This window comes from Microtus pennsylvanicus, chromosome 1 (genome assembly GCF_037038515.1).
Source record: "Microtus pennsylvanicus isolate mMicPen1 chromosome 1, mMicPen1.hap1, whole genome shotgun sequence".
Classification (NCBI taxonomy): domain Eukaryota; kingdom Metazoa; phylum Chordata; class Mammalia; order Rodentia; family Cricetidae; genus Microtus; species Microtus pennsylvanicus.
The window spans coordinates 71522272-71665339 of NC_134579.1; the positions used below are offsets into that span (position 1 = coordinate 71522272).

Genomic DNA, 143068 nt, shown 5'->3' on the forward strand with positions numbered 1-143068 from the left:
CTACACAGGAACTCCTTATTCCATCACGCTATCTGTACCTAAGAATGCCTACAGATGTTTACAGGTCATCTTCCCAGACTCCCCTTCTAGAACTGTTCTGACAGCAGTGCTTTTACTCTGGTCTTAAAGCAGGTGAACTAGAGAGACCAACCCCCCCAACATATGATGAAGTACATGCAGTACACACAGCACTCAGTACACACACAGCACGCAGTACACACACAGTCTGCAGTACACACAGCACTCAGTACACACACAGCACGCAGTACACACACAGCACGCAGTACACACACAGTCTGCAGTACACACAGCACGCAGTACACACACAGTCTGCAGTACACACACAGTCTGCAGTACACACACAGTCTGCAGTACACACACACCCATGCAGTACACACAGAGCACGCAGTACACAGAGCACGCAGTACACACACAGCACTCAGTACACACACAGTCTGCAGTACACACAGCACGCAGTACACACACAGCACTCAGTACACACACAGTCTGCAGTACACACAGCACACAGTAAACACACAGAGCACGCAGTACACACAGCACGCAGTATACACACAGCACGCAGTACACACAGAGCACGCAGTACACACAGAGCATGCAGTACACACAGCACGCAGTACACACAGAGCATGCAGTACACACAGCACGCAGTACACACAGAGCACGCAGTACACACAGCACGCAGTACACACAGCACGCAGTACACACAGCACGCAGTACACACAGCACGCAGTACACACAGCACGCAGTACACACACACAGTCTGCAGTACACACACAGTCTGCAGTACACACACAGTCTGCAGTACACACACAGTCTGCAGTACACACACAGCACGCAGTACACACAGCACACAGTACACACACAGTCTGCAGTACACACAGTCTGCAGTACACACACAGTCTGCAGTACACACACAGTCTGCAGTACACACAGCACACAGTACACACACAGTCTGCAGTACACACACAGTCTGCAGTACACACAGCACACAGTACACACACAGTCTGCAGTACACACACAGTCTGCAGTACACACACAGTCTGCAGTACACACACAGCACGCAGTACACACACAGCATGCAGTACACACACAGCACACAGTACACACACAGTCTGCAGTACACACACAGTCTGCAGTACACACACACCCATGCAGTACACACAGAGCACGCAGTACACAGAGCACGCAGTACACACACAGCACTCAGTACACACACAGTCTGCAGTACACACAGCACGCAGTACACACACAGCACTCAGTACACACACAGTCTGCAGTACACACAGCACACAGTAAACACACAGAGCACGCAGTACACACAGCACGCAGTATACACACAGCACGCAGTACACACAGAGCACGCAGTACACACAGAGCATGCAGTACACACAGCACGCAGTACACACAGAGCATGCAGTACACACAGCACGCAGTACACACAGAGCACGCAGTACACACAGAGCATGCAGTACACACAGCACGCAGTACACACAGCACGCAGTACACACAGCACGCAGTACACACAGCACGCAGTACACACACACAGTCTGCAGTACACACACAGTCTGCAGTACACACACAGTCTGCAGTACACACACAGTCTGCAGTACACACACAGTCTGCAGTACACACACAGCACGCAGTACACACAGCACACAGTACACACACAGTCTGCAGTACACACAGTCTGCAGTACACACACAGTCTGCAGTACACACACAGTCTGCAGTACACACACAGTCTGCAGTACACACAGCACACAGTACACACACAGTCTGCAGTACACACACAGTCTGCAGTACACACAGCACACAGTACACACACAGTCTGCAGTACACACACAGTCTGCAGTACACACACAGTCTGCAGTACACACACAGCACGCAGTACACACACAGCATGCAGTACACACACAGCACACAGTACACACACAGTCTGCAGTACACACACAGTCTGCAGTACACACACACCCATGCAGTACACACAGAGCACGCAGTACACAGAGCACGCAGTACACACACAGCACTCAGTACACACACAGTCTGCAGTACACACAGCACGCAGTACACACACAGCACTCAGTACACACACAGTCTGCAGTACACACAGCACACAGTAAACACACAGAGCACGCAGTACACACAGCACGCAGTATACACACAGCACGCAGTACACACAGAGCACGCAGTACACACAGAGCATGCAGTACACACAGCACGCAGTACACACAGAGCATGCAGTACACACAGCACGCAGTACACACAGAGCACGCAGTACACACAGAGCATGCAGTACACACAGCACGCAGTACACACAGCACGCAGTACACACAGCACGCAGTACACACAGCACGCAGTACACACACACAGTCTGCAGTACACACACAGTCTGCAGTACACACACAGTCTGCAGTACACACACAGTCTGCAGTACACACACAGTCTGCAGTACACACACAGCACGCAGTACACACAGCACACAGTACACACACAGTCTGCAGTACACACAGTCTGCAGTACACACACAGTCTGCAGTACACACACAGTCTGCAGTACACACACAGTCTGCAGTACACACAGCACACAGTACACACACAGTCTGCAGTACACACACAGTCTGCAGTACACACAGCACACAGTACACACACAGTCTGCAGTACACACACAGTCTGCAGTACACACACAGTCTGCAGTACACACACAGCACGCAGTACACACACAGCATGCAGTACACACACAGCACACAGTACACACACAGTCTGCAGTACACACACAGTCTGCAGTACACACACAGTCTGCAGTACACACAGAGCATGCAGTACACACAGAGCATGCAGTACACACAGCACGCAGTACACACACAGCAGGCAGCACACACAGCAGGCAATACACACAAAGCATGCAGTATTCACACAGTCTGCAGTACACAGAGCACGCAGTACACACAGCAGGCAGTACACACACAGTCTGCAGTACACAGAGCACGCAGTACACACACAGCACACAGTACACACAGCACACAGTACACACACAGTCTGCAGTACACAGAGCATGCAGTACACACACAGTCTGCGGTACACACACAGTCTGCAGTACACACAGCACGCAGTACACACAGTCTGCAGTACACACACAGCACGCAGTACACACAGCACTCAGTACACACAGCAGGCAGTACACACACAGCATGCAGTACACACAGTACTCAGTACACACAGCACGCAGTACACACACAGCACACAGTACACACACAGCACGCAGTACACACAGCACTCAGTACACACAGCAGGCAGTACACACAGCATGCAGTACACACAGCACGCAGTACACACAGCACGCAGTACACACACAGCACGCAGTACACACACAGCACGCAGTACACACACAGCACGCAGTACACACACAGCATGCAGTACACACACAGTCTGCAGTACACACAGCACGCAGTACACACACAGCAGGCAGCACACACAGCAGGCAATACACACAGCAGGCAATACACACACAGTACGCAGTATACACAACAGGCGGTACACACAGCAGGTCTTTGTCGAGTGGGTCTCTTTTCCACCTTCCTGTGGTTTCCAGGGGGTTGGAGCCAAGTTGCTGGACTAACACAACAATCACCATCTCGTCAGCCCAAGCCTAATGAACAAATCCAATGAAAGTGAGGTTCCTATGTTAATCACCAATCAATCTCTCCTTACCTGAGAGCTAGAAAAAGTCAACTCAGTCTTTCCAAAGTGTAGGCACTGGGCCCACTTTTAAGAATGTTTTTGGTCCTCCGACAGTGAACAGAATTGTTTTCTCATGAGGAAATGGTCATCTCCTATAGGCCTCAAGCACACCTTGGTCTCAAACTTCCTAATTATCGCAACCCAGCAGATTTTTCTCCTGTTTCTCTTCTGCGTCTGTTCTCACATAGCTTGGTAAAGCAACACTGGTGCACTTGTTGACCTGACACCATACCCAAGAGTACTGGAAGGAGGTAGACAACGATCAAGACCACGGTTTGCCTCAGAACCTTCCTATTTAAGAAAGGTCCTTCGGGCACTTTTATTCATGGGTATATATAAGATTGGCAAGAGCACCTTTCCAAGTCACAGTTGCAACCATTTTCCATGAGGTCAGCAAGAAGGCAGAGAAACAGTGGCAGACATTTGTCCTCACAACAGTGGCCATGCTGCTGCTGGTCTTGAGCCTTTCATCAACCATGGCCATCCCCTCTCTGCCCCTGTTCTCTGAGGAATGAAGAGCACTGGGATTCAAGCTGTGAGGTGGCACTTGTTTTGTCAGGGGACAAGCTCCCAGCCTCGTGTCCAGCCTTGGACAAAATAGCGGCTATGTCCTCTCTACCGAAACCTTACTTCACTGAGCCTAGCCTAGATACGGAAGTGTCTCACCCTGCCTGGGCACGGGCGGACTGCTGGATCAGCAGCACCTGCGGGGCCAGAGTGGACCACCTTAGGCAGGTTAACAACCTCTCCTGAGGCCGACTCCACGGAGGCCACAGGTGAGAAGGCATGGCGCAGGTCATGGTGGGTTCGGTCATGGTGGGTTCGGTGGACTGGAGGGCCTGGAGGAACGGCCACCACCAGAGATGCTGGTGCGTTATCTGGTGGGGCTGGGGGTGCAGCTTGGTCCACTGCGGGTGCAGGACTGGCTGGCTGTGGCTGCAGGGACACGAGGAGAGAGAGGACCATTTTCTTACGTAAGATTGTTTCCTCCTCCCAGGCAGGTCTGGGATGCGCCCCTCTCTATTTCCTCCCAGTAATGATCGTGAGTTGGGGAGAACATAATTAAAGAGAACTGGTAAAATACTGAGGATCCTCACGGGAAGAGGTAACTGGCCTATGGGGCTCCAGTCTCTCTAGTATTACTGCAGTCCCCATAGACTTCAACAAACACAGTCCTATTTACACGTACCCCACCCACAGAGAACCTTCACCCTTTCCCGGGAGCACCCAGGAGCTGCCAGGCAGAGCAGCCCACTTGGTCTCTGGAAATAGGAAAAGCATTCCCACCTTTTACACATAACAAGGTGGCTTTGCCAGCTACACATGAGGACTCTTCTCCCCTGTAGCCACCAGAGGGTGAGACAGAAGGACCCAACGGGAACACGCTTCCCCCGTCAATGAGCCCTCCCACTTTGAGGCTTAGGACAGGGCAGCTAGGGTCCCATTCCTCCTAACCCACGGCAGAAGCCTTAAGGGGATCCATGAAGTTACCTGTTTTTGGAAAACTTTGCAGGCCACTGAAAGCTCTTCATCAACAAGCTTTTTGACAAGACTTGCCTTGCAGAAGCCATATTGCTGTCCCCAGAAAGAAAGAAGTTATTTTAAGTGATATAGAAATGGTTCTCTCCCAGTTTCAATTATGAAATTTTGAAGCGAAGGAACTTAAGTTTCTAATTCTTTTCTTCTAAATTTGCCCCTTTGAAGTTTATAATTTCTGAGCAACTCTCTCTTGAGAAGCCACACCCATGTCCTAAGTAATGAAAGCCAGTTAGTTCTCTCTCTCTCTCTCTCTCTCTCTCTCTCTCTCTCTCTCTCTCTTTCCTTCTCTCCCTCTCTCTCTCTTTCTCTCTCTCTTTCCTTCTCTCCCTCTCTCTCTCTCTTTCTCACCCCCCCATATACATATTCACTTAAATCTAAGCTATTGGTTTCTTTAAAAACCTCATATCTCCCTTAATAAACCCTACCTTTGCTTCAAATGACACTTCTGGTCTCTGCTTATAAAACATATGGTATGCAATCCTCCAGCTAGCATTGAATACACAGAAATGCTACGCGAGCGAGAACATGTGCCTGTAATGCTTGAGGCCATGCTGACACACAGAGAGCCTCTGCTAATGCAGATGTGGTGTTTTATTTTGAAATAAATTCTGCCAAATACAACTTCAACTATGACGTGAAGTCATTTTGCACATGACTTTGGTGCCCTGTGTCTTCCAATTACTCTACAGATGTTTTTCTCACATCTGTCCATATCCGTCACAGTTCACCTATGTGCCCCCCTTCTTCAGTGGCTCTCACCGAGCACTGGGGTCCCATCTCTGTGTCCCACCGTTAGTTATCGACGACACATCATCTTTACAGGTGTAATTTGGTCAAACACTTCGGACACTCTCTTTGCACTAAATCCCCACAGATGGAGACTCAAACCCTCAAGACTTTCAAGCGTCAGAGGCACATCTAGGAAATCTGCGACTCAGGCTGCCAGCATCTGTACACCCAGCAGCCACACGCACCAGACAGCCTTGGGAACTGACCACTGTCTCCCATCATACTTCATGCGCTTCTCGTACGTGAGATAGTTTGCCGACTACACTTAAGAGGGGAGGGGAGGCGCCAGAGAAAGACCTGGTCCAGTTCTATAACAAGTGAGTAAGTGGACATTTTTTTAAAAATTAGGATTTGATTTGATCAATTTTAATTATGTGTTCTGTGTGTGTGTGTGTGTGTGTGTGTGTGTGTGTGTGTGTGTGTGTGTGTGTGTGTTTGTGATTGTTTGCATGTGTGCAGGTGCCTGCAAAGGCCAGACGGGTCAAAGCTGGGACTAAAGGTGAGCCACCTGCCGTGAATGCTGGGAATTGACCTTGGGTCTTCTAGATAAACAGAAGTGCATGCTTTATCCGCCATTTCTCCAGTTTTACAAGTGGACATTGTTGCACTTTTTTTTTTAAAAAAAAAAACTTTCTTCCTTCAGCTACAAGATGTAAACTGCAAAGTGATGCTTTGTTCTGGCCAGGTGGCAAGAGCCCCAGGGTATGACCCACTCACCTTTTCTGGCAGCAGGTTACACTTGGCTGGATCCGTGGCCCCTTGAGCAGTGCAGTCGGTAGCAGCCACCACAAACTCCACAAAAGTAGAAACTGGGGGAGGCTGAGAATAAAAATGCAGAGGCGTGTGAGGTTAGATAATCAGGAATTGAGAGGGGCAAGGAGAGGTTGGCAGGAGGGAGGGGGAGGGAGACCATGGTCTGGTGTAGCTTGAAAGAACACAAAGCACACAGACCATGTATGTGGCCCAGGGCAGTTGAGGAGTTTGGGCTGCGGAGAAAGGAGTTGAGTCTTCTCAAAGGATTGCCAAGGCTTCATTGTCCATCGTTCAGGGCAGAGGTAAATTTTTAGAGAGGAAACAGGAAGCCAAAGGGCCAACTTTAGACAGGCAGGGATGGGAACCCAGCATCTCTTATTTAGTCCCTCAACCATCCGAACCCAGTGTTTGCATCGTTCCTGATTGGAGGGGGAAATAAAGAAATGGCCCCACCCCAATTTCATACACCAGGATCAAGGGAGAAGCAAACCAGATGGAGGAATGGAAGGCATTGCCCGTGGCTTCCTTCCTCGTACTGCTTGGAACCTTGCAAGCACAGCACATCTGTTACGTGATGTAGTATGGGACGGGTATTTTCTAGGAATTACCGATTTCCCACCTACATTAATGTGTTTGCAAGTATATCCTGGCTTGCTAATGAATTGCCAGGTTTCTTAAACACCACAATTCTGTTGCATGCAAATAGTTAACCTTTGTTGTACAACTGGCTGGTCCCCTCCCAGCCCCACATCTCTGGCCTTGAAGGGTAGACTGAGAACCTCCCATTATCTGCCTGTCAGTATGAGTAGGCCCATACCATTTCCCATGTTGATTTCCAGTCTACAGCGGATGTTACTGGTGGGGTGGTGAGTGTGTAGCATCCAGTGAATTTACTATGTCTGAACCCAGAGCCCTGGTGTTAAGTGTTAAGCACAGGCGGGGACACCAGGTTGCTGCCTAACTGCTACTTTGTGTCTGACTGAGGTTGAAGTGGCTCTCTGGGACAGTGTTGCTGAGCCTTAAGGGTTCTGCACAGGCCTAGGAGACCCCTTGACAGCCTTTTCAACTAATATCCCCTTGTCTTCTGGTTTTTCACCCCCAAACACTCCCCAAGGGTCACCAAATTGCCCAAGTCTATCAAAAGAGTCTTAGGGTTTTACCGTATTTTGAGCCCGGGAAACCTCCACCAGTTTAAAATAGCTTCCGTTGTTCTGTGCATTGAAGGCATTCAGGGCAGCGTTGACAGTGTTCACCACGCTGGAGTCATTGAACGAAGCCAGCAGTGCACAATTTGGGCACACCTTTCGCACGTCCTCTGCAGAGTCTGGGCAGAAAGACGAATGGGGTCTTAACCGTCATTGTCCAAGGCACACACCACTGTTGGCTTATTTAGAGAGAGCTACTCATGCTCTGGCTACAATCCGCCTTTTCCCTAAACCTTAGAGCCGCTGCGTGAAGCTTCACCAAGTCATCGCCATGAGGGACGATGTCCACCCATGGGAACGAGCTCTGTTAGTAAAAACCGTGTTAAAACTTTAAGACTGGAAATCCTCGCCAATGAAGTGAGGCCTACTTGAGTATGAAATTATTGATTCCTTTCTCATTCCACAAGATAAAAATAAGCAGGAGAATCATCTGACCTGGATTGGAGTGGCACTGGGCGTGCATCACAGTGAACTGGCCGTCTTGTTTCAGAACGTGGAAGTCACAGTCTCCCTCCACCGCCTAGAAAAGAAACCCGTGCTGATGCCCAGGAGCCTTATGTCTTGGCTGCTCACCTAGATAGCATCCTGGCAGGGCTGTGGGAGGTAACCCGCCCAAGGTCGCCTCCAGGGATCTTACGATAAGCTGCTTTCAGGGAGGGCTTCAAAAAGACAGCTCAAGGGTTGTGAAAATTGGCCTCAGGGCAGGTGCCACCCAAGAGCAGTTTTAGAAACTGTGTTCTGTCCTCACACACCACAGAAGTCTCACAAGTGTCCCCCACATTCAGTGAGCCTAGTTTGATCCTATGAAGGTTCCCCTGCTGCCAGTCCAGTGAGCACGGGCAGTGGGACCAGGGTTTATCCCTAATGCTTGAACTGGCATCTTGGAGCCCATTCTCTTTGGAGGGATACCTTGCTCAGCCTAGATACAGGGGGGAGGGCCTTGGTCTTGCCTTGCTGGAAGTGAAGTATCAGACGTTGTTGACTCCCCATGGGAAGCCTTACCCTCTCTGAAGCGTGGGTAGGGGGTGGGATGGGGGAGGGTAGGGAGGGAGAAGGCGAGGGAGTGGGAATGGGGATAGCTATGTAAAATGAGAAAAGATTGTATTTAAAAAATTTATTCATTAAAAAAAAGGGAAAAAATTGCACTCTGGCTCACCAAGATAGCTGCCATGAGTTGGATAAGGCCCAGCTGCTCTTTGCTGGACCGTGGTGACCAGGCCCCACCCACCCACCATAAGGTAGGACCCATAAACTGGCACTCACATGATCGACCAGCTGCCTCACAGAACAATTGGCCAGGGGAGTGGGGTCCAGGACATGGCAGGTGGTCTCCAGCGTGTCTAATTCCAACTCAAACACTTCCCCGAAGGGCCGCTGTGAAGACGGAAGGAAGAGGTGAGCGACTTCTGGACCATCCAGTGTGTCAGCCCGTGTGAAGCCCTGGTAGAGCTTGGGGGAGAGTGAACTTTGGGGGTAGTGAGAAGAGGCCCCACCGGTCTCAACCCCTTCTGTCTCTGCACTGTGTCTTTGGTTTTTTGTCTTTCACAGATGGAGCAGGTGTGAAATGGGGGCCAGAAGGTGGGGGGCTTGGATGGCTATGCAAGCCCCCGTTCTTATTCGGAGCTCTCTTTTACAGAGGCTCTGGGGCCTCCTTTTTATTTTGAACAGTTTATTATCTTGCTATGTCTTTTCTAGCCCTCATTCTCCCCCATTCTTTCTTCTCTCTAGTTGTCCATGCTCTTCCTCTTCTCCTTTCGGTTTTCTTTTCCTTAGAGAATTCTCTTGGCTTTTCCTATTGTCTAGCTCATCAGGCCTTGGATGTATAGTGAGTTCCTGCTTCCTGCCTCTTTATTCTGAGGCCAGGAAGCTGTCATCACTAGTGTGGAAGCAATCTGGGAAAACTGCAGGACCCCATGAGGTTGTTCAGTTACCCTGTCTGTTCATCTATCCCTCTTTTCACATCTTGAAATGTACCAAATTTTATACAATCTCAGCCTGGCTTGGCTGACCTCTCACTTCAGCTCCGCCTGAGACCTCAGCACCACCAGGAGAAGAAGCACCAAGCTTTATACGCAGGGATAGCTCAAACAATTCCCTGATGACATAGAGCTTCCTGCTCTACTTGGGAGTCCCAAAGAAAGCAGCCCTCAACCTCTGTATTTAGCGCACCATGCTCTCTTGTGGCTTTCCCTCCAATATGTATACTGTGTGTTAATCATAATACTAATAATCTGGTCATTACGCCTGTGTGCTCTTAAAATTATGCAGTGTCCTTAAAGTTCTCTCGCAAAAACCCTAGTCTCAAATCAGCTGCTCTTCAGTCATACTGGATATTGTTCCTCCATTTGGGTATTCTGATGGTTATTTTCCCTCCTAAATCCCAAGTCTCTTGTGACACAAACATGTCTTTCCCATTTTTAGGTTAAGCTGAATCCTATGGAAGTTCCGACTTTGTCAAAAGCAGACAAATATTGGAGAGTTTATGATTTCAACCCACTAGTGCCCATAGCATCTGACATCTGTTGCACAACAGCGTGGCTACCACACAGGCTGGAATGGGGGAAAGGGGGGGTTTTAACGAAATGATCTATGTTCAAATGGCTGTCACACTTAAGCACTGGCCAAACGCCACTTCCAGTTTTCACCAGAGACAAACAGAAGCCAAGAAAGACAAGCGATTTCCAGGTCGGCAAATAGGAGCCCAAGTTTTCCCAGCAAGTCCCACCTTCTACCTGTGGTCTGTGAACTACCATTGAGTCCCTTCTTCTTCCCTCGTGGAGCAACCTCTGTGAGATTCATGACTACAGTACCGAAGGGGCCTCTCCTGCTGTCCCCTTCCCCTGTCCTGCTTCTGGGAAGAGACCAGTCTCTGTGACACTTTTATCTGTCTGGGAGATGCTAGCCTTTGAGGCACTGGGTTGTAGCCCAAACAGATTCTTGCAGCCCAGTGGCGAAAGGCTCACTTACCCGAGGCCACACCTTGACTTTGTCAACCTGATTCAAGGTGTGCTTGAACCCGTGTTGAAGATGTTGATTGAGGTAGTCCACGGCCGTCAAAGCTGCTTGCTCTGCATCTGGGTCATCACAGGCCACTTCTCTAAAGCCCAGTCCCATAGCATGTGGAGCTGATTGACAGCCCCAGAGCTGAGCTAAACAAAGGAGCAGGACCAAGGACTTCATGGCTGCCCCAGAGAGGCTCTAGAAGATGGGTAGATATCAGGACTAGCCCAAATAATCAGCTCGGAGAGCTAGACCAATGGAGGGGGGCAGGTGGCTTTATTTATCTGATAGCGCCTGCCGAAGGAATTGCATAAGGGCGTGGGACGAATTTTGTTCTGATTCCAAATCCCTGCAAGTTTGCTCTGGAAAAGCAAATAGGTTAGGACATCAGCCATCCCCAGTAAGTCTGCCAAAGTCAATGCTGCTGTGGGGGAAGATGGTCCAAAGTCTGCCTGGAGCACAGAGATAACAGCAGAGACAGGAGGCCGCTGAGGGATGAAGTGGACATGGCCGGCCCAGGGTGCAGCTGGGGTGGCAGCAGAGGGAGGGTCCTCTACCCGAATATGAGAATGCTGTGACACCCAGGAGGGAGAGGACAAACTGTAACAATCCGATAAGTCTAGAATGGTGGCAATTGGTCCCCTGCAAGAAGCATCCTGGAGGGAGAATAAGGTCCACATATGTAGCAAAGGTACAGGGAGCCATAGGAGATGACAGGGTCTTTGGTAAGAAGAATGAGGATGAGAGGAAAGAGTTCTTATGACAGGGAGGGATATGACCAACATGCTGTATGGATTCCCCTCCCCCACTTCTTCCTGCAGACCTCACCACCCAGCCTTCCAGGGAACAGTACAGGTAGGCCCTGCTTTGTGATTTCTGAGTGGCTGTTTGGCAGCAGCAGCACTCTGGTCCCAGGCAGAGCACACGTGCAGTGCAGTGGGGTTCCGGACTACTGTGAGCCCCTCATGTGACACAGCTCTGGAGTGGCCTCCAGCATCCCAGGAAAGGGCAGTTATGAACACACTCGTCTGCCCTACGTTCTATGCAGCCGCAGGGCGATGATAGTGTATCTGAGGCTTTTGACAGCCCAGACATGACCTTTAGGGAGTGTGGGCAGGACAGTGACACGTTTCAGAAGTGTTGTGCAAGGACCCAGAGCAAAGAAGCCATTCCACGGAGACCATTTCATCATCGTGTTGGGCTGGATTTGTCCTGTGAGTTAATGTGGCTTCAAGCAGGAGGAAAGTACTTTTTACAAAAGAAGAGAAAGAGAAAACTCCCGAAGGAAATCCTAATGGCATCAACTTGTAGGGGACAGACTGGGCAGTGAGGGAGGGTAACAGGGCAGCGACGGTGGCTGCGATGGCTCCTTTTACATTTGCTTCAGGCTGTGCACACAGGTGCAGAACTGAACGGGGACTGCGGCTTCTCTTGGGGAGGGGTCCTAACTCTCAGAGACGATTTTCAGACCTGTGGATAGAAACCCATTTTGGTTAGGGGCACTTGTTCCCCACTGGGGTTAGAATAAGCCTGAAGTGGAAAGGGACAATGTACGGAAGTGCCTCGTAAATCAAAGGTGGAAAGGGATGTACACCTCTGCTTGCTCTGTAAGAGGCCTATTCTGGAACCCTTTGACAGGTAATCTGCACCATCATTAGCCTGGAGTCTCTACCTGTGAGCAGTACGCTCTTTATCTCTGCTTTGACCCACAGCAAGACAGCCCTCCTGTCAGCTGCAACTTGCTAGGGCTCCCTATCCCAGCCATGAGAGTCGTTCGGGCTTTCTCTCAATTCCCCATTTAAACCTGGAGGAATGAGGCTGCTGTGTCCATATGGGGAATGGGGAGTTCTCACTAACAATGTTGGTGCCCATCTGTCTGGACACCCCCGAAGTCACAGTCCCTCCAAGGTTCTGGTGCCAGCCTCTCAGGGGCATCTACCAGCACTGCACCTAATGCCTGGGAGGAGGTCTAAATCCTATCAGAAGAAGATTTTGCATGAAAAAAAAAAGACAAGGTGGCCATGTACCCTAAAGTAACACTGTTGATAGCCTAAGATAACAGTTGACTCCCTGTCACCCAGAGATGCAGTGAAAGGAGGCGGAAGTCGTTCTTAACCACATGCCTCTTTTCCTAGATCAATTAGAATATGTGGCCGTTTATTTCTTCCATTTAGCATTGTGACATGAATATTGCTCCACGCCATCAACGATGAATGCTGCTCCACGCTGTTAAAGAGACTTAAAAGCATGCTGGAAAGGAAGACATGCGAGCACGTTGTGTGACTGTGGTATTTTAATGACGCCTGTACATCCCCCCCTGAGCACTCCTGTCTCCATGGGGCAACGATGCTCTGTGTGCACAGTAAATACAATGCGGTGTAGTAAAGTTTGCTGAGGGAAACGGGTCCAAGTCTCAGGATTGAAATTCCTAAAGTGGCAGCAGGGTAGTGGACAGGGAGAGAGAGAGAGAGAGAGAGAGAGAGAGAGAGAGAGAGAGAGAGAGAGAGAGAGAGAATGAGGGGGGGTGCTGGGTGATTGTTAGAATTACAGCTCCTCACAAACCAGAGCATGAATGTGTACACGCCAGCAAAAGCCAGAAGACTGACTGGCTGCCATGGAGAAGAAGAAGCTTCAGTGTTGGGTTAGTAACAGCTCAGCCACTTGACTCTGCCCTTTCTGGTTCCTAAGAGGCCAAAGCCCCGTGAAACCAGGCACCTAACTTCTGATAATCCTGCTGTTCCTTCTCTCCTATGTTCAAAGACCAAATATTTGGTGGGGGCGGGTTTCTACTATCTGTGAAGTTAGGTGCCAGGACACAGAGGGAGGAGAAGACATCACGTGTCCTGAAGGCTCTCTCTCATCGCACTGGACTCCTAGAAACCGTAGATGATGGCATGAAGCCATCATGCTGTTAGCGCCGTTAGTCTGTGGCGTGAGAGTGGGTTCTAATTCTCCGGCAGAAAACATCAACCAACAGGATGCCAGTCAGCCTTTCTCCCAGGGTGCACCAGCTATCTTGGGAAGCTAATTCTGCACCAGTTGCCCTTTAAGACACTGCCCACTTATCTGAAGAACCCTTTACGCTCAGTGCCAGGCACCACAGAGGGAAGGCGTGGGCCTGACCATAGAGGCAGAAAGATGAAAGGCAGTGACCCGGTCCTAGTGATCACACTGGTTCTGGAGCTCTCCATCCAAAAGAAGGTTCCATGAGGACATGCAAGGAAAGAGAAGGGCCAGACTGAGGTGAGGCAAGGAAGACATGAAGGTGCCAGGTTTAAGGAGGTGCTACCCCTGAGGTTGCTCCCCATTCAGTTCTGAGCAATAGGCTCTTTCTCTGACTGGCCTGAGTGAAGAGGCAGGATATACACACAGAACAGCAAGAGAATTCTTTGGATCTCAACAGATCTCTCTTCTTTCTTCTGTTTCAAGGGACATTGTCACTGCCGCCACCACTGCTGCTGTCTTTATCATTTGAGCTGCTGAGCCGAGCCGCAGGAACACCATGATTCATGCTATTGGTTGTATGTGACCCCAGAAAAATGACGGAAATCTTCCGTTCTCTTTCGCCCAGAGGAAGGCCTTCCACTATGGGCTGCTCCCACAAAAATCGAAAACCAGTTTAGAGTCAAAGAAATGAGGTGTGTGGCTGCTGAGGCTGCAATCTCACCTCCACAGGGAGCCAGCATCCTCGCATTCCTTGTCTAGGAGATGCAGGAGAGCTGCACTGTTCCTACCCACCTTTCTTTCTTTTATTTTTTTATTAAAAATTTTTTTCATTACATTTTATTTATTTCTTGTTCTGAGAGGGGAAGGCGAGTGTCACAATGTGGATGTGGAGATCGGGGGACAGCTTGCAGGGGCTGGTTCTCTCCTTCCGTCATGTAGGTCCCAGGAATCTGCCTCTACCTGCTGGGCCACCTCCCCACCGCCCCAGCCTGTTTTATTTTCTTTTTTTTGGTGGGGGGGGGGGCAAAAGTCTTAACTTATTTTATTTTTTATATTATTTATTTATTTATTAAATATTTCTGTCTCCTCCCCACCACCGCCTCCCATTTCCCTCCCCCTCCCCCAATCAACTCCCCCTCTCTTGTCAGCGCTAAGAACAGTCAGGGTTCCCTGCCCTATGGGGAGTCCAAGGACCACCCACTTCCTTCCAGGTCTAGTAAGGTGAACATCCAAACAGTCTAGGCTCCCGCAAAGCCAGTACGTGCAGTAGGATCAAAACCCAGTGTTGTAGGAGCTGTGGGCCTGCTTTTCGTCCTGCCTGGCTCCCGCACGGCTAGCTTTATACCAGAAATAACAACACACAAACTGTATTCTTTTAAACACTGCTTGGCCCATTATATCTAGCTTCTTCTCGGCTAACTCTTGCACCTGGACTAGCCCATTTCTAATAATGTGTGTAGTACCCCAAGGTGCGCTTACCGGGAAGATTCTAGCCTATGTCCATCCTGGGTCGGAGCTTCATAGTGTCTGCCCGGGAGAGGGGAGCATGGCCTCTGAGCTCACTTCCTCTTCCTCCCAGCATTGTGTTCTGCTTATTCCACCCACCTATGTTTTAACCTATGAGGGCCAAGCAGTTTCTTTATTTTTTAACCAATGACCTTCCTCCATCAATCCAGTGCCATTGTTCTTGACTTCTCAGCAGTCTTCATTGTCCGCTATGTTCAGTGAGTCCGGTTTTATCCCATGCTTTTTCAGACCCAGGCCAGCTGGCCTTGGTGAGTTCCCGATAGAACATCCCCATTGTCTCAGTGTGTGGGTGCACCCCTCGCGGTCCTGAGTTCCTTGCTCGTGCTCTCTGTCCTTCTGCTCCTGATTTGGACCTTGGGGTTTCTGTCCGGTGCTCCAATGTGGGACTCTGTCTCTGTCTCTTTTCATTGCCTGATGAAGGTTAATATCCAGGAGGATGACTATATGTTTTTCTTTGGGTTCACCTTCTTATTTAGCTTCTCTAGGATCACGAATTATAGGCTCAAGGAACACCAATGATAGCCTTTGCTGAAGAGGTTGTAGAGAAAGGAGTACACTCATTCGTTGCTGGTGGAAATGCAAACTTGTGCAACCACTTTGGAAAGCAGTGTGGCGGTTTCTCAGGAAATTCGGGATCAACCTACCTCTGGACCCAGCAATACCACTCTTGGGAATATACCCAAGAGATGCTCTGTCATACAACAAAAGTATATGCTCAACTATGTTCATAGCAGCATTGTTTGTAATAGCCAGAACCGGGAAACAACCTAGATGCCCTTCGATGGAAGAATGGATGAAGAAAGTATGGAATATATACATATTAGAGTACTACTCAGCAGAAAAAACAATGACTTCTTGAATTTTGCATGCAAATGGACGGAAATAGAAAACACTATCCTGAGTGAGGTAAGCCAGACCCAAAAAGAGGAACATGGGATGTACTCACTCATAATTAAAATTTTTTTTATTAAATTTTTTTTTATTAAAAATTTCCACCTCCTCCCCGCCTCCCTTTTCCCTCCCCCTCCCCACGCCCCATACCCCTCCCCCTTCCTCTCCAGTCCAAAGAGCAGTCAGGGTTCCCTGCCCTGTGGGCAGTCCAAGGTCCTCCCCCCTTTATCCAGGTCTAGGAAGGTGAGCACCCAAACCGGCTAGGCTCCCACAAAGCCAGTACATGCAGTAGGGTCAAAACTCAGTGCCATTGTCCTTGGCTTCTCAGCAGCCCTCATTGTCCACCATATACCTCCCTGCTCCCATATCCATCCTTCCATTATCCAACCATCCCATTCCCCCAAGCTGTCCCTATCTCCCCTTCTCACTTGTGTCTCCCCATCTCCCCTTTCCCCCATCCCACCCCACCCCCAGTTCCCAATTTTTGCCCAGCAATCTTGTCTACTTCCAATATCCAGGAGGATATCTGTATGCTTTTCTTTGGGTTCACCTTCTCATTTAGCTTCTCTAGGATCGTGAATTATAGGCTCAATGTCCTATATTTATGGCTAAAAACCAATTATGAGTGAGTACATCCCATGTTCCTCCTTTTGGGTCTGGGTTACCTCACTCAGGATAGTGTTTTCTATTTCCATCCATTTGCATGCAAAATTCAAGAAGTCGTTGTTTTTTCCCGCTGAGTAGTACTCTAATGTGTATATATTCCACACTTTCTTCATCCTCCTTTCTCTACAGCAGGAGGGCTGCACTGTTCCCACCCTCTCTTCTTTACAGTGGAAGAAGCAAAGACTCAAGGAGGTTTTAGAACCTGATCTTGCCAACACATCAGGAGAGCAGAACCTGGATTTAGTCCACTCATATTGCTTCTCTAGTAACCCCTAGCCAGAAGGCTGGAGATCCCAACAGAAGCTAGAACTTGACTCTTGGTCACTAGGGATCCGCTAGCAACTTCTTAGCTTGACTTTTGGGCTATTGTGAGGCTACAGGACTATAAAAGTGTAAGAAGTTTGGTTAACATTGGAAAAGAGGTTGAGTTTACCTGCATAATTTGAGTTAGTTAAACAATTCTTAGGAATCATTTTTTTTCTGAAAAAAAAAAAACCAGCCTCTACAAACTTCAGTGATGACTTGGGTGGCATTGACATGGTCTCAACTGTGGGTGAGAAGGTAAACAAGAGGTAAATGATTACACTGTTTCTAGTTACACGTTTTCCAGGGAAGACTTTCTAGTCAGTGAAGAGCATCACACCCACCTCCCCTGCTGGCTTCTTCATCACCCTTTGCCATCTTCAAGGTGAGTGTCACTCTTTACCAGGAGAGAGGTGTGAACGAGCCGTGCAATGTGCTTGCTGGACATAAAGACTTCCAGAAGATCCATGGCCTTGCCCCTCGAGGTTATCTAGGGGCACCGACACCAAGTAACTCATGACACCTTGTTGAGTTTGGACATACAATAATCCATCCTGTGGATAGTTGAGGTTGCCATGGGTCTCTTCATCATTGAGTTGACATAAGATTCTGCTCGCTGTAGGGGACAGTCTCTGGACACACACTTACTAACTCCAGAGCTTTTTCTTGCACTTGTCTGTGCTCTGTGCCAAGGAAACACAGCTGGAAAGTGTGATCCCTTTCTACTTGTGTTCCTTTGCCACATGCTTGACAGCATGGCTCTCTGTTGCATATAGCGAGGACATAGAGAACAGGTTCCTGCCCTCGGCCTGTAACCCAGAAGAACACAGCCTAGAGTGGGTAGAGTTCTCCCTCTCACTCAGCCTTGTAACCACACAGCAGGCCTCATACCTGGCACAGAGGGACAGAAAAGCCTCCCACCCAGGAATTCCCTCTGGTGTCTGGAGTCTGCTGGAGAATGTCCAGATGCAGGAACTTACTCTCCTCTCTGGCAACACTTTCTCTTGTTTCCTCACTCTAGTTGTGAGGGAGCTTTTCCTTTCCACCAGCCTGATTTCAAACCTCACCAGGGCTCTCACATTTTCTCCCGCTGCAGGTACACATATTCAATGCCAGCTCTCTGCATTGGGCTCTAGAACATCCGGGCTATAACCTGCTCCCCTTTCCAGGCTCCATTCTCTCCTCCTTCATTTGCTGCTCACTTAAATCTGTGCTGAGGCAATCTAATTGCTGGCAATCAATTGGCAAGACTGACGCCAACGGCTGAGCAGCGAGATAAGTCATCTTGTGGTTATGAATCGATCAGTCACACAGCCTAGCAGTCATGGCTTGCGTCTTTAGAAATGTATTGTTCAATGATTAATCAATGGAAACTGGTCTATCGCCATTCCAGAAGGATTTCTCCTGGTGCCCAGAAGTTTATCTGGATGTTTAAAAGGGTTAACAATGAAGTCAAAACCTAGACATTTCTCCATATGCATTGCCTTGATTAGGCTTCTTGAACACAGACAGGTAAAAGATAGACGCCAATGCGGGCATAGTAAGGTGGAGGAAGCCTCCCATTGGTCCTAAATCTAGCAAAGCTGATAGCAGTTTTGTTCTTGCTGTCTGATCTCTTGACTGCATCTAGGGGGTGGGCCATCTCTGTGGCATGTGTTCTTATCAAACACTGAACAGCAACAGGACAGCTCGTAGTGAAGGTGCAGATCACAGGGCCGGGGCAACATTTCTGTGTGCTGAGATTGTACAACCAGAAGTCTAGCCATCTGATGGCCTAAGGGACAGGCTGAACCTCAGGACCTAGATTCTTACAGAGACCCAGGCGGTGGCGGGAGCAGTGAGGGCAAGTTGGATGGAGAGATGTTAGCTGTGTGGGAGGCATGGCCTTGGGCCGCTGAGCATGACTCCAGGCCTCCATAAGGAGTCAAAAGGCACACCAAAATCTAAACCCTTCTCCATTATTTGTCCATTAGAGAGATTAAGTCTTTCTAAGCTCCAGTTTCTCCATGAGTTAAACATGGTACTAAAGCCGGGCTAGAAAAGATAACCCAAGGACTTTGTGAGATCACGTTAGCAGAGTGGTCACTGTGAAGCCTCGCACCGTGTTGGCTACCAATAGATAGGTCTTAATAGTCCCAATGCTCCAGTATGGAGAGTACACAGAGAATATGTGGAGAACACTAAAGGCAGAGGTGGCCCTTTGCCTTTATATATCCCACATCAGAAGCAGGGTAGGCAATGCCTAAAAGGCTCTTTGGGTTTTATCCCCTTCGGGACAAGCTGCTCACACTCGGAGTCTCAGCTTACTCGTCTGTAAAAGGAGTGATTGCAGTAGTGAATAAATGGGTTTATAGCATTAAATAAGAAGTACACTTAATGCTCCTGGCAGGTACCATCTCTATTACCGACAGCACAGGAGGGATGTAAGAGGCAACAGTGAGGGGCATTATATATGCGCTTTGTTTTTGTATCCGTGCTGTCCCAAAGAGGCCTTGTGTTGGTAACTTCCGGCAACGGAGGAATCCGAAGACAAAATGGAGATGGTGGTTTTATAAGAAAACAATTGGTTTCCTATCCCAGAGAGCCAGCAAGGCAGGGCTCAAGACTGTGTGCACCCGGTGCGAATGGCTGGTGGCAACTCAGGAGGCCAGAGAAGTGGGCATATAATGCTGGAGCCCAGAAACAAGGCACCTTCGGACCTCCCCGGGAGGGCTTCCAAGATGCTCCTGAAAGATGGTTTGCCTGGTGGTACTCTCGGTTTTCCCTTGGCATAGACAAGTGCGGTCTGGTCTGGCTTCCCAGCTGGCTGCCCGCTCTTGGGCTCCAAGTCTCTCCACACTTCAGCAATCTGTGCTCAGTGGAGCACTGCATTTTAGATGGCTTGAAATTTTAAACATTCTCTTTTCTAATAAGGGAACCTGAGTTTTTCATTTGCACCGGGCTGCGCGAAGCAGGTAGGACTCCCATCCAGCTCAAGCAGGGCGTGAAAGGAGCTGAGAGCTGCAGGCATCCACAGAAAAGAGGAGGCTCATTTCCAGCCAGGAGCCGCAGGAGAGGGGAGGAGAATGAGGGGGCAGGGTTTGGACAAGTGGAGGTCTGCCTGAGTTACTCACAGATTGGATCCCCCATGCTCAGCTGGCTTTTTGAGGGATAATTTTTAGTCCTTTCTTCCAGGTGGTATCTGCCAGCTCCTTGCCCAACTAATAAATCAACTATGCTATCAAATGTCTGACCATGTTATTCAAAGTCATCTCTGAAATAAGTGCTAACAGGGGGAGCACTGTTTTAAAGTGCTCCCAATGGATTTTTTTAAAAAAACATTATTTATGATGATGATTACTATCATCATCATCATCATCATCATTTTGGTCTTTTTGAGATAGGGTTTCTCTGTGTAACAGCCCTAGCTGTCCTGAAACTAGCCCTGTAGTCCTGCCTGGCCTGGGTCTCGAACTCACAGTCTTCCTCCTGACTCTGCCTCCCGAGTGCTGAGATTAAAGGTGTGTGCCACCATCATCTGACCTCTTTTTTGTTTTTTTTCTAAATATGTGAATTAGAGGCCAGAGGTATTAGATCCCCTTGAACTGGAGTTCCAGGTGGTTGTAAGTCACCTGACATGGTCCTGGGAACTGATCCAGGTCCTCTGGAAGAGCAGCAAATGCACTGAACCACTGAGCCACCTCTCCAGCCCACCAACACATTCTTAGTGAAAAATATGGTGACTGAAATAAAAATTAAAAATAATGACATAAGAACTAGGAGTATATCTCAGTTATAGAGTTATGTGTCGTGTGTCCTGTCCCTGGCACTATAAAAAATAAGTATCAAAAAAAAATGGGTCACGCATAGACCGGCAGTCACGAGCCCCATGCTCTGACTTGTTGTTTCGGATTCTGCCGTGGGTGATGGTTCTGGGTGGGGACTGGCACAGCAGCTAAGTGATAGTGGGAGAACTTTGACCAAAGTCTGTATCCTCTACCCCACACCGACACAACTCATGCCAACGCGATGCTTTTCCCATACAGGAACCTGGAGTGACCCAGAGAACAGTGCACCAGTCAGCACTTACACAGTGCCTGAAGTCATCCCAAGAGACTCCATGAAAAAGGACAGAAAGGCAGTTTTCTTTAGAAAACAATCTTACCGTCCCTATTTTCAACACCTCTGTCCTAGTGTTTACATTTCAAGTCCTGTTTCTCTGAAGCCGATGGAAATGCCACCGTTTCTCGTACTACGACTTGTGACAAATGACAAGCCATTTGCATTTGGTTCTCTCCATTTGATTCGCACAATTATTCAACTTCACTTATTCAACAAACATTGGGGGCTTTTTCTTGTCCTGTGACTCGTCAAGATTTGAGCTTTCTCCCCTGGTGGGACAGTGGCATAGACAGCTAGATGTCTTCTGGGCTCTGGGGCCTCTGCTTTGTCTGTTCTTTATAGACAATAGACAGCCAAATCTCCGGTCATAGGACTGAGTTTGAGTTTATTAAGTACACAGCAAGCGGGCGTAAAATAATAAAACAGCAAGCCACAAAAACATAGTAGAGCACCAGATCAAATCCTCACACCAGCAACAGAACCAACTGGGGAAGCCCTGGGAACCAAAACAGCAGCTGGAGCTTTGGATGGCTACAGGGTCCCAGACAGACCAACTTTTCTGGTGTTAAGACTTCCAAATGAAAAAGCAAATAGCAACAGATAGAGACAACATCGTCACATTGGGTGCTCCCAGCATCCAGCAGAAACCAATGGGGCAAGGCCAGGGAGCTTTCTCTACACAGCCGAGCCTCCTGCAGCTGAGCTTGCCATGGCTAGCTCAACTTCCTCCTACTACGGGGCCTTTCATGTCACGGGACAAACATTAGGAGCCTCTGTTGAGAGTACTCGAGGGCACTGCTGTCTTTCTCTATTCTCTTCTCTAGTACGGGAATTTGGGGGACCAGCCTACCTTCAGATAAGGGGTGTCGAAGGACATTTTGAAAGAAATTCCCTGGGTTTGCAGTGGCGGAGGGAGTGCAGCCCTATTCCCAGAGCCAGCTTTTCAGAGAGATCAAACAATACGTGACCATTTACCAATCTAGTATATGCTATGGATGATTTTCTGGGGACTGATGGGACAGACCACCTAATGGAAGGGGTCAGCTGTGGTGGTTTGAATGAGAATAGTCCCCATAGGCTCATATGTTTGAATGCTTGGTTACCAGGGAATAATACTACTTGGGAGGGATTGGAAGGTATGGTCTTGTGGAGTAGGTATGGCCTTGTTGGAGGAAGTGTGTCGCTGGGGGTGGCCTATGAGGTTTCTCTCTCTCTGTCTCTCTCTGTCTCTCTCTCTCTGTCTCTGTGCGCTCTCTCTCTCTCTCTCTCTCTCTCTCTCTCTCTCTCTCTCTCTCTCTCTCTCTCTCCCTGCTGCCTTGGATCTGGATGTAGAATTCTTAGTTCCTCCTCCCGGAGGCTCCCTTCTTGAGGAGAACATGTCTCCTTAGACTAACAAGTTTAGCTTTGTCCTGGAGCCTCTGTGAACACCTGGGGAAGTACAGCAGTGCCTGTCGCTCAGATTTGTTTCCTAACACAAATCCTTGAGTTCTGTTCTAAGAACTGAAGGGACACTGTCTCAGAGGGCTTCAGAAGTCCCAACACCTTTGTTTCGGTGCTCGTTGCCCATCTAGGGACAAAGGAAAACAAAGAGGCATTATCTTAAAACCTTTTACAAAGCTCTTGGGTTCAAGACCTGAACTGGAACTGGAGGAGACAAAGCTTTAGGATCGTGCCTAGGGCAAAGGCCTGCAGGGCTCAGGATAGGCAGCATGCCCGGCAGCATGCCCAGCCACATGCAGTGGACTGTTCAGAGACAGGCAGTGGTGTCCAGAGGCAGGCAGCTGTGCCATGAAGTGGGAAAGAGCCTCGTTACAGCCAACAGTGCCCACAGCCAAGCGATGGTGGTTATGGCAGGCAGCAGAACTCAAGCAGGATGTGTTCCCTCAAGAGAAAGCGGTATTCATGGCAGGCAATAATGGCCAAGAGATGGCAGCAATGCCGGAAGGTAGACCGAAGTACTTTAAAGAGAAGAAACAGGGCCCCAGGGGAAGCCAAGTGTCAAGTATCAGGCAGTGGTGGCCAGGGCGATGCTTTGGTCCCCTATAGAAAGGAATAGTCCCTAAAGCCAGGCAGCAGTCACCGATGACGACACATCAGACAGCAGTGCCTGGGTGCAGAAGGGACTGAGAAGTGTCCTGAGATGAGCGGCGATATTCACGAAGAGGCAGGAGTCTCCATACTTAAACAGAATTGTTTCAAAGAAAGGCACAGAGCTGAGGGGTGCGCAACTCTCTGCAGGGACAGGTAGCTATGCTCAGCAACAAGCCGTGGTGGCCAGAGACAGAGAAAGATTCCTTGAACAAGGGCATGGTACTCACATTGTCCCTGTGTAACTAGGTCATTCTTTGTTTTCTTATTACTTTAAAAAATACCAATCCAAATTCCCACTCCCTCCCATCCTCCCATTCCCTCCACACACCCTCCCACCCTACCCTCCTCTAATCCTAAGAAAGGGTAAGGCACCTTGCCTTGTGGAAAGTCCAAGGCCCTCCCCACTACATCTAGGCTGAGCAAGATATACATCCAAAGAGAATAGGATCCCAAAAAGCCAGTACATGTAGTAGAGACAAATCCCATTGCCACTGTCAGTGGCCCCTCAGTCTGCCCCAACTGTCAATCACATTCAGAGGGACTAGTTTGATCCCGTATTTATTCATTCCCAGGCCAATTGGAGTTGGTGGGCTCCCATTAGCGTAAGCAAACTGTCTCAGTGGATGAACCCTTCATGGTCTTGAATTCCTTATTCATACTCTTACTCCTTCCACTCTTCAACTGGACCTGGGGAGCTCAGTCCAGTGCTCCGATGTGGGTCTCTGCCTCTGTTTCCATCTGTTGTTGGATGAAGGTTCTATAGTGATATTTAAGATAATCAGACTAGATGACTCTTAAGTAATGTGTACTCATGAATAGCAGCTACTCTAGAGCACACTTTGAGAATGGAGCAGATTATAGGAAATTTAACTAAAGACATCTGAGGGACATCACATTTCAGAAGAGACAGGAAATGGTTCCTGAGGACATTGAAACCCAGAAACTACACGTAGCAAGGGGAGAGCTGCATTATCTTTTGTAGACAGTCCAAACTAACAGTTCAAGGCTAATTTACTTTGTGATGCAATGGAATGCACGCCCACAGTCAGCTTGTTATTCATGTGTCCTCAAACACAAGCCCAGGAAAAAGCTATTGGTAAGGGAACCTCAGCAGGAAGGGAGGGGAACAGGGGACCCCGAGTGGGCGGGGAGAGGTCAGCGCTCTCTTCCTTTACTGTGAGCAAGTAATGTTTTCTCCATCCAACATGTAAGGTCACTTCACCACAGCTGTTAGCCCATTTTCGTGCCCTGCACCTTGTCAGGGAGAGATAGCCCAGCAGTGTCTCCAAGCCTATGCTCTCCTCCGCCGGTGTCAGATGAGTTCTGAGTCTCCCTCCACACTAAGAACATCTATACTCACCGGGGAGAGAATGTCCCTCTTCTTAGGTCCCCACATGCTTTTTCTTTATGGGGAGGACCATCTTGGGATACAGAAGAATAGCACCAGGAAACCTGATTCCCTGGAAATGGGCAAAGCCACTTTGTTATGCCCCAATGAAGACCAGACGCCAAGCCCAGAACCACAGAACCAAACATACAGATTTGTCAAGGTCTGTCTAGATTCAGTCATTCTAAGTGACCCTGTCCCTACACGCACATGCGTGTGCGCGCGCGCGCGCACACACACACACACACACACAAGACCAATGTTGGTTATTGGACCTGAATTTTTCACTATTTATTTTTCCTCAAGAAAAGGCAATTGTTAACCAATTTAATAAGCATGTTTAATAGCTGATTCCATTCTTATGCTTTCTCTTGTGATAAACAACTAAAGGGAAGGTGGGGGTGATAACCTCTCGGAGCTCATGTGACATGCTGTAGCAGCCCAGCTGGCACAGGACCTGCTTTTCCTGTCCTGAAGGAAGGAGCCAGGATCTGGCTCGGGGTTATATATACCCAGGGGAGGTGCTGGTGACACTGCCAGAGAAGAACGTGTGTGGAAGACGAAGAAGGAGAGGAGGGAGAAAATGAAAGAAGCCAGACTTCGGGGGGAAGCAAACAACCTAACAAGGGACCCAACACAACGACAGCAGGACCAGAGCCATCTTCAGCAAGAACTGGGCCACAAGGTCTCATGGATTGGAAAGCCCTCACACAACTTCATGAGCTGTGCACTGGGAAGGAATCCGGAGACCGTTTGTGAGGGGTGTGGTGGAGTAAGGCTGCCCTCCACTGCTCACTGGCTGGGATCTGGACATCCTTGGTTCCCCGGTGATTCACCCAGCAGCAGCTTCAAAGTGTTCCATGGACCACTAGAGTATAATGCTTTCATGTCAGTTTCCCCATTGAGAAAGACGTGCTCAGCTTGTCATACTAAAGTTCTTAAGGCGGCCATGCAAGAGAGTTTCTCTCTCCCTCCCTCCCTCTCTCCCTCTCTCTTCCTGAGACCATGGGCTAGAAAGAACACAGAGAACTCCTACCCAAGTCAAGAGGGATGACCCCAGCTAAGATCCTAAGCAATAGAGGAGAGGGTGCCTGAACTGACCTTACCCTGTAGTCAGACTGATGACTATCTTAAATATCACCATAGAACCTTCGCCCAACAACAGATTGGAACAGAAGCAACGACCCACTTCAGAGCGCTGGACTGAGCTCCCAAGATCCAGTTGAAGAGTGGAGGGAGTGAGAGTATGAGCAAGGAAGTCAAGACCATGAGGGGGTCATCCACTGAGACAGTTTGCCTGAGCCAATGGTAGCTCACCAACTCCAACTGGACTGGGAATGAACAAGCATGGGAACAACCAAGCCCCTCTGAAGGGGGTTGACAGCTGGGGCCGACTGAGGGGCCACTGATAGTGACACTGGGATGTGTCTCTACTGCATATACCAGCTTCATGGGATCCTATTCTCTTGAATGTAAACCTTACTCAACCTAGATGTAGTAGGGAGGGTCTTGGACTTTCCACAGAGTGGGGTGCGTGGCACTTTCTTAGGGATGGAGAGGTCGGGGGGAGGGTCTGTGGAGGGAGAGGGAGGGGACTAGAAGGAGGGGAGGGAGTGGGAATTTAGGGTGGTATTTTTTAAGTAATAATAAAAAAGAAAGAAAGAAAAAGAAAAAGAACAAAGAAAAAAGAGGAAGGCAGGCACACACAGACCAGGCTAGCAGAACTGACTTAATAAACATGGGAATGAACTCAAACACAGACAGAAAGGTTTCTCTCTGTGACTGTATTTGACCGAGTATGTTAGCCCCTGTCTCCTTACCCTGCCATAGACATCCCTTGCTCTCCAGAAATTGGTCTTCATGGCCTAGGAGATGCTTCCCACTTCCAGAGTCTCAGCTCCTTTTGCTATGCTATGAAATGTGTGGCTTTCCCATTGCTGCTGCAAAGTCCTACAGCCGCCTCAGCTCGCAAGCTCACCTCCTGTGCGTGCCTGGGATTAGCTTTCTTTCCACCCGTGACCACAGGAACGCTGCAACTTTACGTACTCTTTCAAGATGAAAAGGTTTTTGTTTTGTTTTGGTCAAAAGATGGAGTCAAACTTCTCTCTCGTGGATGAGGCCGACGGTGGCCTCTGTGGACAGAACAAAGCAGAGGAGGCGCTGTGGGGCTGTGAAAGTCGATTGTGGGCAGGAACAAAGCCTCCACCCTGGTCTCTCTTCCTTTGGGGGCGTGTGTCTTGAGACTGGTTCACAGGAGTGCTGTCCTAGAGTGTCAACTGTCAGAATATGAGAAGAGGGCCTTTAAATGATTCCAGCCTCTTGGCCCCGAGCTGCCACACTGATGCTAAGTGGAGTAAAGCGGTCTTCATCAAGCCCAGCTAGAACGTGGGTCTGAGATGGGGAAAGTTGCTATTTTGAGCCACTGTGTTGAGTAATTGCATCCATGGTCATAGCCATGGGACACAACCCTTATAGTCTCATCTGCGTGTCCCTGCGGCCCTGGGAGACCCTGGCCTTTCTTCTACTGCAGCTGCCAAGCAGACATAGAGGAAGTCCTCTGCTTTGAGCAGTCAACATTCCCTTACGAAACTGCAAAACCCAGGAGTGGGGAGGGGATGTGGTTTATTATAGTGTGAAGTCATTCTTGTAGCCCCTGGGGTTAGACTCTTTATTCCTTTGGCTCATTTGTGAGTAACTCTGCCCACATAGGCAGGACAAGCTCACCTGCAATGGTGTCAACAGACAGCCCAACAAGTGAACGCCTGTCAGGTTGTCAAGCCATGCTTCCTCAACATCAGCAAGCTTACTGGGCTGGTGTTAATGGGCTCTGTCTTTCCCTGAGCTCTTTGTTCTGGCAAGAGCTGTAAGGACTCCACGGCCGGCGTGCACAGTAGGCGTTTGGCATTTGTGCTCTCTCGCTGATACTCAGCGCCAATAAAAGTATTGAGCAGCTCAGAACACAGCCCCTTTGTGAGCAGGTCAGAACACGGCCCCTTTGTGAGCAGATCAGAACACGGCCCCTTTGTGAGCAGATCAGAACATGGCCCCTTGTGCCGAGAGATCTCTGCCTTCCTTCTGTTTTGGCTGAGCCAGTTGCTTATTACAGCAGGTGCTACTGCGCTTAGTAAGATAGGACTCCAACGATAGGCCTCCCTGGGAATGCCCCAAGACGGATCTCCACACACTTTACAGAAAACTTGTCTGTTGCCTACAGTCCCTGTTCTCCCAGTTTAGTGAGCGAGCTCAAAGGGGAGCCCAAGCTTCAACTAGTTCTCGGTTCTTGATGACACACTCCAGGCCTGGGCAGTGGTCCCCGGGGCTGTCATTCCTCTGTTCTCAGACGTCCCCTTTGCTTTTAATACTGTAGTTTTTATACTGGGCAGAGGCAAGCTCCAAATACAAACCCAGGCCATGTTGGGCCAGCAAGATGACTCAGTGTGAGGAAGGTGCTTGCTGCCGAGCTGATGATCTACTTGATGTCTGGGGCCCACGCTGTGGAAGGAGAGAGCAGACTCCCACAGCTGTCCTCTGACCTCCCTACATACACGGTGGCACCCACATATGCACACTGCATGCACACACAGAAAAATGTATACACAAATATAACGACAACAAAAAACCCACGTGGAATCTCCCTTTTCTTCATCAGTATTAAGGGAGGCTAAGGGGAGGGCAGGCACAGCCAGGACACATTTATCTATTTGAATTTGAATTTAGATTGCTATTTGCTCTAATGAATAACTTGATCTTCATTGGCAATCACCAGAAAACGACTTTAAAAAAAAATATTGCCCCAGGGCTGATTTTACAAAGTTCATGCCACCATCTGGGGACTTTTTAGCGCCATCTGGTGACAGACATTGCTTATTGCATTGGAAGAAACGGGGGTGGGGTGTGTGGGGGGGGGACAAAACCCCAAACCAAAAGCAAATTAATCCTTCCAACCCTAGGATAAGCAGAGGTACCGACTTTCTTCTTTTTGCTTGTCTGTCCCAAGAAAGGTGTCCCAGTTGTGACTAAGTGTGCACTAGTTCTATGAAATAGGTATTGTTAAAACCAGCACTCTACAGTGGAAAAGTAGGGATAGTTTGTGATAAAACTGGAATGTGAGCCCGGTGAATGTGAGTCTAGATACATACTTTCCCACCAGGGCACGAATTCTTCCTGTTTCACTTCCCTTTTCTGTCAAAACAAACAGTGTTAGAAACACCCTGGACAGAAGGAACACCAGCAGGGAGGGAGAAAAAGGAAGTTCTTGGGGAAGGAGTGATTGACAAGACAGCCGTAACACGTGGAAGAAAACCATGTCTTCGGATCGGATCAGTTATGTTCAGGGCGCAATGGCTGTCAACAAAGCATGTCGAGAAGGTTGCTAAACATGTCGGGGGCTTGAAGACATCGTAAAGAGAGGCCTTAAAGTCTGCAGATGGCCCATCTCTCCTCATCACCATAAACTGTGAAGTTCTGACCCCAAGGCCTAACACAAGCTCCTGGAGAGTAGGAAGCTCAGCCAGGCTCATTTCCTGATAGACTCGTGGTAACTGGATCAAAGTGAGCTTCTCCACACACTATTGGAGGCATGACCGAAAACGGCTGGATGGAAAGGACTTATTTTCGTGGAAACATTCTAGTGCTTGCCAGTCTGCAGAATTTCGCTAGCAAAGTCCATGAGTTGGTGTCTGTTCTTTGGTGGCAATTTGTTTGGTTTTGGATGAAAATCTCTGCCTCGGCAAATATTCAGATTAACAGTGAAGAGGCAGAGGCAAAATAATGGACTGCCCAGCTGGAGGACCCCAACACAGTTTCACAGAATGGGAGATGCCTGCATACAATAATTCTTTCCTCCCACGTGGACCTGGACAGCCTGGGTGCAGAAATAGAATGTGATCTACAAATGTACTTTAACAGTTTTAAGAGTCATATTTTGAAAGGTTTTGAAAGAATCTTAGATGAATGTTAATAGTAAATGTTTTTGCAGACAGTATTTTACTTTACCTAATATGCTCAAAATAGTATTATTGTAGTAGAATCGTAATATAAAATTGAGATGATTTACATTTTACAGTAAAAATTTCAAAACCCAGCTCACAGAAGCGCTGGGCTCTAGCGCAGCTGGCAGTGTTGCCTAGCATGGACAAAGCCCCGACGCTGACTTCCGGCACCTGTCATCTGAGCATGGGGGAACCTGCTTGCAATCCTCACACTTGGGAGGTAGAAACCCTAGGTTCTTGTTCAAGGCCAGCCTGGGCTATACAGTGAGTTTGATGCCATCTGGGCTGAGACCGTCTCAAAAAGGAACAAAAACAATAATCAGTGCATATTTTGTACTTCTTGTAGCACCTCTTGAACCACACGACCCAGGCTTCCAGGGAGACTGTCTGACAGTCACATCATTCTTAGGCAGGCTGCTTTAACAGGGTATCTGCCTATGCAGAATTCCATCTGTTGTGGGGAAGGGTATATACAAGGCTCTCTTGTGGTCAGCGGACAACTTGGAAGGACTGGTCCTCTCCTTCCACAGCGTGGATCTCAGGGATAGAACTCAGGTCCCTTCAGTACTAGTCTCCTAGGCCTAGAAGCCCTTGCAGAATCTTGAGATGTGCCTCTTCAGCACGTGGTGGTGCTTTGCTGTCTCAGAGACCACAATGCCTTTGGAGGGCACTTGTTTGTGCAAAACTCATGAGCTATGGAGCCTGGCTTATGATCTTTTCCACCATTCCCACCATGACATGCCTCTGCAGTTTAACGTAAGGTCTATGGATTTTGACACAACCTTCCCAATGCACTCAGAGTGAGCTAAAGCTCAGAGCCCAATGATGGAAGGAACTCCCTAAATCACAAGTCTAGGCAATGAATAAAAAGTGACAAAGACCCCAGTGACATTTCTTCACAGTGAGAGCATGAGTTGTGTGGGATCTTCAAGCTGAAGCCAGCAGCCTCGGCTCTGGGTGGACTGAGTCTGGAAAAGTGCGTTAGCAACTATAAATAATGACCAGGGTACTCCTGGGTTACCATAGGCAGCCTTCGACAGAAACTGTAAAAATACCCCACCGAACGTGTGTATGTGTATAAACTGTGAAAGTCGGCTGACCTGAACATGTGTTTACAAAAGCGGAAAAAGCATACTGAACCGGAGTACATGTATATGATGTACAGAAAGTCCGATGAATTCATGTCCATCTCTGCGGTTTTCTGGGTTTCTGAGAGTCTTAAACAGCACTGGCTGCTGCACAGCTGAGGGCAGGGAGACGGAACTACACCATGGTTCAAAAGCAGCTTCCACAGATTGCAACAGCGACTGCCCAACTGTACTGAAACACTGACTGGCTGGGCAAGAAGTCCTAAGGACTGGAGAAACAAAGGAGACTCAAAAGTCAAGTATGCTCTAGTCAGATAGCATCTGAATCTGGGGAGAAAAACCAGCTGCCATCCTTCTAATATTTATTTCCTAGAGCTGGCCATCTTCATTCCTAAACAGGTTTCTGATTATAAAGGCCAACTGGGATAGATACACAGAAAGTACTTTCTAAACAGTAAAATATTCACATCAGATTTTATTATTATCAAAGAAAACGAGAAAATGTGTTCTCTCAGAGACAATGAGGTCTTTGTGTAATTTTAATTCATGTAGCTCAGCCTCTGATCTATTAGGTTTCTTCAAGCTCGTTGCTATGAGACACCATATGTGTTTAGTGGGGTCTGAGGGCTGGACCTTCATCATTCTTTTGCATGCTGTGTGTGTCCATTTTGCTTGATGGGAAGAAAACCCATCCACTCACAGGAAAAAGAAACAGGAGTCAAGGAAAAAAATAACAACAAGATGTATTTAAAAACAGTCTTCTCCAGTTGGCATCTTGAAATGGCTAACAATTATCTCTAACCCCTCATCTGGTTTCCTCTGCTCTGGCGTCCTCTGAGACGTTACTCCTTGAACCTCAAGCGGCAGCACCAGACATGATATCCCCAGAGGGAGAGGTATTAGTTAACCTTCTGCTGGTCATTCTTGTCTGAACACAATACAGATTCTTGAACCTCTTATTCATGACGATCATCAGGGAAAAAAAGATTACGCCAAACTTGCATATTGAAAATAATGAAACACACAAAAAACCCCTGCAGATAATAAATATCGCTGATCCACCTATTTCAACCAAAGTCCAATTTCTTTCACTCCTAATAGCCTTGCAGTCCATTGTATACTTTCTGCACTGATCCTTGTTTGAGCAGCTGCTTGATGCCTGCAGAAAGAACGAGTGACCACATTAACAAAGATGTGACTTGCCCAGGGTTTGCAGGAGGTGTCATGGAGAGGCCCAATGGCTGGATGACAACCCCCGTTTTCAACTTCACATGTACACATCTCCAATATACACACCTGATCACATGTGGATGTCAAAACATACACACATGTGATCACTTGTTTCTTTCTCTCAAGGCCCACCCCCAAATCCCATGAAGCTCCAGGAAAGAAGAACAGGCAAAACAAGGGAGCAGAGTCACTTCAGCTGATCTTCTGTTCCTTCTCCCTTGCTCTTTCACCAGTTTCACCCCTTTACCTGATGTTCTCTTACTATTTTAAACGCTTACACCAGCTACTGCTTTCAATCAGCCCCCACCCGCCCCAATTCTCCTATATCTCGCCCTCCCTTTTGGTTTGGTCTAGCTTTTTCACTGAAGTACACAGCCTTTAGTGAGCAGTGACAGGAGGATTTCTTATTGCCTGTACACAGAAAGGCCTACAACCATGTCTCATGCCTCCAAAGGGTTTTGCTATTGTTTTCATATATTCAACCCACACTCATGTGTACAAATATGTGTGAACAAACACACAGACAGACACTAACACACACACACACACACACACACAGTACCTTCTTTTGCTTCCTCTGTCAGCTGTTCTTTTGGAAAATCTACATCAAAAGTGATTATCAAAGAGCCCTTGATGTTATTGTTGTCAAAGTTAGGAAGCCCTTCCCCTTTCTTCCATAGCTTGGCTCCTGGCCTGGTAATCTTGTCCCGGGAAATATGCACCTGGAAAGGAAAAGTGAACCAAGTGGAGCAGGATGGGCTCACCCTAAGTCTGGCCCACAACTTCTCCCGCGCACTGGTGACAAAGTTGATGCCACAGCTCAACAGAGAAGGGAGGACAGAGGGCAAGGAGAACCCTAGGCTGGCAGGCACAGAGAGACGCTGCTGCTGGATGTTCAGAAAGAGGAGAGACAGCGGCAGAGGACCAGAAAGGAGCCTGGTTCCAGATGACCTAAACCCACCACATGACCACAAAACTGGAAGCCTGGCTGCTTACCTTGTGACCATCCAAGTGAGTTATGTCCATCTCGAAGCCCACCAGAGCCTCAACTAGTGAGACTGTCACATTTGTGTACAAATCATCGCCTCTCCTCTCAAATATACGGTGCCTGAAATAGAAAAAGGCAGAAACCACTTGACTTTAAAGTGCTAGAAGAGCCTTGGGAAAAGATGAGCTGTTTCCTCCAAACAGTGAGCCTTAGGCATGCCTTGCGTACAGCCTTATCTGAGATTAGAGTCACGTAAGTCACGCTGAGCTCAGTTTCTAAGGCATGCACAATCAGCAGAAGGACACAAAGGTAAGGAAACCGCCAACCATTAGGTTACAGAAAAGAAGGACAATGCTTGGCTGAATTTCCCATGCAGTCCAGCAGATAAGGTGAGTAAGGGGACAGAGAGATCACTAAGTTCAAAGCCAGCCTGGGTGACAGACATCTTATCTCTCAAGTTCATCACCCATACCTTGCCAGAGATGTTAGGTTCTAGTTTCTCAGGGAAGTTGTGAAGGGACAAGGTATGCAAGAAGTCACAGGAAAGATCACCCGGCATAGAGTGCAGAGAGGGTAACTAGGGAAGGGGGACCATTTCTGTATAACCTAGTGGGAACAATATTTTAGTCAAGCCTTAAATCCAGACCTATCGCTGGTTTCCAACTATAATACATGAGAATAATAAATAAGAAAGCCCAAATCCTGGGCAAAAATCCTGGGAGTGTTTAAGCGGCACTCCACACTAGAGAGAAGAAACCTATAAAAGCTGAATATTAAATGACTGGAAGGCCTTTTTTATGGAAAACTATTACAGAGCTCCTTGGTTCCTATTGCAGACTGCCTCTCATTTTCAGCTCTTTTTATTTCTTGCTTTGTTGTTGTTTGTTTACCCCAGACTGGATGACTTTGACCTCCTCATCTGCTTGTTTCTATCACCTGAACACTGGCATTATACGTACCACCGAGCCTGGTTTATAAAGTGCCAGGGCCCAAACCCAGGGTTCTGTGCATGCTAGGCAAGTACTCTCCCAATGCCCAGCTCTTTTCAATTCTTACTGAGTCTTTCCTTCCAGCATCTTTTGACTTTTTAAGTCCTAAGAAAATAACTGGGGCTCAAGGTCAGGACCTCACCATTACTGATGGTATAATAGGCCTAAAACAGAAGAAAAAGTGTAGAAGCATCAACTCCATAATCACTCAAGCGAGAAGCAGGGCTGAGAGACACCTCTCCCAGCTGATACCTACTTGACAACTTTGATTCGGAACCGTAAGTCTCCGGGTTCTCCATCCACATGAGGCTCACCTGATCAGAACAGTTCAAAGAAGACCAAAAGTTACACAAGCCAAACACGTATTTATGTGGCACTTCGAGTAACTTCTAAATCCACTACCTCAGGCAATGGCTCTATCAAGTCTGTTTGGGAAGGCAATGGCTCCACTCCTCCCACATACTGGGTAGCCATTAAGGTATGGGACAAGGCAGAAGTGAGTTACGATAATAAATACTGGTTATCTCACCTTCTCCAATAAAGGGGTACTCCATGCCATCTCTCACGCCAGGTTCTATTTCTACTTCTAGTGTTCGCTCTTCATTCACTAGTCTGAGACAAAGGGAATTAAAAGGGAGAAGGAAATAGTAACAAGACCCCAGATATAATCAGATTCACCACTGTCTGGGAGCCTTTTCCTGGACAGTCACACTATGTTGTTTGCCAAAGCTATCTGGGCCTGTTTAGGGCTTCCAGATGCCAACACTCAGGGCAGAGAGACTCTGCATCACACGAACATCAGGGTCTGCTCTCAGTCAGAGCGGGGGAGAAACAAACTCTGCCACATGTCGCTCAGAACTGAAAGGTACTGCCTCATAGCTTAGAGACAGCACTGCTCTCCTTGTGGAACGTGGTGGGGGAGGGGACAGCCAGGTACAGACAATCAGAACATTCATGTGTCAAGAGACCCACAGAGGGCCTTTCACTTACTTGACATTAGGGCACTCATCACAAACCACCTCCTGGGTCATCTGGAAGCGCCCCGGCCCCAGCTGTGTGGTTCGCATCTCCTGCCGACAGTTGCATTTCCGTTTGCCAGGAGCCTGCCTGGCTACAGGCTTGTTTCTAACTACCTAAGGATGCAGAAAACGGCCTTTAGTTACCTCAGTGGAGCAATGCTCTGCACATCTGCCTTTTCTACTAGCCACCCCTCACAGAGACTGACACAGGCTACAAATCAAACTCCACACAAGAACACAAACACACACTTAAACGACTCTAAGCTCAGCTCAAAGCTGTAGGAGTAGAGATAGGGGATGAGAAGAGACTCCAAAACAAGGTGAAGCGCCAGCATTTCCATGACACACCTGGGGCTACTGAATTAAAGAGCTCATAGAATTACTGTGTTATTAAGAAATCTGAGTTTTGGGGCTGGAGAGATGGCTCAGCGGTTAAGAGCATTGCCTGCTCTTCCAAAGGTTCTGAGTTCAATTCCCAGCAACCACATGGTGGCTCACAACCATCTGAAATGAGGTCTGGTGCCCTCTTCTGGCCTTCAGGCATACACGCAGAAAGAATATTGTATACATAATAAATAAATAAATATTTAAAAAAAAAAAAGAAATCTGAGTTTTGTAAAACATAACCCCCCAAAGAACAATCACAGCATTCAAAATCTGCTGTGTGGCTACCACCTGCTCTACAATTCATCTCTCCAAACCACCTTTCTGTTTTAGGCAACCGAGTCCAAGACTGATCCCCAGTGCTGTCACCACTCAGATACCAACATATACGAAGAGACAACAATCATCTCTGTGTAGATGACTGTTTTCAAACATCAATCCCTCTCAGTAAAAACAAAAACAAGAAATGAAAAGATATATCTATATCTATGTAGATATAATGATATATAGCATATCTGTATCTCCTCAATTACCTAGTGAGCTTGTGGCCAGTCTGGACTGTGTAATATTTTGCCCCCCCCCCAAAAAAAACCCCCCAAACCCAAGAACATATTTTGGGACTAGAGAGATGGTTCAGTGGCTAAAAACACATATTGCTTTTGTGGAGGATTGAATTGGATTTCCAGCATCTATATCTGATGCCTTGAACATCTATACTTGTGTGTACATCACCCCACACAGACATACACAAAATTAAAAATAAAAAACCTTACAAAAGCTCCGCATTCTTGTATTTGTGTGACTGCATGGTATTGTGTTCATGCAGCAAAGCAACACAAACGTTTGGAGAAGACCCCCCGCCCCCCGAAGAGCTCAGACACCTCTAGGCGTGCACACACTCATCTAACCACAGCTCTACAGGCAGCTCTCATTCTTCTCATGAACAGTGAGGAACTGCAGCCATATGCTTAAGTAAATAAGTAAATGGCAGGGTTTGAAAGTATGCAGTCTAGCTGCAAAGTCCACTCCAAACTTTAAGGAAAACAACCTCAGGTTAAAGAATGCAAACTTTTACTAGAGAACATAGGACAACTTTCTCACTTCATAGCAGATTTCTAAAGGAAAAGACTCAAAAATTAACAAAGACCAGAATTTTTCACATTAAAATGAGTACTTGTATTAAGTAAAATAAATCTTAAATATCGTGTAAAGACAAGTTATATTATAAATGGGTAGATATATCTGTCTTACGGCTAACAAAAACAGTAGCAAGAATGAAGTGGTCTTAAGTCAACAAGAGAAAGACAAACAGGGCACACGGCAAAGAAGCATTTCACAAGAGGAAACAAACAACGCCAATAAAAGAGACTTATCCTAGCTGGTAATTAGGAAGCACAAACCAAGACCACAATGAGGTAGCATCCCATACGGGTAGAGTGCCTGCCAACATGTGTGAAGCCTTAGGTTCAATTCCCACAGCTCCAGTACTAGGGGGCAGGGGAGCAGATCTACTGAGCCTCATAAATTGCCATGGCATGCTGAGTGTTGCCACAGACAATTTCAAACATCCTATGGCGTTTTCTCATGAAGCATGAACGTGTGCTAACACGATCCAGCTATTCTACTTTACACTTATCCATGGCAGAGACATCCTTGCTTCCGTGTAACTGGAATACATACAGGAATGTTCACGTATAGGACTCTTTCGGAGCTAAAGACCAAACAAAACCAAACAACCCTACTGATGGTCACCATGGGATTTTATTCAGCAGACTGACAGCTGCAAGCATGACTTATAGGAACAAGTCTGTCTCAAAAATGATGACATGCCATCTTTACAGACTCAAAGACAACAAAAATACACTTAGGTTCATGTACGTGTAATAAACCAGAATAGCAATGGTAAAGTTATCTCTGCGGTGACATAGGGGATGAGATGCGGAGCAGCACACAGCAGGAAAGGCACGGTGCTGTTTCACTGAGTTCTTGGGCTAGGTAATGAGCTCAGTTGTGAGTGTTAGGAATTAGGATTAGGATTAATTCAATTGTGTGTCAGTCACTCCCTCTTGTCCTCTAAAAGACAAAAAGGACATTAAAATCTCTGATTTTTGGTCAAAAGAGCAAGTTCTGTGCATCAGTGTGAGCAGGTGTATTGTGAACTTACTTCCACAAAGTTTCCGGCGTACACTTCTTCTAAAGTAACTTCGAGATCGACGATGATGTCACTTCCTCTTGGGATGTTTCTGTCCTGCTGACGAGGGGTTCCTCCAAACATGAAGCCAAAATCTCCAAAGAAGCTGTAGATAGATGGCAAATCCATCGGGAAAAGAACTCAAATCCTATGTCTCACAATTAGTTATTTTCTTCTTTTTTTTTTTTTTTAGTTATTTTCTTCACACTGATAAAATACTGCTTCCTACCAGCACACTATATAAACAGACATTTTTAATATACTGGAGTCAAATTTTAATTTACATAGTATCAGGCTGCCTCCCACTATAAAAACACAATATGATTCATAGACAACAGCAATACAGGAACACACAGCATATCAATGGATTCAATGTTGGCTCAATCAATGAAATAATCCATTTCAATACTGAGGAAATCCAGACATGACAGACCTAATAAAAAAGGGTCTAATATAGATAATCCTATGCAATTTAAACTTTCTGGTTAATTAAAGTTTTGTTTTTTGGGGTTTTTTTTGGGGGGGTGGTGGTTCTCTGTGTAGTCCTGAACATCCTGGAACTTGCTTTGTAGACCAGGCTGGCTTCAAACTCAGAGATCCACCTGCTTCTACCTGGGATTAAAGGTGTGCACCATCACCAGGCCTAATTTAAGGAATTCTTTAATGTGATCCTAAGACATCTGAACATATTGCGTGTGTTCACTACATGTGCTCTTGAGAGATTGACTTGGACAAAGAAGCTACCACTCTGTACAAAAGCCTTGGGCACTTGTTTCAAGTTGGAAGCAAAGCCTCGGGACACTGTAATCCATAGTGAAAGGAAGTCCTGGCCTATACAAGGTCGGAATCAGTGTTTGAGGTAATGAAAGGACTCCCAGCTGGAGTTGTCAGATGCCTGCACTCTGAACCCTTCAGCTGAAGAGAAAGAGCCGCGTAGAGGAGGGGAGTTTCTCCTTCTGACGTCTCCAACATCGCTTCAGTGGTGGGGGAAGAGGCACTTCCCTGACAGGCTCAACAGATAACCATATGGAACTAATCTTACTTGAGGCGCAGGTCCATAGAAGCCTTTGGGAATCTGAACAAATGAAGGTTCACACCACACAAGGGCAGATGCAAGCATCTTTCTCTTTATAATCACAGAGTGAACTCTGGCTTAGATCTCCTGGTATAAAACGTCATGATGGAGTCAAGTGTCAACAAGGAGGGTTCAGAGTGAGAAGTGTGTGTTAGCATTCCCGCATCCTCAGTTCCCAGCAAGCCAAGTGCGATAGGAGGTCAAGAGACCCTGTGACTTCCTTCTCTGATGGGGACTATCACAGCCACCCCTTTGTTGTCCACAGGATGAAACAGAGGCAACGCTGCCCTCTGCTTCTGAGAATAATTCATTTAGTGCCTAAATGGATGTCTCAGGATGTAATACTCTGCAAACGGGCAAAGAACTTACTGTGAGAAGATGTCCCCATGGGAGCTCTGATGACCGTCTTTCAAGCCTTCTTCCCCATAAGTATCGTACTGTTTCCGTTTCTCACTGTCTGACAGAACCTGGGATACACAGAGTGGGTAAAGTGTCATACTCTGTCAGTCAGTTAAGATACACTCATGTCTACAGCTGGCTTCCATCCTGACCCTGAGCTTCTCAATCCTTCCAGAGAGTGTGATTTTCATCATATGGTATTAAGGCATATTTAAAGTTATTACCTTGTGTTTGTGTTAGAGTTTTGAGATAAGGTCTTCCTACAAGGCTCGGGCTGGCCTAGACTTCCAAATGTAGCCCTGGGTGGCCTCAAACTCATGCTCAACCTGCCTTAGCCTCCTGAGCAGAATCCTAGACATACAGCACCATGACTAACAGGCTGTTTTAACAGACTGAACTCTTGATGCCCTATCTATTCCACACTGCCCAGTTCATGCTTTTAGCTTCAAGTTATTGAAGCTGATTTAGTACTTTAAGAATGGTATTTAAGAAATGTGACTGTGAAGGTAGAGAAGGCACCAAGAAAGAGGAAATTACTATGCAGGTTAATTTTCTAGGCAATTCAATTCCAAGGCTAATAATTCTCTCACTAAACTGTAAGCTAGAATATAACTATGGCAGATTATCATGACTGATAGGTGCACTAAATTAGTAGTTTTAAAAACACTACCCACCCCTGTAACACACACCACACATTAGAAGACGGGCGTGCCAAGAAAAAAGGCTCATGGGCCCTGAAGTAAAATCCATAGCTACATTTTTGTACTTCTTTTTTTCATACTTTGGTATGCATACAAATCCATTTGTAAAAGAATGCTGTCTGCTTTAAGTGTGTGTGCGCGTGCGCACACACGTGCAAGCATATAACTTTGTGACATCTTCAGTTCAAGAAAATATTTGTTAAGAAATACATTGTTGAGAAAATATTATTGAACATTACTTTATGTTTTTAGAGTAAATTTCACTGCCTGCTTAATGTTTGTGTGATCCAAAGAATGTAAGAAAAAATTTGTTTCTAAGCATGTAAAAGTTTGCTTTCAACATACAAGAAGAAAAAAATGTATATAGGGGATTGATTAAAAACTAAGTATAAAAATATTTATGTATGAAATCCATTACTTTGTATGTCAGTTTTAAAGAGGGCTCAAAAGACGGCTCAGCAGTTAATAGCATTTGATGCTCTTATAGAGGACCTAGATTTAGTTCCCAGCACCCACATGGTGGCTCACACCCATCCATGACTCCAGTTCCAGGGGATTCAATGCCCTCTTCTGATTTCCATGGACAACAGGCATGCACAAAGTATACCTACAGACAAGCAGGTACATTCACCCACATAATTTTCTCTTTAAAAGTTTATTAATTTAAAAAATAAAAACGAGGGGAGTGCTGAATAGACAGAAGAGCACACGCTGCTCTTGCAGAGGACCCGAGTTTGATTCCCAGCAGCCATGCGGGGTGGCTCACAACCACCTGTAACCAGAGCTCCAGGGCATCCAATGCCTCCTGTACTCATACACATGCATACATGTATAAATAATAAAATAACTGTTGAAAATAAAATATAGAAAAGTTTTTATTTTAGAAACCCGAAGCATAAACATACATACATACTTTTGAAATTTAAGAGCTTTCAATCTTCCTTTGGACGTGTGTAAACTCCTCACTATGTTGCTCAGTCCAGGTTTAATCCCAGAGCTCAAGCGATGCATTTAGCTCAGTTTGCAGGTAGCTAGAGTCACGGGTGCTTTCTACTATCCTCAGTCTACTTCAGAGGTGGGGTGAAGGGGAGTAGTTGACTAGCCAACTGCTATACAGACTCTCAACTAGCTAAAATACAATAATCAATCTTACCTCAGCAGAGCAAAAGAAAAAAAAAGAACCCTTTTATTTGCTAAAGAGTCTTTGAACTGTGTGAATGTTCTGATCTGTGCACAATAATTTACCTGGGAGAAAGGCAAAAAGGTTTGAATGACACAAAGAAAAATGAAAATCTGCAACAATACCACAAAGGTAGTTAGGGTCAAATAAATCTCAATTTCATAAGTGAGATATGTATAGCCCGCTCAGTTATGGATAAAGAGCAATGCGGATTCATTATCTAGAGCAGAACATAAAGCCAGGCATCGTGAGGCCAGCCTGGTCTACACAGTTAGTTCCAGGATAGCCAAAGCTACATAGTGACACCTTGTCTGTCTGTCTGTCTTCTGTCTGTCTGTCTGTCTGTCTGTCTGTCTGTCTGTCTCTCTCTCTCTCTCTCTCACACACACACACACACACACACACACACACACACACACACACGCACACAAGCACTGGGAAGCACTGAACAACAACAATAAAGAAGTGTAAACCTGGCTTTTCATGGAAGTATTTTTGAGTACTGGGTTCCTAGCAAATCATAACACTATTGCTAGGAAACAGTTGGAAATGTGAAGTCTATTATCTCACAAGAAACAAAATGGTATGTGTCATTTTAGGGGCCACCAGCCCTCAGACTTACACATGGGCCCAGGTTAGGACTTTCTGTCAGAGGGGCTGGCAAGATGGTTCAGCCATTAAGAACCCTTGCTGCTCTTGCAGAGGACCTGAGTTTGGTTCCTGGCACCCACGTTAGGCAGCTCACAATCACCTGTGACTCCAGGTCCAGGAGATCTGATCCCTCTTCTAGCCTCTGTGGGTACTCACACACACCTAGCACATATACACATAAATAAAACAAGCCCTTAAAAAGGCGGGAAATGGGATCTATTGATAATGACTGCACTATCTGTTTTCACACAGAAACGAATGAGGGAGGGCTCTCTGTATTCTGGTGTTCTCCTACACACAGGTTTTGCTCCTCTTTGGTTTTCACGACTCACCTCATAAGCAGCACCCAGATCCTGGAATTTCTCCTGGGCTTGGGGATCATCAGGGTTCCGGTCAGGATGAAGCTGCAGGGCCAGTTTCCTGTAGGCCTTTTTGATGTCCTTTATGGAGGCACTTCGAGGCACCCCTAAGATCTTGTAGAAATCTCGCCTGAGAGGATGGGTAGATGATACTTCATCAGAGAGTTCCGCATGACATTTTAAATTTACTGCTTTATTCTCTGACAATTTCATGTGTGCATATAATGTCCTCTGGTCATTCTCACACGATTGCCTTACCCTCTCTCACCCCTCACTCACACTGAAACTTCCTTCTTCCCAATAAGTCCCCTTTCCTATTCTCATGTTTTATTTTTTGTTTGTTTTTTGCCCACTGAGTTTGGTCAGGGAGACTTACATAAGTGTGCGCAGGGAGGAATTTACTGGAGCCTGGGCAACTACCAGCAGCTGCATCCCTAAGGAACAATGACTCCCCCTCACCCAGCAACCATTAACTGTCAATAGCTCTTCCCTCGGGGAGGGAGGGATGAATCGTTTTTGTTTGTTTTAAAATTTGTTTGTCTGAGTCATCTCTCTAGCTTTATAATAAATTAAAACATATGAATATGTATGTGTGCCTGTCTGTCTCTATGTGCTTGTAGAATGCAGAACCTTCGCACTTGTGAGCTGCCTGATGTGGGTGCTGGGAACTGGACCCCAGTTCTCTGTAAGAACAGCAAGTGCTCTCAATCACTGAATTATCTTTCTAGCCTCAGGATGTATTATAGTTTTAAAAATGGGAAGTACTTTTTTCTTTTTTTTGTGCTTTATGGCTCTACACAAGTAATCACAGTTAAAACCCAAACAATCAAATTAATTCTCTCTTTACCCCTTATATTGGCTTCCAATGATTTTTTAAAAATCTGGATCCCCTGGATCTGGAGTTACAGGTGGTTGTGAACCACCACACGGGTGCTAGGGTCCTCTGTAAGAGCAGCAAGTGCCCTTAACTGCTGAGCCATCTCTCCAGACCCACCCCTGTGACTTCTGACTGTTTCCAAAAGTCAAATAATTTCAAAAGAGTTATCTTTTTACTCACAAAGATTGTATCACATAAATGTCCCGGCAGTAGCACTTTGTGAACATTATAGATAGATTCACTGAAGGAGTTAAAATAAAAAGTAAGCAAAGTTTAAATAGTAATTTTGAAGGAATAGCACTACTCTGTATGTGAGAATTACAGCGCATTTTGCTGGGGAAAATATACTTTATGTATTCATTGTGAGTAACTACACTAACTTGCTAAGATCAGGTCTTTGTGATACACAGCCTCTACAGTTCACAGGCAGGAGCCTCTATATCCTGGTAGTTAAGAGTATGCACATAGCATGAACTGGGACATAAAGTAGAGCACACAGCCGGAGCTGCGCAGGGATCAGCCATAAAAGGGTTCTCTGCAGGAAGTGTTAATGGAAAGCTAGAACGGGACTATAAAAGACATTCCAGGGAAGGGCCATATCCAGATTATTCCCGAATGAGCTGAACACATACGAATGCTCACACCACCTACTTTTTTGGACAGAATTTTAGCTATCAGAATTTATTATCAAAACATTATTTTAATAATGGAGCTAGAAAAGTTACAGAATAGATATTAACACAGTATGGATGGTAATCTTCAAATGTATAGGGAAAATGAATATTAAAAAACGTATTGTATGGTGTAGCTCAGTCAGTAGAATGGTTGCCTCTAATTTCTGAAGCCCTGAATTCATGATGGCCCACACTTGCAGTCCAGGTATTCAGAAAGCTGTGATTAGTTTATACTCTGAGTCACACTGTTTGAAAAGTCATTTGGTATTTTAATCATTCTGTCAGGGTTTGGGTTGGTTTTGATAGACAGAGTTTCAAGACTTTGAACTTACTATGTACCTGAGGTCAGTCTTGAACTCCTGACCCTCCTGCCTCTACCTCATAAATGCTGAGTTTATAGGCATATGAACCATGTTCCAGCTCAACTATATCATTTTGTTTTGTTTCTCAAGACAAGGTTTCTCTGAAGCCTTGGCTGTCCTGGAACTCACTCTGTAGACCAGGTTGGCCTCAGACTGTCAGAGATCTGCCTGCCTCTGCCTCCTGGGATAAAGGCGTGACCACCCAGCCCAGCTCAACTATATCATTTTTAAAACTTATCACTCACAGGAAGTCCCTACCTAATCTGTAAACTTGTGACATCTCATGAGAAAGGAACCAGCTATTTAATAATGAAAAGGCTAACTATATAGAGAGTGAGGCTTACTTAAGTAATATTCTTAAGAATATGCTTATGTAGAAGGGTGGATTAAACAAAAATAAGGATGTTTTAAAAACTATGGGAAGCCACTACTTTGTTAGCTAATTCAAAAAATATATAAAGTGCCCCCCAATCATGATCTTAAAGTTCTTACAGGGGAGCTGAATTCAGTTTTCAGCACCCAAGATGGGTGACTTACACCCACCTTTAACTTCAGCTCCGGGGAATACAAAACCCTTTTCTTGCTTCCATGGGCACCTGAACTTACATGTCCATACCCACACACAGACACAAATGTACATGTACTTAAAAATAAAATCTTAGTGACAGACAGACAGATGGATACACAAACACAGAGAGAGGATTCTGAACATAGGTACCCTGCACAAGTGGGTGACCTTTCCCTTAGAAGGCATGGATTATGAAGTGAAAATCTCAGCGCCCCCCGGACAAAAGGCTGTCACCACTGTCCTTGGTTGTCCGTCATAAGTCGATGGAAGCCTCTACTGCTGATGACACACACACTTTGGTTACAGGATACAGAGAAATCAAGTTGGAGATGACATGAGAACTTCCTGCCTCCTGGCCAGCTTCTACAGTGCCAGGTTACGTAGGCTGCGTGAGGAGAAAAATTACTAACATTGGCCAAAAAGGCAAGATGTACCCACAACTGGTACAATAGTGATGCAAAGATTAGAGGGCTAACCTACTGCTTTGTGATTGAATTTGAGGCCTGTTCCACAGAAGGGAATTTCTATCTGGTATTGTAAAGCTGTTTGAAAGCCCATGGCTGGGGCGGTCATAGGCCCTGGGGTAGGGGGAGACCTAGTACTGCTATTTTGTTAAATAGACATGTGATTTTTAGGTTATACCTGCAATATAATTATATCTTGTAAATGTTTAGGCTATGGCTATAGATAGATTCACACACTCTGAGCCTTGGTCATAGAGGCATCTTTTTACAGGTGGCAGTAGTTAGCGCATCAACGAGATTGGTCCAAGTGTGGAGAAGAGGCAAGTGACTGCTAAGTGCTTGGTTTTAAATGGAACATCTATTTCAACCTTCCCTGCCTCTCCCTAAGTCCTCAAGGTTCAGGGAACACCGTGGGAGGTGGGGCAGAAAGAACATAAAAGCAGGGGAAGGGGAGGAGCGCTGTCAAATTCTGTCTTCTGGAAATGGCACTGGAAAGACCCTCACAAAGAACACCCCAATACCATTAGTCCCCATCCCAGCAGCCACATCAGCTAAGTGGGCTCAGTGAGTTATGTGAAGGTGGGACGGGGGCATGCTGGTGTGTGCCCAGGGGGAGTGTGTGTGGGCGTGGGTGGGGGATTGTGGGTAGGTATGATTACATTGTGTGTGTATGAAGTTGTCAGGGAATAAGTAAAGAGGGAAGAGGCTAAATGACAGCTCAATAAAATGGCTGGTATAGCTCAGTGCCAACATTCTATTCCCCAGAGGCTACTTTATGAGCGACTAGAGTTTAAAGCTATAGAGTTTAAAAATATTAGTATTTGCCAGGAATAGTCACTCATGCATGGAATCCCAGTACATGGGAAGCGGAGGCTGAAGGAGCATGAAGGAGTTCAAGGTTCCCCTCAGCTACACACCGAGCTGGAGATCAACACACCTCAATTCCCAACTGCAACACTCTATGCTGATGTTTTGCTAAATACTTTGGGCACTCATGGTTTAATCAAACTAAGGGAAAACAATACAGTCTATGTAAGCAATGCTAACATTTAGAAATTTAAAATATTTCACAAGGTTAAAAAAATGACAAAATGTAGGCATATATGCAAAGAGCATAAAAGAAACAACTTTAAAAGCTATCGGAGGTAATGCAACAACCTACAGACTGTCAGAATCTGAAACCTGCTAGTTTCTGGTGTGTTATTTTTGTGGTTTCTTATTTATTTGAGATGGGGTGTGATGTAGGCGAGGCAAGCCTGGAACTCACACCTTAGAGTTGCAGAAGATGACCTTGAATTCTGACCCACCTGTTTCCACCCGCCAAAAGCTGGGACTAAGGGTGCAGGTGCTCTAGAACACAAGTCTAGCATACCTCCTGAGTCATTGGAACTCTTTGAAGGGAGGTACAATGTTTTGCCCGGTTTCAGAACATCGATAAAGTTCCTTCAAACTTGTGTGATTCCTAAGAGTGGCCTAAGGCTAGGCTTCCAGATTCTATTACCTGCTAGTGAACAGCACTTCCCACCGGTACCATCCAGCTCAAGAAGGAACCGTGGAGAGACAGGGAGCCCAGATGACAATTCAGGTTCGGTAAGCCCAAGAAGGTGGGAAGCACGAAGGTTCCCTAAAGGGTGTTGTGGCTCCCTCAAGCCCATTTCCTTCAATCCGAGCTTGGCTTCCCTACCTGCATCTGACTTGGCATCACTTTAGTGTCCGCCCCTCGGACGCTGGTTGCAAGCTTGGTAACCCACGGTCCCACCTTCGAGTTCAGCAAATCCATGTCCATAACCTCAACCCCGGCTTGGCACTCACTACCTTCACTTACATCAGGAGCCCCGTCCTTTCCTCAGAGTTCCGTGTCCCTACTTCTGCTCACAGCCACTTAACTCCCTCCAATGCCCAAACCAACTGCAACCAACTCCCGCTCTTCTGGGAAATCTGGCTCCGCAGGGCCAGCCTGGCCCACACGACCCCTCCGTCCCTCGGCCCAGCTCACTGCCCCCTCCTCGCTGCCACCCGCGTCCTTCTCAGCAAAGGCCGCCCCTCGGGCCCCGTGCCGCGCGGAGCCCCGTCCTCACCCGGCCATCACAGCACCGATGAGGTACAGCAGCAACAGGCAGAAGGTGCTTAGGTTCTGCGGGGCCATGGTGTCGCCTGGTCCCGCACTCTCGGCCTCCCGTACCGCTGCGTGCGCTGACCAGCCCTTCCGGCCCAGACAGGCCGCCTCACGCCGGGGTCTCTCGCCGGGCCGCCGAGACAGCTAGCGCGCCCCCTCTTCGGCTGCCACTTTCCGGGAGCCCCCAGAGCCGGCGAGCAGCCAGGCGTGGGCCAATCGCCGTCGGGGACATCACACGCGGCCGCCACTCCGCAGCCAATCAGCGCGGTACACTTCACCTCCGAGGCGGCGTGGGCAGCCAGTCAGAAAACGGAACTGTGGCCGCGGCCTCCGGCCAATGGGAAGAGGAGACGTCTGAGGTTCGCGCCGCCCGGAAGCGCCTGCGACTCGGAGAGAATTTCTGGCGGAGAGGGGCGCGCCGCGAGGAAACCCGAGCGTCCACCAATCGCGGGGCTCCTTCTCAGTTCTGACCAATTGCTTGAGAGAGGGCTTAACTTGGTTACCAGTCTAGAAACTACGTCGCGTGCGCCCGGGACGCGCGATCGCCAAGGCGATTGCTCGGTGCCGAAGTACATAAGGCGCCTTGCATAGGGATATGATCGCACAGTACAAACTGATTACAAATAGTCTCGATTTCTTAGAAAAGAGACTTGGTCCCTTATAGAGAAGCTGCCGCGGAGACCGACTTGAGATTCGACTTCCAGCGCTCCGTAGCGGTGAGACGACCCCACCCCCTACCTCACTTCAGAACCCGCTTTCGAGAAAACTCAGGGAAAACGTTCATTGGCGGTGTTGGGATTTTTTAATTGAAATATTTTCTGTAAGTTTCCCAGCAGAGTTGCACATAGTAAGCATGCAATTAATAAAAGCCGTTATTATAGTTCGAAGTAGAGCTTCATCGTTGGTTGTTCTTTCCTCCAGTTTCGTTTATCACAGAAAACTAGTTGTTTAGCAAAGCCTCTTCGCTTAGCTTTGCTTCCTGCATAGGTTATCCAGATCTTTACCGATGAATGGTATCTCGATTATGTCCACTATAGCTCCACCTCTTGCCCAAGTCAGTTATCTCCTGACTTTATATCTCGATATAAAGGTCTCCTAACTTCATATCTCGATACAGTATTTTAAAATAGTCCTGCTCTCCTCCCCATGATTGTGCGCACCCTAGAGATCACAGATTAGCCTAAACTGGTGGACCTGGGAGCCCAAGGTCCTGTATCTGGCTGGCTGGCCAGCCCTGGGATTTCAAACCGTTGTTGCCTCAGTTGCTACTATGGGTGGAATTCAAGGCCTCCTGCTTGTACAGCAAGTAAGTGGCAAGCTTTACAGACTAAATTGTCTCCCCAGCATCCTTGTGACTTTTTAAAACATATATCAAATCATGTCACTCTCCTGCTTAAAAGCCTTAGTGGTTTTTCATTTCACCCAAAGTAAAATGCCAACTCCATGGCAACTTACAAAGCTGTCTAGTTTAATAATTAGTATCCTCCCCTGTTAAATACCTTTAAATGTTCCAGAATAATCAGCTCCCTTCCTCCTTTTTAAACATTTTCATTGTATGTATCCACTGTATACGGTACTTCCTTGCATAGGCAAATTACGCAAGTATATAATGTACACGGAGCATATTCTGCCTCACCATTTGCCCTCTCACCTTTCTTTTTCCTTCTGTCCTGTTATTCCCTTTGTTTCTTTAGAACATTGGCCTCTACTTTCATTCCATGTATACATATGTAATTTTAAGTACCTATATAAAACCTGGTAACCACAAATGAGAGGAGACATGTATTTTTCCCTTTGAGACTGGCTTAATTCCCTTTAGATGAATATCTCAGTTTGTATTCATTTTCCTGTAGACAGCCTAACTGCATTCTTTATAGTTAAACAACAAAAAAAAAAATCATTGTCTATGTAAAACACATTTTCTTTATTCTGCTGCTGTTGAATTCCTACGTTAGCTCTGTATCTTAGCTATTGTGAATTGTGCTGGAACAAACATCGATATTTTGTCAAAACCCTCTTGTGCATTAATAAAAAGGCTTATTCTTATGTGCATGAGTGCTCTGCCTGCATGTAAGCCAGTACATGCCTGTTGCTCAAGAAGGCCAGAAGAGGGTGGAGGATCCCCTGGAACCGGAGTTGCAGATGGATGTGAGCAGCCATGTTGGTGCTAGGAATCAAATCCAGGTCTCCAGAAGAACAGTTAATGTTCTTAACTTCCAAGCCATCTCTGCAGCCTGGCTTGCAAGTGTTGTAGTGAGAATTTTTACATTGGGAGATAGGTCTATAATTTTCTTTGTAGTGTCTTTGTCTGGTGTTACTAGGAGGGTAAATTGGTTTTATTTTTAAACTGTTATTTTATGGACTACTTTGAGAAATGTTGGTGTTTTTCCTAAAGGTTTGGTAGAATCCTGCCGTGAATCTATCTGGGATCTGGGTTTGGGCTTGTTTGCTGTGAAAAGACACTATGACCAAGGCAACACTTACAAAATAAAGCACTTAATTGGGACCTTACTTAGGGTTTCAGAGACTTAGTTCATTACCATAATGGCAGAGAGGATGGTGGCATGCTGGCAGGTGCTCAGTAGCTCAAAGTGCTACATCCTGATTCACAAGGAGAGAGAGACAGAGGCATAGAGAGAGAGTGTGCTCCTAGGCCTGGCATGGGCTTTTGAAACCTCAAAACCCACTCCCTAGTGACATTCTTCTGCCAACAAGACCACACCTACTCCAACAATTACACACTTCATCCTCTTAATCCTTTCAGAGTCCACTCCATGGTGACCAAGCATTCAAATGTATTAACTTATAAGGGCCATTCTTTAAATCGCTACAGGACTCTTTTTAATTGGGAGATTTTTTTTATTGTTTTTTAATTATTTTTACTACTTCAGTATTGATGCTTATTACACAGTTGTTTAAATTACTTATTTCCTCTTCCTGTAACTGACAGGTTTTATACTTCTAGAAATTTGTCCATTTTCTTTTAGATTTTCCTGGTGATGGGAATTTCCTTGTTATCTTGAAATGGTTCTCATTTTATCTCTGTTTTGTTGAATTAGGGCTTCTGTCTGTGTTGGTTAGTTTGGGTGAGATTTGTTGATTCTGTCATTTCATGGATTCTTTATATCTTTTTCCAATTCAGTTTTGTTCATTTCTGTGCCCCTCCCATTTAATATTGTGTTTATTTTGCACGTGTGCACATGCCGGTGCAGTGTGCACATGGAGGCCAGAGGGACCCACTTGTAGTCTGTTCTCCTTCCACCGTGTCAGTCCTAAGTATTGAATTCAGGTGGTCAGTCTTGCTGGCAAGAGCCTTTTCCTGCTGAGCTGTGTCCTAGTTCCATTTCTGTTGCAATGATAAAAATATCCTGAAAAACGATGACAGGGAAGTAATGTCTCTTTGACTTACAATTCCAGGTTACATAAAAAGTCCTGTCATTGCAGAGAAGTCTTAGGGCAGGAGTTTGAAATAGCTGTTCACAGCACATCCACAATCAGGAACAGAAACAAAAAATACTGTGTTATGGCTCGGAAGGGAAAGGTATCCTGGCTGTCAGAAGCCAGGCTATATCTATAGCCCTGTTCTGGGTGGGGATGGTTTCCCCACAGGAATGTAAGCAATCCTGCTCCTCTCAGAGAGAGCCATTATAGCTCGCCTTTGCTCCGCTCTGCTAAGAGTTTCCCCGCAGAGATCGTTGTCTGTTGCTTCTCTGAGTGCTCTGCTCCGCTGAGTTACTTCTCTGCTTCTCTCTGCTAAGGGAGAAACCCCAGCAGAAACATAGCCGTTTGCTCCTGCTCCAGCAAAAGTTGTTACTCCTCTGCCTTGCTCCACTTCCGGGAAAGGTCTTCACCCAAAATTCATTCAAGAGATTTATTGGGAGGTAAGCATCCAGGAGTGTGGCTGCCTTGGCCAGGGTGGAAAAAGGCAGCTCCCAGCTAAACAGGTACAGGGTTTATATATAACCTTCTTAGGGGCAGAGTTTTTCCACAGTGAAGCTTTTCAGTGTGGGAATTGGTTGGATTTCAATCCCTGAGCTTCGAACAAGCTCAGAGATTGGCTGGATTTTGTGCTTAGGAATGGGTTGGTTTCATGCTCAGGTTTTTATGATGAGTTGGTCAGGAGCAGAGTGTGTTTCAGGGTCAAAGTGTGTTTTTTGTCTCTGGTTTCAGGGTCAAGGTATGTTTCTTTCACTGGCTCTGGTTTCAGGGTCAGGGTATGTTTCTTTCACTGTCTCTGGTTTCAGGGTCAGGATGTGTTTCTTTGGCTGGCCCCTTTACCTTACAAGTATCCATGTTGCCTGCCCCCTCACAGGTCTACTAGCCTCTCTACTTGTATATAGGTCAGGGCTCCATCCAGGGAATGGGTCAGTTAATAATCTAAACAGTATTCCCCATTCATGCCCACAGGCCAACCCGATCTACTTAATTCCTCCATTGAAATTTTCTTCTCAGATGATTCTGGATTTTGGTAAATTGACAATTAAAAACTAACCCTTGCAGCCACCTTGCAGTCAATGCCCTAGTCAATCACTTACTTTCCACCCACTGATTGGAGGTTTGTCTTATCCTGTTTTCCCAAGACCCTAAGGTGAATTTTAAAATTATTTTAAAATGTAAGTAGGCACTTCCCTCTTAGAACTAATTTCATGGTTACAGGGAGATGGCTCAGTGAGGAAAAGCACTTACCATGCAAACCTAATGACCTGAGTTCAGTTCTAGAGACCCTCATAGAAAGCTAACTGTAGGCCCCGCCTATAAAAACCCCTAGGCCTGCCCCTTGTGATGTATCCTGAAGGTTCCATAACTTTCCTAGACAGCTCCACCATCTGAAGACCAAGTGTTAAACCCTTGGGTTTATGTAGCCATTCATATTCAAATTATAGCATTCTGTCCTTGGTCCCCATTGGCTCATAGCCATCTCATGATGCAAAATGCATTTAGTCCAACTTCGAGAGTTCTCATAATCTAAGAATACCAATGCTGCTCTAAAAAGTCCAGTCTCTTCTGAGACTCAAGGCAATCTTTGAACTATGTTCAAATCTCTGAACTACAAAAACCAGATTACATACTTCCAACATACAATAGGACTGAGGAAACATTCCTACTCCGAAAGGGAGAAATGGGACATAGTGAAGAATGGTCAGACCAAAACATGACTAAAATCCAACAGAGCAAATAACAAATCCTTTAGCACTACTTCTGGTACCTGGAACTTCAGTTTCCAAGGCCCAACTCTGCCCTTTCAGCTTTGCTGCCTGCAACATACATTTCTCTTGGGCTGAGTCCACTCTGTTGGCAGCCCTCCTTGGCAGATGTCCCTCCATGATGGCATCTCAAACATCTTAAGGGTCTCCCTTGTAACCCAGGCTTTATCTTCACAACTTCAGCACAGTAGCTTTGCAGGGACTCCCAACCTGCCACACATACACACCACACACACACACACACACACACACACACACACACACACACACACAGCTTGGACTCAGGTGCCTTCTGAATCTCATGGGGAAGAATCTATGACCTTCTTGGTATTGCATCTTTCATGCATACAAATCTAGTATGATGTGGACCATATTGCCTATTTCTGCTTCTAGTTCAGGATGGAGCACAAGGCCCTTGGACCACTGTTCAAAACTTCAGTGTGCTGCAGCTGGTGAAAACTTGCTCCGAATGGAGTGGAGACCATACCTGGGCCCTGCTTTCCAGGGTTGGGACCCTCGTGGGTTTGTCCTCAGGACTCCTTTCCTTTTGTTACTGTGCAGAACAAGAGGCTTCTCTTAGCAGTTACCTCTTTTCCAGGACATGCCTTAGAGGCAGGGTTAGCTGCTTACTGCTTTTTTCCTCTTTGGACTGCACCTTTCTTTCATCCTGCCCCACTTGTTTTTTATCGTAGGCCTGCATCAGAGTAGTTAGTAATAACCATGCAGCCGGTTCAGTGTTGTACTGTAGTGAAGCTTCAGTCTGCTTTAGAGTCAGGCTTATTCAAATGCTTAGGAAAGGAGCAGAAAGCAGGCAGGTTCTGAGCCAAAATACCACACTATTGGCCCCTAGTTCATGTCCTAAACTGCACACTGTGCCCTAGTCCAGGTCCTAAACACCACACCGTGCCCTGGTCCAGGTCCTAAACACCACACTGCGCCCTAGTCCAGGTCCTAAACACCACACTGTGCTCTAGTCCAGGTCCTACCACACTGTGCCCTAGTCCAGGTCCTACCACACTGTGCCCTAGTCCAGGTCCTAAACACCACACTGTGCCCTAGTCCAGGTCCTAAACACCACACTGCGCCCTAGTCCAGGTCCTACCACACTGTGCCCTAGTCCAGGTCCTAAACACCACACTGTGCCCTAGTCCAGGTCCTAAACACCACACTGTGCCCTAGTCCAGGTCCTAAACACCACACTGCGCCCTAGTCCAGGTCCTAAACACCACACCGTGCCCTAGTCCAGGTCCTAAACACCACACTGCGCCCTAGTCCAGGTCCTAAACACCACACTGCCCCCTAGTCCAGGTCCTAAACACCACACTGCGCCCTAGTCCAGGTCCTAAACACCACACTGCGCCCTAGTCCAGGTCCTAAACACCACACTGCGCCCTAGTCCAGGTCCTAAACACCACACTGCGCCCTAGTCCAGGTCCTAAACACCACACTGCGCCCTAGTCCAGGTCCTACCACACTGTGCCCTAGTCCAGGTCCTACCACACTGTGCTCTAGTCCAGGTCCTAAACACCACACTGTGCCCTAGTCCAGGTCCTAAACACCACACTGCGCCCTAGTCCAGGTCCTAAACACCACACTGTGCCCTAGTCCAGGTCCTAAACACCACACTGTGCCCTAGTCCAGGTCCTAAATACCACACTGTGCTCTAGTCCAGGTCCTACCACACTGTGCCCTAGTCCAGGTCCTAAACACCACACTGTGCCCTAGTCCAGGTCCTAAACACCACACTGTGCCCTAGTCCAGGTCCTACCACACTGTGCCCTAGTCCAGGTCCTAAACACCACACTGTGCCCTAGTCCAGGTCCTAAACACCACACTGCGCCCTAGTCCAGGTCCTAAACACCACACTGCCCCCTAGTCCAGGTCCTAAACACCACACTGTGCCCTAGTCCAGGTCCTAATAGAGTCCTTGTTTCCTAAGGAGCATCATGCACAAGGCTCCATTGCCTTGATCTCTCAGCATTGCTGTCTTCCGGCCTCCATGAGAATGACTTACTACATTCTGTTTCCAGCAGCATTCAATGCCTTTCCAGCCTAGAGTTCTAAAACTGTAACATTCCACAAAAGTCCAAAGGGCATGTGGTCAGGTTTACTACAGCAATGACTCCACTTGGTACTGTTTCCTGTATTAGTTTCTTTTCTGTTATCATGATAAAAATGCCCTGGCTAAAAACAACTTGGGGGAGAAAGGGTTTATTTTGGCTTTCAGTTCTAAAGGGACAATCCATGCCGGGGAAGGCATGGCAGTAGGAGCATGAAGGTGGCTGACCACATTGTATCTACACTCAGGAAGCAGTATTGGAAACAGCACATGCCACACATGTGCACACACACAATGAAAAAGCCATTCCCAATTCAAACAGTTGACAGACTATTCCCTGATTATCACAGTTTCTTGTTTTGGACCATTACTAAGGTAGTGTACTGTGAATTTTCCTTTCTGTATTAAAGGCTGGACTGGTTGGTTAGATATCTTCTATCACTTCTGCCTCAGTGTTCCAAGTTTTGGGATCCCATGAGGGGCACCAGAAGTTGGCACCAGACAGCTGGGTATTGTGACAGGCCTGGTCATGCTGCATGTTGGCAGATTTGAGCCTTCAGATTAGGAAAGCGGTTGAGTATGTTAAAGGGGGCTTAATGGGTCACCTAGTTGGAGCATGAAAGACAATGCTGAGGGAGATTTGAACTGCAGGGGTCCAACCCAAGAAGTTTCAGAGGGAAAGAAAATGAGGAAGTAGCCAAGAGACCATTCTTGTGATATTTTGGCAGGGATGTGGCTGCTTTTTTGCCCTTGCCCAGAAAATCTACCTGAGACTAAACTGAAGAGCTTTTGGATTAATGGCATTGGCAAAGATTTCAAGACAGCCTAGTATTGACTGTTGTGTGGTTATCAGTGGTCACACCTATGCCATTCTATAATGAAAAAGAACAAGCTGAACAAGGAAAAATAAAAATTGTACAATTTGAGGAGAAAAGGAATACTAGGAAGTATAATGGAGCTAAGTCCAGTGCTCAAGTAGACAAAATGTTTAAAGAAAAACCTGATGTTAAATGGAATAAAGGGAGTGATGGCCTCAGGGCAAGTCCCCACCCAGCTAAACTTCTAACTTCTGGAAAGGAGTTAAAGAAAAGCTTAATAATCAGTGAACATGAGAAAAGGAAAGCCAATGCAGACGCAATTGAAGGAGGGGCCATGGTCCAGCCCTAGAAAGTAACAGAACCTGGCAGCTTCGGCCTCAGGGTTCTGACTTTAAGGTCAAGGATACAAGAAAGGGGTTATGGAATCTCCCCGTGACTGAGAAAACACAGTGAGTGAGGTCAGACGTGTTAGGGTGTCCCTGCATGGAGGCCCAGACTAGCCATTGTGTGAAGCTGTGAAGGTGAAGCCTGGATTGCCATGGAGACCCCAAGATGTTAGAGATGCCAGAGTTGTTGGATACCTGCTGAGGAGAGCTGCTAACAGGGAGTGGAATCAGCCCAAGAAAAAGAAGTGTGCTGCAGTCAACAAAGCTGAATGGAGTTGGAGATCTGAAGAGCTCTTTAACATAAAACACAGAAATGTAGAATTTTGAGTTTTCATTGTTGCTTTTCTGTCTTACTATGGTCCAATATCTCCTCATTTTGCTCCTTTTCCTCCCTTTTGGAATGGTAATTGTTAGGAATTTTTCCTAATGTGAGCTCTCTGCTGATGCAAAAATCCCAATCAAGCCAAATTAAGAAATATCCAGGTTTAATGGGATTCTTGCGCTCTTGGGAGGCCACTAATGTGTTCCTCTTTGGGGAGCTCACTTAAATACCCTGTGGGAGTGGTCCTGACTCCTGGCATGCTGGGATTTGGAGTCCAGACCGATAGAACTCTCAGGCCTGGGGGCTGGGATGGATGCGAGGGGCTGGGGTCTACACCCCCAACTTAACAGTAATGTGTATTCTGTGTTATTGTATGTTGAAAATATGTGATCTGCCTTTTGATTTTGATTTTACAAGGGGTTACAGTTAGGAAATGGCCATGAGTCTATGAACTGCTAACATTATTGAGACTGGCAGACTATGGGGACTTTTGAAGTTGGACTGAGAGCATTTTTCCCATTATGATATATCTAGGAGCCTATGGGAGTCAGGGAGTGGAATGCGGTGGTTTGAATAAGAATGGCCCCCAGAGGCTCCTATTTTTGAATACTTAGTCAACAAGGGAGTGACACCACATGGGAGGGATTAGGAGATATGCCCTTATTGAAGTGAGTGTGGCCTTATTGGAGGAAGTGTGTCCTTGGGATTAGCAGCTCTTCCTGCTGCTTGTGGTTCTGTTGTAGAGCTCTCTGCTTCTTCTCTAGCACCACGTCTGCCTGTGTGGTGCCATTCTCCCAGCCATTGTGACAATGGACTCAACCTCTGAAACTGTAAGCCAGCCCCAATGAAACGCTCTCCTTTATAGGAGTTACCGTAGTCATGGTGTCTCTTCACAGCAATAGAATACTAAGGCGGCTATCTACTACAGATCTAATTTGTACTCTACGCCTTCCCTCTGTCACCATAAGAAATGTCAGATCAGCACCTCCCTCTCATTGTCTCTCACTATCCCCTTTCTCTGGAGGTGAGTGTGGCTGTCATCTACATGCCTTTTTCTTGTAATTCCTCCCATTTGATGGCAATTTTGAACACAGGTTAACCTTAGTTGGTTTTCTGGAAGACCTTAGTTGTATGTCTTATTGTCTAGATAAGGGGCTAGGCTAGTTTGCTTGACGCCTTGTCCCATACATGCTACTTGGGGGGATTGTAGTATTCTCTTGTCCATCCTGTCTCCATACACAAGTGGACCCCATCTGTCAAGGAGGCATGGCACTCCATACCTTGAGGTCCACCCCGCTCCTCCTCAGACCCAGCAGATTCAGTGGTCTATTTTTTACCCCCAGCATGTACACTGGAAGCCATGCCATCCTGTGCCACCTTTGGAAGGGTTGTCTAGGTGGAGTCTCCACATTCAAACAGCAAGCTTCCAAAAGTGTGAGTGCTCATCACAAAGACATCTTTGGTTCCAGGATGCCACAGATGTCTATTAAGCTGGAGAAGGAACCAACAACAACAAAAACAATCATATACTCATCTAGTGTGATAACCAGTGAATTTACTGGGGTCACTTATGGGAACATGAGTGAGGGGTTTCAACAGGAGCATGGGAAATTTACAAAAGACCGCATCTTGAGGAAAATCTCTCTCTCTCAGCAATTGTTCACTGCCTGAGGGGTAGACTTCTTGAGCCTTTCCACCCTAGCAACCGTGAACTGCCTGTGCTCCGGGAGGGGCCGCCAGCAGGAGCATTTGCCCCCTCCATTGTAGAATAACAGTGGACCCAATCTTGTGCAGGTCTTCTGCAGATGATCACAGCTGGTGAGAGTTAGGGACCAGCAGCTACACCATACTTAATGTCCACAACAACCAGGAATTGATTAGTACTGGGCGATTAAAGATAGAGGAGGGAAAATAGAATGAGTGAGCATTGGGAACAAGAGGGGAGAGGATGCTGTTGGGGCTAAAGAAGGCCTGAAAAGAGATGTCATCGTGTAACCTTAAATAGCCTCCGCTCTCAGGAGACTCAGAGACCCCACCAAACAGGCCAGCCTGTGTTCTTTGAGAAAGCCTGTCAAAAGTCAGAAAGGAAGTAAGAGGGGGAAAAAAAAGAATGAGAACAAAAAACACTGGCCTGCAAGTTGATCCTGGGTATTGAATAAAGGGATAAATGTAGGGGAGGGGGCTGGGTGAGGCACCCACTGAATGTAATCTCTTGACTTGCTGTTGTCAGCCTGGATTCTGTGCCCCTTCCTAGGCCCTCTGATGCCAGGCACACCTGTAGACAGTCATCTGCAAGGTTGGGCCACGAAAACTGATCCTGTCAGTTGGCCATCCTTCTGGGAGGAATCACAGGTGTGGGCGAACTTCTGGTCAGTCTTCAGGGGTCAGGTGGTGATTGCTGTCCTTATCACAGTGCTGCCCTGTCCTCATGAGTCAAGTGGCAGGTACTGGCCACTCCTTCCTGATGCTGGGCACTTGGCTTGAAAGCCTGCCAACTCTGGCTTTGACTAGGTTTGTCGCTTGCTGAATAGCCTTTGTTGCCAAGTTCCTTCCAACAGTCTAGAGGAAATCGGCTGTTCAGGTTCCAGCAAAGTCTAGGGCATTTATTCCAGGTTCCCAGAGTGTTTGGGGCAGAGATCTTAAAATGGTTTCTGAGCCTCTCTTGTTGAATACCCAGAATATCAGAAGTTTCTGTTGCTGGAGTAAACACTATGACTTAATGCAACTTGGGGAGGAAAGGGCTTATATGACTTACAGGTAATGGTCCATTTTATGGAGGGAAGGCAAGGGATGACTCAAGCCAGGAACCAAAGCAGAGACCGTGGAGGAATGCTTACAGGCTTGCTCCCAATGGCTTGCCCAACCTGCTTTTTTATACCATACAGATCCACCTGTCTAGGGGTGACACCACCCACATTGGGCTGGACCCTCCTGGATCAATCATTCATCAAGAAAATGCTCCCACGGTCATGACCTGTCTGATGGAGGCACTTCTTCAATTTAAGAGTCTCTCTTCCCAGATGGCTTCAGTTTGTGTCAAGTTGACAGAAATTAATCACCGCACATGGTGTCTCCCTTCCCATTAAAAAAATGTTTGCTTAAGAAGAGTATTGTGTGGTTTTCCGAAGCCCTCTGCTTTAGACTGTTGCTCCTCTCTCCCTGGGAGGAGAGAAATTACCTAAACTGAAACTATTACTCTTTTGAGACAGGGTTTCTCTGAGTAGCCCTAGCTGTCCCAGAACTCACTCCATAGACCTGACTGGGCTCGAACTAGAGATCCTCCTGACTCTGCCTCCTGTGTACTAGGACTAAAGGCATGCACCACCATCACCCGGCAGTAACTTTTTTTTTTTTTTGTTTTTTTGAGACAGGGTTCTTCTGTGTAGCTTTGGTGCCTGTCCTGGAAATAGCTTTTGTAGACCAGGCTGACCTCGAACTCACAGAGATCGAATGCAGGGATTAAAGGTGTGCGCCACCATCTCCCGGCCTAGAAACTATTATTTTTTTAAGGTCTACTATCACATCTAGAGAAGCTGTAAAGAACTAGGAAAGTAGGAATATCGAAAGCCAGTATGAGAAAATTTCTTCCTTTCCCATCTTCTGGGTGGAATCTAAAAAGTTTCCTGAAGTCTGTAGCTTGGCTGGAAGGTTAGCCGAATTCAGGGGTGAAAGCCATGGCTCTTGCTTCATTCCCAAAGGATTCTGACTCTCGCTTAAGCTTCTTGCTGTGTTAAGACTTTGGGTGTGCTGAGTTCGACTCTCCATGCCTCGGTTTAGCACTTGAGACCACACGTACCCGCCCCCGAGTAGCTCTAAACTGCGGTGAGCGTTGTAATTACCCATCACAGCGCGCCAGCCTCGTGGGAGGACCACGGTTCCACGGAGCCCAGGGAGACTTCTCACTCCCGGGGTGAAGGGCGCAGCGCCAGAAAGTTCCCAGCGGCGGGAAGCCGTTTGCCTCGGGGCTGGAAAACCGCGGGTCGCTCTTGGTCGCTCTAGCCCTGGTCCTCCAGGGCTCTGTGGTGGGAGGCCTGGCGCCTGCGCACTGCACGACCTGCGGCGGGGCGGGCGAGAGGGAAGCTCAGGCTGTGGCTTCGGAGAGGGTTGGTGGTGAGTGCTGCGCGGGAACTGTCCAGCCGCCTCCGGGGTGGGGTGGATTGGCTGTCCCAGAACCCAACTCGATCTGTGCCCCTGGCTATTCCGCCTCCACGCGGGACCTCAGCGCGGCCTGACCTCGGGAGTCCCGGGGAGCCCCCGCACACCCGAGCCAGCGCTGTCCAGGTAGCTCGCTGCCCCCTCACCTCCCCACCCCCACCTTCCGGGTTTGTACTTTCTAATTGCTCCTGTTGAGCCAAGTACAGGGGTCCGCAGCATCAGGTGCCTGTTGCCTCGAAGACACCCTGTTTCCGTTTTGGAGAAAACTGAGGGTTTCTCCATAGTGCTGTATGCAGCCATTCCTGGATTGGACCGGACCACCATAGACTTTTTGCCTCCCAACATCTATCGTATGAGTTGACCTTCTGTTTAAAGGCCTCCTGTGTCTAAGGGTTGTCATTCTCTTCTAGACCCACTCAGTTTTAGAATTTCTCCCTGTACGATGTCCCAAAGTTGTAGCCATGAAGTTCTCAAAGCAGACCAGAACCCTAAATCAGAGTGTGCCAACTAAAAATGATTCTAGACAAGTCCCCTAACTTCTCAAGGCTTGTCTGAAGTGAGAGAAATACAGGTGACTGTGTGAATGAAAGGAGCTGAAAGATGCACCCTCCCCTGGGCGCGCCCCCCACGCGGGCACATAAGCGCTCTGTCAGTTATGAGATATATATATATATATTTTTATGTGTATGGCTGTGTGCCTGGCTGTATGACTATGCACCATGTGCGTGCAGTGCCCACAGAGGAGGGTTTTGGATCCTCTAGGACTGGAGTTAACAGATGGCTGTGAGTCACCATGCGGATGCCGGGACTTGAACCCCAGGTCCTTTGGAAGAGCAGTAAACGCTCTTATCCATTGAGATGTCTCTGCCTCCTAATTATTTCTTTTCAGAAAGCAATAACACACCATTCCTAATTGGTCATACAGAAAGTTCTTTCAAATTATGCTAAGAAATGCTCGATGAGATGGATGTTTTGGTTAGATGATGATGTATTTGATGGTTGCTTTGGGGAGGGCAATATGTCAGGAATTCCAGAAATGCCAGTTGTTGGTTGTTTTTTTTAATGCACATCTAAAAGTCCCTGGGAAGCAATTTATAGTGCATAATATGCAGAAAGAGATAATCAGAACATTATATGTAATAGCTGAAAGCTTTAACCTTTTAAAATGGGAACTTTAAAGGAAAAGGAGAGTAAGATGGGTCCCTCTGTCCATCACTATCAACAGGCATCAGTGTTTTGCATATCTTGTTTTATGAAAAATTGGGAACTTTTAAGTGTTGAAAAGTAAACCGGAGTACATTTGGAGTGCTCAGATACCTTGAAAATAATTCAGAATTGTATCTATACACCGCAACCACAAACATTCAAAATCAAAGTAGCATCCAATCTAGAAAACAGACAAGAAAGTGCCATAAGCTGTTAGCTGATTTCCCTTTAGTGGTGGGAATATGAGTAACCCCCCCGCTTGTGTTATAGTCCTGTGTGTAACAGCTCTGGAAGCGCTGTACCTGAACTGAGCATAGCTGCACACCAGGGCCAGTTCACAGTAGCGAGAATTCATCCATTAATGCGTTCACTTTCCTTGACCCACGTTTGCATCCACAATCCTATCTGCCACCTGGAGCTAATGCCTGGTGTTGCACCTCATGGTCAACTCACACATTCAAATCTTTAAGAATAATTTTAATTTTATTTATTTAGTTGGGGTGTGGGGAGCTATGGGGATTAGTAGATAAAGTTCACAAATGGTTTTCCCCCTTTCACTGTCTTGAGTCCTGGGGGTTGAACTCAGGCCATCAGGCTTGGTGGCAAAAGCCTTTATCCCTGAGCCAGCTTGCTGTCCCTGTATATCCAAATCATTATTAGCAACTGTCTTCTAGGTGTAACTGATATTACTGTAAAATTTTATTCCACTCTATTTCTACCAATGTTTCCCAGCAGGATCCAGCATAGAATCTGGGACAGGATGATGCCCCCTGCCGATACCTTTTCTTTGCTCTCTAGGCAGGAATAGAACCTAGACCGTATGCATTTCCATACTTTTCTAAAACAGCCATTTCTAATAACTTAAATAAGGTGATGAACTCATAGTCTTGTTTTTCTCTCAAATAGATTGCAATGGAATTTGACCAGAAGTCCATTTTGCTTTTGGTGAGGGCCAGAGCTGCTGTTAAGTTGAGGCCACAACACGCTTAAAGATAGTTAGGGGGTCACTTCCCAAGAAAAGGGGTGAAGGACATTTGTTTAGTGTTTGTAAAGGAACTTTGTTTCACAGGTATGCAAAGAAGCCTCTTTGTCCTGATGTCTTCAGAGATACTATGGATCAGTCCGGAGTTCTCCTCTGGGTAAAAGCAGAACCTTTTATAGTGGGTGCCTTGCAAGTCCCACCTCCATCCAAATTCAGTCTTCACTACCTCAGGAAGATAGCCACCTATGTGCGGACGCGGGCCACAGAGGGCGCCTACCCACGCCTCTCCTGGTCTACGTGGAGGCACATTGCGTGCGGAAAGCTGCAGCTGGCCAAGGAGCTGGCATGGCTCTACTTTGAGATATTTGATAACCTTTCGGTGAGGACACCCGAGGAGCGCCTGGAATGGTCTGAGATTTTGTCCAGCTGCACTACTGAAGAGGAGGTGGAAAAGCAAAGAAGTCAGGTACGTATGGACCGCTGTGTACGTAGTTACTTTGAACAATAACCCCTCCCTCGTGTGTGTCCTAACAGTGCAGCTCGGGCTTTGGGTTGTTGGCCCTCGTGATTCTAAAGTGCGATCTGAATTGTGGCATTTCCAGCTTGGAAGTGTTTTGACGCATGTGATCAGTGTATTAGTCCTTTTGTGTCGTACGTAGTTCATGTTCCCCCACTCCTGAAGGAGCCATGCGCTGGCAGCTCTTCCACTGACTGTAGAAGTATCCTGGAGCAAGTGTGCGGCTGATGTTACAGGTAGAGGCACCTGAGTCTTTAGCAGTCTGTTGTTTTCCCCTTACTCAGCCCCTTCATTCTATCTTGACTGTCTAAAAGTAACTTCTGCTGTATACTAAAATCAAATATTTTTATGACTGTATTCATTAATTCACCCATTTTCTGTTGCTAATAAGATAATGCCACAGAGGGGGTTATTTTTAAGGTGCCCTGTTGTGGCTCATTGTCCTGGAGATTCAAGGTCAAGAGGTCATGTGATGGCTATAGCAGTGGTTCTCAACCTCTGGGTCTCAACCCTTTGGAGTCGGATAACCCTTTCACAAGGGTCACCTGAGACCATTGGGAACCACAGATGTTTACACTATGATTCATACAGGAGCAACATTACAGTTATGAAGTAGCAACAGAAATAATTTAATGAAGAATTGTTTTAAAGGGACACAGCATTAGGAGAGTTGAGAGCCACTGGGCTATAGCATCCTTTCTGGTAGAGACCTAAAGCAGTACAGGAGGACATCATGGTGAGAGACACTGTTTTCCTGTGTGTGTACAATAGTCTCTCTTCGACTTATAAAGCTACCAGTATGGAATCTCAGGGCTCTGATCTGATATCTTTATTTAATCCTAGCTGCCGCCTAATCCCACCCAACACTAGTTACATCGTTTTTACCCTCTTAGTCCCTTACCATGAGGATTAAATTTCAACATGAATTCTCAGAATGGACAAATCATGTACAAGCCATAGCGTCCTGCTTCTGTCTCTTGCTCCACGTAGCCCATACACTCATAGATGGTGTCATCCTCTATAAATAATCCACAGTCTTAAGTTATTCAAGCCGCATTTAAACTCCAATGTCTCATTTGAGATTCAAGGCAAACTCTTCAGTTGTGAGACTGTAAATTCAAGTTATCTACTCAGAGTATATAGTGGGACAGGCTATGGAGTGGGTAAATATTTCCATCTCAAAGGCAGTAGTTAAACTGAGAGTAGTAACTGGCCAAGCATGGTGGCGCACGCCTTTAATTCCAGCACTTGGGAGGGAGAGACAGGCGGATCTCTGTGAGTTTGAGGCCAGCCTGGTCTACAGAGCGAGTTACAGGGCAGCCAGGGTGGTTACACAGAGAAACCCTATCTTGAAAAGCAAAAGAAAAGAAAGTAATGATTGGCCCAGATCACATCCAGAAGCTGTCAGCAGACACAAGTTGTTAAACCTCCGAATTCTCTCGTCTTGGGAAGGGGTTGTGTCCCTAACGCCTCGAGTAGCGCTTCCTCCGTGTCTTTGCTAGGCTCAGCCCAAACTTAGCTCTCAGCTCAGAGTGTCATAACCACGCCTTTCCCAGGTTGGCATTGTAGACTGGTAGTTCCCAGTTACAGAGTCGTGGGGGTAGTCTCCTTCCTACGATTTCATTAGGCATTGACCCTCTCTAGCAGGACTCCTAAGCCAGGCCTCTATGTCGCCTTCTAAGTTTTCCTTTGAAATCTGGGTGGAAGCTGCCATGCCTCCATAGCTCTTGCATAATGCATGCCTACAGTAATTGTGAAACTGCAAGGTGACACTTGCTTCTTTGATTAGGGTTGTTAGCTGTACCTGGGCTTGCTCACTCCCTCTTTTGATTAGTCTTAGCTGTACCTGGCTTGCCTGAGCATAGCCGAAGTGGCCAGAGTGCTCTTCTGGAAAGAACTTCCAGAGAGAACTCTGAAACAGTTCTTCCTCTAAGCCACTGGGCTGTGGTGAGAAAAGTAGCCCCACAGACTTCTAAGGTGCCCTCGAGGTCTCCCTCCTATTGTCCTGATGCGTCTGGCCTCATTTTATCCATGCCGATCTCTTTGGCAAGGTTACTGGATGCACCCTACATAGTTTTTCTTTGCTCCTTTGCTGGATGACCTGCAAATCTTTCAAATCCTTTTGCTTTGTTTTCTTTTAAATTTTACATTCTATTCTTAGATGGTGCTTTTACACCGTTCTTTGTGAAGTTAAAAGGTAACCCGGGAACAACTCGACCGTTTTGTTGTTTGAGTATTTCTTCTGCCAGGCACTCCAGTTTGTCACTGTAAATTCTGCCTTCTGTAAATCTGTAGGTGGGTGCAGACATAGCCCTCTTGCAAGAGCTAGCTCAAGGGAGTTATATATACACTGGGAGAGTGTATATTCCCTGAGGACAGCACCCTCAGCCAGACCCAGAGACCTCCTACTAGACTCCACCTCATACAGGTCCTACCATCTCCCCACATTGCCACCCTGGGAGTCCAGCATCAACTCAAGACTCACAGGAGGACAAACTCCACCCAAACCATAGCAGACAGCATCTCTGCCCCCATGGACTCCGTAAGCTAGTAGGAACGACTGGTGTGTAAAACGGTCGCACAGTAAAGTTTAGAAATGGACTTGAGACTGATTCATTCTTGTGGTAGGAATAACTTCACAGAGTGTATTAGTTATATACAGTAGTTTAATTATGATGCCTGTCGCTTGGGCCAATAGCAGCTTGTTTATCATTTGTCCAACAGTCCTACACAGCCACACTTGATGGGATGAATCTCAGGGCTCCATGCATTGACTCAAGAAATTATGTTTCTATATTTTGGAGTCACTTAGTGTTAAATGACTTTGCTGAGGGGGGAAAAATGAAATAAGACAAAGAAATGCAATAGGGTCACACTAGCTGATCTTTTGCTCGTATTACACAGAGGCCACACAAGCTGTGGCTGACTTCCAGGTTGTGTTGGCAGTGGGAAGAATTGCTTCCTTGTAGACCATGCCTGTTTTTTTTTTTAATCACAGATGGGAATAGACCAGTGGGAGGACACAGCTGCCTTTCCCCCACAGTGAGCTTGAGAATAGGTCTTGACTGTGAAGCAGTCACCATGGTGAAGGCCACAGAACATATCTGTCACCTTCCTAAATTTGTCGCAATCCGTTATTTTTATTTTACTACTGCATAACTTAAGCACATGTAAGTTCTAACTTTTTAGAAAACTTTATATATGTAATTGCAGTATTGTTAGCTGCATGGTGCTGTATTGCAGACCTGAAGAACTAAATTACCGTGTGTAACTGAGACTTTGTCAGCTTTTGACAATATCCTATTTCCCTTTTGTTCCAGCATTTGACAGTCACTGTTCTTCTGTGCTTCTGTGGACTTGACTCTTTTAGACTTTGGATGTGCTGTGGTTGGAGTGTCTTTCATGGTATCCTGTGTTGGATTTTAATGCTCATCATGAGAGATTAAGAGGGTACAGACTTAGTCTGAGGGACAGGCCCGTATCCCAGCTATTAAACAGACAGGAAGATTACAGGTTCAGGGCAGCCTGGGCTACCCTGGGCAGCGTCATCTCAAAATAAAAAATAAGTAAAATGCATATATATTATGTAAAAAAAATCCTAATGACTTTACCATTTTTAGAAAAGTAGCAAGATATAAGAACAATGTATAAAAATCAGTAGTTTTTCTATATATTGAGAAAGAACTTGCTGAGAAAGAAATAGGGAGAAAAAATGCAAGCAAACAACCTTGGAATAAACTTACCAGAGGAGGTAAAAGACCTCTACAACAAACATTTTTAGCACCGAAGAAGGAAATAGTGGAAGACACAGAAAATAGAAAGGGTGCCAATGCTCACAGATTCGCAGGAGTAATGCCGTAAAAAAAATGACAGTATTACCAAAAGTGATCTACAGGTTCTGTACAACTCAAAGTTTTGATGACATTCTTTACAATACTAGGAAAAACAATCTTGGAATTCGTATAGAAGCACAAAAGACTCTGGACAGCTGAAGCAGTTCTGTGGCCAAAGAGCAAGGCTGGAGATGCCACCATAGCTGATCTCTAATTACAGTAAGGAACCATAGTAACAGAAACAGGCATGAGACTGCCAGATAGACTAGAGGACCACGAGAAAAACAAGCACAGCTACAGCCGCCAAACCTTCAACAGAGGCGTCAGAAACACAGGGAGAAATGGTACCATCTTATAAATAAGTGGTACTGGGAAAACTGGATATTCATGTGTAGGAAAATAAAAATAAACCCTCTGTTCTGAATAAAACCAAAGAAAAATGTATCAAATACCTAAAACTCTAGAACTGTTAGAGGAGAACAGCGTAAGGTACAGACGAGGACTTGCTGAGAAGGACTCCGAGAGCACAGGCTCGAGAGTCGATACTGGGGATTGTGTGCGATTTCAAACTGCACAGTGAGGGAAATACTCGGAGGAGTGCAGAGAATGTCACAGAACAAGAGGAAATGCAAACCATACGTCTAACGGGACTGATATCTAGAATCTATACAGGACTAAGGAAATTAAACAAAACAAACAATGCAACCAATAAATGGGTTAATGAATTGAATAGCAAGTCTCAACAAATATAAGGCAATAAATATGTGAGAAAAATGTTGTGTCTTTAGCCATTAAGGAAATGCAAATTTAAACCGTTTTGAGAATCCAGTTTACCACAGTCAGAATGACTGTTGTAGAAGACAAACACCGAGGAATACAGATGAGGATGTGGGAAAAGAGGAGCCCTCCCATGCTGCTGACGCACAATTCATAAAAACTTAGAGCAAGAAACTGGGGTCCAACCTGAAGGTCAGCAAAGCAAAACATTCCTCCAGGAATCTCAGAATGAGACTGAAAGCTGTCTCCTCCCATTTTATAATCTTTTCTAGTTCTGGGATTAAAGGCGTGCACCACTGAGATTAAAGGCATGCATGAACCTGTTTCTTTGGCAACTAGTTGTGGCTACTGGGAGTAAAGGTGTGTGTTACCACTGCCTGGTTTATAATCCCAGTGGGCTGTTTTACTCTCTGATCTTCAACCTGGTTTTATTTATTAAAATACAAATGAAATGTCACTGCATACTGCTGGTGGGAATGTAAACAGGTGCAGCCACCATGGAAATGAGCGTGACCGTGTGTGCCCAAGGGTGTCCTAAGTGAGCATACCAAGGAGATAGTTGACATCGGTGTTTATTGCTACACTGTGTAGTAGCCAAAATATAGACTCAGTTTAGTTGTCCACCAACAAATAAATGAATACAGAAAATGTGTATATACCTAATGGAACTTTATTCAACTATAAAAGAATGAAAGTCCATAGCTTTTACTAGTATGTATGATTTACATGTAGGATAGTGTCATAACAAAGCCTGTTGCTTCATGTAATGAGGGTGTGCTAATAAAATTTAAAAATCACACTCCAAAACCTAATCTAATTACAGTGGCTAGAGACAGGGCCTTAGGAAAGTGATTAGGATTAGACAAGGTCAATAGAGTAGACTTACTATTGATGGATTTGAAAGAGAGGGGTGGGGAGAGAACAAGAACAGACAGACTACATGCCCATGCCGCTCCCACTCTTGCCATCTGACCCCCAGGCCAACCTTGTGACTCTGACCAAAGAAGGCCACTGCCGAATGGATGCCCTGCACCTCCAGAACTGTGAGCCAAAATAATCGCTCCTATTTACAGAGTAGGCTGCCATGTATGTTTTGTTACACTAACAAAAGTACAACATAGAAAGGATGTCATATTTATCTTTCTATGTCTGTCTGTCTTTACATGGGTTTTGTTCCCGTTCATGGGCTATATAGGTCTCTGGAAAGATGGGAATCAAACAGTTAGAGAAAAGTACAGTTGCCCCAGCCTTGCCAAATAGGACCTGAGTCTTTGGCTTCTGTTTCTTCAGTCTTGTGGGCTAGTCTTGAAGTGGCAAATCTGAATTCATCTGCCTGCCACTGACTGTAGTCATAGTAACGCACAATATTAACTGCAGCAGAGACTGGGGAATGAATGCCACCTGGATGAGTGCCCTGGAAGACGAGAAGGACCTAGCATGGGACTAATAGCTAAAAGAGGTTTTGGAAGCTGAAAAGAAGTTTGTCCTACAACCACTAGGTGGAGGGCACTGCAGTCAGTGTTCAGCCACGTGTTTCTCTCACTGTGGGTTAGATGCTAGATATAGTAGTGCCTGGACATGAAGATGAATACAACGTTAAGAAACACCTATGGGTTTTGGGTGTTTATTGTGTATCATAGTTTTTGCTGGTTACTGTGGATAGTAAAGTAGAAAAAAGAAGACTCTTTACTGTCTCATGGGAAGACTGTCTGAAGCAATGATTGTTAAACTAGATGTATAAAATCAAGGAATGTATGCTGTGAAGAAGCCAATCCATCAAAATAATTGTTAGCTTCGGTGTTTCTTTATCCAAGAATTAAAAATAAGGGCTCACACAGATTTACAAAAGAAGCGCGGTGGGGCTGGAGAGATGGCTCAGAGGTTAAGAGCATTGCCTGCTCTACCAAAGGTCCTGAGTTCAATTCCCAGCAACCACATGGTGGCTCACAACCATCTGTAATGGGGTCTGGTGCCCTCTTCTGGCCAGTAGGCATACACACAGACAGAATATTGTATACATAATAAATAAATAAATATTTTAAAAAAAATTAAAAAAAAAAGCGCGGTGATGTTACTTGGAGAAAGTGGTAGTATGGATTAAGAGGGAAACATTGTCAGGGCTGCCAGCAGGCCACGTGAGAGAAGACACTGAAGGGCCCGGGACTGTAGTCTAGGGTCTTTTTATGGAGTGTGAGAGAAGGAAGGGCTGGCTATTAAGGGGAATAAGGTGGTTCTCTATTTTGATTGAAAGATTGGATCATGTATTCATTTTTCCTACTGCATATGAACCTCCCCACAGTGCATCTGATTTTGGTCATGTGCACACCCAATTATGCATAGACTTAAGATGGCCAATAGAGGATTCTCACTAAAGCATTTCTAGAGAACACAATTTTACTTTATTCTATGTACATTCAAAACCAGCCCAGGCTGGATCGGCCCTTCTGTTCTTCATACCTATGTACCTATAGACATGTCATGACATACCATATCATACCTATAGACATGCTTGACTAGAAACTACAAATGCCATTGTTGCCAGGGGCAGGGAAAGTTCAGGTACTGTTCAGGTATGTATGAGTAACGTGGCACAGGTGGGGAGCTGAGCCCTGAGGTTGCCAGGTGCAGTGTTTGGAGAAGGTTGTGTGTGCATGGTATATCAGGCTGCTAAGTACACGCTTGCATGATGGCGGTGTGCGTAACCCAAAACCTAGTGAAGGTCCCAAGTTGCACTAGCTCCTGTGCTTGCCTGCCTCAGGGTGGTTCCTCTTGTGTAGCCTTCTTAGAACGCTGAGATGAAGAACTGGTGAGTGGATGCCAACAGCCAGGGGAAGGGTAGAGATGGTCGGAGAGACGGGAGCGTTCTCTCTCTGGACTGTCAGTGCCGCAGTGCGGTTCTAGTTTTAAAGATAGGAGCTGGGTGAAGAGTACGTGATCTACTTTATTTTTAACATCTCTGCAAAAAGTTTAAGAAAGTAAAGAAAGGTGTAGTTTAGTGGGTAGAGTTCTGGCTTACGTTGTCAAATCCCTGGGTTCGTTCCCTGACATCGAATAAACTGGATGTGGTAGTACATGCCTGTACCCCAGCTCTAAGGTGGGGGCAGGATGATCAGAAGTTCAAGGTCATCCTCGGCTACCTAGCAAACGGGAGGCAAGCTTGGGCTGCATAAAATCCACTTGACTGACTGCATTTGGGTGATCCTGGGAATCTGTGTTTCAGCATCTCAGGTTTGGTTTGCCCCCCTACTGCTCTGTTAAGACACTGATCAAAATCATCTTGGAGAGGAAAGGGTTTATTTGCTTAGAGGTGCAGTCGATCCAGGGAAGTCAGGGCAGGAACAGAGAGCAGAGAGGAGCCTTGCTTACTGGCTTGCCTCCCCTAGCTTGCTCAGTGTGCTTTCTTACACAACTCAGACCACCTTCCCAGGGCTGGACCCTCTTATGGCAAGCATTAATCAAGATGTCCCACAGACATGGGCACAGGTCACACTGATAGAGACAGCGCCTCTCAGTTCAGGGTCTCTCTTCTCAGGGTTCTCTAGCTTTGTTAAATTGACAAAAACTGACGAGCACACGGGGTTAGAAATTCTTCGCCAGAGATTGTGTGGATCTGAGTGTGGACCCAGATGCATCTCATTGCTGTCTCACTCCTGCATGGGTGCCGGGATGGGAATGTGAAAATCATGAGCTTCAAACCACAGCCTTCTCAGATATGATGATGACAGCAGAACATAGGCATTTTTGGTTTTGGCTGTGTGTGGTTTTATTTATTTTAAACAGTGTCTCACTGTATAGCCCAGGATTCATGGTCTTTCCCCCTTAGCCTGCTGAGTGCCGGGATTATAGATGTGCTACCAGCTCCAAGACAACTCCCCTCCAAATGCGCATGTATAAGAAACTGTAGCTCTGGTTGCCACTCTGATGCCAGCTTCAGTTAGACTGATGCCCTAGATTTTCTTGACCAGCCTGTGGATCTAGGTTAAACCTTTATGCTTGGTTCAACTTCCTTCTTTTTCCTCCTTGCACCTGTTCATTTACATATTTGAGATGCTGAGGCTGCTTTTTCGCCTGCAGTATATTTTTGGAAAGGACATTGGTTTTCAGAAAGACTTCCTATAGTTTTCTATGAAGTGACTACAGTTACATAGTTTAGAAGTTCCTCTGTCTGGGCGTCAAGTGATAGCCATTTCTAAATTTGATGTTTTTAAGATCAGGAAGCTGTGTAACCCTGCTTACTGTATACGCACCTGTAAACTATGGTGGGTGCTGTTTTAAGGTGTGTTCATCTTTTGTTTCCCGGACAGCTTTCAGTGGACACGCTGCAGTTTCTGCTCTTCTTGTACATCCAGCAGTTAAACAAGATCTCCCTGCGGACATCGTTGATTGGGGAAGAGTGGCCCAGTTCCAGAAGCAGACCTCAGTCTCCTAGCCTCACTGAACGGGCCAGCTGTCACAGTAAGGTATTGATCATATCTTTTAAGGGAAATGCTTCCCCTTCCCCAAAAAGTGTGTTGTAATGAAGCCAGGCATTGTAAAGTGTGAAGCAAGAGTAATAAAAACAAATAATGGGGTCTCACCTGAAGATCCGAAAAGCAAAGCAGCCAACCACTAGAGAGACCTTTTACCTCTACCAAGGCTCAGACCAAAGGGGCGATCCAGCAGTGTTCTCCACCAGCTTTAGACTCTACACTCACTTGAGCTCCTGTCTCCACCTTTCTAATGCTGGGGTTAAAGGTGTGTGATCCCAAGTGCTGGGCTCACCTTTGTATGAACTCTGTTTCTCTTTTAGACAGATTCAGTCCAGAGTGGCCTTGAACTAACAGATCCTTCTGCTTCTGCCTCTGTCTCCCTCTCCCACTCCCTGGTCTGTATGGCTGACTAGTATGGCTGTTTTGCCTTCTGATCTTCAGGCAAGTGCTTTATTTATTAAAACACAAGTAATATGCCACTATAAGAGTATACCTGTAACTCTAGTTCCTGGAAGATGGAGCCAGGAGGGTTATGAGTTCAAGACCAACCTGGGCTATTAAGTGAGGCTCAAACAAAACAAAACAACAACAACAACAACAAAAAAATAACTCCCCTCAGTAACCTAGTCCCAGAAAGACAAATATAATATGTACTCACTCATAAGTGGCTTTTAGACATAAAGCAAAGAAAAACCAGTCTACAGTTCACAACCTCAGAGAACCTAGACAACAAAGAGGCAAAGAGGACCCTAAGAAAGACATACATGGATCTACATAGGAAGGAGAAAAGGAAACGATCTTCTGAGTAGATTGGGAGTGTGGGGATACGGGAGAGGGGAGAAGGGCAGAGGAGAGGGAGGGAAGCAGAGAACAATGTATAACACAATAAAAGCAATTAAAAAACTTCCCCTTTCACCTCTTAAATTGCTTAAGTAATTTTATGTATTTTAAATAAGTTGTCTCGCATGATCAACTGCCACACATAATGAGTCTTATGTAAGGTCTTACAGCTTTTCTTTCCTATTATAAAGAAAAACAAACATTTTCATTTTTTTTTGTATGTGAAGTATGTTGAAAGCTCTAAATGTAAACCATAGTGACATATGAAGGCTCTTCTTTAGAGTGGGTGTGCACACTTAGAGTTGTGCCATAGCATGTGTGTGGAGGTCAGAGCACAGCTTGCAAAGACTGCTTTTCTCCTTTCGCCATATGGGTCCCAGGGTCTGAACTCGGGTCACCAGGCTTGGCAGCAAGTGCATTTGTCTTGCTGACCACAGGCACATCTTGCCTGGCTAATCAATATTTCAGTATTGAGAGTTAGGTTCATTGAAGTCTTTTCTTCCAACCAGCTGATGCAACACCTTCTGGTGCTGTTAATCCCAGCCAGCAGGGAAGCGGTTTCCTGGTCAGTTTGAGATTGGTTTGTCACTTAGCCAATGTCTAGTATCTTCAGCAATAGGGTCTTTCCCACGTAGTTGTGACCAAGGGCAATGGCAATTGCTTGCGTTGCTTTGGAGGTTTCTGAGGCCCCCTTGACCTATATCCCACAGCGAGGTATCCTGTGCCCCTTTCTAGTTTCCTGGCTCTCACTGAAGCACCAAGTTACACACAAAGACAAAAGATTTGAAGAAGCTGGGATCCAACTATGATAGAGAACATGTGGTATTTGTCTTTCTGGACCCAGGTTACCTCACTCAGGATAATTTCTTCCAGTTCCATCCATTTATCTGCAGCTTTCATTATTACATGTTTTTACACCTGACTAAAATTCCACTGTGTCTATGTACTACATTTTTCTTACCTGTTCATCTGTTGGTGGGCATCCAGGTTGGTCCCTTCCCCTGGCTATAGTGAGTAGAGCAGCTGAGACCCTGCATGTGCAAGTGTCTCTGCAGTAGGATCGGAAGCCTAGGAGCAGTGTGGCTGGATCATACTGTAGATCCGTTTCAAGTTTGCTTCTTAATTTCTCTTGTTTGTTTGTTTTGAGATAGGGTTTCACCTTGTATCCCCAGCTGGCCTACAACCTGCTTTGCAGACCAGGCTGGCCTGTAACTCAGCAAGATCTACTGGCTCTCCTCAAGTGCTAGGATTAAAAGTGTGACCACCATGCCTGGTTCTCGTTCTAGTGATTTGGAAATTTCCAGTAGTCTGCAGGTCCATGCTCCCACCAACCATGTGTAAGAAAGAGCACTCTCTGCCACACTCAAACCAGCCGTGTATAAAAAAGAGCGCTGTCTACCACACTCACACCAGCTGTGTGTAAGAAAGAGCACTCTGCCACACTCACACCAGCCGTGTGTAAGAAAGAACACTCTGCCACACTCACACCAGCCGTGTGTAAGAAAGAGCGCTGTCTGCCACACTCACACCAGCCGTGTGTAAGAAAGAGCGCTCTGCCACACTCACAACAGCCGTGTGTAAGAAAGAGCGCTGTCTGCCACACTCACACCAGCCGTGTGTAAGAAAGAGCACTCTGCCACACTCACACCAGCCGTGTGTAAGAAAGAGCGCTGTCTGCCACACTCAAACCAGCCGTGTGTAAGAAAGAACACTCTCTGCCACACTCACACCAGCCGTGTGTAAGAAAGAACACTCTCTGCCACACTCACACCAGCCGTGTGTAAGAACGAGCACTCTCTGCCACACTCACAACATCCGTGTGTAAGAAAGAGCGCTCTCTGCCACACTCACACCAGCCGTGTGTAAGAACGAGCACTGTCTGCCACACTCACACCAGCCGTGTGTAAGAAAGAGCGCTGTCTGCCACACTCACACCAGCCGTGTGTAAGAACGAGCGCTGTCTGCCACACTCACACCAGCCGTGTGTAAGAACGAGCGCTGTCTGCCACACTCACACCAGCCGTGTGTAAGAACGAGCGCTGTCTGCCACACTCACACCAGCCGTGTGTAAGAAAGAGCGCTGTCTGCCACACTCACACCAGCCGTGTGTAAGAAAGAGCACTCTCTGCCACACTCACACCAGCATCTGTTCTCATCTGTGCCCTTCTGACTGCTGAGAGAGATCTTAGTGGAGTTCTTGTCTGCCTTTCCCTTAGGACTAAGCGCCTTGAGCATGTTTTGAAGCCTCCTAGCCATTTTCACATCTCCTTGGAACTGTTTTGTCAAATCCCGTTGCCCATTTTAATTGGGTTCTTTATTTTCTTAATATTTATGATTTCTTAGTATATTGTTGACCTTAATCCTTGTCAGATAAGTGGCTGGCAGAGATTTCTTCCTCTCGGAGTTTCCTTTGCTGGGCAGAATCCTTTTAGTTTCCTGGGGTCCCATTTGTTGATTGTTGCTCTTATTTCCTGTGCTATGGGAGTAGTATGCAACTTTGAGTTAATCTTTAATAAACAGTAAAATTACATGTATTCCAAAGGATTGTTTTAAAATTTATTTTTTTATTAGTAAAAGTAAACTCATTTTCCACACACAAAAATATATATATTTGTATAAGCCAAAAAGAAGTTAATTTGTAAGTTTGAAAGTTCCTTAAAAGTGAGGATTTTGTCAGACGTTTCTTCCACTCTTGAAAACGTGATGTGAACAAGGATAGCATCTACCAGTGATGTGAACAAGGATAGCATCTACCAGTGATGTGAACAAGGATAGCATCTACCAGTGATGTGAACAAGGATAGCGTCTACCAGTGATGTGAACAAGGATAGCATCTACCAGTGATGTGAACAAGGATAGCGTCTACCAGTGATGTGAACAAGGATAGCATCTACCAGTGATGTGAACAAGGATAGCATCTACCAGTGATGTGAACAAGGATAGCATCTACCAGTGATGTGAACAAGGATAGCATCTACCAGTGATGTGAACAAGGATAGCATCTACCAGTCACTTCCTCCTGTGTCCTCCAGCATAGCAAGCGCAGACGGGCTGGGCTGGCACAGTATGCAGCCCAGAGAGCTGGAGACTTCACAGGTAGCCTTCAGTAAACTCTACAAGGTATTGTTTAGTAGTTAGTTTTTCAGAGACAAAGCCATTATTATTATTCTCATTCCCCCAAACTCCTGAAAACAGAATCGGAAGAAGGAAAATGTCATGTGGATAGGAAGGAAATCACTTCCTAGCATTTGCCTTCTGAACTTTCTCGTTCCTTTTTTTCTAAACGCCATAGTAATCATGTTTGGAATTCAAATGTCTGTCTCTGTCTGTGTGTGTGTTCAGAGGTGCACCTTCTGCACAGTGTTTCTCATTGAGCCTGGAGCTCACTGCTTTGGGGCCAGACTAGCAGGCAGAAAGGCCTGTGTCCCTCCTGTGTGCCCTGCCAGGGGCTCTACACGTCCACCCAGGTTTCTGTGTGCGTCCTGATGTTCTGAAGCAAGTCTTCTCACACCCCGGGCCATCTCCTCAGCCCTCTCTCTAGTTCTTGTGTGTCTGTGTGGCTCGCTCTATCGGGGTATTGCTGCATCTCCAGCACAAGACACTACTCTCTTCTTTCTCTTTCTTTCTTCAAACTGACTCTGCTTTCAGACCTCCAGTCCCACAGCATGAAGTCCAATGCCATCACCCTTGCTTCCTCTGACTTTTGGTCTTGGTGAAAGAATACTGCGCAAATTTTGATGAAGATTTTTTTCAGTATTAATTTCACAGTTTCCATTTACTCAGCAATTTCATCTTGCTTAAGCAACCCCTCCCTGAAAGTATTTTTCCCTCAAACCTTTAATGTTTTCTCTGTGTTTAAGTTTGGGATTTCTTCATGTAGTTAGGACTTTTCAAGTCATCCTTCAAGGAAGATGTAGCAGCCACTGGAGCATGTGGTGACGCATCTCGATGGGCCACGCCATTGTGTGGTGGACACTTGCTAGTGCAGCGGTGTGTTCTCTGGGAAGTCCATCTGCACAGTACCAGTAGCAGGGCCATACTGTGCCAAATAGAACTGTAAGGTTCTGGGTGCTCAGAACGTGTGAGGCCCTAGTACCCTATGGCACATACTCAACACTTGTGGAGCTATCCCAGGATACCCAGAATTCTTTTTTTTTTTTTTATTGAGAAAAGGAAAAAAAAGTATCCGCCTCCTCCCAGCCTCCCATTTCCCTCCCCCTCCTCCTACCCTTCTTCCCTCCCCCTCCTCCTACCCTTCTCCCCCTCCCCCAAACTCCTCCCCCCCTCCCTCTCCAGTCCATAGAGCAGTCAGGGTTCCCTGCCCTGTGGAAAGTCCAAGGTCCGCCCCCCTCCGTCCATGTCTAGGAAGGTGAACAACCAAACTGGCTAGGCTCCCACAAAGCCAGAACATGAAGTAGGGTCAAAACCCCGTGCCATTGTCCTTGGTTTCTCATCAGCCCTCATTGTTTGCCATGTTCAGAGAGTCCGGTTTTATCCCATGCTTTTTCAGTCACAGTCCAGCTGGCTTTGGTGAGCTCCCACTAGATCAGCCCCCTTGTCTCAGTGGGTGGGTGCGCCCCTCGTGGTCCCGACTTCCTTGCTCATCTTCTCCCTCCTTCCGCTCCTCATTGGAACCTTGGGAGCTCAGACCAGTGCTCCAGTGTATACACATGAGAGTACTACGCTGTGGTAAAAAACAATGACTTCTCGAATTTTGCATGCAAATGGATGGAAATAGAAAACACTATCCTGAGTGAGGTATCCCAGACCCAAAAAGATGAACATGGGATGTACTCACTCATAATTGGTTTCTAGCCATAAATAAGGGTCACGGAGACTACAATTGGTGAACCTAAAGAAGCTAAATAAGAAGGTGAACCCAAAGAAAAACATATAGTTATCCTCTTGGCTATGGGAAGTAGACAAAATTGCCGGGGAGAAAATTGGGATCTTGGGGGTGGGGTGGGATGGGGGTAAGGGGAGATGGGGAGAGAAAAGGTAGAAGGGAAGGAGGGGGGACTTGGGGAAACAGGAGGAATGGGATAAAGAAAGGTTGGACAGGGGAGCACGGAACCACAATTCTTAGTTAAGGGAGCCACTTTAGGGTTGGCAAGAGACTTGAACCTAGAGTGGCTCCCAGGAGCCCATGGTGATGTCCCCAGTTAGTCCCTTGGGCAGCTGAGGATAGGGAACCTGAAATGACCCTATCCTAGAGCAATACTGACGAATATCTTGCATACCACCATAGAACCTTCATCTGGCGATGGATGCAGAATTCTTAGTCTTAATTGAAGGGCGGTTCTGCTTCATATATTTTCTGATCATTTTTTTCCCTAAGCCAGGATTTCTCTGTGTAACAACAGTTCTGAAACTTCCTCTGTAGACCAGGCTGGCCTCAAACTCACAGAGATCTGCCTGCCTCTGCCTCCTAAATGCTGGGACTAAAGGTGTGCACCACCACTCAGCTCTTAAAGGGATCCTTTATTATACTCCTGTAACTTTTCCCAGTTTTAATATAGTCAAACCCTTCAGTACTTAAGACAAAATACTCAACTTTACAGGAACAAATCCATTTCTGCATTTGTTCATTTGAGCAGCTCTCTGGCAGACCATACAGTAGAAGGAAGTCTTGTTCCAGGGTTCCGCTTTACAATACAAGGTGCACCTATTAGTCAGGGTTCTCAAGGAACAGTACTGGTAGTAAAAGGATTTATTAGACTCCTCACTGGATGTGGTCCATGTAGCCAGCAATGGCTGTCTTACAGTAGAAAGTCTGAGAATCTGGTAGTCATGGAGTCCCTGAGACTGCATGTCTCTGCACTCCCAGTCTGGTGCTGTATCCCAGAGGATTCCTGGAGAGCTGCTGGTCTTCAATCTGTGCTGGAATCCTGAAGAAGTTACAAGCAGGCACAAAGCAGAGCTTCCTTCCTCCAGTCCTCTATTGGGACTGCCACCACTGTGGTCCAGGTTTAGGGTAGGTCCTTCTTACTACAATAACCAGATTAAGAAAATCCCTTAGCTGTGGGATGAAATCTTGGGTTTTAGTTGATTCCAGATATAGTCAGGTTGAGTCCAGATGTTGTCACGTGGCTATGATAGTATGTCATTGCCATATGATTTGGAAGAATTTCTTTCAGTAAGATGTCTAGAGCCTTGGCCACCTTGGTCAGTAGGAAACCCTAGTTTCTATTCCATTTTTCGTATTCATTTATTCTCTCTAGCTGCAGATCATTCTTCAAGATGTCTGCTTGCAGAGCTGCCTTTCAGCATGAGGTGCTTTTAGAGAGGTGTTTTTCACCCAAGTGGCTGCTAACCCTCCATCTTCTGCCCAGTGCAAACTCTGCTTTCACCTTGAATAAGTTTCTTACTGCGTATTGTCAGTAAATGTTTGACTGTACGCATAGTGTAGGTATATAAACTGCATCCAACACTCTCCTTTGGCCTTTACCAGTACCAGGCATGCACCTGGTGCACAGACATACATGCAGGCAAAATACCCGTACACATAAAATAATAATTTTTAGAAATTAAAAACAGAAAAGTTCTTTGTTGAATTGTTGGCTTGATGGCTTCTAGCCTACCTGAGAAAATGTGAGCTCCAGGTTCAGGGAGAGACGCAGCCGCAAAGCAATTAGATAGAAAGTGATAGATAGAGGACACTCAGTGTGCTGTTTGTACCACAACGCATGTGCACGTACACTCAGGCACAGAAACACATATACGTGAATGAATAAATAAGTAAATCTTTTTAAAAAGTCCTATGTTGTAGCATGAGTGAGCTTTTTAATTTTAATTATCTTGCTTTTTTTGAGAATTTTATATGAGTACTATATTTATATCATTTTCACTCTCCCTTTTGTCCCCCAACTCTCCTTTAGATTTAGATTTAGACCATTCCCCTTTAGATTCATGGTCTCTCCCTAATTATTATTGCTGTGTGTGTGTGTGCATATATTTGTGTGTGTGTGTGTGTGTGTTTAGGCTGGCCTCTTAGGATTGTATAACCTCTCAGAGGGCTTATTTCTAGAGAAAAGTGATTCTTAGTAGCTGTGATTACCTGTACCTTTTTATCTGGGGGATGAGGTCTTATGAAATCCCTCCCCATCCCCCCCCCCCTCTCTCTCTCTCTCTCTGTGTGTGTGTGTGTGTGTGTGTGTGTGTGTGTGTGTGTGTGTGTGTAACAGCCATGGCTATCCTGGAACTCAATTTGTAGACCAGGCTGGCCTTGAACTCATAGAGAGCTCCCTACCTCTGCTGGGACTAAAGAACCACTTGGACCACTACCCAGCTATAGTTTTTTGTTTTGTTTTGTTTGCTTTTTTTTTTTTTTTTTTGAGACAGGGTTTCACTGTAGCTTTGGAGGCTGGCCTCAAACTCACAGAGAGAGGCCTACCTCTGCCTCCCAAGTGCTGGGATCAAAGGTATGTGTCACCACCACCCATCAGGTCTTTTTTTAATGGAACCATGTTGTTAAGATTTCATAGATACAGCTTCTCTGTCGTAATATCTTATAGCAGATATTTTGGTCCTCTACATTACAGTTGTTCTATCATTTGCCACAATTAAAGCCTACAAACCACAACAGTGACTGGCCTGGCCGGGTATCTCCAACATGCTATAGCAGCACTTAAATCTTGGAGGTAACCAACAACTGTCTAATCAGATCTGAGGGAAAGGATTCTTGCTTAGTGCTGTAAACCCAGCCAAATAACTTCCTATGGCTGGAGAAGGCATGAATGTTAGAGGAGAACCTACTGCTGCCACTATGCTAAATCAGTGTAGTTCCGCTGTGCTCTAAACACGAGTCTTTATGTTCACAGATATGAGTATCTCTCACCCCTCATCAAAGCAGCTTCTTTTGTTCAGCAAATGCAGGCAATGGCAGAGTTTCATTAGTTGTCAAAACACAGGGAATAAGTGGTTGTGGGGTACCCAGCCCCAAATGGTAGGTGCATCGTCCATTTTCCTGCTGCCCAGACCCGAAATAAACATAAAGAAACTATATTAATCGCAATACTGTTTGGCCAGTAGCTTAAGTGTATTTCTAGCTGGCTCTTACTTCTTAAAGTAACACATTTCTATTAATCTGTGTGTTGCCATGTGGTTGTGGCCTACCGGTAAGGTTCAGTCCAGTGTCCAGCATCTGGCTCCTGTGGTGGCTACATGGATTCTCCCTACCTCCACCTTCTTTCCTCCTCTATCTGCTTGAAATTCTGACCTTGCTCTATTCTGCTAAGCCACTGGCCAAAACGACTTTATTCATTAACCAATTAAAGCAACATGTAGACAAAAGGACTTCTCGCCAGTACATCAACAGCGTAGTCCCTACACCTAAGGCTCAAGGAACATGGAGAAATGGACTCTCAGTGGAGTAGCTTGTTCACTGCTACTCCTTTGACTTTGTTGAAACAGAATCTCATTATCTTAAAAAAAAAAAAGTTGACCCCAAACTCCAGGGTATATGTGATCTTCTAGCCTGAGTGTCCTAAGAAATTGAAATGACAGCCTGTGCTTCCATGCCTGACTTTCATTGGTCTGATTTGAAATGAAGACCTACACCCTTTAGATTGAAGAATTGACTAACTAGTGTGAGTTCTTATGTGGCACTGGGGCCTATTAGAGTGACCTGCGGATTAGAAAGTCTTAAAGCACAGACCTTATCTGAGGAACAGGTGTGTGGTGAGACCGTGGCCTCTGAAAGAGGAACATATGGCTTTCCAGTTCCTGCGTTGTAATAAGCTCGGGTTCTGCTTTAGCTTGGGAGATGAGTGTGTATCCCTGTATTAAAATCTACACTTGTTATTTCCCATAGCCTGGGGGAAGCTACGCCTGCCCCCATGAACACTCTCTAGTTCTAGCCATACCTCGTAGCTGCCGGCTCTCACTGATTTGGCCCCAGAAGAGCACTTTACATCCTGCTTCCTCTGCTCTTGCCCAGACTTCTTGTTCTTGCTTGACTCCATCATTAGATCGTAGCCGGTCACCCTGCGTTTAGTCTACAGTCAGACCCTACTTTGCTGGGCTGTGTAAACTACAGGTGGGTTTTTTGTTTGTTTGTTTAAACTCTGTCAATGATTCCTTATTATCACGGTCATTTTTATATTGCTTGCCATGGGCATAACAAGAATGAGAAATGTCGATTGAATCTTAAAATTGCTCTTCCTTGATCTGTTTTCACTGCAATCCAAATGAGTGTTTGAGAGTTTATTTAAAAGGAAAAATACATTGAACAGCTGTAGGAGTTCAGCATCCTTAGCCATCAGGGAAATGCAAATCAAAATGACTCCATCTTACACCTGTCAGAATGGCTAAGATGTTAACACTAATGGCAGCTTATACTGGGCAGGATGTGGAGTAAGGGGAACACTCCTCCATTGCTGGTGGGAGTGCAAACTTGTACAACCACTAGGGAATCAACCTACTTCAGACCCATCTATACCAATTTTGGACATATACCCAAAGGATGCTCACTCATAGGACACTTGCTCAACTGTGTACATAGCAGCATTATTCGTAATGGTCAGAAACTGGAAACAACCTAGATGTCAGTCAACCAAAGAATGGATAAAGAAAATGTGGTACATTTACACAATGGAGTACTACTCAGCTGTTAAAAACAGTGACATCAGGAATATTAAAGACAAATGGATGGAACTAGAAAAAAAATCATCCTGAATGAGGTAACCCAGACCCAGAAAGACAAACATGCATAGTGTGTACTCACTCATAAGTGGATATTAACAGTAACTACAATCCATAGTCCCAGAGAGAGCAAGTAACAAGGAGGGCCCACACAGGGATGCATGGATTTCCCTGGGAATAGGAAATAGAAGAGATCTCCTGGGTAAACTAGGGGTGGGTGGAGATGGGAACATGAAGAATTAGATTGGGGGCAGGATAGAGGGGGGAGAGTAATAAAAGAGATGTCTTGATTGGGGGGCACATTTTGCGGTCAGGTGGAAACCCAGTACAAGGGAAACTCCCATGAATCTACAAGGATGGCCCCAGCTAAGACTCCTAGGAAGAATGGATAGATAGCCTGAACTGGTCTTCTCCTGTAATGAGATTGAAACTACCCTAAATGTCATCAGAAAGCCTTCATCCAGTAACTGATGGAAGCAGATGCAGCAATCCATAGCCAAGCACTGGGCTGAGCTCCTGAAGTTCAGTTGAAGAGAGGGAGGAAGGATTTTATGGGCCAGGGGACATCAAGGTCATCATAAGGGAATCCAGAAACAACTAACCTGGGCTCATAGGAGCTCACAGATACTAGACCCACAGCCAGGGAGCCTGCATAGGACCGACCTAGGCCCTCTCCATATGTGTGACAGTTGTATAGCTTGCTCTACTTGTGGGACCCCTAGCTGTGGGAGTGGGGCCTGTCCCTGATGCTCTGGCAGTCTTTTGGGAACCTGTTCCTCATACTGGGTTGTCTTACCAAGCCTTAATATGGGAGAAAGTGCTTGGTCTTTACCGCAACTTGATATACCATGCTTTGTTGTCATCCATGGGAGGCCTGTCCCTTTCTGAACAGAAACAGGAATAGATTAGGGGGGCAGAGAGGAGGTGGGGGGAGGAAATGGAGGGAGAAGAGAGAAGGGAAACTGAGGTCAGAATGTAAAATAAGTGAATAAATTTAATAAAAAAATAATAAAATTTTAAAAAAGAAAAAAAAGAGGAAAAATATATGGATTAAATGTCTCTGACATGGCAGCTATAGTCCGCGTGTTTTAGTAGCTGACGACCGAGGCCTACTGTGATTGGTCCTGCCTGCTGTTTTAGTTTCTGTTCCCAGTATGCTTCCTGTTCCCGACCCAGAACTTATTTTTCTGACAGAGCTGAGGTCTTTGCTGTTTCTGTAACTTGAATGTCTTTTTTCATAGTTGCTCACTTCACCTCCAGCATCCATCAAGAATTTACTCAGATAGCACTCCGCCATGATGTTTTCCCCTCAGATGAGGGGGTTCTCTGAGCTTGTAGAATGCCTTACAGATCTCTGTGCAGCTCTTACGTGGGTGTCTCCTGTATCTCTGTTGTCTTCTCACCATAGGCTCCTGAGTTCCTTGAGGACAGAGCTGTCTTACTCAGTCCAGGCCAGCCAGAGGTTCCAGACAAACATGTTCCACATAGATGAGGCAAATAGCAGGGGCGCTCGCCAGCGCAAGCCTTCTTCCCAAGGTGGCATTTCTGTTAAATCTATGTGCCGTAAAGCTGTGACTGCAAACCAAGAGACCCAGAACTTTATTTATTTATTTGTTTGTTTGTTATGTATACAATATTCTGTCTGCATGTATGCCTGCAAGGCCAGAAGAGGGCATCAGATCTCATTACAGATAGTTGTGAGCCACCATGTGGTTGCCGGGAATTGAACTCAGGACCTTTGGAAGAGCAGGCAGTGCTCTTAACCACTGAGCCATTTCTCCAGCCCGACCCAGAGCTTTTTGGAGTGAGTGACTACCATACTTTCTTTCATGTTTAATCAGATGGCAGCCAAACACATGTACTAAAACTGTTGTATGAAATTACCTTTGGGCTGTGTGTGAGGTGTGATGATTTGGTCTTATCCTCGGATAAAAATGTCAGTTTTACAAAATCTGAAAAAATTCAAAACAGTTCTGTTCTCAACATGTTTGATAAGGGGTGTTGAATCTGTAGTGCTTTTGAGTTAGTTTACAAATACGTTATACACAAGGTCACTTTTACATAGCTACCTACATTCTTTGAGAGAATGAGACGGCATGTAAACACAGTATAATTAAAATATAAAGCTTTATCTTACAGAATATCTTCATTCTGTTGCGCGGGTCTTCTTTGTTTATTTTAGAACTGGAATGACTACAGTCACCAGGCTTTCGTCTGCGACCATCTGTCGGATCTCCTCGAGCTGCTTCTCGACCCAGGACAACTGAGTGCATCCTTCCACTCAACCCACAGTAGTGTGCTCTCTCGAGAAGCCATCCTGGCACTCAGCTTCCTCATCGAAGGCACCGTGAGCAGAACCAGGAAGGTGTACCCCCTTCATGAACTTGCCCTGTGGCAACCGCTGCACGCAGACAGTGGCTTCTCAAAGGTCTCCAAGACGTTCTCTCTCTATAAGCTGGAAGCCTGGTTGAGAGCCTCTTTGACTACAAATCCATTTGGTCCATCTGCTTGCCTCAAATCTGGGAAGAAATTGGCTTGGGCTCACCAAGGTATTTTTTAAAATGTATTTTACCTAATATTAAATTGGCCATCTAGGACACCTACTGTTTTTCTGGTGTATTAATGATCAGATGTCTGCTGGCCTGTGTAGTCGCACATGCCTGTAATCTAGCATTTGGAAGACAGGGCAGAAGAATCACAAACACAAGGCTAGAGTGGGCTCCATGGTGAGACCCTGTCTCTGCACTGCATGCATGTGGTGTACACAGCATGCATGCAGGCCAAATGCCTGCACACATATGATAAAAGTACAGGGAAAAAACCCTAAGTAAGTAAATGAAAAATAGCCCAGTATAAGAGCAGACCCATCTTCTGTATGTAACTTGCATGGTAAACAGGACCCTCAGAGTTGACTTGGGCTTTTCGTTACAGTTCACATGACTATAGTTTGTCCTCCATTGATTCTTTCTTCCCTTTGCTGCCAGGTGCTTATTTGCTTGAGGCTTTTTTGATTTTCTATTTAGCAGCAGAATTTGGCCGACCAGTAGACGTCACTTCAGACTTTAGAGATGAGGGTCTTGTAGCTGCATAGGTACAGGCACAGAATATATTTCTAAAATAGAAATCGTGTGAACAACAGCAAGAGTCTGGCGTTTGCTATGTCATTGTCTATCCCTGGTCATCCCTCATGGCTAACAGATAGGTTCTAATGTTGTGGGCTCTTGAGAAGAACCGGGAAAACATGTCTGCAGATGTCTGGGCTACTGAGCTAGGTGACAGGCCAAGTTGTTGAGGGAAAAAAAATAGTAAGCTATGTTTCCAGTCTCAGAGTTTCGAAGATAGACATACAAATAGCTTCCGTATATATGTTTAAAATACAATAGCCCAACATGATGGCACATGCCTTTAATCCCAGCGCTCAGGAGGCAGAGACAGGTAGATCTCTGTGAGTTCAAGGCCAACAAAGAGTATATTAAAATGCTAACAGAGGTGGTAAGATAAACTTTGTAATGCTATTTTTCTACACAACCATATATCATGTTAAATTAAAAGCTAAGTCTTTTTTAAAAATTAATTTTATCATATTTGTGTATCTTTTCCACACTGGCCCAGTACAGGTTGGCTTCATAGTTTGTGGGAAGTGCAGGCAGAGAAGCAAGTGTCGGACTGATGTGTTAGAAGGGATCCTGTGAGGGGAAGATGTGCACTTGAGTAATAATGAAATTGGGGTAAAGACATGAACTCAGGTAGAATTTATGGAATGATGCTCTTAGTAAGTTGAGAGGGCTGCGGAACTGATGTTATGCGATTTGAGAAGTCCATTACAATTGGGAGGGCACAGTGAGACTTGGAGGGAAGGCTGCTTGGATCTGTCAGTAGTTCAGGACGGTAGGCACATTGCTTAACTTCAAAGGTAAACAAGAGAGTACATCTTAGCTCTATCTGAAATCTTGAATGTATTAGAGTGTGAGGACCTGACTTTGCAAACTCTGTTTCGAAGAAGGGACCATATAGAGCAGGGCCCAATCTCAGCTCCAGAAGTGTTCTGTGATGGCAGAATTTGAATGGATACCGTGAAAATAGCCAATTAAGGAACTAGGGTGCAGGGCCATAAAATTTAACAAGTTCCAGATGTTCTTGGGAGGCATCCTGTCCTTGAAGATACCCTGTCAGTAATTTATGGCTCTTTGTTATGTTTTCACACCCCAAATTGACCAGTGGTTTTAGAAATACCTTTCCCTATGCACTCCTTACCAATCTTAAGACGACAGGACATGAACTCCCCTGATTACAGCGGTTCCCTTTAAAAGTTCTGTCCTCCCAGGGCTCCCTGCCACACTTTCTGCACCCACCATGCTGGAAAGGTGTTGGTCCAAACTTAAGTTTGAATATTAAAAACTCTCTTGTAATTTGCATCAGAAATCTGGCTTCATGAATTCATTTGGGGACCAGAAACTGGGATAACAATAAGTTTATATTTTTCATAATAATTTTGAAAGATTGCATATATACAGAAAAGAACAATCAACAGTAGTTTGTCATTAACTCCTTTTTCCTTTTTTTAAATTATTTATTTATAATGTATTCAGTATTCTGGCTGCATGTTTTGCCTGAACACCAGAAGAGGGCACCAGATCTCACTACAGAGGGTTGTGAGCCACCATGTGGTTGCTGGGGATCAAACTCAGGTCCTCTGGAAGAGCAGTCAATGCTCTTCACCTCTGAGCCATCTCTCCAGCCCAGCCCCTAACTCTTAAATATTATATTTTCTTCACATGTATTTGAGTTTAGGCATGAGTAAGAAAAAATGTTTTTGTTTGTTTGTTTTGCAACTATCTTATTGTTTGTGTGTTTCCTTAAATAGTGGAAGGTACGACCAAAAGAGCAAAGATTGCTTGCAATACTCACATGTCCCCTCCGCTGCACCGCATGGTGGTGATGAGCCAGGTTTACAAGCAGACACTGGCCAAGAGCTCAGACACTCTAGTGGGAGCTCACGTCAGGGTTCATCGCTGCAATGAGTCTTTCATATATCTGCTCTCCCCCTTGCGGTAAGCACTTTGATATTTTCTTTTGGGAAGGGTTCTTTTTTTTTTAAAGTCAGAATTTTATTCTAATTAATTAATTCAGAAGAATTTAACTCATTTAAAAAAATTTCAGGTCTGTGACAATTGAAAAATGCAGAAATAGCACCTTCGTGTTGGGTCCCGTGGAGACAGCTCTTCACCTACATGACTGTGAGAACGTGGAAGTCATTGCTGTTTGCCACCGACTGTCCCTCTCTTCCACAGCAGGCTGCACCTTTCACGTCCTGACGCCTTCACGCCCACTTATTCTCTCTGGGAACCAAAGAGCGACTTTTGCCCCGTTTCATACTCATTACCCAATGCTGGAGGACCACATGGCCAGGACAGGCATCGCTACGGTACCCAACTATTGGGATAACCCAATGGTTGTGTGCAAAGAAAGCAGTGACACGAGCATCTTCCAGCTCCTGCCACCATGTGAGTTCTACGTCTTTATTATTCCCTTTGAGATGGAAGGGGACACAGCAGAGATACCCGGGGGTCTCCCCGCTGCCTACCAGAAAGCACTGGCTCAAAGGGAGGAGAAGATACAGATCTGGCAGAAAACCGTGAAGGAGGCTCGTCTGACGAAGTAAGTATTTTCTAGAGTCAGTGTTGCTGTTCATGGGAAACTTGGTGGGAAAACGAATTAATCTGGATGCTTTATAGTATCTAGCCACACTGATTAAATGGCGTGTGCATCCTTTCTCAGGGCTTGGACTCAGGTTAGTATGCTAGGTGCTGTGTTACAGGAGGACTGGAACGGGCAGGTTAGTATGCTAGGTGCTGTGTTACAGGAGGACTGGAACGGGCGGGTTAGTATGCTAGGTGCTGTGTTACTGAGGATGGGAACAGGCGGGTTAGTATTCTAGGTGCTGTGTTACTGAGGATGGGAACAGGCGGGTTAGTATTCTAGGTGCTGTGTTACTGAGGATGGGAACAGGCGGGTTAGTATTCTAGGTGCTGTGTTACTGAGGATGGGAACAAGCGGGTTAGTATTCTAGGTGCTGTGTTACTGAGGATGGGAACAAGCGGGTTAGTATTCTAGGTGCTGTGTTACTGAGGATGGGAACAGGCGGGTTAGTATTCTAGGTGCTGTGTTACTGAGGATGGGAACAGGCGGGTTAGTATTCTAGGTGCTGTGTTACTGAGGATGGGAACAGGTTGGTTAGTATTCTAGGTGCTGTGTTACTGAGGATGGGAACAGGTTGGTTAGTATTCTAGGTGCTGTGTTACTGAGGATGGGAACAGGCGGGTTAGTATTCTAGGTGCTGTGTTACTGGAGGACGGGAACAAGCGGGTTAGTATGCTAGGTGCTGTGTTACTGGAGGATGGGAACGGGCAGGTTAGTATTCTAGGTGCTGTGTAATTGGAGGACAGGAACAAGCCAGTACTCAGGTATTAGGCTCCCTTTCTTGAAGACGTTGAAATTGCTCTGTGGCACAATCCTGTAATCCCAGCACCTAAAAGGCTTGAGGCAGGAGGATCACACCTTCATAGTTAATGGGAGCTGCAAGATAAGACTTCTCCTCACAATAAAAATAAGCTTACATTTATTTGGCAGAGGTAATGAAGACTTACATGAATTGAAGCAGTCTTGTCTGGAAGATGGGACATGATTCAGCCTTAAATGACTTAGCTATTGGCATACTCTAACACATGGACTATTCTGGTGGCTTCCTGACTGCACTGCACTCGGCACCTGAATCCCCCAAGAACCTTATTTTAAAATAGAGATTTTCATGGTTGCCACCACACCAAAGACTTAAACTCACATTCTTGAATGGTGTCTTTCCAAGGCTGACCATGGATTGTTGCTATTTCTTGTCAGTTTTCCTTAGTCCATGCTAAAGTGGGAGAGTGGTTTTTGTTTTTTTAAGGCTAGATTTGCAGTGTAAAATACTGTCTTTCATCCTACTTAGGGGCACTGAAATAGCTTATTTTTTAATTGCATTCACAGGATAACAGATATAGCTGTAGATACTATGTTATCCCCAATTATTTATTCAAGGGATATTGGTCTTTGAACTCCAGAAGCCAGGGACATGGCATGCAGTTACAGAGTCAGAAGACACCAGTGTGAACAGTTAAGGGAGGCATATCAGGACGTAGAATTTGTAACAGGTCTTAAGAATGATATGTGTGCATGTGGCGAGGGCTAGTCTTGAGTGTCTCTGAAGTACTGGAGGAGCAGATGTCTGAAAGGCAGAAGCGAAAGTGGGATCCTGGGTGCCATACAGTGGCCCTTAAACTTGCTAAGTGAACTGAGTCAGGTTAGGTCACATTTGACAACCAGGCCTGACTGCTGTTCTTGGTGTCCTGTGGAAGCTGTGGATTTGTGTCCTGAAGAAATCCAGCACAGCCAGGCTGATGTGCGAGCTGTCCCAGCTGTGGCTACTCTTCTCTTTCCTACCTACATCAGGCTGTCACATTAGGGCCTTTATTGTTTCTATTTCTGTGTCTGGTAGTCCATTCCACACAGTCATTTTGCGTTCTCCACTGTTTCATGTAGACTTCTGTTCAAGTGTATATTGGAGAAACATCCTCTGTCAACCGTCTTTCTACAATAGCACTCCCAGTAACACTGTATTGTCACCTCATGCTCCACTGTTGTCCAGCAAATCGTTTTCTTTAAGTTCCTAACTTTGTATTATGTATTTATCTTGCTTCTTCCCCATATTTCCTACAAGGGTTTACAGTTGACAGGGACACATACGCAGAGATCACAGTGCCAACCTGGGCAATAGACCAGTCTCTTTTCTTCATGCGTTTATTCCCATCAGTCAGAACACTTCCTCATTGATTCTGTCTTTAGTAAGACTGTGACAGCGAACAAACCTTGAGATGTTGTCTGTCATTGTGCTCCGAACAGTGAGAACTGAGGGGTAACTAGACATAGTCTTTCAGTGGTGTTGCGGGAGTAGATCTGTTGGGGTTTGCCTTCTCAAATGCTTTTGCTCTCAATCCCAACTTCAGGGAACAGAGGAAGCAGTTCCAGGTCCTTGTGGAGAACAAGTTCTATGAATGGTTGATTAATACAGGACATCGGCAGCAGCTGGACAGCCTGGTTCCACACACAGCAGCCTCCAAACAAGTGCCTGGATAGGACCTGCATGGAGCCACTGGTAAGCATGTAGAGCGCGGAGCACTTCAGGAACTCTTGGGAAATCTCCCATCGCATACCAAACAGAAGAGAAGGCGCATTAGATTATGCTCTCCTTGCCAGTGTTCTCTTCTTCCCCACCAGGTCTAGATACGTACCCACATACTTTTTTATGAGAAAGCTAAAATATTCAATAGGAACCTAGAGAAATCTGGGCAAATATCACGGCCAGGTTTTTTCTTTTCTTTTTTTCTTTTTTTTTGAGACAGGGTTTCTCTGTAGCTTTGGAGTCTGTCCTGGAACTAGCTCTTGTAGACCAGGCTGGCCTCAAACTCATAGAGATCCACATACCTCTGCCTCCCAAGTGCTGGGATTAAAGGCATGTGCTACCACCGCCCCCCTTCTTTGTTTTTTTTTTTTTTTTGCAATTTTTGTAGCACCAAAAATATTTTTTCCATTAATGACATTGTTTTTCTTTTTGTTTTTAATTTTTTTTTGTAAGTACAGGTATGTTTTTATCTCTGTGTGTGGTTGAGTGAGGTGCCTAGAGAAGGTTAAAGTGTCAGATCCCATGGGGCTGTGGTCACAAGTAGTTGTGAGCTGACTGACATTGGCTTTGGAGGTTGCACTCAAGTCCTCTGGGAAGCAGTGTATGCTCTTAGCTGTGCCCTCTCACCCTCAGGGCTGTCTCACCCTCTCCCCAGGTGGGGGGTTGGGTCAGGTCCCCCACCTGCTGCAAGTAAAGAGAGTCAAGGGGAAGAGGGCATCTTTCCCTCACCCATGCTACCACATAGCATATGAGAGGGGCAAGACCTGCTTTCCCATTCTCACGCCCTTAGAGCCAGCTCTCCCCTGCCCCTGAGAACAGGGTCAGCTCTATTGTGCTGCCCAGATGATGTACAGGACCCTCTTCTGTTGTGGGAGCTGCGGGTTGCATTCCGCCACCCAGCTCCCGCCACCAGCTAGCTTTACCCGAAATAACAACACACAAACTGTATTCTTTTAAACACTGCTTGGCCCATTATATCTAGCCTCTTCTCAGCTAACTCTCACACCTGGACTAGCCCATTTCTAATAATGTGTGTAGCACCCCAAGGTGCGCTTACCAGGAAGATTCTAGCCCACGTCCATCCTGGGTCGGAGTTCATTGCGTCTGCCTGGGAGAGGGGAGCATGGCCTCTGAGCTCACTTCCTCTTCCTCCCAGCATTCTGTTCTGTTTACTCCTCCCACCTATGTTTTAACCTATGAGGCCAAGCAGTTTCTTTATTACTTAACCGATGACCTTCCTCCATCACTCTTTCTTGCATGCCTTGGTGAGTTCCCCATAGAACATCCCCACTGTCTCAGTGTGTGGGTGCACCCCTCGCGGTCCTGAGTTCCTTGCTCACCTACCACATTTCTTTATTTTGAAGTGAGCATTTCCACTTCTGCCTGTTTTCCTAGGAACTACTAGTCTATAGCCTATGTCGATTTTCTACTTTTAGTCTTTAAAAGCTTGAAAATAGCAAGTTAACTTCTATGTTCAAAATAGTCCATCTGCTGGAGTGCAGCTGAGCAGTTAAGAGCATTTGTTGCTCTTGTAGAGGACCCAGGGGCAATTCCCATCACCCATGTGGTAGCTCACAACTGTTACTCCAGTCCCAGGAGATTGATGCCCTCTTCTGCTATCTGGGTAGACATATGGCCCACAGACACATATGAAGACAAACCACTCACACACATAAAATAATAATTTTTAAAAAAAAAACTCTAAAAAGAACCCTGGCCTACGAGAGACCTCCAACAACAGCTCCACTCTATGCCATGCAGCTGGGGTAGGTGGGACTCAACCAGACACAGCCTGGGCTTCCTACCACAAGAAGACTCCAGCAACGGCTCTGCTGGAACCTGCCCGCTGCCTTTGGGAACTCTCACAATCTGTCTGTGTGAGGAAGCATGGTCCTGCCCAGCACCGTGATGGCCTGAGTGGGACACGGAGACCCACATGTAGGCCTGTGACAGTCACCCTGGCCTCCAAGGAGAAACCATAGTATGGTGAGGGAATGTGTGGTGTGGTATGGGAGAGGGAGACAGAATGGTTCATGTCCTGTGGACAGAGGCATATATATCTAAAGAGGTGAAAGAGATGTGGAGTGGAGTGGGCTAAGGGAAGTGGCTTCATCGCCATCCAGGGCCATGGTGATCCTGGGCCTGGGAAGCCATAGTCTCTGTTGATGTCCACGGCTCCAGATAACACCAAAAGCTGAGAGGACAGGAATGTACAGAGTTGTCCCCGTCCCTCACTTCCTGCAACACTAGGCAGAACTGGTCTTGCCCCTCACCAGCTGAGGCATGCATGCAAGGAAGAGTGATGGAGGAAGGTCATCGGTTAAGTAATAAAGAAACTGCTTGGCCTCATAGGTTAAAACATAGGTGGGAGGAGTAAACAGAACAGAATGCTGGGAGGAAGAGGAAGTGAGCTCAGAGGCCATGCTCCCCTCTCCCAGGCAGACGCAATGAACTCCGACCCAGGATGGACGTGGGCTAGAATCTTCCTGGTAAGCGCACCTTGGGGTGCTACACACATTATTAGAAATGGGCTAGTCCAGGTGTGAGAGTTAGCTGAGAAGAGGCTAGATATAATGGGCCAAGCAGTGTTTAAAAGAATACAGTTTGTGTGTTGTTATTTCGGGTAAAGCTAGCTGGTGGCGGGAGCTGGGTGGCGGAATGCAACCCGCAGCTCCCACAACAGAAGAGGGTCCTGTACATCATCTGGGCAGCACAATAGAGCTGACCCTGTTCTCAGGGGCAGGGGAGAGCTGGCTCTAAGGGCGTGAGAATGGGAAAGCAGGTCTTGCCCCTCTCATATGCTATGTGGTAGCATGGGTGAGGGAAAGATGCCCTCTTCCCCTTGACTCTCTTTACTTGCAGCAGGTGGGGGACCTGACCCAACCCCCCACCTGGGGAGAGGGTGAGACAGCCCTGAGGGTGAGAGGGCACAGCTAAGAGCATACACTGCTTCCCAGAGGACTTGAGTGCAACCTCCAAAGCCAATGTCAGTCAGCTCACAACTACTTGTGACCACAGCCCCATGGGATCTGACACTTTAACCTTCTCTAGGCACCTCACTCAACCACACACAGAGATAAAAACATACCTGTACTTACAAAAAAAAATTAAAAACAAAAAGAAAAACAATGTCATTAATGGAAAAAATATTTTTGGTGCTACAAAAATTGCAAAAAAAAAAAAAAAACAAAGAAGGGGGGCGGTGGTAGCACATGCCTTTAATCCCAGCACTTGGGAGGCAGAGGTATGTGGATCTCTATGAGTTTGAGGCCAGCCTGGTCTACAAGAGCTAGTTCCAGGACAGACTCCAAAGCTACAGAGAAACCCTGTCTCAAAAAAAAAGAAAAAAAGAAAAGAAAAGAAAAAACCTGGCCTGGGTCTGAAAAAGCATGGGATAAATTTGGACTAGCTGAACATAGCAGACAATGAGGAAGAATGGGAACTCAAGAACAATCCCAGTGGGTTTTTGATCCTACTGCACGTACTGGCTTTGTGGGAGCCTAGGCAGTTTGGATGCTCACCTTATGAGACCTGGTTAGAGGTGGGCGGTCCTTGGGCTTCCCACAGGTCAGGGAACCCTGATTGCTCTTTGAGCAGATGAGGGAGGGTGACTTGATCGGGGGAGGGGGAGGGAAATGGGAGGCAGTGGCGGGGAGGAGGCAGAAATCCTTAATAAATAAATAAATTAAAAAAAAAAGAAAAAAAAAGAAATGTGGTAGGGAGGTGGCTCAGTGGGAAAGGGGTGGCTTTGAACTTGTAGCAGTCCTCCTGCCCTGGCATCCCAAGGGCTGGGCTTGTAGGTATGTGCCACCATATCTACCTGTACAACTCTTTTTAAGAAACATGATTTTGTGGACTGGAGAGATGGCTCAGTGGGTAAGAGTACTTGCTGCTCAGGTTCAATACCCAGTACCTTCAGGGCAACCCTTAACTGTCTGTAGCTCCCTCTTCTGGCCTCCAAGGGCACTGCGTGCATATATGTGCACATACATACATGCAGGCAAAATATCCATACACATAAAAGTAAATCTTTAGAAAGGAAACAAGTTCACAATTTGTAGTTAATAAATGCTGGGTTGGGGTTGGAAATGTGGAGATTGTACAAAGAAACAGAAACTGTAAGGGGTAGGGATTGGCCTTCCTGTTAGTCTCCAGGTAGAACTGTAGGCATAGGGATTGAATTTTCTGTTCACTTCCACTCAACCAGATTAGAGTTCATAATAATTTCTTTCTGTTATAAAGGAACTAACACCGTAAAGGAATACAAAGCTTATTTTATCATAATAAATTGTCATGGTCTTCCTAATTTATATGAGTTTATAAATAAAAGTTTTCATAATTGCATGAAACATGAAAATGAATTTATATACATTACATTCTCTTTGCTCATCTGCAGGGCTCTGGAAAAGTGAGGAAGAACGGAGGATGGTGCCCACTGGAGACTGTATTGGAAAGGGAGCCTTGCTGCCTGCGAGACCTCGGCCTTTTCCCTCTATTTAACACCTTTGTTGGTTCCTGTTCTGTACGCACTTAAGTTGGATTTTAGCTTCTGACTTTAATAGAAACATCTTACATGTAGAAGGTTAGAAGACCCATGCATGTTGTGCCAAGTGGAGCACTGGGCAAGGCAGATGTATGTACACGTTAGTGTCTAAGTGGCTGAGCACAGGCTTACAGGCCAGCCTCATGTTTTAGTTTGTATGATGAAAGGATTTGGTCCTAGCAGTAAAGTATTCCAGGTGCGGTGGCACATGCCTGACCCCTAGGATTCAGAGACAGAGTCAGGCGGATCTTGTGAGTTCCAGGCCAGCCTGGTCTACATGGTGAGGACCCTGTGTCTCGAAAAACAAAACAAGTTGTCTGGTTCTTTGTAACTATTTAAAAGGAAATTTCTACTCCTTTTTAAAAAAGAGCGACAGTATGGTCAGCTGATGTATAAATATAGCAGAGATAGTTTTATAAAAATGGTATTTTAGGCCTTAAAGTATAAAATGCATATAAAATTGTGTAAAATTTTTTATTTTTATTTTTTCTTCAAATTTCAATAAACAAACTCTAAAGAGTAATGTTTTCTGTTTGTTAAAAAGATAAGTTTTACTTTTAATTTAATAAAATGTTTTTGTTGTTCTTCTGTTACTGTACCAAAGTTGAGTTTGCCTGGGAAGCCTTGTTCTTTATGACATGAGTGAAATGATTCTAGTCACCGACATGGGTATTTAATTAATAGTTACCACCCCCGAGAGCAACTCCCATGGCCCTCCAGTAAGATTAGCTCTCTTAATGCGTGCTAAGTCTTTGAAGCCTTGATAGTTTTTACTTTAACATGAAATTCAAGTAAACAAAGACTGAGCCAACACCGAGCCATCGGGCGGCACTAGTGGATTCTGCGGGTTATCCCATACTTGGAAGTGCACAGAATTAAGGAGGCAGATACACCCTGTGCTTTGTTATTCGCTTCTCCGTGATCTGCATGTCAAGGCCCATTTGCCACGTCTTTAAAGATGTATTGTTATTAGTATGCATGTGTCTATATGTGTGTGTCTCTGGGTATGCACGTGTGAGTGCAGGGGCCGGAGTCAGGTTCCCTAGAGCTGCAGTGGTGAGCCTCTGTGCCTGCTGGGAACTGAAGTCCAGGCTTCTACAAAAGCAGCAGTGGTCCTGACTGCCAGGCCTCTCCAGCGGGCTCTCTGTGCCTGCTGGGAACTGAAGTCCAGGCTTCTACAAAAGCAGCAGTGGTCCTGACTGCCGGGCCTCTCCAGCCCCACATCTGCCCTGTGAAATGAACCGTTCTCGTGGGTGTCCCATTTATAAAGGAATTTGTTGGACACTTATAGTAGAAAGGCAGAAAGGTGAAATTACTGAAGAAGACTGCTCGGCCAGGGAAACTGAAGGTTGGCTTGTTGTTTCTCTGAGTTTGTACAAAGTATTCATCCCGTTCCTAAAGTTAGAGGCAGATCCTGGTGTAATGGCAGAGAGAGCATGTAGCTTGGAAAGTTCTGGAGTCTCAAGGCAGCTTTCTGTCCCTTTATAACTTGGCAATCTCTTACGAGCCACAGTTCTTTCTAATTTGTGTCTGCAAAAAAAATCTAACTTGAATGACATTTGCAAGAATAGGTATGGCAAGCCAGTAATTCCTGAATTTGGGAATCGGGGATCGCCGCTGTGACCTTGAAACCAGCCTCAACTACACAGCGAATTCCAAGCCTGCCAGAGATACCTAACAAAGTAAGGTTCTTAAAAAACAAACAAGACAGGACGCTGACCCTCGCACGCTCTCTGACTAGAATGCCCAATGGTAATGTTTTCCACATTGACTCTGTCATTAACATCAGAGCTTGTGAGTGGACTGCTGACATCATTTTACCCAAACACGTTAGTATACATTTACCAAAATCAGACATTTTCCTACCTAGATATAGGACTGCCGACATCATTTTACCCAAACACGTTAGCATACATTTACCAAAATCAGACATTTTCCTACCTAGATATAGGACTGCCGACATCATTTTACCCAAACACGTTAGCATACATTTACCAAAATCAGACATTTTCCTACCTAGATATAGGGCAGTAATCAAATTCAAGAGCCGTATCTACATATAGTCCATTTTAGATTGCGTTTTTTTTTTTTTGTAGTGACTCCCAGCCCACCTAAGGCAAGAGCATTCATAACTTGTAGGTGCAAATTTATCTGTCCTTGAAACCTCATTTTCACCCCGAAGTAGAGAGTGGTCTTTGGGTTCTCCCGTGTGCTCTCTGTTGAAGAAGAAAAAGACATTAGGAATGTCCGTCACTGGCTGAAAAAACAAGCTGCACAGGGAAAACTTGTTTTGAATTTTTAAAACTTTGGCTGGGTTTCGGTGCCTTGATTCAGCAGCGTCTAGAATGCAGCAGGGCTGGGTGAGCATTAGACGGGCGACGAAGCCTGCCTTTATTTCCTAATCCCAGTTGTTTTTCCAGCAAGCACCAGTAGGCTGGAAACGACTGACTCAAATTTTGGATCCAGTTCTCACGACTAAGCAGATGTTTGATTTGAGAGCAGCCCGGTATAAATGTCCCTGTGCCGTGGCTCCGGGGCTACCCCTGCATTTCCTTCAGTAGGTGCGGGATCAGCCTCTGTGCCTACAATGTCTAAAACCGGAGCCAAGGTGAGTAAACACCGCGCAGGCTTCTTAGCTCTCGGCTCTTCGTCTCAGGACACGTTGGAAGCAGCGTGCAGAAAGGCTCTTGCTTCTGCCTAGGCGGGAAGAAACTAGTGCTTGAAGGACAAGGATGGGAGGAGGAGATGGAGAATGGCTTGTTTTCCAGTCTAGCGAAATCACCTAACACATTAAAGATTGACCTTTAGCGACAGTGCTGTGCTGAGTACTGTATGGGTAAACAATACCAAAACCATCATAAGGGCTACCTTCCAGCAACGGATGATTTAAATCTCAGGAATAGGCCATGATGAAGACTGTATTAGAATTGTACTCAACATTCTGTAATGTCTAATTTAGCCTCAACTATTGTTCCAAAAGGCCAGTGGGCAGGCCAGTCCCGTGAACTTAATCTGACAGTATTGGTCAATTAATCTTAATCAAGCAGTTATTTTTGTTTCCAGGCAGAGTCCTCACCAACATTTGGCTCAACTGCTTGTCTGGAGGTGACCGCTCAGACAAGGCTTTGGGAAGGAAGGAAGGAAGGAAGGAAGGAAGGAAGGAAGGAAGGAAGGAAGGAAGGAAGGAAGGAAGGAAGGAAAGAAGGAAGGGATTCTCTGTTAACTTTTGTAGTAATCAGTGAGGCTGAAGGGTGGAGTCGGTGTGTGGTGCCTGATACCTCCCTCCTTCAACTTATTGCTTTGAAAACTTTCAGACTTACTAATCTTGAAAGAATAAGGAAAATGTGTGAATACTTGTCTTTCACTGATACTCCGATTGCTAACGTCCGGCTGTATTTGCTTTACCATGCCCTTTGATGAGTACCTAACTTCACTGCGTTGTTGACTGGGGTATTTAGACATGCAGCTCCTAAAAACAAAGTTGGGGTGTTTTTGTTTTGTTTTGTTGGGTTTTTTTCCGCTTTGAATAAACATATCCCCAAGATTTTTCCTAAATCTAACACCCAACATTCTGACCATATTCAGTTTCTCCAGTTGACCCAGACATGTTAGGACGTGTTAATGTCATATGATGCATCTAGTTATTTGATTATTTTTCTATGCTTACTCTCTCTGTGTCCCCCCCTCCCGCCTCTACAGCAGCCCCTTCGGTTTTTGTTTTGGTTTTTTGGGGGGTTTTGGGGGTTTTTTTTGTTTCGTTATTGAGACATGGACAGTTTTCAAAGCTCTGCCCAAGTATAGTGGAGAAACTCCATCTAGATTGATATTACTGTCCTCGTCATCTTTAGACTGAGACTAAGAAGCATGGTTACCATGCATGTTGTCTGTTCCTGTTAACTTGTTCTGTGATTGGCTAGCTAGTGCCAGATGCTCTTTTTCCTCATTGACAAATAGAACTAACAGCCATCCAGATGTTGGGGAGAAGGGCTGTCTAGTATAAAACACACCACTTCCACTTAGGTCCCACTGAAAACTCTGAAGAGCCTTGAGGGAAGCTAGTACATCACCATCGTGTACATAAACACCTGTTCTTTCTCACTTCCCGGCCTTTCTCACCATCTTGTTACTGGTTACCTTGGAGGCACATTGACTCAACAAGAGCAACAGATTTTGCACATGTTTTCGTTAACCTCAGAGAAAATCCAGATTTTTTTCCTGCTTAGATTGGTAGGCTAATTTTCAAAAATAAACTCAAACGTGACAGGAATTTTATAGTAATTTCTAGGAAAACCAGCACGGTTTGACTCTTCTCTACAAGTTTATGTCCAAAGGCCACATCTCTCCATCAGCAATAGAGTGGACAGACTTCACTTTTCCGCCTTCATCCACTGAACAGAGCTGGGGCTGGAGTTCCATGGAAAATGGAAGCACACAGGAGTCAATGTGGGATGACCGGTTGGCCTGGGGGGCCAACAACATGCTGACTCTGCGCATATATGTACTTCTCAGATACTGCTATAAGGCAAACGTGCAGGACTGTCAATGTGAGAGCCAGTGAATTAAAATCCTCAACCTTCTTTGTCATAGCATAGCTCCCACAGAATCATTTCGGTAAGTCGCAGCTCAAAAGTAAATTCAGCATATGAAGGAAGGCAGGTAGAACCCGTCCATTCTTAGAGAAGTCACTCGATTTTCCTGAAGATCTCATCATAGGTCACAATAAAAGACTCCGGGTGCAGGGTCAGTGCTGCTGAGTGGTTGGAGTGTAAATGCTGATGTGTTAACTTACGTGGGATAGGAAGATGGAAGGAAAAGAAAATGGCCCACATAAGCAGCAGCGGGAGGTTTGCACTGCAGCTTATAGCTAGCCTTGAATAGCTAATGCTCTTTGGAAGTCATCTCTTTGTCCATAACAACAAAAACAACTTACTGTCTTTCTAAACATTTATCTTTGGTTGCCTAACCTGCACAAAGATGACAATAATGGGCTTGTTAAGGTTCAAGGGCGAGCAGGGCAGTGGTGGCGCATGCCTTTAATCCCAGCAGAGGCAGAGGAAGGAGAATCGCTGTGAGTCTGAGGCCAGCCTGGTCTACAAGAGCTAGTTCCAGGACAGGCACCAAAGCTACAGAGAAACCTTTCTTGGAAAACCAAAAAAAGAATAGAAAAAAAAGGTGCAAGGGTGAAAGCTCATGAAACTTCAACCTAATACAAAGAACGACAGGAGACTAAGAAATGCCTAAGAGTGGGGGAACACACTGATTGGTTACCAAAGGGCCAGCCCTAAACACACACACACACACACACACACACACACACACGTAACATACAAACTGAGCAGTTGCATTTTAAACAGTTTTTAAAATGTGCTTTATAGTTTTGCACATGTGTATAAGGTCCTTTGCTCATATTCACCCCCATCCTCCCCCCATTTCCCTTCCACTCCCTTCAAACCTCTGTAACCCCCTCGCTAGTTCTGCGTGCGGTGTTGTGGTGTGGGGGGTGTGTGAGCGCGCATGCAGTCCCATTGCATTATTTAGGGTTGCTTGCTTGAGCATGGGTGTGGGCTATTTGAGCAGGACAGCTTAGAGAAGTGGTTCTCAACCTGTGGGTCTGCAACCCCATTGTGGATTGGATATTTACATTACAATTCATAACAGTAGCAAAATTACAGTTATGAAGTAGCAGCAAAAATAATTTTATGGTTGGGGGTCACCTCAGCATGAACTGGATCAAAGTCATAGCATTAGGAAGATTGAGAACGAATGACTTGGAGTGTCTGTACCATCGGGGAATGTGACTCGCTCTCCCAGCAACCTTTGATTGCCTATAGCTTCTCAGGCAGGGGTGGGTTCCCATGAGCCCTTTCCCCCCATTGGCAATTTTGAGTCAAATATTAAACTTTGTACTTGACTACCATTATTTCCATTTTACCCTCAGAGCACCCTTCTGTAGGACACATTTTTACCCTGACCCCCGAAGGAAGTCATGTAGCTAGTAAGCTGTGCTGGAATTTTTCCTCTCATCTGTACACAGGTACCATATATCTATAAATCTGCTATGCTCAAATGAGAGAGGGAGCAGAAAAACAAATTTGAAGAGGAGGAAATGAAACACATGTTTTATTTTGTTTTTAAATGGGAAAGGAAAAAAAATAGGGAACAGGAAATAGAGGCGAGAGACTTGGGACAGGAGGGGGACAGGAAAGATCAAGGCAGAATAGAACAGCTCGGGGCGTGTCACCTCGGGAAGAGTCACAGGACGAAAGAGAAAGGATCCTGTGCCCTTTGCGGACGTCCATTCTCTCCATCTAAGGAGTCGCCAAGATCTGACCCCAGAGTGCTTTGCTGTTGGAGCTACCCGCGTCTCCTAGATCTTGGTCTTTCCGGGCACCAGCTTGGTCTACTACACTCACTATGCACTAGTTCCCATGACGGGCTGTTCTCTTCGCATATTTTCTTTTTTCGAACGGGTCTTGTCCCCTTTCCTTTGCTTTTAGAAAACTACTCGCCCTTTACTAAAAAACGCAAGACGGGGCCCCTGCTCCTTTATTGACAGCGCTTTTCTGTTGTCAATAAATCAAATCAACCACAAGGTGGCGGCACAATGCCAAGAAAGGAACCACCTCAACCGCAACTCTCGTTTCCTTACAACCCAGCAGTTTTTCTGAGCGTGGAATTACTGTGCAACAAGGGCTAGGAGGTGTCTATTTTGGGGGTTTCACGGTGATATTTAGAAACGATTGATGAATCCCCAGAGGGTGTGGTGTCCCCTATTTCAAACATCAAAACTCTAAGGTCCCCGTTGCATCAGCATCACCACTTCGCAGTCTGAATAGAGGGCTGAAGAAATTTAAACCCGCAGCTCAGTCGGCGACTACTGGCTTCTATTAGAACATCCTTTCATTGCGCTCCATTTTAAGAAAGACCTGATCTCATTTGTTGACGAAATTGCCAGAAGCCAAATGTGAGGTAAAGTGGAAGTGTGTGATTTTCTTCACAGTAGAAGGGAATGCCATCCCTATGTGAGCGCGAGCTTTCTTTCACCTGTGCGTGCGCAACGTCGCCCAGTTCCTCAGCTCTCTGCTTGCTCTGTGCTTCAGATCAGTTTCTACGAAGACAAACATTTTCAAGGCCGCCGTTATGACTGCGAGTGTGACTGTGCCGACTTCTACTCCTACCTAAGTCGCTGCAACTCCATCCGAGTGGAAGGAGGCACGTGGGCTGTGTATGAGAGGCCCAACTTCGCTGGGCACGTGTACATCCTACCTCAGGGCGAGTATCCTGAGTACCAGCGTTGGATGGGCCTCAACGACCGCCTGGGCTCTTGCAGAGCTATTCACTTGGTGAGTCAGGGAGCTTGCTGTGTGGCCACAACCCCACATCTTTCCTCTCTTTTTTAAGGTTTTAACACACACACACACACACACACACACACACACACACACACACACACACACACACATTTGCCTGCAGGTGCCTTCAGAGACCAGAAGAGGGTGTTAGGGCCCCTGGAGTCAGAGTTGCAGGTGACCTGGTGTAGATTTGGGGAACTGAACTCAGGTCCTTTGGAAAAGCAGCAAGCACTCTTTAACTGCTGAGCCATCTCTCCAACACACATCTTTTCCTAAGTTGTTTTTTTTTTTTTTTTTTTTTTTTACTTATTCTCGGGTAGTTAGGCTTTGTTGACTGGATGAAAGTCTTAGTTTACTTCATCACTAGACTAAATGACCTCCCTTCCCAACCTTTTTGGCTGAAATCAGATCAGGTGCAGACTAAATACTAATTTTTCTATGACTCTCTTTCTACCTCATATATGTTTATAAAACTTATACTTTTCTTAATAAAATCAGCCTTTTAAAGTAGAAACAGTTCTGATGACCCTGCTTTCAGGGTGATAGGCTGTGAACCATGCTGTTCTCTGAGTTCCCGAAGGGCTAACGATTTCTATAATAATGGCTGTTTATTTCTTTTTGTCGCTGTTTTCCAGGCGAGTGGAGGTCAGTATAAGATTCAGCTCTTTGAAAAGGGCGATTTTAATGGCCAGATGCATGAAACCACAGAAGATTGCCCTTCCACCATGGAGCAGTTTCGGATGCGAGAGGTCCACTCCTGTAAGGTGCTAGAAGGCACCTGGGTTTTCTATGAGCTCCCCAACTACCGTGGCAGACAGTATCTTCTGGACAAGAAGGAATACCGGAAGCCCATCGATTGGGGTGCGACCTCCCCTGCCGTCCAGTCACTCCGCCGCATCACCGAGTGATGGCAAGAGCAGGTCACGGAGTCCTCCCTGGGGGCCGAAGGCTGGCTGGCTCGTGTCCAAATAGGCATCATAAATAAAAGAATTGGAATGCATCCCACTGCTGACTATAGTGCCTTTTAATTTTGTTTCGGGACCAACAATCTAGAACCCCACACAGCGGGCAGTTACACAGAACAGTTCAGCTATCAGATAGCTAGTCTAGACCTTTGTGCAAAACCAGATGAGAGCACACTGAAAGCTGGGAAATCACACTCACAAGGAATGGCTCCTTCTGCTTGTGTTTTGCATTAATTCAAGAAAATATCTGAGCCGCCATGTACAGAGTGCCTATACTAACGATCTGTTTCTTCCCAACCCGCTCTAGAAGCATAGTGCTCTGTCTATACAAGTAAGCGAATCTACATGTCAGAAGAGGTTTCAAATGGAACACGCTCACCATGCAGAGAGTAGCAGAAGTAGAATTTCTTTAGCACGGTTATGCTCTAAAAGCCCTCGGAGCCAGCTCAGTCATTCAACTCATAGCAGCTGGGGATCAGTGTGCAGTGTGAGTACAGGACCCCGAAAGATGTAAAAGGTTGGAGAAGTGGGGCTCCACTGTGAGGGCTCTTGGGAGACAAGAGCCCTATTGAGAGCAAGAACACAACGTAGCCAAGCTACCTGTGGTCCCGTGTCCCTCACTTGGGATCCAGATGTGCCGAGCTTGCAGTGGAAAGGACACGTGGCACTTTGTCCCTACTCTGTGGCCGTATTTGAAAGGGAGTTAAGTGGAGTCTTTACGCTCTGAGTAACCCCTAAGGCTTCATGTAGTTCACCCTGATGAGGACATGGAATCACTAAGAGCATCGGAAGGCATCTGAGAGCTTGGGGAAATGCTGAAAGCAGCTGTCCTTAAAAGAGATGGCATGCTTCAGGAATTCCGTCACTGTCGTGGTTCGTTATCCAGTTGAATTGGGCATTAGGTTCAATGGGCCGAGTTCACATTCAGCTGGCTGGGATGAGTCAAGGCCTTGGAGGGCCCAGGATGAGGGAAAGAGTAACCCCTAGTTGGATAGGCAGGGCCAGAATGTTGCCCGGTCCTTTCTGGGAGCCAGAAGGCAGTGTGGTGGGTGTATCACTACCATGGTAACTGTCTCAGGTTCTTATATGTATTTGCACTCAAGTTTTATAATTAATAAAGGATAAAAGTAATCCCTTCAACAGCAAAGCTCATGTCTTGTATAGTCTTTCACCCACGACGATGCATGAGAACGCTAAATTCCAATGCATACTGCAAACCTAGAATTTATTTTGTTATGTTCCCTTTTCTTTCATTTTGTCATTGAGGACTTTGAGAATGGTTGGAGAGAGTCAGGGAGACACACACCGAGGAGAAAGGGTGGGAAGCTGCACACTGGGCTTCAGAGGGCCGACTGCGCTGCCAATTCTGGACCCTTTCAAGAAGCTAACTTGCCTCACCTCCAACACAAAAGCCCCAAACCCAGTGTTCTCCATTGAACATATTAGAACTTTTCAGGGGCCAGAGAGGACACTGAAAAAGGTGGCCGATACCCAAGGTCACTGACACGGCTTTGAAAAGTGCAATTTCTTGACATTACCTCAGAGATCTTACAGTCATGTTCCACTGGGGAAACTGAGGCAGTGTTCACAGTGAGTTAGCGACGGCCTCTTCTCTCATAGCAGCTACTGTTTTGCTCCTTAGGTGTTCATCACAGAATGTTCAAAGCCACCAGAAGGGCGATTCTTGCAGCAACACAGGCGAGCAGTGTCAGGACAGCTACACAGAGTCTGAGAGACACAAACAATGGCTGCTGAGACATAAAACAATGCCCCTCAACCAACAGGCCTGTCAGCGGCTGCCCTGGTTCAGAAAGGCTGTCCTCACTCTACACACGCATGCTTCTTAACTCTGCTTAAAAGCAGTTTCTCCTGCACTGGATGCTAAAGGTCAGAAGCAATCTGTCCTCTCTTCATAGATTCCAGACCTTTCAGGCGAGAAGATCACTGACTCTGCTGTTAGAGCTGAGGCCTGGCATCCCATCTAGCCGGCACACTCCAAACACCACAGTTACTGCCCGCCTTTACTCCCTCTACTCTCAATCACGTTCTCTGAAACGGTGTCTCAGGAAAGCAAAGGGCAAGGTACATTAAAACCACATTAGCCTTTCTTCTATCCCATGCATTCCTTGGAGACAAGACTGAGTACTTCCCAGATATGGCGTCCACTTGCTCAGCATGCAATGTCCAAGCCCCCGGGATGAAGCTGCCAGATGAAACACAGAGCCGTATTAGTAAACACCAGATGCTGGAATATCAACATAAATGTGACCTGCGTTCTGTGTGGGACACGCTAGAAATCATCGCTTGTCTGAAACCGTGACTTCAGCCTTACCTGCATCTGCTGTACCCATCCTTCTAGTGTAGAGGGAGGCAAACCACACAAACTGTGCTGGGATTAAAGCCCACGGGATGCTGCAGGCTTCGGAACTGGGCGCAGGTCCCACAAGGAACATTTAAATCCACTGTTTTAAGAAAGCATAGTAAACTTGTGTCCCCAGTGGATGGACCCATGGACCACTAGCTTCCCGTCCTGGCTGTCAGAGAGCTCTGAATACCACAAAATCTCCCTCACACAGACTCAGCATGTCCCCCTCCAGCTTCCAGCATTCAGTCTTAGCTCTGAGCCATCCACAGACTCAGAGACACCCCTGTTTCCCTTCACACTATCGTTTTCACGCTCAGCAGCTCCTTTTCTCCCACTCCTCTCTTGGTGTGTGCCAAATGCAGTTTGTCCCCTCCTCATGTCTTCCCTGTGCTCTGACCCATGCAAGCTACATTTGCATGCCTATGTTCTGTATTTTGCTTGTTTCATTTGACTTTGGTGTGTGCGATGGGAGGGGTTGTATATGGTTTGTTGTTGTTGTTGTTGCTTTTTATTTTTTTTAGACAGGGTTTCTCTGTAGCTTCGGAGCCTGTCCTGGGCCTAGCTCTTGTAGACCAGGTTGGTCTCGAACTCACAGAGATCTGCTTGCCTCTGCCTCCCAAGTGCTGGGATTAAAGGTGTGTGCCACCATCACCCAGCTGTGTTTTGTTTTGACTAAGTGTCTTAGTGACTTTTTCTGTTGCTGTGATAAGACACCACGATCAAGACAATTTATAAAAGGAAGGGTTTGTTGGGGCTTATGGTTCCAGAGGGTTAGGGTCCCTGGTGGTAAGGAAGTTGAAAACTCACCTCTTGAACCACAATCGCAAAGCAGAGAGAGACAGCAATTAGTGGCCGCTGATTACAAAGTGACTACGGTTAGGATTCGCAAATGGAGACGGACATGGTGAGGATCCACTGGACCGCGGTGGCTACCAGGTTCCCGCTGTTTTCTAGTAGTAACTACCTGGTTCCAAGTGGTTTGGATTTCTTTTAGTCTTCTACATAGTTAGGCAGCTTGATTCTGTTTTACTTTGTCCCATAATTCTTTCAGAAATGTGCATATGACATGTACACGGTGTGGGGGCATGTACAGATGTGTATTCATACATGGGGGTGCATGTATACATGTATGTGCATGCTTATGGAGGCTCTAGGTTGAGGTCAAGTATCCGCCTCCATTCCCTCCCCACCTTATAGATACTGAAACAGGCTCTTTTGCTCGTCATTTCTCTACCCAGTCAGCTTGCCCCAGAGACTCCCTGTGCCTGCCCCTTGAATGCTGAGATCATAGGTAGGCTGCCCATACCACCTGGCTTTTACATGGGTTCTGGAAGTCCAGACTCTGGTCCCCATGCCTGCACAGCCTCACTTTACACAACGAGCCACCTCCACAGTCAGTAGCTGTAATGTTGGCAGATGCTTCATAGAAATACATCAGAATCATCTAAGCCATTCCATAGCCTTGAAAAAAAAAGCCACACATCGTTATCCCAGCAGCCTGGCCTTCTCTTGGCTGTCCGATTACCCTCTTCCCTGGTTCTGCCTCCCCGAAGTTTCCAACGTTAATAAGGTTGTCTCTAGGTTCACACAGGTTAGAGGTTTTCAAAGCCATACTTTCTCCTCATATTCAACAAGACACAAGCAGTGAGAAGAACCTTGGCTCTTTCTATAACTTAAAGGGGTACATACTGAACAAAGGCAGCTACCTGAAAACCAAAAACCTTCCAAACACGAGGTCCCTGAAGGATCATCATAGGAGGAGTCCTTTGGTAGTGAATGAATGGATTCAGAACCCATGGGCTTCACTAATCTTGGCTCAGCTGTCTACCAGTGAGTTTATGAGATCCTTTCTGGAGTAAAGATGGAGGGGAGGAGACAAGACGGAGAAAGGGGAGGAGCCTGGTAAGCAGTGGGAGCCAGGGGAATGGAGGGGAGTCTGGAGTGCTGTGGGCACGTGGTGGGTGTGGCTACTTGCTCAGAAAGGGGAAGTTAATCTCCCTCATTTTTTTTCCTGCTGGGCTCTGAACACCCCCCCCCCATCAGCTCATCTTAGTTCTTTCTACTCCAGTCCCATCTTCCCAGTACCTGTGATCCCCTTTGTGAGGCAGCAGCCATAACACAGTTGGGTGATTGGGGAATTATTAGCTTTCTGGGGGAACCTTGCCAGCTTTTGCCTCTTGGGAGCAGAGTACACAGCAGGCAGGGATTTGTCCCCATTGGTCAGCTCAGCAAACAGCCGTGTCAGCCTGCTCAGTGAACCGTGCGGCCAGAACAATGGTGGGTCCTGACGGTAATGCTGACCAGGGTGGTTTCCTAATACATGCTGGCTGGATTGCCCAAGCTCACAGTAAGTCTGGTGGCCCTGGCCAGGTTGGTACTACAGTGCCCAGTGCTAAGTACAGAAAGGCAGATAGATCTTCACACTATGTTTCTATGAGCAGGAGTAGAGCTAAAAAAGAGCCAGGAACAAAACTGGATGTCAATCTGTAGAAGAATGAAAATAGATCAATATCTATCACCATGCACAAAACTCAAGTCCAAATGGATTAAAGACCTCAATATCAGTCCGAACACACTGAACCTGATAGAGAAAGTGGGAAGTACTCTACAACACATGGGCACAGGAGACCACTTCCTACGTATAACCCCAGCAGCACAGACACTAAGGGCATCATTGAATAAATGGGACCTCCTGAGACTGAGAAGCTTCTGTAAAGCAAAGGACACTGTCACTAAGACAAAAAGGCAACCCACTGACTGGGAGAAGATCTTCACCAACCCCGCAACTGACAAAGGTCTGATCTCCAAAATATATAAAGAACTCAAGAAACTAGACCGTAAAAGGCTAATCAACCCAATTATAAAATGGGGGCACTGAGCTGAACAGAGAATTCTCAACAGAAGAAGTTCAAATGGCCAAAAGACACTTAAGATCATGCTCAACTTCCTTAGCGATCAGGGAAATGCAAATCAAGACAACTTTAAGATACCATCTTACACCTGTCAGAATGGCTAAAATAAAAAACACCAATGATAGCCTTTGCTGGAGAGGTTGTGGAGAAAGGGGGACACTCACCCATTGCTGGTGGGAATGCAAACTTGTGCAACCACTTTGGAAAGCAGTGTAGCGGTTTCTCAGGAAATTTGGGATCAACCTACCCCTGGACCCAGCAGTACCACTCTTGGGAATATACCCAAGAGATGCCCTAACATACAACAAAAATATTTGCTCAACTATGTTCATAGCAGCATTGTTTGTAATAGCCAGAACCTGGAAACAACCTAGATGCCCTTCAGTGGAAGAATGGATGAAGAAAGTATGGAATATATACCTATTAGAGTACTACTCAGCAGTAAAAAACAAGGACTTCTTGAATTTTGCATACAAATGGACAGAAATAGAAAACAATATCCTGAGTGAGGTAAGCTAGACCCAAAAAGAGGAACATGGGATGTACTCACTCATATTTGGTTTCTAGCCATAAATAAAGGACATTGAGCCTATAATTCGTGATCCTAGAGAAGCTAAATAAGAAGGTGAACCCAAAGAAAAACATATAGGCATCCTCCTGAATATTAACCTTCATCAGGCGATGAAAGGAGACTGAGACAGAGACCCACATTGGAGCACCGGACTGAAATCTCAAGGTACAAATCAGGAGCAGATGGAGAGAGAGCACGAGCAAGGAACTCAGGACCACGAGGGGTGCACCCACACACTGAGACAATGGGGATGTTCTATCGGGAACTCACCAAGGCCAGCTGGCCCGGGTCTGAAAAAGCATGGGATAAAAACCGGACTTGCTGAACATAGCGAACAATGAGGACTACTGAGAACTCAAGAACAATGGCAATGGGTTTTTGATCCTACTGCACATACTGGCTTTGTGGGAGCCTAGGCAGTTTGGATGCTCACCTTACTAGATCTGGATGTAGGTGGGTGGTCCTTGGACTTCCCACAGGGCAGGAAACCCTGATTGCTCTTTGGGCTGACGAGGGAGGGGGACTTGATCGGGGGAGGGGGAGGGAAATGGGAGGCAGTGGCGGTGGCGGGGAGGAGGCAGAAATCTTAAATAAATAAATAAATGAGCCAGGAGGAGAGCTGCCTGTCAGGGGATTATGAACCAGAGTCACTGATGAGTTCCTGAAGACTCTTCTAAAAGCCTGGCGCCCCCACAGCTGTGAGGGAGACCCACATTGCTGCCTACTCAGTGTCCCAGGGCTCCTGCACAGGTACACTTACACTGTACCGGTGATGCTCTTGACACCCAGGACTTTGGCTCTCAGCCTGACTATCGGAAAAGAGGATGCAGCTACGCCTCCCACTTTAGTAGACTGAGGCACAGAAAGACGAAGCGCCTGTAGAGGTGACTTCAGACTTCCCGGGCCCCAGAATCAAGAAGAGCCCTTTGAAACAGTGGCCGTGCCAACTGTTTCCCCGTGTGTGAGAACTTCAAGAAGACTGTCAGCCTCATGTTTCTTATAATCATAACCACGCTTTCAGTGTCGAGGACCCTTAAGGTGTAAGTGAATGTAAGTGGGAGTTAGCATGCTGGCCTGGGAGGGAATTAGGAGAGCAGGCCTGTGCTGGACTGATAGGCTAAGGCATTGCTGGTTGTATTATATCTTCTCCTGCCCCGTGCCCTCCACGTCTCTGGTTTCTAGTCCTGTTCTTCCACAATGGAAAGAAACACAGAAGATCTGGCCAACAAAGAAGGGGCTGGATGGCCTGGCTTTGGGGTGTATCTTCTCAGAAAACCTAAGCTATGAAAATAAATATCAAATTGGTAAACAAGAAAAGTAGGAGAAGATATCCGCTTTGAAATGACTACCTAGGGAGCTCTTCAAAAGGGAACTCTTAAAAACTGGAACAAAGATACAACCTTCCTAAATCTCTCCTTACCTAGGAGCTGTAACAGTGGCAGAACAGGTCCAGGATGGAAGAGCTTAGTGTTCCCTCAGACTCAGATCAGACTGTTAGTCTGTGACCTTCTCACGCTGTTCTCAGGTCCCAGAAAGAAGAGGCCTTTGCTTGAAGAGTCCCATATCATTGTGAGCCACGGCAGGAAGGCACCCTTGCCCTCACCAGGTGCACCCCACCAGTGCATGAGGGAGTAAAGAGGAATGAGGAAATAGAGAGGATTTATCCCACTTTTAAACTTAGCCTTTGCCTCTGGAGAGTGGCAATTTTGGTCTATGAAGTAAATTTAGTGGAGTCCGGTAATAGGCAAAGGTCAGGTGCTTCAAACAGTGCCCGAGGCACAGGAGTAGTTGCCTCAAAGTGATGAATAGGGCTTAATAGGATGCGGTCCACAAGTCAGGGAGGGTGTGCCTGGTATGTGTTGCCTCAGCTACATGAGGTCCCCCAGGCAACAGGGACTCTGCAATCTGTCTACTTGTGTCAGAATGCCTATCTCGTCTTCTGTTCAAAGTTTCTCTCAGTCAGAGAGCAGAGGTAGCAGAAACACCATGGTCGGTCATTAACGCAGCTCTCCCCAAAAGGTATTGATTTCTTTGTTTAAAAAGATGGCCTTCAGAGTCATTCTTAGGTCTACAAAGATTATGGGGTTTCTGAACAGCCAGAGAAACATTTAAGATGGGCTATTCCGCTTTCACACATAGGCAGGAATGGCCCGGGACTCATGGATGTGAGAGGATGGGTCAGGGACAAAGTCACAGGCTTTGCCTAGGAAGTGAGGAAGTTCTGACTAAATGCTTTGGAAGGTAAGTTCATGGAGACATCCTCCAAGCATCATACAATGCACCTTTTAAAGCGTTTGGTATGTTGACTTTTTACAAATATACAGCTGGGTAAACACCAACAAAATCAGGTTTGAGCATTGTCATCCCCGTCAAATTCCTCTGTGTCTTAGGTGCCTCTGCTTGAAGCCTGTCCTGATGCTCCCATCTAGACCAGAGCCACTGTCCTTCCCTTGGTGGCCATTCTCCCAGCGTCCTGAGTGGGATCAGGCAGTGTAGCGGTCTGTGTCCGGTTCTCCCACACAGAGGATGCTTGGTGATGCATCTGTGCTGTACCACACATCAGGAGTTCTTTTCTATTAATGAGTAGGAATTTATGCTATAGATGCACCCTTCTTATCTTCAATAATTCAGGAGCGAAGGGAACTGGCTTGTGTCCAGATACTCTGCTTTGGTTTGCAGTGTCTTTAAAGTCTCCAGAACCGTGTCTAACTGGTCTCACTTCCACAAAATTACCATGCTTTCCTCTTCTCTCTATTAGGGTATTGTGCTTAGAACTGCCTGGGGATCTTGAGGTGGTGAGCTGACGCATCCAAACCTTCCTGCCTTGTTTCATAAAGAGTTGGCTAGCTGTATTCCTGTCCTGGGTTCAGAGAGCAGCAGCTAGGAACCCTAGTCTATGTCTAGCCTCCCTCACCATGTTATCCCAGCAGATCTGAAAAGTCCTAGAGGCACAGGTGGCCAGACTGGAGAGAGAGAGAGAGAGAGAGAGAGAGAGAGAGAGAGAGAGAGAGAGAGAGAGAGAGAGAGAGAGAGAGATCTGAGCTCCTTGAGCCTTGCGTTCCGAGATGATCCTGTGGATAGGACACCAACTGGAATACATACTGGCAGTGCTAGCATTTTAATTTATAGTGCTCAAATGTTCAGACATCTGATGTATGGACCGCCATTTTTTTTTTAAATTTAGATTCACAATTATAAAGAGGCTTGCCCTGGTTTTCACTGAAGACGGCATCCACTTCTCTTTTCACGCTTTTATGAGCAAATCAGCACCAAAGGCCCTGTGATGGTTCACAAGGATAATTCTGTACCTAGCGGTACCTGCTTCACTAATGGGGTACAGTTTCTGTGCTGGGGGAGTCTTACCTCATCTTTCCATCTGGTCCCCTGACTGACGACAGCTGTCAGTGCAGGAGAACACAGTCTGTGCTTGGCAGTCCTCTGTGTCCCCAGTCAACTCCTCATGCACTCCCGCGAGCAACTCTTTCCTCCTCAGAAACCCCATCACAGGATCTGTCTCTACAGATAACCTCCTACTTAACAGAAAAGATAGAGGCCAGTGTCCATGTGCACCGCTTCCTCCCCGTTCCTGTCTCTAAGGCATCAGAGCTCACTGACATTTTACTCTTGGTTCTCTTCATAGTCTGTTCTCTCTGAGCTAACCTCTATGACTCCAGAGTCTCCCTGTCTCCCCAGCTTTCCTCTCCTCTCTCTTCCTTTCCCTCCCCTCCCTTCCCCTCCCCTCCCCTCCTTTCTCCTCTCTTCCCTCTTCCTTCTTCTTCTCCTTCTCCTCATCCTGCTCCAGATGATCTGAGCACAGCCAGGGTATAGGTGACAGGGCTGACCTCACCTCCTCTATCCTCCCTCTCTTTCCCTCTTCCCCTTCCCCTCTCTCCAGCCCTTAGCATGCAGCCATCATGTTGGCATAATTTTTTTCTCCCATTCCACCCTACAAGGATGTCTCAAAGTCACCCTTTGTCCCCGACTTCCCTGACTTGGGCGTCTGCTGAAGACCAGGATGTGGCATCTCTGCCTGCTCTTTCATGGCTCACTAACCTGTCAAGCGCAGGCACTCTTCCTAAAACATGTGGTGTGACATCTCCTTGGTAAACCCTTCGGGTCTTTCGGGTTCATATGTGTGCGGGAAAGAACGCCAACTCTCAGAGTCATGACCCATGCTCTTGATGATGCTGTTGAGGAGTTCAAGACCGGAAAAGATCCCCAGACTCAATTCAGATTATAATTGAGCAAATTTATTAAGGTTGCTATCAGGGCCACAGTCTCTAGCCCAAATCAGAGATGTGTGCCCAGAGGCAAGTGAAGCAAGGGCTTTTAAAGCCAAAAGCCACGAGAGCTTGTTCTGCTCTGCCAAGATCAAATGGACAAGGTGAATGCAACATAGTCCTTGAATGTACGCATAAGCAAGTAAGCCAAAAATCAGCAGAGTCATATCATAACAAGCAGATGGTCATAGCTGCACATTTCTCAGTGGGTGGGTAGGTCAAGGAGTAGGGTTGCTGTGACCTATCTTCCAGGAACTGGACTCAGAGACAAATGGCTATTAGGTACCAAGATGGATGTCTAGCACAAAATGAAGTGTCTTTAACCATCACAGTGGACCAGCGCCACAGTTCACAGCATGAACACAGATTGTTCCAATGGGAGCACTGCTTGAGGAGCCAGCTTCAGAGAACCCAGCTCCAAGTGGGACACCTTCATTCTAGTCGTCCCAGGGACTGATCTCATGCAGCACCCTTGCCCCCCGCCTCCAATTCCTGTGCTCAGGGAATTGTGGGATATTTTTCTAGGGGGTTGTGGCAGGAGCCAGCTTTTTATAGGTGGCAAGGGCAAGGCCCATGGCAAAAAAAATACAGGTGAGCCATGGCAAGAGCCGTGTAACAGACAGCAAGGAGAGAACCAAAGTCAAAGAGCAGCAGTCCAGAGTCACCCGCTAGCTAGTTAATGGCCAGCAGGGGGCCAAGGTCAGCAGTGTCAAAGCAGAAAGCGGAGAACAGAGGCACACTTCAACCACCCTCACCTGGTGAACAGCATCTGACCATCTCTCTGGTTAGGCCAGGAGAGCATGCAGAGCCGGAGACAGTTTGATTAGCTTACCAAGGATGAGTTCAGAGAACTGATTAATCTCATAAAAATGACCTCGGTCTTTGTCTAATTCCTTCCAAAATTCTCGTAAAAATTCTCCACAGGGCTAGCAAGATGGCTTAGCAACTAAAGAGAGCTGCCATCAAGGGTGATAACCAGAGTTTGATTCCCAGAACTCACGTAGTGGAAAAAGATAATCAGTCTTACAGGTTGTCTCCTGGCATGCACTCACGAATAAATGTCATTCTAAAAGTTTTAAAAACACTATACAAGATCCCCCACGGCAACCCTCTTGAGGGTTCGTGCCTTTCCTTCATAGTTCCTCCCGAAAGCCTATTTTAGTCTGTTTACCCCTGTGTGTCCATGTCTTTAATTATCACTGTCATGAGATAACAGGGTCTTAGTTGGGGTTTCTATTGCTGAGATAAAACATCATGACTGAAAGTAACGTGGGTGGGAAAGGGTTGATTTCGTCCTGTAACTCTCAGGTCATGCCCCATCACAGAGAAAGTCAGGGCAGGAACTCAGCAGAAGCCTAGATGCGGGAACTGAAGCAGAGACCATGGGATACTATTGCTCACTGGCTTGCTCCCCATGGCTTGTTCAGTCTGCTTTCAAAGGCACCCAGGGCCACTGGCTTAGGGGTAATAGCACCTCCCACAGGGTGAGCTGGGCTGTCCCTCATCAGTCATCAGTCAAGAAAATGAGTCACAGGCTTGCTTACAGGCCAATCTGGTAGAATGATTTTTTCAGTTGAGGTTCTGTCTGTCAAAAATGACTAGCCTGAGTCAGGCTGACATGAAACTAGCCAGCAAACACGGTCTCAGGCTCGTTTTGATGGCCACTGAGGGTCTGGCATCCTAAGGCCCGGGTCACACACAGCTGGGGTGAGAGAGCTCTTGCTGTTTTCCAGAACTCACAGAGTCACACTGTTTCCTGTGGTGGATACCCTGCCCACCTTTGGGCCTGTGACTCTTCTTGTTCGCAAGCACTCAAATGTTCCCACAGGAGCTCTTGTTCCACAATGTATGCAACTTCTCCTGCACATCTGTCTTCTGTGTCCAGAGTCACAGCTAACCAACTACATCTCTCGTTTCTCCTCAGAATGCGAGCTAGCGGGAGTCAAGGGCTCTGTCATTTCCTAGAGTCCCAGGTCATCTTTAGGGGACAGAAAGACCCCCTCATCCTCCCGGTTCCCCACATCCTCACTGAAAGCAGAACACTCCTGTAGGAAAGAACAAGCAGCAGCCTGTGCTCAGCCACGGGGTCTGGGGAAAAGGCGAGGCCCAGGCACAAATCCTAAGTGAGTAGGGGAACGTGACCAAAGGCTGGCCTGAGAAAGGGAGGTGTTGACCAGAGTCTCCAGATTCATTGGCCAGCTGCCGGGTCGCACATCCTGCAGCTGGGTTGGGACTCTAGCTCATGCCTTCTGAGTCCATGTATCTAGATAGACTTGCCCATTTGGACTTTCTGAGATGAAGACAGGCTTGCCACAACAATGAAAGACAGGCTTCAGGGAATCCGCCACAGAGGAGAGGGTGGTCATCATCATCGGCATCATCCTCCCCTCCTCCCCTCCTCTTCCTCCCCTCTTTATTTTTGTTCAGAAAATCAGCCTAGTATAATTATTATTTAGGCCAGGCAACTCGACTACAAAACCTGGTTTTACCACTTACTAGCTGCATAACCTAAGCAAGTTACTCTTTCTGCACCTTGAAGTGGTAATAGGAAGACCAATTATTCTTTCAGAATCCTTAAACCCATTCAGGTCCTCTAACAAATTCTCAGCCTGTCTTGAGGATGCTCAGCAATGCTAAGCCAGGAACATCCCCTACTAATGATGACGTAAGTTATATATACCCCAGAGCAACAGGACTGGGCTTCCACAGCATGGCATGGGGAGCAGCTGAGTGACAGATTTCTCCTGTCCCACCTCCCTACTCTGTTACCAGGGCTTCCTGGGATCATCTCCCAGATATTTTCCTTACACTCAAATCCTTGTCATCCCTCTTAAGGATGATGAAACAAATGCGAGAGAGAGAGAGAGAGAGAGAGAGAGAGAGAGAGAGAGAGAGAGAGAGAGAGAGAGAGAGAGAGAATATTAGCTCACAGCACCTTTGACAAAGCTCAGATTCAAACTCAGTTTGTCCACCCTGCCTCACAAGGCCTCACTGCTTCCCTCTCTAGTTCTGTGGGCATCTACTCACATCTGTCTGCAGCTGCTGCTTTAATTCACCCGGTGCAGCACAATTAATAAAAACTCAGAGAGAGAAACTGAGGTTCATCCTGAAGATCTGAAAAGCAAAACAGCCAGTCACGGGCTCTTATCTCAACCTCAGTCTGAAATGGCGATTCTGCCTCCAGGAATCTCAGGATGAGACTGTGTCTGAGAGCTGTCTCCCCACGTCTTATATTCCTTTCTAGGGCTGGGATTAAAGGAGTGTACCACTGGGATTAAAGGCATGCACCTCCCGATTTCTATGGCAACTAGTGTGGCTCCTGGTATTAAAGGTTTGTGTCATTGCGGTTACTGGGATTAAAGGTGCGTGTTACCGTAACCTGGTCTGTAAGGCTGGCCAGCAGGACTGTTTTTCTCTCAGATCTTCAGGCAGTCTTTCTTTATTAAAATACAACTGAAATGCCACTACAGCCGGGTGACAACTCCCACTAGCAAACGGAAGCTTCCCAAAGGCAGCTGGGCAGCTCCCAGCCCCTCAGCTGTCCCCTTCATTGTAGTGAATAGGGCACGGTCCCCTTTTCCACCTTTGCATGGGCTCTGGTCTTGAGTTCCCTGGTTTTAAACCCATAGTCGATATTTTAATAAGCACAAACACTAGTTTAAAAACCAATCTCATGAAAGGCAGATGACAGTGTGAGGTGTCACTCCCCTGGGTGCTCTTAGCAGCTTGGCATGTCCTGTCTAATGGGGGAGTTAATGGAACTCTAAACATCTTGCTGGTAGGATTAAGAAACTGTAACTGTGTAGCTGCAGAGACAGAGGTGTGAACTGTAGCACATGAACAGATGGCCCACCAGGTCCTGCTGTGTTACTGTCCCCCTGCAAGGAGCCTCCTGGTCACCTCAGGAGGACCGCAGCAGCCCTCTTGGGATCGGATGGGTATATGACTCCATCTGGTCAGCTACTCTTGCAGACAAGGAAGTCTGAGAGGAGAGGATGTACGCCTGACCATGGAGGGCAGGGCCAGGAATAGGACCCAGGTCTCTTTTCCCGCAGACAAGGGTTTCCTCCTAAACCACAGTGACGCTGTGTTCCCGTCTCCAAGCCTGAGTTTTCATCTCTGCAAAACGGCAACTTAAAGGAATTCGTGGATGTCGAGGTTCTGAGGACTGGATGAGACCATGTGCGGAGTTTGTGGTCCACTGCAAATGAGCAAATGTAAGGAGGCGGAGTTGGAAGGCCTAGAAAGCCTCTAATCCTGTGGCTCTCAACCCTCCTAATGCTGTGACCCTTTAATACAGCTCCTCGTGTTGCGGTGACCGCCAACCTTAAAATTATTTTCCTTGCTACTTCATGACTGTAATTTTGCTGCTGTTATGAATCGTAATGCAAATAGCTGTGTTTTCTGATGGTCTTAGGCCACCCTTGAGAAAGGGTTGTTCAACTCCAAAGGGGTCACCACCCACAGGGTGAGAACCACTGGTCTATACAGACAAATCTAGATCCTGGCTTACTATTTTGCTTAGCTGAGCACCAATTTCTCCTCTCACCTTCCTGCCCAGCCTCTCCATACAGCGTACGTTGGCCTCGATTCTGGACTCCATAGCCTAGCCTCCACCATACTGCAGTGCTGGGTGTGGAACCCAGGGCCCTGTATGCTGTCAGCAGGTGCTAGACCACTGAGCTGCATCCCGAGCTCTCTGTCCCATCCCCACCCCCCACTTTAGAAGGGGGCTTTGAAACCGAATGTTGGAAATAAAAGAATGTTTTCCTAACAGGAATTGGTTCGGATCAAATGCAAAAGGCCTTTCTTTTTCCAAGGGTGTCAGCAACAGTCTAAACTTTAGCACAATGAGCCGGCAGGAATAATTTCCCACGTGGTTGACAAAATGTCAAGAACTGTCAGGGTAAAAACCCTGTTGCTCCAGCGATCAAAGCAAATGGGCTGGGCTGGGCTGTGCATGGGGCCCTGCTTCCTTCTGTAAAGGAAACCCTCCAGGTTTGCCATCTTTTGAACCAGGACCAGAGTAGATTAGCCCTGTAGGGGTTCTGGCCGAAGGCGGTGGCTGCCTATCCTGAGACCCAGGCTCTGCCGAGGCTCCCTCATTCCTTTCGCCTGCTTCTTCTGTCTTATCAAGACACTCTTGCCCTCTAGCTGACCTTCACAGTGGTCCTCCACGGGATGCAGGAGTGGGCTGTGTATCCACAGCCCTGTCCCCCAAGCGCCCTCAAACTGTGGCCCCAGGAGTGCTGAGTGACAGAGAGATCAATTAGTCACTGCCTGGAAAAGGATACAGTGGAACAACCCTGGTCAGGGGCCCCTCCCAGAAGGATGGCAGCTATCTGGTTTTGTTTGTGCTCACGACTTCCACCTCTCCCTATCTCAACCTTCCTATCCCTTACAAAGGCAGCTACATATAACCGGGCTCTGCAAATCTGTAGATTGTCCACGCAATTAGAACCTTTTCTGAGAGGTGGAAAAATAAGGAAGACTGCAAACTTCTGCTTCTTCTTTCCCTGTCCTGAACTGAGGCAAAGGCCTTCTGGACTTTTCCCTCACCAGCAGGGCCTCCCTTCCGGCTGACTAGTCCGAGATGGTCAGATGTGTTCGAAGCCTGTAATAAACATGTTTCAGCTTATATGAAGTTATGGGCCTATTGGAGCCACTTTATCTAAGTTATATAAACCAAAATTAGGGCAAGGGGACCACCCTAAACTACTAAAAATCATTTAAAAGACCCAAGCCCTCCTGGGGGCGGGGGAGTGGGAGGGGGAGGAAGAACTGTCTGTTTCAGAATCTCCTCTCCACTTTGTGGAAAAACCTTTGTAGCATGTGTGTCCACCTTGTTCCCCACCCCTCGTACCCCCTCGTCCTCATCCCCTTCCCATGCTTCTTCATTTAATAGTTTGTTACCTGTTGCTTCCCGCTGAGATTCCCCCCCTCTTTTATTTCATTTTTAAAAAGAAAAAGAAAAGAACGGCTCTCCCGCCTCTCACAGCAACGGTACACCGACTCTGGGTTCCCGAGAAGCTGTTTCTGCGAGCTGCTGAGCAAATGTTACCCAGTGTGTTTCTCTTGATAAGCAATGCTTGGCCCCCTGAGCCTGCTCACCTCACTCAGGAGCAGGCTGCCCCGCAGCTCCGCCTGCGCCTCCACCCACACGGTGCCTTCCAGCTTGCCAACTTCCCTCCGTGTGATCCCTGTCGCCCACTCAACTGCAGGCCTCCTTCCGGACCGCCCCTCATGATGAGTAGTTAGTTACTACACACCAAGCTGCCACTGTCAAACCCCATCTGTTCCCCGGAGCTTTCCAACAAGAGCCTCCACCCACCGCCCACCACCGCCAGCAACAGGCAGACTGTCCACAAGGGTCCTCCCTCCGGGCCCGAGGAAGGCTCAAGACTGAGAGCCCAAGGACGCAGCTTGGGGGACAGGACACAGTGCTACTGACTGGGAGCCATGCTGGAGCCAATGCAGGCTTCTGGCACCTGAAACAGCCCTACCCTGGCAAGATCTGAGTGCTGAGCAACACGGTCCTGGGCAACAGCACAGGGGGTTTAGAAAACATCATTTGGTGTAGATCTGGGGGCTGGAGGAAGCTCCGGGTAGACTGCTTTCTGAGCATGTGTGATGCCGTTGGTTCAAAAAGTGGTATTTTTAGGGGTGGGGGCGGGGCGGGGAAGTGTGTCTCTTTTCTCTAGTTCAGAACCATCCTGTGATTAGTACTGTAGTCTCAGGTTGTGTTCCCCACAACACTGATTGGCAGGTACTGTTATGAGGACCAGGTCTGCAGCTTACATAAGTTAGCCATTTCCCTAATGCCCAGACAAGAGGTGAAACAGTGTGCAGGATTTTGAGTTCCAGCTGCTTTGTAAGAATTCTAAAGCGTGCATGCGTGTGCGCACACACACATGAACACACATGTGCACACACATGGGCATACACACACAATATGATGATACCTCCATTACCCATCCCCCATACTAAATTTCTTCCAAGTAAGTCTTCCTTCTGCTGTCACATATTTTTGTTGTTGTTTGTGTTTTGTCGTGTCATGTTCCCCCCTTCCCCTCCACCCCTTCCTTTGGTGTTTTGGGGTTTTGTTCTGTGTCCCATTGCATTTAATAAGGATTGGTTGCAGGAGTTAGACCTTGGGATAGGGTGGGGCCGGGGTTAATTTGAGCTCTTACCAGTGACTGTATCAATAAGGAATTTGACCCTACCTCTCAAGTCATGGTCAGTCATCAGAGAGGTGCGAGACCTTATGAGCCCCTCCCCATCTGTGATGGAATGGCAGGTGAACACCACAGCTGTGGGTTCCTGGGTGTGACAGCCACAGCCTGCCTAGAAGACATCAGTCACAGCCTGCCTAACACTCTTTCCCCTCCTCCTGCTCTTACACGCTTCCTCTGCTCTCAGAGAGTTTCCCTAACCTTGGGGTGGGATATGAAGGGCTGAGCACTCAACAGTCACTTACTCTTGGCACCTTGACCAGTTTACAAGTCTGCATTAATTGTTGCCATGGCAAACAGAAATTTCTCTAACTAGCCTGAGAGCAGCACTAATCTGTGGGTACAAACAAGTATTTAGGAGAAAGTTTGACATCTTTTCCCATCACCAAACCAATAATGAATGGTAGGTACCCCGATAGGGCCCATGACCTCCCCAGCCAAAGGGCTTTTGACAAGGTTTACGGTGCCTCGGAGGATGAATTTCTTCTTTGAAGTGGGTTCAAACCCAAGCAGAAAGTGATTGGTTATGCTAGACCCAAAGTTAACCTGTAAGCCACACCTGCCAAACACCTGGTGACTTCCTGGGATTCTGGGAGTTGTAGTTCTTGAAAAATAACAACAAAGCTTTATGGGAAAGCACACTGGCCTATGGATTTCGTTCTTATAAGCCCAACACCACATGCTTCAGGGCCATTCTCCTGGAAAGTTTCCATCTTGGTCATTATTTAACATTTTAACAAAAGCTTGCTTTAATTTGGCCAAAAATGGGGGAGCTGCTTTGCCCTAGCGGATTTCAGGATTAGCAGTTACTTCCCTAACACCTGTGCTACTGTCTCAGTCTCAGCGCTAAACTCATCTTTCAGGGCAGCTTTTCTGCTGCAAGCTCACAACATGGAACTGAGGAGCAGAGATCAGTGTTAAAGTCAATCTTCTTATAAATTCAAGTAATTGGGCTTTATTTTGCCTTTTTTTAAAAAGTAAAAAAGCATGATTAACACAAAGAGTTTTAGAACAGGACATCCCATAATACATAGTTGTGGCCACTTCTTGCATCTATTTCTTGTTTTAATAATGTATTGATACTACTGAAATCATGGAGGAGAGACGGCCTGCCTTCTTACTAGCATGACCTTTACTTAGTCACAGTCTTCAGGACCGTCACAACATACTACACCTCACTGTTAGATAGTAAACCAACAGTCACAACTGAACTAATGGAATACGGCCAAGTCAATCTGAGTGTACTCAAGACTCTCTTGGAGATAGCTTCATATTTGTCCAGTCAGGAAAGACTGTAGTTACAAGATAATCTGTGGCCAAAAGGACAGACAGGACAGGGTAGAGCTGGATTTGCCCACTCTTCCAGACAGCAAGAGTGTTGTTCTACCAGAAGAATTGTGAGGCTTTTTTATGATCTACCTTGGTGAGTAACGCAATGCTCAATCCACGGAAATTTCTCCAGATGGAGATGAATTTGAGAGGCCTGATTAGGATGAGCATATGTAGTGATTTCTGTCCCATGGGGCAGTGGCTTCAACCTTGACTGTTGATTGGATTTATATGGCGGTACTTTATACTATCTCCAGACCCAGGCTGTACCCCAGACACTTAAGGTGATAATTTGTGTGATGGATCCCAGATATCAGTAGTTGGTAAAGTGTCCTAGTGATCCCAGGGCTAAAGCAAAATTACTGTATATTTTACCTAATCAGGAGGTCCCCATCACTGGCTACCAATTCTTAGTGATTGTGGTAAGATTAAGCCATGATTTTGGTGGCATCACAGGACTCTCCCTGAGAACCTGCCTATGAATCTGCGAGCTCATTGTTTCATCTGCTCATGATTTTCACTCAAACCAAACAGGGCTACATAAGACAGGCGATTTTCTTTCTAATTCTGAATTGCACTCACATTTGTAGCTACAATCCCTCTATAAAGAAAGAACTCTTATCACCCTAGTCTTTTAAGTTACTCAGCAGTAAAATCTAGGCAAGGCCTGATAGATGCCTAATCTCTCTCCAGGAGTTATTTTACTCAAGAATGACTATTTTTTTCCTGAGACCCCTGAAGCAGATGGCTGCAGAGATAAACATTCTTTGAGGTACGTGAGGAGTTAGGAGTTTATTATATTATGAAGTCAGGTCTCGGAGAGAGCACAGAAGTCTGGAGAATATGCTGTTGGGAATGTGGTGTCAATTATCAAGGAAAGAGGAAGTACTGAGTGGTCAAAGGCTCAGCTCAGATTAAAATGTGACTTTGTCTTGGAGCCAAGGATGACAGATTTTTGCATCAGTATTCGGCAGGAGGATCGGTTTTGCCCAGTCTGGCTGGCAATGGAGTTGGCCTGCTAGGTACTGAAGGACAGGTGGGTAAGGAAACCAAGACCATGATGGCTATAGAACACTGATTTCTTTGCCATGAGCCTGGCTCCTTCACCCCTAGCCAACCCCTCCTTATCATTCAAGTCTTGAGTTAAGCTCCATATCCCGTCAGAGCTGCCCAACTTTCCATGCGTGTATGAGCAGCCCCCTTTTTCAATGCTCACAGGGCCCCTGGGCTTCCCTGCCATCAGAACTTCAACTGTTCCTTAAGTGCTGTCTCCTATTAGATTACAACTTCTAGTTGAAGCCAGCTCGAATCATGAGGGACACAATGAGGGCTGTCTTAGCTACTTTTGTATTGCTGTGATAAGACACCATGGCCAACGTAACTTATTAAAGAAAGCATTTAATTGGGGCTCACCGCTGAGAGTGTTACAGTTCATGATGGCAAAGAGAAACCATGGTGGCAGGAAAAGCTGAAAACTTGCAATTTGTCCCACAAAATGGGGGGGGGGGCTGTAAATAAAGCCCCCCCTCCCCATGACATACTCCTTCAACAAGGCCACACCTTTTAATCTTTACCAACAGTTCCGCAAACTGGGGACCAAGTAGTCATAGACGGAGCCATGCATATTCAAGCCACCACAGGCACTTTGGAGACTCGGCTGATTCTGGGTCATGGCAGAAGCAATAGAAAGGACTGCTTGCTAAGCGTCACTGAAAACACTGTGGTTGAGCTGGGACTCTGAGGAAAATGTCACAGGCTTTCCAACATGGGGCAGATTGTGCTGGGTTTGTGTACAGTCTCTCTGGGGGTGTTCTCAGCACACCCAGATGCTCACCATGACCCACGAAGATCTGTATCACGTTACTAGCGCCGCCCTGGCTTACCCTGCTGCTTATCCCGTGGTCCCTTGCTCTTCATCCTCCACAGAAGCCCACGGTAGAGCCCTAGGATGGCCGACCCCTCTGCCTGGAGCCTTGTTTTCTAGATGGCAGCCCATTTCTCTCTTCCTCCTCATCAGGTCTCCAGAAAGAATCTCCTGGTAACCTCATAACTCCTTGGTTCATCGAGCTGGACTTTGCTGGCATCTTTACTTTGGTCTATCGTCAATGGCTTATCTGGGTTGAGTAGATGTTAGTTCACATCTCTGCAGGGAAAGGATCACACAATGCCTAAATATGGTTGCTGTGGTGATTTGAAACAGAGATGTCCTCCATAGACTCATGCCTTTGAACACGTGGCTCCCAGTTGGTGGTGCTATATGGCGAGTTTACAGAGAAGTTCGGCCTTACTGCAAACAATAGCACCCCAGGGTCAGGCTTTGCGAGTTTAAAGGCTTCCAGCTCACTTTCTCTGCTTTGTGTTTGCAGTTAAGGATGTGCGCTCTCAGCTTCCTGATCCTGCCGCCGCACCTGCCATCTGCTGCCCTGCCTCCCTGTCTTGGTGGATCCATCCCTCAGGAACCATAATCAAGTAAACCTTTGCTTCTGTGAGTTGCCTTGGCCGTGCTGTTTTATCAGAGCAGCAGAACAGTAACTAATGCACTTGCCATGATGTGGAAGACTTGCTTTTGTATTTATTGCTGCTCCCCTGTGCTTTCAGTCCCTGGAGCAGTGCCTAATCCGCTGCCAACACCCAAAATCCTGTGTTGTGTACACACATACCCAGTACCTTTGAATGACGAAGAAAGATTGACTCAGAAATGGGGTGAGTGCCTGTCTCTGCCTATTGCACCCCTCAAGTCTCACAGGATGAAGAACTAAGTTTAAGCACACCATACAGGTGGGGTCACAAACAGGGCTTAGGACATGTTACGAGTCATGAAGATGCATTGGAGCTATGGGAATACTGTATCACACTGTGAGATTGGACCTGGGGATATCCCCAGACTCTGCAGTAGATGGGACACTGGACCAAGCACAGATGCACAGATGCTGGAGGACTAAGACATCATCTCAAGCACCCTGTTGACCAGAGGAAGAGCCCGAGAGTCTGGCACATAAAACTGGGCATGACTTATGGGTGGGATGACGGACGAAGAAACTCAGCTCCTGGGTCTGCCACTAACAAGCCAGGTGATCTTAGAAAGTGATTCCTCGACCTCCCATGTCTTACTCCATCCCTACAAAGTAGAGATGAAACCAATGTCACCTCAGAGGACAGTGAGGACCAGAGAAGTGTGCACATGTGTGCACACACATGCTCAATATTATATGAATAATGACTGGTGTTTATATTGGGAATAATGTACATATGAAGACCGTGAGGCCACAAAACAAGGGGGGACACCATTGCCTGAGATGTGGAGTAGAGGTGCGGGGCCCACAGATCCGAAGAACTTAAGCATGGGAGATGTGTAACGTGGCAATTTGGAGGAAGTGAGGCTGTGTTGAAATGGTAATGGGGCCTCCAGAGTTCATGACCACACATGGACTGTTAGTGTAGAAGAGACAAGGTGAATAAAGGATCACGTGTAGGTCCGGAGGAGAAGAGAGATCTTAGTGAACTCCTTAGCCTTGGGGAGTCTTCTCAGTTTATGGACTGTCCAGAGAAATGGCCACAGGATGGCCCTGTGTCACCAGAAGAAGCCAGAGCCTTCTGCAGGCTGACTATAATTTTTCAAAAGGTAGATATACAATTTTCTGGAGGTTGGAAAGACATGAATTTTGTTTTGTGGACTGCAAAAGTCACCCAGAAGTGAAGCCAGAGATGCCAGTGCCCTCTCCCCAGCCTTCTACGTGTCAATCTGTGCTTATCTGGGGTTGCTTACTACTTTGGGACACCCCTCTGAAACTATTCCACACAGAGTCCCTGTGAGTTGATGGGTCCTAGACCTCCAGGGTCCAGAGCAAAGGGGATTTCGTAAGCCACAAAGGGGACAGAAGGAAAATACCCTCTTCTTCCTGCTTTGGAGCTGGGATTTTAGAGACAGGTAGGTACAGGTTCTTGTCTTTGCTGTGCTTCTTCTGTGACCGTGGGCACTTTCCCTGGCTCCTCAGTCTGTCCAGGCTCTCAGTGGAACATGGGATGCTGGCCCATGTTGTTGGAGTGGTGATGAGGAAGGAGTGGGGCGACCCAATACCTAGATATCGCCATAGTCACGCTCAGCAGATCTGGTCTGGCCCTCCCGGACGCACAATCTCATCTAATGTCTTTTCTCCATGCTCCCAAAGTCACTCCTTCCCTTCTCTGAACCTCTTTGTGGGGTCTGTAAGAAGAGGTACTTGAACTTGGTTGTCTCACAGCACTTGGTCATGGGGAAGATAATCCAAAGCCTCGCAGTGGGAACAAACTTGAGGAAACACAGGGATGAGCTTGTGCTTGGTTTGTTAGAGCTGAATGGGTTCTTAATGGTGCCTCACTGAGCAATGTCCCCTGGCAGGGGCTAAATAAATCTGGGTTGTTGGTTTCAAAGGGTAGGCAATATGATATGGATTGAAAGTAAAGTTATTATTATTACTGTTATTATTATTATTTAGGGTTGGAGCAAAGCTGTAGGTGGGAGAGCAAGTAGCCTAGCTAGCCCTTTCCAGCTTACTGTCAGACGTCACCAGCTCCTTCAGAGAGAGTAGGAAGGACATTAGCCTCATAATGTAGTAGGCAATTTGTAGCTGTCCGGAGCAAGGAGGGAAGCCCTCTGTCTTAGAGATGCTCGACAAGATTCCAGCCTTATTAAGGCCCAAGCAAATTCAGCTTCCTCCAAGAAACAGGAAGCCTGGCTTTCTTGGGGGAAAACCCCCCACAAACACCTTGGTTTTAGACTGGGAATCTTTCCTGATGCTCTCTCTTTCTGTCAATGGAACTTTGGTTGAGTTGTTCATTTCTTCAGAGCCACGGGTTCCTCATCTATAAAGCAGGGGTAATGCTTGGACACCTCCTGGAGTTCTGACGGAGTTAAAGGGCATCTGCAAAAGCTGTTCTAGGCCCTGGCTTGTTGGACTGCCTCTTCTTCGTGTTGCTTTTACAGGCGCCCAGTCTCTAGTGGAGTCAGGGACTGTTCAAGGGTCTCCCGACGCTTGCTGTTGAATTCTGCACGCTTAAGGAACAAGAACGGCTTCAGATTTGGTTGATTCCCCAGTGTGCTTGGCACGGAGTAGGTGTACAATTAAAGCATTCTGAATAAAAAGAAGGATGGACTCCAAGAGAAGAAACAGCATGTTTTCTTGACAGCCTCTCTCACCAGCCTAGCTTCCTGGCTCCTGTCAGTCACCGGGATGCCAGAGAGTGGGTGTGAATGCGCAGGTCTGACCCTGGGGACAAGATATGCCTTGTGGAATCAGGGACAGAGCTGGGCACCAGAGGAAGCCAGCCAGGCATGGTCTGTGCATGGGGCTCATTTTCTGTCCTTTGGTAGTAGCTCTCAAGGTCAAACAATCTAGCCTGCCAGACCCTGCTTAGGCCAAAGTGGCTGTTCTCATCATTTATAATGGAAGCCTCCAGCAGAACATCACAGTTAATTGCAAAGAAGGGTGAGTCACACAACGCATCTAGAAAGGAGCTGGCAGTCATCATGAAAGGACAAAAAGACCAGCCAGAAAGCTGCAAGGCCCAGCTCTGGTATCCAGGGAGCTTCAGGGTACCGAGGGAGGAGGATGGGGACTGATAACACCCACCCTGGCCACTAATGAGCCAGGAAACACGCGTGTAGGCGGTCAGTACAGATGCTGGATGTTACCTTTTGAGATTTCAAAAACATGAAACAGACAAATAATATAGCTGGTCTCTGTGCATGCAATTATTGAATTCTTCGGGAGCAAACTCATCCGAAGACTTGGGGATGTTATGCCTGGCTCAAGGTCATGGTGGTAGCTCTGTGATGTGAAACCAGAGCCCCCTGCACGAGAGCCCACGTCTGATCCCATTTTACAGTGGGTACAGGAATTGCTTGAAGAGTCTCTAACACCTGTCACACATCCCAGGTGCTACCGCTTTCAGTATTAGATGCTTCACTGCCTCACAAACAGAGCCCTAGCTAATATCAGACATCTACACAGCCAGTCTATGTCTCCATCGGACACTGCTCAGTGCCAGTTAAAGTATGAACTCATTAGTCCTTAGGAATCCCTGAAGGTTGGAACTATCATTTCCTTTCCTTTCAAATGAGGACTTAGGCTCTCAGTGTGACAACTGACTCTTGTCCCTTACCCTGTCAGCCTCCTATAAGTAACCTGTAAATAACCTGTTGTAAGTTGGATTTCTCTGTTTAGAAGATTTACCTCATTGTGAGTCAAAACTGCTGTGGTGAAGTTTCTAACCACGGATTTCAGTTGTGTTCAGAAGGCAGGAAGTCCGGGACCCCATCAGATGTGGGTGGCAGGGATTGCTCCCCATTTCCACCTTCTAATCCATAAGATCCTTCTGCTTCTTTCTAAGATCCTGATTTTCCTCACTCTTTTGATGGCGATGTGACTCAGGGAGGGTGTGGCCAGAACAAGCTCCAATATTCTAGACGCTATGGAGACGAATCTCTAGCTTGAATGAGTCACATCGCCTTGTTAGTTCGTAGGTCACTTAAACTCTCAGGTCATCTCCAGATGGACGTTGCAAGTCTGAGTGCCCAGCATGAACTGTGCTTTCAGCTGTAAGCAAGGAGCACATGCTCCTAATGTCTTAGCTCCTCTTCTTCACTGGGCTCAGTGAGTCAGAGCATCGGCCTCTATTCCATTCTTTCTATCCCTTCTGCTGTTTTGGTTTTCTCCTAAGAGTTCCCTTGTGGAGAAGGTTGAATGAGAACAGAGACACAGCTGGGCCAAGAGCTGTGGTTCACTGGTAAATACAATGGCGCTCCCCCTCAACTCGAGGCTGAGCCTGCTACAGTTGGTATGAAGGCGCCACTCATGGGAATGGTGGAGTGGGAGCTGTCTGATTTGCCTTCTTGGCTCTTATGTGACTGTGGTTCATTGGAGCAGCTCTTCTCTTAGCCAGTCACTAAGTAGCAACATCCGGAGGGAAAATAAAGGAGACAGAAAAGTTCTTTGACTTCCCGATACCTTGTCTTCTGGTTTTTTATCTCCTAGTTTCTTTTTAGAGAATCAAAGTGATTCCAGGGAAGGAAATCCTCTTTGGTTTTTGGACAAAGTCTTCAAAGATGATCTAAGGAAAAAGAAAAAAAGGTGGGGGATGTGGTTCATTAGGAAGTCACTAGAGGGTTTATGCAAATAAGAGAAGACTGGATGAGAGCTTGGATGCAGGCCTGAAACCAGGGCAGGAAGTACTCAGGTGGCTGCTTCTGCCATTTTGATATCCCTGTGTTACTCTACTCAACACATAAAATCCTAGAGGAGACTCTGATTGGTTGACATAGGTCACCTGTCCATCTCCCTTGCTATAATTGGATGACAGAGAATCTGGTGAAAGGACTCCCCAGAAACTGTTCAGTTTCCATATTTAGGGTCAAGACATCCCAATTCTGCTACATGCCAGTTTACATACGATGAGAGACTGGCAGATCCCCCAAATGATGTTTTTAGAGAGGAAAATAATGCTGGAGCTCAAATAAGTGGCCACTAAAAATGAGAGTTCGGCATGGTGCATGGTTGTAATCTCATCACTGGGAAGACTGAAAAGAGACTGAGTTCAAGGCCAGATTGGGCTACAAGCAAGATCCTATTTAAGGGAAGAGGGAAGGAAGAGAAGGAAAGGAAAGGAAGAAAGAAGGAAAAAAGGAAAACAAAGAAGGAAGGAAGGAAGGAAGAAAGGAAGGAAGGAAGGAAGGAAGATCATTCTTTGAAGGAAGAGTTGGTATTCAGAGAATAAAACCATCTTACCACCATGCCCTGGGCAGGCAGATGCTTTATTCTTACCTAGGGAAAACTTGATGATACCCTTCCAGCATAGCCAAGAAGGGAGTCAAACAACATTGAGCAAAACAAATTCAAAGTTCACATTCTGTTCCAGCTGATTGATCCAAATTGTCATGGCCATAAAGCCTAGAAAAGTGCTTTGGACAGAAAGATGTGGCATGTTCAGCACAAGAGATGTCTAGTTGTCCCTGTTAGTCGTTGTGTTTCCAACTTAGAGACAGAATGCTCCTCCTGTGTCTGCTCTAAAATGCAGGAGACGTTCTTGTGATAATGGACAGCTATGACAGCACTGGAGGGTTGTGCTTGGGGCCAGGTTTCTAGGGTGTAGGACGGTAAGTCTCCATTAAGAGCCAAGGAAAAGTAAGAATGGCCCACAGAGAGCCTGTAACAGCAGCCACAGGACTCTCATACACAGCTAGGCTTTCCTGCAGTTACCCTATAAATAATGCATACCCAGGCAAGATGAGTGTCAGAGCTCACTGGGTCAGGACCTGATACTAAAAGGATATAATGTAGAATGACTCTCTCACCCGTTCTGGCAGAATAAGCCTGTTTCTACCGTGCAGGCATGGCCGCACTCAGTGTGACCCACCAGCACAGTCCCTGTCCACAGAGAATCCACGGCAAGCCCCTGAGCAGCCGTTGACAGCAAGCAGAAAGGTGGAAGCTGAGGCATGTAGATCCACTCATGACAGTGAAAGTTTAGAGCCGGTCATGTTCCTTCTGGTCGGAAGGCTGCCTGCAGCCACCTCACCTCTGGAGGCATCTCCTGAGGTCATTTATCACTCCCCAACCGGTGTGACGCTCACTGGCATGTCTATCATACATGGTGCACGGCTCTGTAAAATGACAAGCAGTCATTCCTCCGAATCTTCAACAAAGTGGCTCCATGCCCAGAGCTAGCCACTCTGAGCAACAGAGATCCTCTCTGTGCTTTCTGCATTCTGGCTTTAGGTCTTCCCCAAATTAGGACAAATTGCTCACCTGCAGCTGGGCCTGCACATGTACAGTCCAGGTGCTTACAATGCCTCTTTCCCCCCTGCTAACCACCTTCAGCTTCTTAACTCACCGGCGCGGCTAGGAGGGGTGCCACACACCCATAGCCCCAGTATTCAGGCGATAAGAGGGTTCGCACGTTCATTGCCAGCTTGGGACCCTACCCTGGCTCACCTGAAATACTCCCTGGCAGGGTCTCTAGCTCTCTGAGCTGATCTTGGCCTCCTTCATCAGGCTGGAAGCTGTGCTGGCAAAGGTAACCTTCATTTTGATGTTACCTTTGCCTGACTCTCTTGGAAGCTGAGTTGAGAACATTATACTTCCTTCAGTCCTTGAGAGCTGTGGGCTTGAAGCCCTCTATGATTTGTCTGAAATTAGAGCAAGGCCTGTTTTACCCAACTCTACTCTCAAGGTGGCAGCTGTATAAAACCTGTCTTCTGATGTCCCAACCCTGCAGGGCTAAGCATGGGTATTGGTGGTGGTTTGTGGAGTTCCAGGATTCCCGGTGGTATTTTTGTCATCTGCCCTTCAAAAGCCACCCGACCCCCACTCCCACAGCTCAGATGCAGGGAAGGCAGCAGTGGTTACGTTAGCCTCTTCTGTTTGTTCAACATCCACCTTAGTGGAAGTCATCAGTCTCTTGGAGGCCCTGGGGCACATGATGGCATGTACAACCCTCATGGGAAAGTGACTGTACCATGCTTTATGGTAGAGACCACTTACGACTGGCCATGTGGGAAGAAAGGGGTAAGTGGGCATTAGATGGGAGCCCTCAGGCAGTTACAAAGCTGATCGGTGAGTTGAAGGGCTTTGAGCCATCAGCAACTGAGCTTCCACCGTCCTCAGGCTGAGAGAACAGGCTAGAGGCCTGCAGGAGGGGCAGGTCTTCCATCTTCCACCGAGGTCAGCCCCCAGCTCCAGTTGGTACCATTGTCCCTGAAGACTGCAACAGCTAGAAGCTTGTCAAAGGCTCATGCGGGAGCCGTAATCTGCGTTGCGTTTTAAGAATTTATTTCTTTTTCTTTGTTCACGTCCCTTTGTTCCCTCAGAGTTGCTTTTGGTATAAATGCTTCTTTGGAGTGTTTTTCAATAACACTAAAGAGGTTCACTCCTCCACACCTTCTAGTTGGATGATTCCTAAGGCTGGAGAGACTGTAGCTATGCCTTCCCCAAAAGCAGAGCCCCAAAAGAGGTTGCCTTGGCCTTGAGGATCAGAGGATAAGGTTTTCACCTGTTGGCCCAATTGACTGTTGGGTGCTAAGCCTCCAGGGTGCTGTTGTTTAAAGGGCTTCTTACCAGTGACTAGAGGTCCATGTCTCTGTCTCTCTGTCTGTGTGTTTGTGTATTTTAACCTCTAGCCCCTTGCTCGTAGCTCACAAACTGTATGGTAGCACATAGAGTGCAGACAGGCATTGTGTGCTGCTCACCTGGTCTTGATTTAATTTGGGTATTTGGATTTTATCTAAAAACAAGTCCATCTCTTTTACATTTTCCAACTTTGTCACACATAAGCTTTTTAACAAGACCCAATGATTCTCTGAATTTCCTCAGTGTCTGTTGTTATGGCTCCGTTTTCATTTCTGATCTTGTTATTTTGTGTGTTCTCTCTCTTCCTTTTAACTAGTTTGGATAGGGGTTTGTCAATTTTGTTGATTTTACTCAAAGAACTAGCCCTGTTTCCTTCATTGATTCTTTGGATTGTTTTCCTTGTTTCTATTTTGTTGATTTCAACCCTCAACTTGATTTTTCCAGTCTTCTTCTCCTCCTTGGTGAGTCAGCTTCTTCTTCTTCTTCTTCTTCTTCTTCTTCTTCTTCTTCTTCTTCTTCTTCCTCTTCCTCTTCCTCTTCCTCTTCCTCTTCTTCTACTTTAGAGCTTTTACCTGTGCTGTTAAGTTTCTAATGTGAGTTTTCTCTGTCTTTTTTTAATTTGTGAATTTAGCGCTATGAACTTTTTTATTAGCACTGCTTTCATAGTGTCCTATAAGATTGGGTATTTTGTATCTTTATTTTCATTGAATTTAAGGAAGACTTTAATTTCTTTCTTTATTTCTTCCCTGACCCAGGGGTGGTTCAGTAGTTACCTGTTCAGTTTCCATGAGTTTGTAGGTTTTCTGGGGGTTGAATTGTTGTTATATTCTAACTTTATTCCATGGTGATTAGATAAGACACAGGTAGTTACTAAACTTTTTTTTTATATCTGTGGAAGTTTGCTTTGTTACCAAGTATGTGATCAATTTTCCTGGGTCCCTGGGTCCCTGGTCCCAGCCTCCCATCAAGGGGAGGACTGGAGGTGGAGGGAAGGGCGAGAGTTATTACCGCATTCTAAGCGCCTACACTTTCATGCATGTAATCAGCTTTAAACCGCACAGTTTAAAAGAAAATGGGACCCAAAGGGAGTGGCACTATTAGAAGGTGCGACCTCAAAGGGGTAGGTGTGGTCTTGTTGGAGGACGTCAGTGTGGAGGCGGGCTTTAATGTCTCATATATATTCTAGTCATGCTCAGAGAGACAGACCACTTCCTGTTTCCTTCGGACTCTCAGCTCCAGCATTATGTCCGCCTGCATGTTGCCTTGTGTACTGCCATGATGATAATGGACTGAACCTCTGAACTGTAAGCCACCCCTTTAAATGTTTTCCTTTATAAGGAAATTGCTGTGGCCATGGTGTCTCTTCACAGTAGTAGAAATCCTACCTAAGACAGTAGCCCTGCAGGTAAGCTTCATTATTCCTCCTTGTATTTTTTTTTTCAGACTAAGAAACTCTAAGAAATCTCAGAGAAGTTAATTCTACACTTCCCCAGGCTAGTAAATGGAAAACTGAGTCTGGGCCTCAAGTCCAACCCCGACGACTGCGCCCTCTGTGGTGTCCTGGGACTCCAAGAGTGGGTCTGTTTCGTCTCTCCCATTGGAGTTGGTTCCCCCTTCTTTTCTCATCCCTTGAAGGGTCCCATGTTTTATGTCTGTGATGTGATCTTTTCCCTAGTATGTAAACAAACGTCCTGGGAGATCAGACATGGCAACAGGAAGAAGCAGAATTGAGACAGTGGTGATGGGAGTGCGCAGTGCACCTGTGGAGACTCCGGTGGGGCCCAGTTATCAACATTTGCCACTGATGGGAAAGTACAGGCTGACATGACGTGCTCTGACCGGGTCAAGGATTCATCTTTAAAACAGCATTTCCCAAAGAACAACATGCAGGTGGGTGTGTGCGGCCAGAGCCCTGGCCACTCTGTGTCTTTCTGCTCACCCAAGAATTCAAGACATTTGAGTGCACAGCAGTTGTCAAATGACCCAATTCTGGGATGTCAGAACTGGAGGGTCCCCTGGCATTATCCCACACCACTCCCTTAGATTGTATGGGGAAATCAGAGGTCTAGCCAAGAGTCACAGTGGGCTCACCTAGTCCATTCTGAATCCCGACTACTAGGGACCAGCCTGGTGCTCAACTCCTCCACATCCCTTTTCTCTGGATGACAAGTTAGTTACATCAGGCAGCATTTCAGCATCTCCAGAGCAGACCCAGAAATCCATATTTTACTTCCTGGATTTTTTGTTATTTTGTTTTGTTTCTGCTTTTCAAGACAGGGTTTCTCTGTGTCACAATCCTGGCTGTCCTGGAACTTACTCTCTAGACCAGGCTGACAAGTTTACAGAGATCCACCTGCCTCTGTCTTCTGAGACCTAGGATTAATGGCATGTGCCACCACCACCCAGCTTCCCCAGAGAATTCTTATGCCTGCCTAAGTTGAGCCTACTGGTTAAGTCATGTAAATAAAGCTGGACAAGTCTCAAGTGTGTTTAACCACAGAGAGAAGAGGCTGGACTGTATCCCCTTTCTCTGTCTCTATGCTGAGTAGGCTGGATGAAGGGTGAGAGTGGAGACAGAAGGGTCCATATATTCCCAGTCAACACAGTCTCTGCTAACCTCACTGCACGTCTCTATATCACCTGCCTGAGAACCTGAAGTTTATCCCTAAACCCTAAGTCCTCTTCATGATAGAACACTACAAGCACATAGGTGCTGGGCTCTAGGTCTTGGTCTGCCTAACTGCGGAACTCTGGGGCAATAATGAGAGAACAGACTTTGTAGTTTTCCACCCTTACCGGTACACTCATTCTGGACCCATTACTCTTGGACAGTGGACACTGAGTTAATCCGCTGATGTTTTCTTCCGTACAGGACCTAGTTTGTGATAGGTGCTTAATATAGAGATTGATATGGAGGCATAAGCAAGATAGACTTGGGGCATATAGAAGAGAGGAGGCGAGGGAGGGTGGAGATGCTACAAATTTATAGAAAGGAAGCCAAGATGAATTGCCTTCCAGAAGAAACTTTTAGGAAAATTACCACATCACAGACATTATGATGAGGTCCCGCGGGGAGAGATTAAGCCTTCAAGTCCAAAGAAGAGTGATGGAGATCCTGTAGGGCGAAGCAGACCCTTCCATTCCAAAGGACAACGGGATTCTTAACTCATAGTTTTAGGAATGGGGAGGTCCATACCATGTGACCCAGCTTAAGGTGTATACATGCCGAAGCCACAGAGGCAGGACCAGGTAGGATGAAAAAAGGCATCCCTACAGCTGGATGGGGAGTGAGGGGCTGGAATGCCCGGGCTTTGATGACCCTCTGTCCAGAGAGACCTGCAGGTGGGCATGGGCAAGAGGTGTGCTAGCTAGAGAATCTGTGCCTTGGCATTGTTCCCTTGGGAGGACTGTCACTCGTCCTCTGTCACACTGTGGCTTGTTTAGAGTAGTGTGTCCGTAGCTGTTTGGATGTGGAATGTCACGCATAGGCTTATGTGTTTGGATGCTTGGTGCTTAGCTGGTGATTTAAGGGAGGTTTTGGAACCCTTGGGAGGTGGAGCCTTGATGGGAGAAACATGTCCCTGGGGAGAGCTTGACACCACTTCCCATTTTATCTCTACTGGCTCACCAGTCTAAGATGGACTGTCTTCCTGGGGGAGATGTGGGCTAAACTAAACTCTGCCGTAACTTTCTTTTGTCAGGGAATTTTATCACAGCAACAGGAATGGGACTAACTCAGCCTCCTAACATACCTGACCACGTGTAAAGATGGGTCAAATCAGCACCGTGGTTTGGAAATGCTCAGGGAAAGGACAGTGGGAAGTCCCCAGGTGTCCCCAGGAGAGTGTGGGAGGGGACACAAGTGGGCTGGGAGGGAGGAAATGAACAGAATCGGGCTGACTTTAGACACACAATGAGGGCATTCTGGTTTGAAAAGAGTCCTTGAATTTGGGAGTTCTCTTATGCTTGTCCCACTAGCTCTTAAACCATATTTTAACCTGTTTCTCTTCACCTATGTTCTCTTTACCTATGCTTGGCCTCAGGGATTTTTGCCTTTCTTTCACTCTGTATGTCCCATTCCTGTTGCGGCAAAGGCACTCACAGCTGAGCCTGAAACAGCCAGGCAGGTCTGGCAAGAGACAGACAGACTGTCTCTAAGGAGTAAGGCCGGTGTTGGCAGGCTAGCTCGGGAAGCTTTTCTAAGCCACTCCATCCCTGGGAAACATATGTTGGATATATGGCTTTTTACATATTTTTGTTTTTAGTGTGAATAATTATAGCAGACTGAGTTGTAAGTAAGACTTCCCCATTTCTTCTAACAAACCTGCCTCGTTTCAGAAAAGAGATGACGGGCCACCCCGCAGAAAAGGAGATGACCCAGAATGTTGCAGTTGCTTCTTGTTAGCTGTGAGAACTGAGAGCTTAAGACACCCGCAGGGTGGAGACAGAGGTAGCAACAGGGGCTTGTGACTCACGGCTAGCACACAGGTCCAGGTCAGCAACTGACAAAGCTGAAGTCAGAGACAGATGAGATGGGACTTCATCCGTCCCTGGTGCCCAGCTGGGCAACATGTGAACAGAGCACAATCCTCTCTGATTGTGCCCTACACTGGCTGACAGGTAGCAGGAAGAAGAGAACCTACTCAAGGGAGGGACCTGGGACTGCAGGGCTCCTCTCATCTCCTGATGGAGGCTATTTGTTCTAATAACGTGTGTTGGCTTTGTTCTCTATCTTCAGCTGTGGCTGGCACCTCCCTTCTCTTTTCTGCAGCCCTGGGTCTCCACCTGTCCCTTGGGCTTTCTGAGGGCAGTGGTCCTGAGATCTGCAGCCTCGCGAGCTCTTTTGTCGACTTCACTTTCTTGGTGTCTGTGGTTGTTGCTCCTCTTGCATTTTGGTCTTCTGCGGTCCAGTCCTTACTCCACACTCCACACAGTGAACTCAGTCAGTCCCCTTGACAATGACCTCTCACCTCCAAACCCTAGCAGCAGAAAAAAAGAGCTGGGCACCAGGGATGGATGAAGTTCCCATCTCATCTGTCTCTGACTTCAGCTTTGTCAGCAATATGAAGTCTTCCAATTGGCCAAATACTAACATGATCTCAGTCCTTGGTCATCACTCCGTAAAAAGCTCCAGACCATTTTACCCAGCAACCCATTTGAGTCTCCTCTCGTCATTGCTGTCTTTGCCACTGTTCTCTGGCTGTGAAGAGACACTATGGCCATGATAACTCATAAATAAAGCCTTTAACTGTGGCTTGCTTATAGTTTCAGAGATTGAGTCCATTATCATACGGTGAGGATCACGGCAGCACACAGGCAGGCATGGTGCTGGAAAAGTGGCTGAGAGTTCTACATCCAGATATGCAGGTCCCAGAAAGAGAGAGAAACTGGGTCTGGCTTGGACTTTTGAAACCTCAAATCCCATCCCCAGTAACACTTGCTCTAGCAAGGCCTCAATTACTCTGACAAGGACTTGCCTATTAATTCTTCTCAAGCAGTGCAAGTCTCTGATGACTAAACATTCAAATGCATGAGCCTTTGGGGACCATTCTTATTCAAACTACCACATTCCACTCTCTGACCTCTAGAAACTTTTAGCCATATAAAAATAAAAAAAAATACATTCAGTCCTAATGGCAAAAGTCTTTACGGTCTCAAAACTGTGTAAAGTTGGAAGTTCAAAGTTTTTTTCTGAGACTCATAGCAATCTCTGTAAGCCCCAGTAAAATCAAAATCAAAAAGCAGAGCACACCCTTCCAACATCCACTGGCGCAGAATATATATCATTCCAAAGGGGAGGAAAGGGAGCATAGTGAGGAAATACTGGACCAAAGCAAGACAATAAACCAGCGAGGAAAACTGCAAACTCTGCATCTCCATGTCTGATGTCAAAGTGCCCTTCAGATCTCCATCTCCTTCAAGCTTTGTTGTCTGCAACACAGTTCTTTCTCTCTTCTTGACGGGTTCTACTCCCTGTTAGAATCTCTCTTAGCAGGTGCCCCACAGCTCCAGCCTCTCCAATATCTTGGAGTCGACAACGCAATTCAGGCTTCACCTTCAAAGCTTCACACAGTGGCCTCTCTGAGATTCTATTTCAGGGACACCCCTGACAAATGCCTGGCCTTAGTTGCTTTCCTTGGCCATGGAGGGAGATCCCACAAGCTCTTTTTTGTTTTATTGACTCTAAATCAGAATCACACGGCTAAAGCTGCTAAGTTCTCGTGCTTGATGGTGCTGGAGCTTGTCCTCCTTGGTCAATTACATTGGCATCACCTTCCTTTTGTTGATGTTTTCCCTCAGTGCATAAGCTTTTCTTTATTCCTTCTCACAAGTTGGAAGCTTAGCTGGGTGGGCTCTTGCCCTTGTTTTATTTAGCATCAGGCTTCTTTTGAAGCTTTTTTATTTCATTGATCACTGGATTTAGCTCAATTACACACCATTAGCTCCTTTTCTCCTCAAACTGCACATTTTGTGGTTTCCCTTGCTCAGCTTGCTCCTTGTCATTTATCTGTATAAAAGTGACTACTAACAACCATACGGCAGAGTCAATACTAAATTGTCTTAAACTCTCCCTTGCCAATACCATTAATCCAAGATTCTTCAATAGAACCTCAGGCAGTTTTTTGTTTTTGTTTGAACAAGGATAGAAAGCAGCCAGATTCTTTGGCGAACTATCATGAGAACAGTCTCTAGGCCACTTACTAGTATTCTTCCCTTTGAAACTTACTGGGTTAGGCCCTCACAGTTCATTCCTGATACCATATTCTGTATTAGTCAGTGTTCTATTGCTGTGAAAAGGCACCATGACCATAACAACTCTTATAAAGCATTTAACTGGGACTTGTTTACATTTTCAGAGGTTTAGTCCATTATCATCATGGTGGGGAACATAGTGGCACATAGGTAGAAATGGTGTTGGGGAAGTAGCTGAGAGTTCTACATCCAGATACTCAGGCCCCAGGAAGACAGAGACACTGGGCTCCAGTGACACTCTTTCTTTCTTTCTTTCTTTCTTTCTTTCTTTCTTTCTTTCTTTCTTTCTTTCTTTCTTCCTTCCTTCCTTCCTTCCTTTTCTTTTTTCTTTTTCTTTCTTTATTCTTACTTTTTCTTTATTTTTGAGACAGGGTTTCTCTGTATTGCTTTGAAACCTGTCCTGGAACTCTGTAGACCAGGCTGACCTCAAGCTCACAGAGATCTCTGCTGTCCAAGTGCTGGGATTAAAGGCGTGAGCCACCACTTCCCAGCATGGCACACTTTCTTTAATGAGGGCACACTTACTCTCACAAGGACACACCTCCTAGTCCTTCTCAAGTAGGGCCACTCCCTGCTGACTAAGAGTTCAAATATATGAGCCCGTGAGGCCATTCTTCACACGTCTTACAAATGACTGCTCTAGCTGCCTAGGAATTGCAGAAGGTCAAAGTTAAGACTCTATTTGGTTGTGTGATCAGCATTCCTACCATTCTGTTGAACTTTACTTGACTTTCCCAGGTATCAGAATATCAGCTATACCTTGCTCCTATCTAGGTGAATCCCAGGTAGGAACCTAAGGGAATGAATGTGCTATTCACAGAACTCTTGGCTTCTAAACCAGACTGCTGCATCTTGTACCCCACTTCAGGCAGTTAGCTTGATCCTGGCTCTTGGATTTTATAGTTCTGCCTGTCCCAAACACTAGCTATTGCCTACTATATACAGCAGTCTTTTGTACAAACGCAGTCTTCGATAGACTTGGGAGGAGGATAGAGTCTTCCTGTTGCAAGGAACAAAGATCCACTCTAGAGTCCAGAAAGAGGATTTTGTATGGTTCTTTACAAAGATTAAGAAGACCCTTAAGAAAATCTGGGAGCAGGAATCAAGTTAAAGTTGGCATCCACAATGGAATCAAGTTAAAGTATATTCTAGTTTTTGAGGTGCATCAATGCACACCCTCTAGTTCAGTACTGTAGCCCCAATCCTTACATCGACATACACCAGAGCCCACAAATGCTGCCATGTTGCCTAAGTGTGAGATTGAGCCGCTGGGACATAATAGCATTGGAAGGTTTTTCAGAGTGATCGGTTCTTTCATAGTCTCGTTGTACGTAACCCAAGGACTTAAGAAGCTTAACAGAGATTTATTGTGTAAATACTGCTTCCTTCACTTACAAATACACATGCTTACAGAGGCCAAGTTTTTGTCAGGTGCCCACCTTCAGCTCCTGCCATTCACCTTCACCCTCTTGACATTCAGGTCAGATATCTGAATACATCAGACATGACATTGTCAGGTACTCTGCTTTCCAAGAAGGCTGTGCTGGTTAGTTTTTTTTTTTTTTTCAAACTGACATAAGCTAGCACCACTTGGCAAGAAGAAACCTCAACTGAGAAAATGCCTCCATCAGAGTGACCTTGTCGACAAGCCTCTTGGGGGCTATCATCATCATTATCATCATCATCATCATCATCATTACTGAGTGATGTGAGAAGGCCTAGCCTACCATGGGTGGTACCACTCCTGCTATGTAATCCTGGATTATATAAGAAAGAAAGAAAAATGGCCGCTTGGCATTAGATAACCAATTGGGGACTCTTTCCCCAGAAAGACTATTTCTTTTGCTCTTAGCATTTTTTAGTTGCCTATAGGTTTCTGTCTAGGAGTGGTCAGTCTTGAAATCATATACATACAAGTAACATTATATAGAATGAATAGACTATACATATATACTTATAAATGTATGTATATATGTACACATATACACACATGATTATATATATATTTACACATATACACATGAATATATATAATGGTAATTAAAGAAAAAAATTGAGAATCCATGAATTTGAGAGAGAGCAAGGCAGAGTACACAGAAAAGTGAACAGGGGAAATTATTACAATTACATTTTAATTTAAAAAAATATTTAAAAAGAAAGTACAATGAGCCGTCGGGAGAAACCCAGTAAGCATCATTCCTCTATGGCCTCTGCTTCAGTTCCTCTCTCCAGGTTACTACCCTGACATCTCCTCAGGATGGACTGGGGTTGGGATTTGTAAGCCAAATAAACCTCTCCGAATTGTTTTCGGTCAATGTTTTATCACAGCAACAGAAAGCAGACTAAGACAAAGGGCTCTGGCCATGTGTTTCAACTTCCTTCTGAAGCAAATGTTTGATTCTGTTTTTTTTTAAAAAATGATTTACCCCTCTGAAAATTGTAGGCAGAAGTTTCTGTCCCACCAGCCACTCCCAAAAAACCACACAGAGACGTAATATTAATTACAAATGTTCAGCCAATAGCTAAGGCTTGTTACCAGCTCACTTTTACATTTTGAAGTAGCCCACATTTCTTATCTACACTTTGCAAGGTGACTTGGTACCTGTTCTCAGTATGGCCTGCCCATCTTGATTCTCTCTGCCACTCCCAGAATCTGCCCTTCTTCTTCCCAGTGTTCTCCTAGTTTGGCTCTCCTGTCTAACTTTTCCCTGCCTAGTTGTTGGCCAATCAGCTCTTTTATTAAACCAATCAGAAGTCACTTTGGCAAAGGCACATGTTTAGTGTATAAAAAGATTATTCAATAACAGAAAGTGGCTGATTCGGACATTTGACTTTCATGGCAGGAGGGTGCAGGAGTTGAAGCTGTGCTTTGGAGCTGGGCTGACACACACCTCACTCATGGACAAGACACCCATTTTGACTTCTGTAAGCCCCAGTTAGCCTGGAAAGGGAGAAGGCAATACTCTTTTATTTATCACCCCCAGGCTCCATAATTTGATGCATTTCTCCAAGTCTCCACGCCAAATGGGTTTTCCTGGTGTTTGCCATGTGTTTCCCTAGCCTACTAGTAAAATGATTGACACTGCATTCTCCCTCTCTTAAAAAACAAGCTCCCCTTGGGTCAGACATGGGAGAAAATGAAAGAAAATAGGCCAGTACTCCTAGCTTTCCAAGCTGCTTTTCTGTGAAGTCGGGGGGAAAGGAGACTCCAGAGACTACTCTGAATTACACCGCGATGTTTTCCCGTGTTCTATTACACGGAATCTGAATTACACCGCGATGTTTCCCTGGGTTCCATCACACGGAATCTGAATTACACCACGATGTTTCTCTGTGTTCCATCACATGGAATCTGAATTACACCACGATGTTTCTCTGTGTTCCATCACACGGAATCTGAATTACACCACGATGTTTCTCTGTGTTCCATCACATGGAATCTGAATTACACCGCGATGTTTCCCTGGGTTCCATCACACGGAATCTGAGTTACACCGCCATGTTTCCCCAGGTTCCATCACACGGAATCTGAATTACACCACGATGTTTCCCTGGGTTCCATCACACGGAATCTGAGTTACACCGCCATGTTTCCCCGGGTTCCATCACAAGGAATCTGAATTACACCATGATGTTTCCTAGGGTTCCATCACACAGAATCTGAATTACATGGAGATGCTTCCATCGGTTCCATCACATGGAATCCCAGAGAGGACTCTTATTTATTTTTGTAGCCAGCTCACTAGAGCCCCTTCAGCAGAAGCTGCGTCCTGAAGTCTAGAGCTCACCTCGACAAGGAGGAGTGTGTGGCTGATGGCTGAGAAGATGCTTGAGAAACATTGGATCCTCTTGTTCCAGTGTTCTTTGTGCAGTTCCTGTAGGTAAGCAGAGGGAACTCCCAGGTGACTTTGGGTGAGACGATGATATATCTTGTTTCATAAAAAAATTCCTTGACCCACACTTCACCAAGGCCT

At 46.3% G+C, this 143068-nt stretch overlaps 4 protein-coding genes across 8 annotated transcripts; 2 read left to right on the plus strand and 2 right to left on the minus strand.

Annotated features, from left to right (window-relative positions):
- Positions 1-4019: 4019 nt before the first annotated feature.
- On the minus strand, positions 4020-11299 carry Ahsg (alpha 2-HS glycoprotein). The gene is made up of 7 exons (XM_075955868.1): positions 11011-11299; positions 9307-9417; positions 8479-8563; positions 7999-8162; positions 6803-6904; positions 5249-5332; positions 4020-4693 (listed from the first exon to the last, which is right to left on the minus strand). The coding sequence occupies exons 1-7, from the start codon at positions 11221-11223 to the stop codon at positions 4403-4405; spliced, it is 1050 nt and encodes a 349-aa protein (XP_075811983.1). The 5' UTR covers positions 11224-11299; the 3' UTR covers positions 4020-4402.
- Positions 11300-31752: 20453 nt separating this feature from the next.
- Dnajb11 (DnaJ heat shock protein family (Hsp40) member B11) lies at positions 31753-47543 on the minus strand. The gene is made up of 10 exons (XM_075967923.1): positions 47224-47543; positions 42174-42330; positions 39280-39377; positions 37809-37941; positions 35232-35374; positions 34771-34853; positions 34498-34555; positions 33261-33372; positions 32827-32986; positions 31753-32193 (listed from the first exon to the last, which is right to left on the minus strand). Exons 1-10 carry the CDS (start codon positions 47289-47291, stop codon positions 32129-32131), a joined length of 1077 nt encoding a protein of 358 aa, XP_075824038.1. The 5' UTR covers positions 47292-47543; the 3' UTR covers positions 31753-32128.
- Positions 47544-47624: 81 nt separating this feature from the next.
- Positions 47625-95832, plus strand: Tbccd1 (TBCC domain containing 1). 5 transcript variants are annotated; one of them, XM_075967888.1, is made up of 8 exons: positions 47625-47977; positions 62481-62859; positions 71825-71980; positions 84654-85020; positions 87336-87522; positions 87632-88129; positions 90514-90662; positions 95086-95829. In XM_075967888.1, the coding sequence occupies exons 2-7, from the start codon at positions 62524-62526 to the stop codon at positions 90641-90643; spliced, it is 1674 nt and encodes a 557-aa protein (XP_075824003.1). In that variant the 5' UTR covers positions 47625-47977; positions 62481-62523; the 3' UTR covers positions 90644-90662; positions 95086-95829. The 5 variants fall into 5 exon arrangements, with proteins under 5 accessions (XP_075824003.1, XP_075824022.1, XP_075824030.1 ...); XM_075967907.1 differs by having other exon boundaries at positions 47766-48081; positions 95086-95828; XM_075967915.1 differs by having other exon boundaries at positions 47843-47977; positions 71873-71980; positions 95086-95196.
- A 1933-nt stretch (positions 95833-97765) lies between these two features.
- Positions 97766-103517, plus strand: Crygs (crystallin gamma S). The gene is made up of 3 exons (XM_075955870.1): positions 97766-97840; positions 102333-102575; positions 103220-103517. The coding sequence occupies exons 1-3, from the start codon at positions 97820-97822 to the stop codon at positions 103490-103492; spliced, it is 537 nt and encodes a 178-aa protein (XP_075811985.1). The 5' UTR covers positions 97766-97819; the 3' UTR covers positions 103493-103517.
- Positions 103518-143068: the final 39551 nt, after the last annotated feature.

Bases quoted from the DNA above. Each gene is read 5' to 3' on its own strand.
- Dnajb11 (XM_075967923.1), bottom strand. From the start codon at position 47,291: ATGGCCCCGCAGAACCTAAGCACCTTCTGCCTGTTGCTGCTGTACCTC. The intron at 42,331-47,223 runs GTGAGGACGGGG...CCATCCTCTCAG, and splicing joins ATCGGTGCTGTGATGGCCGG to GCGAGATTTCTACAAGATCT. The intron at 35,375-37,808 runs GTAAGTTCACAA...CTGCATCCTTAG, and splicing joins ACGCCGGAAACTTTGTGGAA to GTAGTTAGAAACAAGCCTGT.
- Crygs (XM_075955870.1), top strand. From the start codon at position 97,820: ATGTCTAAAACCGGAGCCAAG. The intron at 97,841-102,332 runs GTGAGTAAACAC...TCTGTGCTTCAG, and splicing joins TGTCTAAAACCGGAGCCAAG to ATCAGTTTCTACGAAGACAA. The intron at 102,576-103,219 runs GTGAGTCAGGGA...GCTGTTTTCCAG, and splicing joins CTTGCAGAGCTATTCACTTG to GCGAGTGGAGGTCAGTATAA.
- Tbccd1 (XM_075967888.1), top strand. From the start codon at position 62,524: ATGGATCAGTCCGGAGTTCTCCTCTGGGTAAAAGCAGAACCTTTTATA. The intron at 85,021-87,335 runs GTATTTTTTAAA...TTCCTTAAATAG, and splicing joins ATTGGCTTGGGCTCACCAAG to TGGAAGGTACGACCAAAAGA. The intron at 88,130-90,513 runs GTAAGTATTTTC...TCCCAACTTCAG, and splicing joins AAGGAGGCTCGTCTGACGAA to GGAACAGAGGAAGCAGTTCC.
- Ahsg (XM_075955868.1), bottom strand. From the start codon at position 11,223: ATGAAGTCCTTGGTCCTGCTCCTTTGTTTAGCTCAGCTCTGGGGCTGT. The intron at 8,564-9,306 runs GTGAGTGCCAGT...TTTCTTTTCTAG, and splicing joins TGAGGCAGCTGGTCGATCAT to GCGGTGGAGGGAGACTGTGA. The intron at 6,905-7,998 runs GTAAAACCCTAA...TTTTATTCTCAG, and splicing joins TTTCCCGGGCTCAAAATACG to CCTCCCCCAGTTTCTACTTT.